This window comes from Pelodiscus sinensis, chromosome 2 (assembly GCF_049634645.1).
Source record: "Pelodiscus sinensis isolate JC-2024 chromosome 2, ASM4963464v1, whole genome shotgun sequence".
In the NCBI taxonomy this organism is placed as follows: Eukaryota; Metazoa; Chordata; order Testudines; family Trionychidae; genus Pelodiscus; species Pelodiscus sinensis.
The window spans coordinates 22,232,751-22,376,929 of NC_134712.1; the positions used below are offsets into that span (position 1 = coordinate 22,232,751).

At 42.4% G+C, this 144,179-nt stretch overlaps 1 protein-coding gene and 1 long non-coding RNA gene across 4 annotated transcripts; one reads left to right on the forward strand and one right to left on the reverse strand.

Moving 5' to 3' along the window:
- The first annotated feature begins 21,277 nt into the window (after positions 1-21,277).
- Positions 21,278-117,949, forward strand: ENPP2 (ectonucleotide pyrophosphatase/phosphodiesterase 2). Of its 3 annotated transcripts, none has more exons than XM_006130772.4 (26): positions 21,278-21,459; positions 46,608-46,710; positions 57,245-57,400; positions 60,294-60,419; positions 62,724-62,784; positions 66,657-66,754; positions 67,646-67,725; positions 68,719-68,838; positions 75,896-75,951; positions 78,708-78,773; positions 79,701-79,773; positions 84,082-84,234; positions 88,774-88,882; positions 91,930-92,055; positions 94,069-94,100; positions 94,844-94,971; positions 98,912-98,999; positions 99,157-99,244; positions 100,940-101,112; positions 101,410-101,458; positions 103,330-103,466; positions 103,959-104,094; positions 105,785-105,862; positions 108,092-108,224; positions 110,222-110,378; positions 117,348-117,949. In XM_006130772.4, exons 1-26 carry the CDS (start codon positions 21,439-21,441, stop codon positions 117,516-117,518), a joined length of 2,718 nt encoding a protein of 905 aa, XP_006130834.1. In that variant the 5' UTR covers positions 21,278-21,438; the 3' UTR covers positions 117,519-117,949. The 3 variants fall into 3 exon arrangements, with proteins under 3 accessions (XP_006130834.1, XP_006130832.1, XP_006130835.1); XM_006130770.4 differs by lacking the exon at positions 21,278-21,459 and adding an exon at positions 46,174-46,311; XM_006130773.4 differs by lacking the exons at positions 21,278-21,459; positions 84,082-84,234 and adding an exon at positions 46,174-46,311.
- Positions 50,499-82,830, reverse strand: LOC142826954 (uncharacterized). Its single transcript, XR_012901245.1, has 3 exons — positions 82,318-82,830; positions 81,952-82,022; positions 50,499-51,204 (listed from the first exon to the last, which is right to left on the reverse strand). It is a non-coding gene; the product is annotated as an uncharacterized LOC142826954 (long non-coding RNA).
- Positions 117,950-144,179: the final 26,230 nt, after the last annotated feature.

Genomic DNA, 144,179 nt, shown 5'->3' on the forward strand with positions numbered 1-144,179 from the left:
TCCGTGTCAGGTGCAGGTTCTGCTGGCTGGGTGCTGGCAGGCTTGCACCTGGCACGGGCACCGTAGCCAGCCCGTGCCCCTTTAAGGGGTCCGGGGCCAGGAGGGGGGATGATGAGTTTCCCTGGTGTTGGCCAGAGTGTCCACCAGGGAAACCTGGGGAGGGCTAGCCTCCCACTAGTTCGAATTAAGGGGCTACACACCCCTTAATTCGAACTAGCTAGTTCGAACTAGGCTTAATCCTCGTAAAATGAGGTTTACCTATTTCGAACTAAGCGCTCCGCTAGTTCGAATTAAATTCGAACTAGCGGAGTGCTAGTGTAGCGCCTATGAAAGTTAGTTCGAACTAACGGACGTTAGTTCGAACTAACTTTGTAGTGTAGACATACCCTACGGGAGTTACGTGGAGCACCATCCATGCCTTTACAAAGCATTACTCCCTACAACAGGCCTCTTCATCACAGGCAGCCATAGGGGCATCCGTATTTTAGACACCCATATCAACTACATCCTCACATTTTCCTCCTGTTTGAATACAGTTTACCAGTCACTTGTGTCTGAAATATACAGAACTCAATGAAGAAATTAAGGTGACTTACCTGTAACCAGAGGGTTTTTGAGATGTGTATGGTACCTATCCGTATTCCACTACCTGCCCTCCTCCTCCTCTGCTTTAGACATTGTCTGATTCATAGTAAGAGAAGTACCTGGAGAGACATCACGTGTGTTGTCATTTATTCTTCGGCTCAGACCAATGGATGCTACTTGCTCTAGATCTTTCAGGCCCATGACATGCCTGCATACCCATGTATGGAGTAAAGATGGGGCCAAACGTCTTTGTAACCCCTATTGTTGCCTATGTCAAAAAATCTTGGGTGACTTTTCTTTTTTTAAATGGTCTAGTGCTCTCCCCATCTCTGCCCGCTCTCCCCCATCTCCCACCCACACTTTGGAACAGGGCCTAGAATTTTGCGGTTCCTGTGAAAAATCTGCCCAAATTCAGCCAGGTTATAAGCCTTTAAAAATGGCAGTTTGCACATGCTCAGTAGAGGCTTGCTAGAGTTTAGCACTAAAATTTTCAAGTTGAAAAGTCAACTTTCAAAAATACACGCCTGTCAGCTAGAGACTCCCCTTACCCTTTCCTTACCCCGGAGGTCGGGAACTGCCATCCATTTCCTATCAATGTCTTCTCTGCGCCTCTGGCCCTGGCAGCACCACCTTTCTGACTCCCCACCCTCTGGTTTGCTGCCTCCTGCGGCATCGCCTTTACCAAGATCTCAAGTAGGGCATAGTTCCAGGCAGCTAGTTCCAGGCAGCTGGGTCCAGGGCCACAGGTCCAATGGAAACGTTTCCTCAACTGCTTTCACTGCCAGGCCCCTTTCATTGATTAGGGCAAGGGAAGGCTGTGCCTCCCCAAACAGCCTGGCATTTGCACACCCATGCTCCTCCCTGAGTCCCCTTCTGCTTACCCTTCCCTCTTGGCTCCAGCCCAGATGGGACCTGAGATATCTTGTGGCTGCCTTGTGCTGGGAAACCCCTGGGGCTATGGCACCTGGCACTTGGGGTGGGAGGGGTCACTTGGGGCTGGGAGAGTCATATGCCACCTGTCTGTTCTGTACTCAGAGGCTGGGTGTTGGAGGCCTGGGCTGCCTGGTGCTCCAGACTTAGGGGGCCAGCATCTGTGGGGAGGGAGGCTCCAGGCTCTTGCAGGGGAATAGGGTGGGTTCTTGGGTGAGACCGGGTCTGGCATGAGGCTAGCCCTCTGCCTATGTCTAGGGCCATACACTAAAGGCAGGCTTCAGTGACAGCGCTGATACAATTCCTTAGTTCCAGGAGATTTGTACACAGCTCTGAAAATATTGTGGGATCAGAGGAGCTTCCCATTATTGCGACAGCTCCTCCTGCAGATGCCAAAATCCTGTGATTTGTGACTAGTTTATGACAGTGTGCCACACTGCCTTTTCCTGGCTGCTAGGAAGCACTCTCCTTCCCACCACTGCTGAGGGAGATTCCATTCTATTGTCTCCATCTCCCACCCCCACGACTATTCTCTTCTGCATCCTTCAGTATCCCCTTCCTGCCCCCACAACAGCTGCAGCCCCTAAACCTGCCTGTTGTTCAGCCTCTGCCCCACTGACCTACTACCCCTCTATCCACCTTTCACAGTGTCTCTGCTTCTCCTCATAGTGTCTCTCCTACCTCCCCCCCGAATGCTAATGTGGCAACCATTTTGCCTGTAACATGGCTTCTATTCATGAGTGTGATTTGAGCAGGAAAAGCATGTTGGCATTGCCTCCTCCCCCAAACTGCAAGTCTTGGTTACACTACACCTATGCTTCAATTTCAAGAGGAAGATGGTGGCTACCTTTACTAAAGGCAGATTTAATTCCATGTACAGACAGTCTAGATCTGTACAGGGGCGCGTACGGGGGTGGGGCCGCTCACAGGCGACGTGACTGGGGGCGGGGCCAAGCATGCGCCGCACACCCGAGGTCAGCACCGGCATGTGCCGCAATCTCGGGCAGGGGCTGCCCATGTTCCGCGCGGCGCCTCCGGGGCCAGGGCCAGGGCCGGCAAGGGCATGCGTGGCACCCCCGGGGGCGGGGCCAAGGCCAGCGCCAGGGCTGGCAAGGGCGCGAGTGGCGCCCCCAGGGGCGGGGCCAAGGCCAGGGCCAGCAAGGGCACGTGCGGCGCACCCAGGGGCGGGGGTCAGTGTCGACAACGGCACGCGCGGCGCACCCGGGGCCGGGGTCGGCCATGCGCCCGGGGCTGGCACCTGCCACATGCCCGGGGGCGGGGCCAGCCCAGATTGCTCCGCGGGCGCACATAAAGGGCCCGCGGGCACCGGGTTGGGGACCACGGGTCTAGATTGTGGCAAAATGGTGGTCATCTTGCTGGCTTCCATCCCATTGACAGTAGTGCCCATTTTGATCAAGGGAAAATTCAGGCCCTGAAATGTGAAAAATGTCCCAAAGTGGCTCGCATTATAATACAATTGTGTGAGTTGGTAGTATGGGGGCCAATCACTGGAGCTGCAAGTCTGGTCTGAGCAATTAATGCTTCCCCAGCTTCAATGATACCCATGTAGGATGGAGGAGGAAGCTGCTGGACTTGGATGGAGAGGTGGGAAGGTAGGGTATAGATACTACAGCCATCATGGTACCATGGAAAAGCCCATGGGGTAACTCATAGTTCTTTAGGACACAGGATTTGATGTTTGAACAGAGTGCAGTAACTAAAACTTGGACTCACTCCCTGAACAATGAGGATGAAATAAAATATTGACTCTTTGCTCATTCAGTGAGCACTGCCCATCTTGCGCATGGAATGAGGCAGTTGCTTATGCAAAGACCACAATGTGATCATGTAATCAGACTGCAGTACTGCCATCTTCAATAGAAGAAAAATCATGCGATGGATCCCCCCACACGTCATGAGATTGGCCCAAAAATCACAAGGTGTTTTTTTTTAATTATACTGTATCTTTAAGGCCAGAGTCTTGATTGCTGAACTCCCCCTGACCATCCCAGGGTGTGTGCATGTGAAATTAGAATTGCCCACTCTCCACCATGTGCTGGATAAGATGATTTTGGTTCTTGCTGCAAGAGCTCTCACCTCCACATCTGCCCATCTCCTGCCCAGCAATTAATCCTGGTCCCGCTGTCAGTGCTGTCTCCACCCACCCCTCTCGGTTCAGCCCCTGCTCAGTCCACTCTCCCAGCACTCACCTCCGTCAGTACAGCCCTTCCGCCTCACCTGCCCCCACACTCCTCATTTCAGCCTCTCTGCAGGCCCCAGGCCATACTTCAGCCCTCCCAAGCTCCCCTCTGCTCCTCTGAGGGTTCTTCGCCCTGCCCAAGCTGGGAGAGGGGAGGAAGCAGTGTGGGGGTCTCCTCTCCCACTTCCCAGTCTGGCAGGGGAGCAGCCATCTAGGGCTGGCCATGGGAGCGCTGACCTGCCTGAGGACGACAGCATTTTCAAAGTAAAATTAAGCCTCCCTCGTGATCCTGACATTTGAGAAAACCACGAGTGAGGCTTAGCAATCACGTCTCTTTCAATAGACTCACAAGAGCTGGTGTCTTTGTTGCACCAGAATGCATATGTACAAAGAAGGGGCCCAATTAAAGTTGCACAGGCAACTTCCCTTCTGATATTTCTTAATTTTGGGGGGTGTGACTTTGCACCCTTAATTATGTCCTTTGGATGCTGTCTTTTTCTGTGCGTCATTATTTATTTCTATTATGGCAGCTCCAAGTTTGGGGCCCCACTGGGCTACACACAAACAGAATTGTCTCTGCTGGAAAAGCACAGTCTACATAGCCAGAAGAGAAAAAGGGGGTGGGAAAGGGAACAAAATAGAGGCACAGAGGCTTGCCTGAAGTCAATGTCAGAGCCTGGAGGAAAACCTGCCTTTCCTGGGTGCCTACAATATTCAAGTCTTGGCACATGTCCAGGTATATTCAGCCTTTAGGCCTCACATGGCCATGCTGGGATTTTATTAGGAACACGAGGCCTAAAACTAGATAGTGTAAACATTTACATACATATAATTAAAAGTGCAGAATTACATTTGCTTGAATTTTGTGTCTTCTGTGATAGATTAATAGCACTTGCTTCATATTTGAGTTTACCTGAGGTAGCAAACATGCAATTGATCACTGACCTTCTCCTCACCCTTCAGAGGGCAGCTGCGTGACTCTTTTTATGACTCTGTGAGTTGCATTTGACCCTTGTGCCGCATATTGTGCACCATGCGTCTTCTAAGTATTTGATCACCATTGACAAGCAGCTTTAGAGCTGAACTAAAATGTAATTCACAGCAGTGGCTATTTGCCATCCTTTGTTGCGCCCTGCTGCTTTAAAAATCATTGCAAAATGTTAGAGGGACTTCTCATGAAAACAACTGGTTTTCTCTTTGGACCTTATAGCAAATTTAGCACAACCTCTGAGATTCAGCAGAGAGTTTTACTGGCATCACATCAGACACCAATGTTTAATTTAAAAAGTCTTTTGTGTGAATGCGTATTGGAGATGCTGATGTAACATAGCACCCTGTGTCATTTTGAGTGATGGTCTTGTTTTCTGGAAACTTCTGAACAAGTTGGAGATGTCAGACTTGGAACGGAACATTCATTTTTCATGCTGCAAGCTCCCTCATGGGTCATGCTGGTTTATTGGAACAAAATCCCCAAACCCAAACCTTAGCTATACAGCTGCTGTTGATTGTTAGCTACATCATTCTAAGCTAGTGCTGCTCAGCCTCGCCCCCATGTCACAGGAAAAAAAGGGGTTCTCTGCCTGCATTGCTACAGAAAAAAAGGGAGGGTGGTCTTGAGACCCCATGTTGAGGCCATGATCTAAGATACAGGATGAACCCCATTTAGCCAACTCTGGACAAATGGCTTGGTAACATTTTATCATCACTTAGGGGGACAAGGTCCTGTTATAGATGCTGTATTGTTATATTCACTGTGGACAACAGAGAAAGCTGATTTGTCTACATGGAATATATGAGTGAAAGAAAAAAATATCCTGTAACATTAGTAATATATTTAGTATTTACACAATGTTTTGTATTTTCAAAGCGCTGTACACACATATGTATCCTTATATGTCTGTTTCACAGGAGAGAAAAGTTAAACAAACAGATTGATTTGTTCAAGCCCATGCAATGACTCATAGAGCACAAGAGTATCTGTGTTCAGTGGACAGAGCACAATACTGGGAGCCAGGAATTCCTAGATTTCTGATTTTTGGCTCCAGCATTCACTGTGGTTAAGGATTAGAGATCATGCTCTATATTATTCTTTTACTGCAAGGCCAGCAGGGATCACTGTGATCATCTAGTCCAGTGGTCTCCAATCTTTTTAAGCATGAGATCACTTTTTGAATTTAAGTGCAATCCAAGATCTACCTCAAACCCAAATACTCTTTCCTTGTCTCCTTCCCGCCCCTGCTCACTCCATCCTCCCTCTCCAGGCTTTCACCAGGCTGGGGCTGAGGGTTGTGGTGCAGGTTCTGGTCTTGGATTAAGGGATTTAGAGTGCTAGAGGGGCTCTGAGCTGAGCTTGGGGGATGCAGTTGAGGTGCCAGAGGAGGTTCTACGTGCAGGGGGGCTCTGGGAGGGTGTTTGGGTGCAGGGCTGCTTGGGGCTAGAGCAGGGGCATGAGGTGCAGGAGGGGGGTTCATGACTGAGGCAAGGTTTCAGGATGTGGGCTCTGACTGGGCACTGCTGACCTCAGGCTGCTGCTGGGTGGTGGTGCAGTGGGGCTAAGGCAGGCTCACCCCTGCCCTGGCCCTGCACCACTCCCCAAAGCAGCCAGCAAACACCATCCCAAGTCCTGTTGTGCCCCCTACTCTGCTCTGTGGAGATAGGATACAGGATGGGAGAGGGGGCACCTTGACATCTGCCCCGCACAGCAAGCAGGAGGCTCCGGGGGGGGAGGCAGCTCCAAGCAAAGGGCAGGAGGTGCACTGCAATAGGGGGAGGGGCAGCTAAAGTTCAGGCACTTGATAGTCGCTTGTCAGAGGCTCCAAGACCTACCAGGAGATCCCGATTTACTGGTTGGTGACCACTGATCGAGTCTAATCTCTTATGCAAAATAATTACTAGAGCAGATCTTTTAGAAAAACATCCAATCTTGATTTTAGAATTGTCAGCAATGAAATATCCATCCCTGGCCCCTGGTAAATGATTCCAATAGTTAATTTACCCTCTCTGTAAAAAATGCACACTTTATTTCCTATCTAAATGTGTCTAGCTTCACCTTCCCAGGCATTAGATCATGCAATTCCTTTCTCTGCTAGATTGAGTAGCTCATTATTAAATATTTGTTAGCCATGTAGACTGTAATCAAGTCATCCCTTAACCTTCTCTTTGTGAAGCTAAATAGCTTGAACAATTTGAATCTATCACTTATAAGGCATGGTCTTGTCAAGCCATATGCTTATTATTATCACGTATGAACTCAGCTGTTAAGTTAAATTGCTACATCTGCAGTTTGAAACATGACTTGCTAATAGGGAGGCAAATCTTGCATACATTCACAGTGCAGTAAGTACAGTGAGGCTTATTGTCAGGTACATGAAAGAATCCATTTTCTGAATGAATGGCACAGCTGGATCACTGATGCGTCTGTTGTGAACCTTGTTTCTAATGAGGCATGTTTCTTTGCTTTCACCATGACTCTCCTGGAAAGCCCATGGTAAGGAGTGTCAGAACTTCTGCCAAATCTCTGCTTTGCCCATCTTTCTTCTTGTTTTATACTGTTCAATCTGGTTCCTATTAAAAACTTGATCAGTTGCTGCCTTTACTCTTTTTTAGCATCTTGATTACTTATAGTATCTGGTGGGAGGGACAATTTGGAATTTGGTTGATGAGAGACAAGACTCAAAAGACTGACTAAGGTTTTATGTCTGCAGTCCCATAAAATGCTTTAATGGTTTGAAGGGCCTTTCATAAAACAGCTTTAGAAGTCTGGCTTCCTTCCGAGTTCTGATTTAGTTCTTTGGGTTCTCTCTTCCAACCCTAGATGAACAGGGAAAACAGTAGTGAGAGCCACAGAGGCAAGATACTGACACTTTGTTATAGGAAACCAGTATCTCCCTAAGAGCTCTTTTCAAGTGTAACTGTTTTATTTATATGGCTCCAGGACACTCTGTTTATTTAGTTTTCTCACTAGTGAAGAGTGGGGTGAATTATTGTAACAGAACATCAAATGATTAGCTGTGCAGGTGAACATGTTTCAGTTTTTAAGTTTAAAAATAAAGTCAGGATTACTTAGACAAATGCTTTATGTCAGTGGTCTCCAACCTTTTAAAGTATGTGATCACTTTTTGAATTTAAGTGCAATCCAAGGTCTTCCTCAAACCCTCACTCCATCTTTCCTCCCTCCCCCGTCCTTCCTCCCTTTCATCAGACAGGGGCAGAGTGTTGGGGAGCAGGCTTTGGTCTTGGGCTAAGGGATTTAGAGAGTGAGAAGGGCTCTGAGCTGAGATAGGGGTTGGGGTGCAGAAGTGGGTTCAGGCTCTGTAAGGGAGTTTGCGGTCTAGGGGGCTCAGAGCTAGGGTAGCGGTTTGGGGTGCAAGAAGGGATACATGATTGGGACAGGGATTCAGGATGCAGGCTCCAGCTGGACACTGCTTACCACAGGTGGCTCCTATATGGTGGTGCAGTGGTGCTAAGGCAGGTTCATCCCTGCCTTGGCCCTGCACCACTCTCAAAAGCAGCCAGCAAACTCCATCTCAAACCCTGTTGTGGCCCCCACCCCCAGTCTGTGGAGATAGAATACAGGGTGGAAGAGGGGAACAGCTCCAAGGCAAAGGGCAGGAGTTGCGCAGCAGTGTGGAGATGGCTGCACTTGATACCTTCTTGGCCAAACCGGTCAAGATCACCTGTCAGAAGCTTCAAGATCTAACAGTACCAAGCACTGCCTCTGAAAGGAGTTCAAAAAATTGAACCGGTTACTAGTCAGCTCTTTTGCTTCAAGAGCTGGGAGTGCCTTATGGATAACTTTAAAAGGAGAAAAAAAGGAATTGTGCCTTATTTTACTTCTTTCCGATGTATGAAGCAAGACTGAAAAATTGTTCTCAAAAGATTTTTCCTGCTTGTTTTATATTACAAATTTCAATTCTTTGCTCCCCTGGGAATATTTGTGGACCTCTGGAGAATTGGGAGCAAGGAAATGAAACCTGATTAACTGGTGGGGGAAATTATTTTTAATTCAGATTATTTCTTTTTTCAATACCTATTTATCTTGCACAATTGAGGAATCTTTGGGAGAAAAGACATCTTTAAGGCTTTAGCCACACTTAAAAGTTTAAAGTGCAGCTGCAGGGTGTGTGTATGTTTTTTCATACCTCTGAGCCAGAAAGCTACAGTGCTATATAGTGCCAGTGTAGACTAAGGGTGTGGCTACACTGTAGAGTTATTTCGACATAAGCTGTTCCGGAATAGCTTATTTTGAAATAGCATATCTACACTACGGGTAAGCCTCAGAATTGATTTAGAACCCCAGGAAGCACTGGAGAGGAGTAACTTAGAATGGCCATGGTGAGGGGCTATTTTGAAATAGCAGCAGTGAAGCGTCTACACACGTCTTATTTAGAAACAGCTATTTTGGAATAGGTGTTATTCCTCATGAAATGAGGTTTACAGAAGTCAGAATAAGCCATCCATTATTTCATATTTATTTCAAAATAACGGAATGGCTGCGTAGACACTTGTATTATTATTTCAAAATAATGCGAGTTATCTCGAAGTAACAGTGCAGCGTGGACGCACCCTTAGTCTTAAACACCCCCGGCATTTCACTTAGTGCCTGAGAGTTCACAATCCGCAAGGGTTATCTCATAATGCCAGCAAGTGTGGGGCTGGCTCAGGAGATGAAAAGGAGGCCAGAACATTCACTGGGGAGGCAGCAGGGAAAATGAAGGATGGGATTAGAGATTTGAAAGTGTGTAAGGAAAGGGATGGGACTGGAGAAACATTTATGTGGGGAGCAGGGGAAGGTGGAGAAGAAGATGGATAAGGGGTGCTTCTGTGCTGTTGATGGACAGATGACGGTATCGATGGGCTGAAGTGGGAGCAGTGCACACTGGGGAAGAGGGTTGATTGACTTGTCTGAAGAGATGGATAATTTATATGGAGGCTAAGTAAGGGGAAGTAAATCGAAACTTGTGGGTAGTGGGGGGGCAGCTGATGGATGGGGAATAAGAAACTGATGGGGGCATGTGACGGGGCAGATAGACCCCGCGCTGAAGGGCAGAGAGTAGCCCGGGCTCAGCTGGCTGAGAAAGCCCCGCTCATCCAGCCCTGCTGGGGATGCTGCCAATGGAGCCACAGCATAAGGGCTCCAGGAGCCCTGCAGTGGGGGAGGCAGTGGGGGAAGGAGGAGGTCAGGCCGCACCCCCTGGTGTTACTGCAGCAGCCGGAGCCGCAGCCGCCACAGGGCCAGCAGCCAGAGCTGGAGCCGCAGCCGCCACAGGGCCAGCAGCCAGAGCCAGAGCCGCAGCCATCTCAGGAGCAATGCCAGCAGCCACTGCCACTTGGGGAGCAGCGCCCGCTACCCCCGCGTCAGCCTCAGCCAAGGACCGGACCCGGAGGGAGGCAGACTACAGGGGCGCCGCAGAGTGGCAGGAAGCAGCCCAGGGCAGGGGACCACCCCAGAAGGGCCGGCAGGAATCCCCGCTGAGAAGGCAGGAGCCATGGTCTCTGCCTATAGGGCCCTGGGCTGGGACCCCCTACCTCCCTTTTCCCTACCCTGGACAAATCACTCCCTTGCCAGAAGAGGCTTGCCTGCAACTATGCCCGAAGGGCCATATATACCTGAATAGAAGGATGTGTACTTTGGGATTAGGTAGATACCTGATAGGGGGGTATGTGCTCCTCAACAGGGCAATGAAGAATTTGTACAGAACAGTGGTAAGCAAGGCTAGATTGAGTCAGAGGCTAAACAGAGGGGGAAAAGACCTAGATAAGTCCTGCTAGTTGACACTCATTACTTTTGAGAGACAGCTCACTTATTTAGCTGCCTAACTATGGATTTAGGAGCCTAACAGTGGACACCTGTTTTTTAAAATCTTGATGAAGTGAATAAGAGTAGCCATAACTTTGACAGCACAAAGGGTTTGCCAGACTGTGGCTGAGCGCTGTGACTGCAGCATGTGTAGGCAAACCCAAGCTAACTTTAGCTAGGACAAGTACTGATAACAGTGAAGCCACAGCTGCTGCATGGACAGAAAAAGTCTGCTTGCTGGGACCTGGGGTGCTTACTTGGGGGGGCTGGTACATGCTGCTGGTGTTGCACTGCTCTTGGTACCTGAGTTAGCTAGATTAAAGCTCAGATATGTGCCATATTACACCACTCACTGCACAGACATACCCTAAGAGTAGGTGGCTTTGGCAGCTGGGCAATTGTTCCCAGACTCGTTTGCCTCTGGTGCAAAACTTAAGCAAGCACAAGTGCACTCCCATTTCTCTGCATTCTTATATGTGTCCATTCTGCTCTCTGCTAGCAGCATAGTATGGCGAATGGATGTTGAGCTCCAAATGTGCTTGATTTTTCCATCTGTTGCTTGTCCACCATAATGCTTTGCTCTCATCAGTCACACCAGGAGCAGCCTTTAGTGCCTTCGGGGATCCAACAGCGGCATTGTAAGTGGGCAAGGCAACTGTGGGAAAAGACCCAGGTTGACACTGACTTGCTTCTCCCATTAAGGCTGCCACTCATGTGATATCACCAGAGGAGCCAACAACTTCCACAGGCCGCTGGGCAAGGTGTGTATGTGTGTGTCGGGGGGTGGGTCTGCACTTCTAGAAGGGATGGGGCCTTGGGCAGCCTGCCCCCTCAGTGCTGCCCAGACCATGGCACACTCTTCTCTGCCAACAGAGCTGCCTGGAGTGTGCTGGTGGCACTCTGGCAGTGATTCAAATAGGCCCAGGGCTTCTGGCTGTGGCCATAGTAGTAGCAGCTGCAGCCAGAAGCCTCTCCTCCCCCAGCATCACATTTCTTATCTCATTCCATAACACTCATCCCCCAACACAAAGCTTCACAGTTGTTGCCATGAATTTTGAATTGCACACTGACGTGATTTAAAAAACAAGAACAAAACCCAAATCCAGCAGTAAATCTAACTGTCTGCTCATAAGACACATGTACAAAGAGGAAGGAAACACACAAGGTTTTGTGTGACATTATTTACAAGGAAAAGACTTGAAACTCTTCATGTTGGCAGTCTGACCCCTTAGGTGTCTGGAGTAATTAACTGATTCCTGTTTTTGTATCACAGTGGAAAGGTGATAAGAAGACAAACAAGTCACTTTTACCTTGACTCCTGTCATTTGGAAGTGCAAACATCAATAAAAGCCCTCGTGTTTTCACTGAGTGCAAATAAAACTTTGTAAAGTTTGCTATCTCCCCTCCATTTTCCATCTTGAATGTTATGTAACCAAAATGTGTTAGTCTTTACTGTAATTTGAGCTAACTTCATAGAACACCTAAAAATATAATCAATATAAATTTTCATAGTACTGGGTTGCTTATTAATATACAAACACTGAGCTATAGCTCTAGAGAATTTATACGTAGCATCTTTTCCCCTGTATTTTTATTCACAGAATAATTATAAAAGTACTTCATGGCTCATAGGACTGGTAATGGAAATATACTGTAGAAATTAAAATGGGGGAGCTCTACTGCCTGGAGGGGAATGGAGCTGCACATATACACTGGCTGAGGATCTGGGCTTCTACCTCAATGTCATCAGCCAGAATCCAGACTATATTATAATGGTAGTTTGATGGTTTGTAGGGGGAAATAATTATATATGTGCTGCTGCAATCAATGTACATTGTGCTTTACAAAACATAAACAATAGTTCTCCAAAGAGCATTGACTTTAATATGTACAAGTGGCATCCTGGAAAAAGGGGCAACAGTTCAAGTAAAGGAAGGTGTGAGTGTCAGTAGGATGGCTGGAAGAAGTTGGTTTTAAGACAGGATTTGAAGAAGAGAGGGTGCTTGGTAGAAAGGAAACGTGTAGAGAGTTGCATGAAAGTAGGCATTAATGTGGAAATGTGCCTAAGTCATCAATTCAACAAAGCATTAAAGTACATGCCTATGTATATCCCAGTTCATCCAAGCACTTGATGCTTTGCTGAACTGGGGATTAAGCAGGGTGAAGTCAAGGTGGCAAAAGCGTTTAAGGTGACATGACTTATGGGAAAAAGTTACAATCAAAAGTGGTTTGTTGGTTTCAGTGGCCTTGTAAATCTAGGCCTAATTCTGACAAATTTTTATGTAGAACTCAGTGGAACTACAATTATTCATGTTTGTAGGATCAGAACAATGAAAAGGAAGACTTTCCAAGGAGGACTGAATACATTTTGTAGCTTGAGATTTAATTTCTTTAATGATCTGACTCTCTTGGGAATGCAGCTAATCAATTTGAAATAATCAGCACATTCGTTTAAATGTGTTTATAGAGAGGAAGAACTTGTTTACTTCATATAACTAGTTCTCTTCCAGAAACTGTTATATAGAAAAGAAATAACTATTTCTTTCCCAGAAAAAAACCCAAAATGATGTGACTGAAAATGTAAAAGAAGTGATATCAATAAAGTAAATTTCACATGTATCAAGTGCTTTATGATGTCCTGAGAAACAACAGCAAAGCAAGTCAGCAAACATGACTATAGAGGGAACAAATAAAAAATAGAAAAAACGATAATAAAGCACCGCTTTATGGGACCTTAATAACAGAAAAAAGAAAATCCTCAGAGTGATTCTCCTTTGGAAGAGAATCCCTTCAAGTTGAAACCAAATGTTCAAAAGCCCTATTCCTCATTACTGCACATAATAATTTATACTTATTAAAGCACCTCTCCCCCCCTCCCCCTTCCCCCATGGACTGCCAAAGCACTTGGGGTGATGTACATCACAATAAAAAACAATTTAAAATATAATAAAAACAGTAAAATGAAAACCACCCTATAAAGGCTTCAGGGAGGAAAACCAGGCAAGGGGGTCTGATAAAAGGGCACAGATGTTATAGTTAATCAGAAGCAGACCATAAATTGTGAGCAGGAACATAAACCAAATTTTGCAAATCAAACGGAGTCAGATTATGAAAGCCTCAAATAATTACAGATGAAATTCAAGTTGGTGATCTCAGTCCATGTGTGTGGAACTCAAGTGCCCCGTCTCTGTAACTGCTGCTCTCAACAATAGGCAAGGACTGAGGTGCATAGAGTCTCCTTTTCTTCCTTGCCCCTGGACCTCTTCCTTGAGGCACATTGACTGGGCAGTGCTCTTATTTGTTCTGTAGAGGATGCTGGTCTTCACAGTCATCACGTCAATTCTCAGCAGCAACAGTTCTCCATTCTTCACTTTAGGCTTTGAAGTCCAAGGTGAACCTTTTGTTGATTTCAATGAGTTTTGGATCAGGCCCTATTTTTTAAAAATGGTATACATTTATAGATTTGAAAGCGGTCTCCAAAGTATGTCTTTCTGTTGAGGAGATCCAGAGCACTGTGATAGCCAGGGGTCTCCCCACCCCCCAATATTAAGGTACTTTGTGCATTCTTGGGTAGGATGGTTCCCTGTAATACATTCTCAATCTCTTTCCCCGGCCTGTTATTAAATGATTTACAATCCGAGGCTGCCATTTCCTTTGGAAGACTGTTGCACAGGCCCTTGGTCAGTTTCCTGCCTTGTGCCACCAAAAATGATTTCTAGATTTTTACATCCCGCAGATAGTTGTCAGTGGTTCATTACCATTCCCCTTCACTGTCAATTAAGATATGAGATACACACATGTATGTTCTTCCCATGTCTGATCTAACTTACATCTCCCTTCCTATAGAAATCCCTCTGCCCTTTAATTATCATGGTTGTTCTCTGAATTACCTTTCATTTGTTGTCATTTTGCAGGGACTGAGATGCCCAGTCGAGCAGGGCTGACAGCTACTGCAGGGTAAGGTAGTGGTGGGGCTGGCTCTGCACCCCAAGAAGGGGCAGGGCCAGGCGTGGAAGGGGCGGGGCTGAGAGCTGCCAGCCCTCAGTGCTGCCTGGACCATGGTGCCTCCTCCTCTGTGGCAGAGGCTGGGAGCACCCGACTCCTTTGAATCTCTGGACCACAGGGCAACTGCCCCCTTTGCCCCTCCCCCCATCCGTGGGCCTGGCTCAGTCCATAGTATTGAAAGTAGCTCACCAGTGCATTTAGAAAGAAACTGCTCTCTGATGTGAACTTTCTGAAAAGTAATCCCAATTGCTCTGGCTGTCACAATAGAAACCCCTAGTAATAGAACACTGTAGAAATCTACATAGAAATCTTCATAGAAATCTATGAAGGGCTATTGGGTCCAGAAGATTAGATTACAAAGAAGATGATGACTGTGGAGACCAGTGGTCTGCTAGGACAACTGGGAAGAGTTGCTTGTTGAGGATTAAAAGCTAAGGCTCTTATTTCTCGTGTTGTAGAAAAAGGAGAGAGGCCAGGGAGACAGAAAGGCTCTATAACCAAATTTATTCAACCCTGTACAGAAGGGTCATGTTTGACTTGGTGACAAATTTACAGTTCAGGGTGGGTTTTATACTCCCCAGACTGGTTCACCAATGCCTTAAGTTACATATGCAGATTCCTATTTACACAAACATTTTGATGGAAAACTGTTAAACTTTTGTTTAACGGTTTAAACTTAAATTTTGTAACTTTCCCTTTTTGGCACAGTATAACAACCTTCTTGAATATTTTGTTTACTAGGTCCCCTGGTTACAATCCTGAGTTTATGTAGGATACTATCTCATTTAAGAAACTTGTACATATTGCACAAGATCTGGAATTTTAAAGCTAAGTGGGATGTTGATTGATTCATGTGGGCATGTGCTAAATTATAGAAGGATTGTTTGGGGGTAGGACTACTGGGATAGGGGTGAAGGGAGTGTAGGATAAGCAGTGCTGAAATATTTGCCTTCGAAAGAAAAATAACCAACAACTAAAGGAGGCAACATTTTGCCTGTGAGACCACCTCCCGGAGAATAACAAGATTAGCTGAAAGAAGCAGGGATTAGATAAAAGAGGTAACAATATTGCTATAGAACCAATAGGAGCCTGGGATTCTATTAGAAGCCCATACAATTCCACTCTCCAATGCTGCCCTTGGCTCCCTTTCTAACGTTATCCCTGACATGGAACATCCAGTATAATATTTAGAGTGATAAGAGTTAAACCAGTCTTCAAGCTATCCTCAGCAAATGAATAGACTTTGCAAATGACAAGAGACTTAAATCAGCCACTCCCAGCCCCCATCCCACCATTGCAGAACTGTTCAGCTACAAACCTGTAAGGGCCTTAGATAACTCCCCTCCCCAGCTCTCATCACTTAGACCCTGTTTCCACTGTGTTAGCTGTAGGGTTACCAGATGGTTTCAAAAAAATACCGGACACACTTGATCTCAGATCACGGGGGAGGACTGGCCGGGAGGGGAGTGAGGCTGGCTGGGGGAGACTGGCGGTGGGGGGAGAGGGAGGAACCAGCCAGCAGGGAGCAGGGCTGGCCGGGAGGAGGTCGGGGGGAGTGGGACTGGCCAGAGGAGATCGGGTGGGGGAACTGGACAGCAGGAAGCAGGGCTGGCCAGGAAGGGGTTGGAGGGAGCGGGGCTGGCCAGGAGGAGGTCAGGGGAAGTGGTGGGGGGGGGGGAAAATGGACAGTGGGGAGCGGGGCTGGCCCAGGTGCACGCAGATCCTGGGGTGCTGCCTGTCCCACGGATGGGTGAGTCCAGTCCGGCCTTGCCCCCACCCTGTCCTCTCTACTGTGTAGTACCGTATTGCCTGATTAGTAGACATGCTCACGCAGTGTGAGCATGTCTATCAGCCAGGCAGTACGCAACTACATACTGATACTCAGGATAATAATAAAACTTACTTTGTTAGAAAATACCAGACATTTATATGTCTGGTATTTTCTCAATTTGTTTCCCGGACAGAAAGCTCAAATACCGGACTGTTCAGTTCAAAACCGGACACCTGGCAACCCTAAAGTTAGCTGCACCCAATTGGCCAAACCCTAAATTTGTCTAGCTCACTGGAACTGCACCACTTTACCCCAATTGAAAATTTGGCTCTTTGAGGACTTTGTGACAGAGTGGGGCACACACAGCTCAGGGTGGTGAAATTTCAGGAGTTGGGAGCAGTGAGTTTTTGGTAGAGATTTTTATAAACCGTTTCTTAACGGGATGAATACTTCACTATCACTTCTTCTGGAAAGAATAAATTAAAAAAAGTTTCAGACCAAAGAAAATATTTATGGCTAACTGGTAGCTGTTGAAAATTAAGGAACTAAAACACTTGGGGAAAACATGCCCAAGCAAATACATACTGTATATCATAATCCATTCAGATTACTATAGGGATTGACTCAAACCATGCCTATAAAGGCACCAGATCAGAATATTTTTTCTATTAGCACAGACCTTTGAACTGTGCTTGTCTACTATTCTATTACCTTTTGCTGTACAGTTCTGGACACAAAAATCTAAGTTGTTTTCCTCGTGCATAAGCCTGTTCACAGTAGGTGAAACTAAGCCCAGGCATAGAAGCCATGAAAGGCTCCTAATGAAGCAAAACCACGTCATGTTCTTCTGCTCAGGGGGTCAGTGAGGTTGGATTAAGCAATACATTAAATAAATCTTAAGGATATTTTAAAACCATAATTCACTTCCAAAAGGGAAATATGGAACAGATTAATATTAAGGAGGGATTATGAGTTTGCTTTATAAGTCACAATCTTTTATTCATAATTCATTAATATTTGCAGTGCAGATTCTGCAAAGTACTATTTTTTTCTATTTCTTTCCATGACACGCTTGAGAGCTGGAATGGTGTTTTTGATGTGTTTTTTTTAACTATAATACAGATTTAATACAAACACAGAAATAAAAGGATTAAAAAGTGCCAGATAAGCACTGAATTTCTAGCATATCGGGACATATGTAAACAAGATTTCAAAACTAGGAGCTTCATGTTACCTGAAATCCATATTTTGGCATCTAACAAATGGCTTGATTTAAGTACTCAGAACCTCCCTCGAACTGTGCAAGACCAAGAAATGAAGGGCCTGATTTTCAGATGCTTTGGGGTCCCACAGCTGTCATTGACTTCAATTGAAATGTTAGCACTTTGCTCAGCATCACTGAAAATTAAGTCCTCAGGTCCAACTCCTCCAAGTATGTAGGTACCTAATACCCACTGATTTCAAGACTTACTTTTGAGGATCTGGCAAGGAGGCCATTTTGAGAAGGTTGGAGAGGGGAGGGTGCAGTTGTGCATACAGGGACTTTGCTTGCTCTTTTTCCCCTTTTGCTCACTACAGGGCATGAGGGAAAAGTATACAGCTCTGCTCACCGCTGCATACTTTCCCTTCATGCTCTGATAGTGAGGGGAATGGGAAAAAGAGCAAGCAGTGTCCCAGTATGCCTGGCTGCAGCCCTTTCTGGCCTTCCAAAAAGACGCCCTTGCCTGCTAGGTGCCCTCATCATTCAGTACCTCACAGGATCATACCCTTTAGGCACTGAATCTTGCAATGGGATTGTGTTGTTATTATTTGTGATTAGGATTCCAATAATATTCATGCAGTGCTCATATGATGTCTGAAGGGTCCCAAGTCTACTTCAATGGGACTCAGCAGAGATGGATCCTTTTGCAGGATAAAGACCATAATTTATAATCTTTAGCTCTATCATTGTTTTCTGGGATCTGTACTTGGGTTTTCATTGCCTCTGTTTCATAAATCACCTGCCTAATACTGTTTAATACACATATAAAATAATTTCAGTAATCTGTTACAAGACTTTTCTCCCAACACCCCAAAAAACTAGCTGTGCAACCAACTGGAAAAAAGAAAACATCCTTTATAGCCAGAGAATAAACAAATGACTAAACCCCTGCTTATGTTCTAAGCTACCTTAATGAAAACAATTATTTTTTCCATTTCAAATATTAAAAATAAGTAATTTGATGGGGTCACATTCATTTTAAACCACAAATTGTACAATTCAAAAACGTCTCAGGAAGTTATAACATTCTCATGACATCTTTCAACTGTGTTTACTGCAAGCCTATTTAATAACATGGGATGTAGTAGCCCTGTTCCCATTGATACACTTTGAAATTACCTCAATCAGAGCAGAATTAGGTTTTTTTACTTTATAAAATATTTTGCATTAGCGTATATAAAATAAGAATAGGTTGAAACTACTAGGTTGAATTTATATTAATTGAATATTGCTCAAAGGAGCAGAAGTAAATAATTATGAGATCAAGGTGCTATGTCATTAAAATATGTACAAAAATCCACCGAACTATTTACATGTCAGTCTAGCACAAATATGACACAAGGAATCATTAAAAAGTTAATTATCTCTAGTGTGAAAGGTAACTAAGTAGAGGAGGGATATGACAACTGTCTACAAGTGCAACACCCAGGATATGGAAAAATTTAGGTAGATACATGGGGCTGTAATTCTGGATTTAGCAAAGCATTTGAGCATAGCTAATTTAAATTCCATTAGCATGCCATTAAATTCTGTATTATCAGGGCCATCGTTATGAGGCTTATGATGAAATTTTAAGAGATTGCAAATATAGGCTAACTAAAAGGACCAAGCGAAAAAGCACTGACAGCGAGCTATTTTACACAGTGCCATATTTGCCAAGAGAAGTAGCAGGGCAGAGGCTTACTGTCCAGGACTTTTATAATTAAGGGAGCCTCCACACAGCACCCTAAACCCACAATAAGATACACAATTTGTGTTAAAAAAATTGCATATTTTATTTAAAATCTATTTCAAAATAGGCTATTTTAAAATTTGGCGCATCAACACAGAACTAAATGTTGATATAACACGCTATTTCGAGCCAACCCATATCCCTTGTGCAATTAGGTTAATGGCGAAACAGCACGTCCATTATTTCGAAATAATGGGCGGCCTGTGTAGACGCAGGGTATTTATTTCGGGATGTATAATCAGGTTTTCCATTGATTTCACTAGGGCAGTGTTTCCCAACCAGGGTTCCATGGAACCCTGGGGTTCCACAGACTGTCGTCAGGGGTTCCACGAGAAATCATGGAATAAATAAATAAATAAAAAATTTCTTACAATGTAAGCTGACATATAGATAGATAGATAGATAGATTAGATAGCTATAACAGCTCTTTACAAATAAATTTTCTTGATAATAATTTAGCAGTAATTGAATTGCGCTCCCCGCTGTCAACTTTTTCTGGCCAAGCGAACATTTTCATACGTAGGGGTTCCTTGGGATATGAACAATTATTTTAGGGGTTCCTCCATGGGAAAAAGGTTGGGAATCATTGCACTAGGGTTTGGCTCAAGCTTATTGAGGACACTGCCACACAGTAAGTGTACTTTATAATACCACAAAGTTCTTGGTTAATAAGAATGATATTATTAAAGCAAATATTTAAAAGTCTAATTTACTTTTCAGGCCTGTCTTGATTGTTTATTTTTTGCATTTCTTTCAATTTGAAAAAGGGAATAATTTCAGATAGCACACATTTTCTGAGTTTAAACTCCTGAGTTATGTTCCTGGCTCTGAAATTGACTTGCTGGCTGGCTTCTGTGTACCTCATTTTCCTCCATCTTTAAAACAGGTTTATTTTGTCCACCTTTGTAAAGCACTTTGACTTGTGTGGCCGAAAAGCACTTATGTACTGTGATTGGGAAGTGTTCTAATTTTATTTCTCCTCTGCTTCATTTGCTGGTTCTCATTAATTATTGTCATGCTGAAATATTTAGGTTGTAGATACTGCAGAACAATTTTCAAATACAAAAACATTTTTTTGGTTTTATATGTATATTAAAAGAACATTATTATTAAATATATAAAACTAATTAAATAGTAATAATAGTTCTTTTAACGCATATAGATATTAAAAGAACATTAGTAAGATTGCAAAGTCAATCCTTCAGAAGTTTAGAAATGCCAGAATTAAGATTGCCTGTGCATCTTTTATTTATCCCCTCTTTGTTCATATGCATTATAACACAGTCTTTAATAATATGCTCACAAACTATTTACCCACTGATCTTCCATAAACAGGAAAAATGTGGATTTGTCCAATTCCTGATTAATCTTAATATTATGAAATCTAGTTAAAAGAATAGCTGCATAAAATGAATGTTTAAAAATGCATTTGCAGAACAGGAATTAGTATAAATATTGTACAATAAAGCCTCCCCTCCCCACCAAAGAACATAATTTTGAAATCTAGATGCATACAATTGGGCACCTAAAACTATATTTTTTGCACCTTAGCAAAGTGCTGTTCCCAATGATGTGAGTGGGAGCTGAAAATGTTCAGAGTTTCTGAAAATCAGAGCCCCTTAGTTAAGTACCTAAATATGAATTTAAGTGCCAGACTTTAAGCACCCAAGTTTGAAGAATATGCCCAAGGCTCCTCAAAAGGACCAGAAACTATTAGATCCATTACTTAATTCTGTGAAATGATTAGAAAAAACTTTGCATCACATTGCTATCTCTACACAGAGTGACCTCTCTTGAATGTGTATGTGGTCAAAGGACTTACTCATGCACATCCCAGTGATTCATTTAAAAGCTGATCTGTAGTGGGTTGACACTTTCCATAGAGTCATTTGAGGCAAAGGTCACATGTGTGCATGTAAAATCAATCCTGGAAGCAGCTCCTTTGTTCTAAAGGGCTCTTCCAATTGAGCCATTGTCCTCCAAGGACAGCTGGCACCCTGACTTCATCTGCATTGGATCAATCTCAAAGCAAGGATACAGTGGACAAACAAAACAAGCCAGGGTCACTGCATCTCTTCCAATTCACTCTCACTGTGAGGAAAAGAGAAGAGCTCTTACAGTGACTAAGAAAAGTGATCCAGGCTCCTGATAACTCATGGATAAGAAATACAAATTGGTACGGTAGGAATAGTTTTTCTTTCTTTCCAAGTATTATAACAGTATCTTAAATATAGGATTGTATTAATACATTTACAAGTAAAGTGAGGCTAGATAGAAGCACTACACAATTTATTGTTAACTTAAGAAAGCAGAGACTTTGCTCTGACAAGTGTAAAGTGTTTTAGATATTACACTTTGATATTGTGATAAAATGCCTTAGATTGAAACATAATAGAAAGTATAATTTAATGCAGAAAAAGTAATTAGCTTATACGAATCCTATCATGTAGCAGAAGTAGTCCTATCCTGACTAGTATAATTTCCCTTTCCTATATTTGTAGTTTGTATCATTATTAAACATGGCATGGAGTCCAAGCACTATTAAAGTGGCTTGTGTTTTAAATGCACTTTCCCTTAAAATGTCAATATCATGGGAATAAAGCAATTATGAGTTAAACAGAAATTTTTTTGCTTTTGATTAGATAGCTGTTAAGTTTTGAATTTGTATAAATAATGGTGTTAGAAATGTAGCTGTGTTAGTCTGGCATAGCTGAAACAAAATACAGGACTATGTAGCTCTTTAAAGACTAACAAGATGGTTTATTAGGCGATGAGCTTTCGTGGGCCAGACCCACTTCCTCAGATCAAATAGTGGAAGAAAATTGTCACAATAATGAATCTCTCTAAACCAAACTGTCTAAATGATGTTTCCATGAAAGATTCATTTACCTAAGCTTTTCCTGGGGAAATGTGTGAATTTCCTACCCCAGAGTGATAAAACCTTAAGTAGTTGTTAAATTTCTTTGTGCACCACTTGTTCTACAAATGGGATGATAAGATAAGATCAAAACAGCCCCTCCTTTGTATTATCCATAGTCCTGGTTTGAATGTGGCATTTTTGGTTGAGGTAATTTTGCAAAATAAAACACTGGCTTGCAAAATAATGCTATTCTTTCTGATAGCTGATTGCTAATCATCTACACAAACACCTTTTCATTTAGCAATCAGCGAGTAATTAAACTGGGTGGTGGCACTGGCCTTTGCCATTAACTCACTGATAGACAAACTGAGCTGAGTTTTCTGGGGTGGAGCATTTCAAGAAATATCTCTGCTTAAAAAAAACTAGGGAAAGTTAAATACAGCTATATCTTTCTGTTGCAAAGAAAGAGCTTGCTGTCTTTATTCAAATGACTGTTAGCAGAATGCTGCCAAGGTTATTTTCTAACTTTCACAAATGTTTCCCTTCCCTCACTGTTTATGGTATAAGAACTTTGTGGTAAAGTAAAGACTGCAATGTTTTCCTCACCCAATTGCCTGGATTGTGTGTGTGAGGGGAAGTGAGGAGGTACAGAGCTTGGGATGGCGGACTGGGTGTATGGAAGAGAAGAGCCACAGATAGTAGATGAAGGTCAGAAATAGCATGACTGAGCTCACAGTCTGTGGCACTGAACTGTATCTAGAAAGCCATAGGAGTTTCTGTATTGAGAGTAGAAGTGCCTTATATCAGAGAACAATTTCATCCAAATGAGGGTGGCCAACATTGTATTGGATGCTAAGAAACATATTGACAAATATGCCACTGATGTACTAATATTTAGACTAGTAAAACTTGCTCCATATCAGAGGATGCGGCTTTTGTAACTCAAAGCTGACAATGTGAGAGTTTAAAAGTCAGTGCAATGACCAGGTTTCCAAAGGGTCTTCCTAGATGCCAGCTAAATTCGAATGACTATAATATATATATAGCTATTGTAGCGTCGTTCTTGAACGCTGTGGCTCTTAATAAGAGCAACAGGTTTGGCTGCCTATTCAAACACATACTAACCTGGTCTCCTAGCATCACATTCAGATCACTCCTTTTCATAGCAGGACTAATATTCCAAAAGGCAGACTATGTGCCTGTGCTTATCTGAACATAGGCCCATGTTCTCAGTATTCTTTCAAGGTGAATTTATTTTTGTGTCCATGCAACCTAAAAATAAATAAATTAAATAAAATAAAGTAGGGCCTGAATTTGGCTCCAAACTAATGGAGAGGATACTACACAGCGTGCCACTTTCAGCCTGTTTGTTATGTCTAGATAATGTTCTCGTCAATGCTAAAACCTTTGAACAGGAATTGTCATATTTACAACTGATCTATGATAAGTTTAATGCTGCTAACTTGGAACTGACTCTAGAGAAATAGGAGTTGTTTCTAAAAGAGATAATCTACTGCGGAGACACAATAAATGAGGGGGATTTTCCCCTGGCAAACAGAAAATTGAGGCTGTGAAGAACTAGCCAATGCCCCAGACACTCAACAGATGTGCAGAACTGTTATATAAAGTTTATTTGTGGATTTGCGATATTTCAAGACCACTGGATAGGTTGGGTGAAAGAGGGAAACCATTTCAGAGGACAGCAGAGCATGATTTAGCATTTTCACAGTTGAAGAAGACTCTTGTGACTGTCCTGTCTCAGTCTACACACATTTAAAAACCTTTTTTGATATTGGATGTAGATAGTTGTATTAATAGTTTTGGGGCAGTGTTGACACAAGGGACTTAAGCTGAAGGTGGCTTCTTATATGTAGAAAATGCTTTCTGGAGAGGAATCAACTGAGAGAAACTTCAGAAATCTCATCACCTGAAAGAAACTTTTTCAGTGATTAAATCTGGGGGACATTTTCATAACTATTTGCATGGAATATAGCTTGCAGTAAGGATAGACCATGCATCACTGCTATGGCTTTTTAGATTCATAACTCCTCAGAAGAGCAAATTAACAGATGTTTAGAAAAATTGCAGTTTGTGATTTCAGTCACAGAAGAGGCCCTATGGACAAGCAGAGGAGGTCTATGGACAAGACCTAGTCCAGATGGCCTTGGTGACAGCTTAAAAGGAACTATCATCCTAAGAAGGCTAAAGGAAGAGATTATGCTTTCTGGAGAAACTTCAGAATTACCTGAGAGAAACTTGGCCCAGGAAGAGATTACTATCCCATGCTTTCTATACTTTGCAGAAGTTCAAGTGTTTCTGGTTCATCCCCTGGAACTCTGGATATGGAGCTGCAGACCAGCTAAAGGTTTCCCAAAGGCTATGTCTAGACTGCAAGCCTCTTTCGAAAGAGGCTCTTTCGAAAGAGAACGTCTAGACTGCACGCGGAATTTCGAAAAAGCAAGCCGCTTTTTCGAAAGAAAGCACCCAGTGAGTCTGGATGCTCTCTTTCTAAAAAGCCTGTTTGCTTTCAAGAACACCTTCTTTCGAAAGAGCACTTTCGAAAGAAGGCGTTCTTCCTTGTGGAATTAGGTTTACCACCGTCGAAAGAAAAGCCGCATTCTTTCGATTTAATTTCGAAAGAACGCGGCTGCGGTCTAGACGCAGGTGAAGTTTTTTCGGAAAAAGGCTATTTTTCCCGAAAAAACTCCTGAGTCTGGACACAGCCAAAGAGAGGAACTCCCATGAGAGTAGTGTGTGATTGGTAAATCATGTGACAAATGCAGCCACCTTGGAACGTAGCATCCTTATAGAAACATCAGCTTTCTGGTTGCAGAAGGAAAGCTTGAAATTTAAAGATGAGATATGGAGAAAATAAACCAGTGAGGGGGTGTGCATAGGTATCATCTGGGTTTTGTCCTGAGAGAAAAACATGATATAAATGGTTAGGCTTGTATCATTTGTCATTTGAAAATTATATTTTTCTTTTTGTTTGGGATGGGTCATATTAGCCATAGTATGAAATGAAAGTTCAATCCTGCCCCTTGGGACTAACAGTAAGTATTTTTGCTATAAAATGGAGCCCATCATGTTTGAAATGATAAAAGAGGAGAAAAGGCCTGAGTGAATTAGTTGATCACAGGAAGTGGCTGTAAAGACAAATGTGAACCTAGAATTTATCAAGTGAGGTATTTCCAGTAATATTTCCAGACAGTGAAATAATAATGCCATTGCACAAGGCCTTAGTAAAAACCCATCTAGAAGTCTGTGTCCAGTTCCGGTCACCCAGGTCTCAGAAAGGTGTATATAAATTGGAACAAAGGTAGAGAAGGCCATCTAAGATGATCTGGAGAATGGAGTTATCTTACTAAACAGACTAAATGGCTTGTTTAGTCTAGCAAAATGAAGGTTCAGAGGGGACATGACTAGTCTCTATGAACACACGTGGCAGGTAAGCATGAGGGAGGTAGAAGAACTACAGTAAAACTCCAATAGTCCGGCATCCAATAGTCCAGCATCAAAATGGCAAGAGCCTAGTGAGTGAGCTTCAGCAAAAAATGAGCCACAAAGTAACAGCAGCCGCAGCTGAACTGAGCAAAAAGGGTAAAAAAGGCTTAAAAAAACTAAAACATTACAGTATACTGTATACACTATGTACAATAAAAAGGGTTAAGAACACTTTGGCTACGTCTACACTGGCCCCTTCTTCGGAAGGGGCATGCTAATTTTGAACTTGGGAATAGGAAAATCCGCGGGGGATTTAACTATCCCCCGCGGGATTTAAATAAACATTGCCGCTGCTTTTTTTCTGGCTTGGGGAAAAGCTGGAAAAAAGCGTCTAGACTGGCGCTACTTCAAAGTAGGAATAAGAGATCCTCCGGAAAAGGGCTTTATTCCAGAGGATCGCGCCAGTCTAGACGCTTTTTTCCGGCTTTTCCCCAAGCCGGAAAAAAAGTGGCGGCCATGTTTATTTAAATCACGCGGGGGATATTTAAATCCCCCACGGATTTCCCTATTCCCAAGTTCAAAATTAGCATGCCCCTTCCGAAGAAGGGGCCAGTGTAGATGTAGCCTTTATATATAGCATATAATGTATACAGTATATATATAATCAGTTTATGTACCTCCTGATAGTCTGGCATATCTGATAATCCGGCACCACCTAGGTCCCATAGGTTCCGGATTATCGGAAGTCTACTGTATTTACTTGGTCCTGCCATGAGGGCAGGGGACTGGACTCGATGACCTCTCGAGGTCCCTTCCAATCCTAGTATTCTATGATTCTACTGTAAAGGACAATGCTAGAATCAGAACAAATGTGTATAAACTGGCCATGAATAAATTTAGGCTAGAAATTAGGAGATTTCCAATGATCAGAGGAGTGGGGATGTAGAACAACCTTCCAAGAGGTGCAATGGGGGCAAACAACTGAACTGGTGTTAATATAGTGCTTGATGGGGTTATGAATGGGCTGAGTGATCCAGGTTGCCTGTGACTAGATTTGATGATGTAGGTCAGGAAGGGTCCTCTTATCTGCCAACAGCATCACCCATTTTTTATTCCATTAAGACAATGGGCAGAGTGGAAGTGTGGGTTATATCCAATGCTTTTTTTGTTAAAAAAAAATGTCTGTACTCCAGGGGAAAAGTTGTGGAGCTCTGGACAGTACCATCACAAAAAAAGGACTGGTTATACCTATGGTGAGATAAAACCTCAATGAAGCAGTGAGCATGCTAATTGTCCATTCAGAATATATGTAAGAAGCAGCTAAGTGCCTTTTAGAGGGAAAAAATAACTGAAGCAATCAGAACCATTACCTAAAACACAGGCCACATATAAGGCTGTTCAGGAGCTGAGTTCTGTGTGAGGCAGGGGTTTCATTGAGGCTGAATACAAATGCCAGAGGCTGACTACTGTTTTAATCGAGTTGTGAGTGTGTGTGAAGGAGAATCCGACAAAACACCAGGGTTGGAGGAGAAAGCCACAGATAGCCATAAAAGAGAGAGAGCTCTTGGGACAGTGTGCTGGTTGGAAAGAGATGTGAAGATGACTGAGCATGGAGTGGCAAAGCAAATGTATCATTTTAACTAAGAAAGAGCTTGCTGTTGTCTGTTTCAAAGGGGTTTCTTGGGAAACAATTGAATAATTGTTCTCTGCAAAGTCTGAATGATATAAGAATGTTTTCTTTGCATCGCAGCTAGCAATAATGAAAATTAAAGAGCAGTTTGTTTCTGAAAATCTTATATGGTTGAAAACCAAAAAGGAACTTGGAGAAACAAACTGCCACTAAAATCAATATATTTATTATCTTTAAACAGTAAACAGATCTGAGAATTTAGAAGTGATCAGAGTTCCTTAACATACATTTAAATCCTGGAAATACTAGAATCTTCATTCCACCCACCATTTTGCAATGCCAGGCAAAGATTAATTTAAAACAGGCATACTAGTGTTTTTTACTTGTAAATGAAGTCCAGAGCCTCACCAACATAAAACACATGTATTTTTGCTCTCTAGTGTTTCTTTTTCTAGTTTTTATTATTTCCTGTTGCACTTCTTCACAACTTGAAATATAGTTCAGTTGTACACTGTGATACAGGATTTAAAAAACAAACAAGCAACAGAGCACATTTTGTTGTCCAAACATTGTGTGAACTTGTTTTTCTATGAGAAAACAGTGAGTACTGTTTCAAGAGGATGTTATGGGTTTTTTCTCCCCCTTTTGTTCTTTCATTTCCCTTCTCTGAGCTTTGGTGCAATCAGAAAAAAACCTGGCATTGGACTGAATTAGTGCTGACACAGTTCAACATACAACAATCCACACTGCTTGGTGAATGGCTAATCTCTTTAAAATGACTGAAAAATGACTTGGAATTGTGCTTAGATTTTGTGGTTCATTAATCAAGAATGCTGAAACAGATTCACATTTGGAAATATTGACCGCTGAGTGTGTGCTGCGTTAACATTTTATGTTTCATAGAACATAGATTTTTCTCTTGCTTTCTCCTCTAGCTTGTCTCCCTCCCTCCCCCCCTCTGTTCATAGCAATGAATCATTGGGATATTACTTTTCTATCTAGGTATTTATAGTGTGGTACTGAAAAATTCTAAGAACTATTGAATGATGAAATGTTGGCAGGATGGTACAGGCTCACCAAGGGTACCAAAAATAAATAAATAAAATTAGTATCGCTTGTACAGGTTGAAACTCTTTAACTCTTTAGTCCGGCACTCTCTGGACCTGACAGCTTCTGAACCAGAGAATTTTCCAGACTATGGGAGGTTAATATTGTCTAGCACTTCCATCACTTCCATTGCTTACTGGGCTGTTAGAGGACATTTAGGGATAAATTAGAGCTAAATAACAGCACAAACACTGAAAGCTAGGACTGGTGACTGTAAACAAACTTTATGGGACCATGGGAAACTTGGCCACATCCATGAAAAGTGTACTAAAATCATTCTGGACAATGGAGGTTTCCAGACCAGAGAGTTCTGGACAATGGAGGTTTCCAGACCAGAGAGTTCTGGACAATGGAGGTTTCCAGACTAGAGAGTTCTGGAATAGAGAGGTTCAATCTATTATCAAGTGAAGTCTTCTATTTAGAGATGGGCCTGTTATTTAATGCCTGAATCACAATTTGAAGCAATCATTGCAACTTATTTTTGCTATGCTTAACTTTGTAGTCATACGTGGTATTACTGGATATTTGCTTAATATGCAAACATTATTAATTTAAGGATCAAAGCGTGGCCACTTTTAAATAGGATACAGAGCTTTTTCACCCCCAGGACATTGGTCTGCCTCCAGCTCTGGTGGGTGATGGTTGTTTGCTCTTTAGTGACATTTGAGTATGTAGCTCATGTCACAGCATCAACTGGGGGCAGCCTAAGCAGGGAGGCCAAGAACCACATGCAAGGACATAGAATGGATGTCATGTTCAGCAAGACGACTGCCAAGAGTTGTACATGCAGAAATACTGTTGCAGTTAAACTATTTCCTAACTTAATTTCACAGCATTATTTTATTTGACTTTTCTTACCTACTTCATTTGCAGGTTGCTGACTGCACTGAATGATTTGTTTCTTTTTAAAAGGCATTTGCAATAGGAAATTGGTTAAGATTAAAATGTCCACTAAAGGTGAAATTCAGCCTAATATAGAAGGTCAGAACAAATCCTGTGGAGTTCAGCACTTAAGTCTCATTCAGCTCTATTTTGAGAACGTATGTGCTGTGTAAATCTTGCACTGGCTCTCTGCACAGGAGTGCATATGACCCGTAATGTGTTGCCCTAAAAGTATTAGTTAAATAATGATTCTTTTGCCGTTCCCCAAGTCCTGTGGCAGTTTAATAAAGCACCTATAGGAAGGAAATGATATACAAAATTCTATATGCAAAGGAATAGCTAACTTCAGAAGCAGTATGGAAATGCCACGTGTAACTGCAAATATATTTTTCTCCAGTGCACCTTTATAACATGCTCCTCACTGTAATATCAGCAAGTCCAAGAAATAACCACAATAAAGGAGTTCTGGCTTCCTCTCCATTCCCCGGTAGTCCTAGTCAGGCTGGGTTTTGTTCATTTTCATGACGCATTGAGGTTTGGTTTGCTTCTGTGGGCAAAAGAAACTGGTTTTAAGTTTCAACCAGGCCATGGTGAGATTTGCAGTGATTCTAGTCATTTGGAAGTGGATTCCACAGTATCAGCCAGCTGCTGAAATAGCTCTGCCTCCCCCCAAGACAGTAATCTTCCCAGCTGTATTTTAAAAGCCTATATTATCAGATTTTCCAGGGAGAAGGAAATTATTGTGTATTCACAGTTATACAGTGGTTTCTTCTCCTCCCATTCCTGTGTTTATTACCCAGTTGTCCCCTCCCATTTGTGCTGTCACTAAGAATGCGTTAACACCTTCTGACAGATTATTTTCCTCCAAACCAATAGTAAGAATTTGTAGCTGAGGCTCAGGCAGCTACAGGTTCAGCTACTGCCTCTCTGGTTTGAAATTTGGACAGGAATGCGATTAAATCAAACCTTTCTTATGCTATTTCCCTTTTATAAACCTTCCCAGTCTTTGGTTAACCCAAACACCTAGCAAACCGAAGGCCAATTCCGCCTCTAGGTTTACATTGTAGAACCTGCCAGCACTAGAGTAGAGTTTCTGACTTGCAAAGTGTAGGAGATTTCTCCAGGGATGTAGCTGCAGAGAAAAGGATAAAGCCAGCTACCTAAACATGAGTTAATTCAGTGGCTGACAAATATCTGAGTTACATTTCAGGAACATTTGAGTTATCAGAGCAGTGATCCGGTAACCAGTCATGGACAGTTGCTGGTATCTCATGCTTCAACGCAAAGTCAAAAAAATCCTACATTAGGCAATTATCGAGAAGATCTGCCTCAAAAGAAAATTTCTTCTCTATCAACAACAGTTACATGTTGGTTTAGCAGTCCTGGGGGAATTCAGCAATTTTACTGTGGCTTCAAATGCAACAATTGCAGAATTCCCCAAGGGCCTGAAGCATAAGGGTTTATATATCCTTTGGAAAATCCTTGTTTATATTTAAAAGCTTGTTGTTCCAACTAGGTATTCTTATCCATATAAATGTCTAATCTTTTTTGAATCCTTGTCAACTGTTGGTATCTGAGAGCCTGTGGAACTCACTGCCACAAACTCAGTTATGTTTTGTGGAAAAGTATGTCTTTTTTTCATGTTTGAATTTCACACTAAACAATTACATTTCACTGCTTCTTGCTTACATACTGAGGGGGCGTGTAGAGGAATTTCTGATGGGCCTTACCTATGCCATTCATTTTTTTTTTTTTTTTACAAACCATCATATCCCTTCTTATTTGTTGTCTTTATGAGATAAATAATCCCAGTTTCTCTTTATATGATAGTTTTCCTATATTTACTCATTGTCAGTGACCGTCTCTGTACTCCCTCTCAACATGGATTGGGGCAGTCCTGCTTGCACCTATCTTGAGTGAATTTGCCTGCTATGTTTTATTGCTGGCAGCTACTTCAAAATGAAATTGAATATAAAAAATCAGAAAAGATATTAGGTTACATTCAAGTCCTGATCCTGCACCTTAAAATGAATTGGAATCTTGTCATTTACTTCAGTGGGTACCTAAGAAAAGAAAGCAAGATATAACAAAGAATTAAATACTTTAAATACCATTGTACTAGCTTTTGGTAAATCTTCACTGTTTATGATCATTTCATATTCGATTACTTCACATTAAGTCTTTTGCTCTCTGGCAGTGACTAGCTAAGTTCATAAAAAATTGGTAAAGTTCTGCCCTTCCCACTTTTACATCTTGGTATTGCCCTCTCCCAGTGAAAAGATACTGGGAAATGGATGGATAATTGAACAATTCTGGTACTGTGTTATGGACATCTTAAAGTCATAGAGCTGCATAAGAGATTTAAGAAATATCTATTGTGTTCCAGTTGGAAGTGAAAGGAGTAATTTGCATAAAGCACTTGGTTTCTGACAACATAAACACCAAAAAATTTAACCCAATGATTCAAAAAATAAAAAATCTATAAGAAAATCAAGGCCAGTAAGTTTCTAGTGTATGTAATATCAATTCACCAGTAAGATATAGTAAAATGGTAACCCATTAAAGATAAAAGCACAATATAAGAAAAATTACTGATTAGGGAAACTAAAAAACTTTTGCCTAATATTGAAAGCTATAATACAGGGTTGGGGAAATTCAGGAATGACTGACCCACAGAAAAATCTGTTGGGGGTGGCACACAAGTGAGAACAAAAAAAAACCCCAAAACCCAACAGGCCCCTCAAAAAACAAACTCACCTCCCCCCAAAACACTCACTGATGTGGCCCCTGAGGGTATGTCTACACTACAGAGAAGATCAAAGCTGCTGCTGTTGATCTTCCAGGATTTGAATGAGCAGGTCTAGCGAAGACACACTAATTAAACTGAGAGGGGCACTTGGGTCAATGCCGGTAGTCCTGTTTCCACGAGGAGTAAGGAAAGTCAAAGGAAATACATGCTACCTTTGACTTCTTGCATTGTGGATAGCGCCAAAACTTTGACTTCAGCTATGCAATTAACGTAGCTGAAGTTGCGTATCTCAAGAGTCACGTGGAGCAGCTTGCGACTGCAGCATTCAGGTTCTTGCAGGATTACTTACTAGGAGCCACTTAGTTAAGTGCCTCTCAGCCAGACCCTGCCGCTGGTACCCTCACCCTCTCTCCCCCCGCAACTACCTGCCCCAGGCCACCACCCAAACCTTCTGTAGACCTTTCCCCCAGGTCACAACTCCCTCCTAGACCCTGAACCCCCTCTTAGAGCCCCTCCCTCAGGCCAGAATTCTCTCTGGCACCCATACATCCCCTCTGACCCTGCACTCCATTCCCCTACCCCAGATCACAACCTCCTCCTTCACCCAAACTCCCTCTCAGACTGCAAACCCCCTCCAGCAACCCAGTCGCCTTTCCCAAGTTCCCTTCTGCACCCAACCTCTGTCCCAGACCCCAAGCTCCCTCGGTAGAAATGATGCCCTTGATCATTTGCCAAAATCTTGGTGTGGCCCCCCATTAAAAATTATTGCCAACCCTAGTTGCATTTACACCACACCCTGTCTTTCTCCCCATACACTCCTAAAGCCAAGGGGTTAGGAGCAGGTGGTTTAGCTCTTGCTATGCCTCCTTCATGAAAGTTGCTATAAAAAAAGGGAAACCCTAGTTTTCCCACTTGAACAGCTTAATGGCTGCTTTGTGTTGCCTAATCTATGCAAAACAGCAGGACCTGTGTGTGAGGATTTGACACAGTGTATTCAAGAATGAGATATGGGAAGCATAGCAAGCAAAGAATAAACACAAGAAATCTGAGCAGCAACTGCAAATATAAAGGAGGTGGGTGGGCGGAGGAATGGAGGAGAGAGAGGTTAAAGACAAAGCTTCAGAGCTTGATGGATATCTGGCTGAGACTTTCTGATATTTTAACAAATATGTGGCTATCTGGCTTCTCCTCCAGTCTTGAATGCTGTCCTGAGGGGAAGGGGAAGGCCTACGTTTTCTGCTAGAGGGCAGGGACCTATCTCAGCCCCATCAAAACAAAGGAGAGAGCTCAAACTTTTCTGTATCGTACAGATACATCTCTTGATTCAACCCTAATGTAAACATGGTGGGTTAAAAAAATCAGATGGCAACCTATGCTTTTCTTCATCCAGGACCAAACTGGTTTCATTGCTGGTTAACAACTTCGATGATAACAGATATGTACTAAATGAGATTTGTATGGTTGGGTTAAGTATCACTTCAGTTCCTTTTGATGTCACTTGCTCTTACAGGTCATTGAGTGCAAATCACAGCTTTCCTTCTGTGCACTAGGGGCTTGCATTTACACTGGTGGCTGAAATTGGGACTACTACCCAATGCAGAGAAGATTTTGTATTTGTCACCAGTCCTGTATTCTTCAGGATCGTGACCATCTCATAGGAGAGTTCCTTCTCTTTCAGGCTATATTTACAAGACATTAATGACGTGAGTCTGCAGTCTCCATGCAAGCAAAATTCCCAGGGTCCTGATTCAGAGTTTTGCCCCATCCTACCCCCAAGCTTCCTCCCAAAGCCTGCACCCACATTACCCCCCAGAGCCTGCACTCCAGACCCCCACCTGCACCAAACCTCCCGAGTCAAAAGTGACAACCACCATCAGAACAAGTCACAGACACAAAAAGAAACCATCCAACCCTTCCCAACACAGACTTAGTCCTGAAAACTAGCAGATGGATCTGTACCCTGGTAGCGGTGGTGGCTGGAGCCCTGTGTCCTTTAAATCATTGCTAGAGCCCGGAGCCCTTTTGCCTGAGGCCAAATTCCCCCCTCCCTCATCACCCAGGGTCTGGTGTTCCCATATTGTGTCCACAATGAAGGGTCCGAAGAAAAACACCATAGCATTGGAATCAAGGGACAGGCTTGTCTTAACCCAGACTGTATCTATATAGCCTCTCCCCCATTTACTAAAGGGATGCCTCATGGATGAACATAGAAGAGCTGCAGCCAGGTAACAAACTGTGGAGGAACATTGCACTGAGATAGAATGAATCTGCCTTAATAATGGTGAGTCCTATCAAAAACTTTGGCCTGAGCCAAGGGTAAAACATAACCCAGCCAGTCTCCCCAAGTCCAAATACTTCCCGCAAAGGACACACGGTGTTTGGCACTCTGCGACTTTCAACTGTGTTAGGGGACTGGAGTGCAATAATTTCCCTACTAGTTTCCCCAATCTCTTGGCTAGAATGGAAGCCAAAATGTTGTGATCTGTGTTCAAAAGGCAATCGCCTGCTAATTCCTACTCTCTTCCTCATCCCCCTTTTTATATAAAGAACTAGAATTTTAAAATAAAACCCGACCACAACAAAAGGCCTGTCTAAAAGGAAGCTCTCACTGTGCCCCACAGAAAGGGGATCCATCATCCTTTGATACAATTCAGCTGTCCGGTTCCTCATCTGCCAGTGTTGGATAACCCGATACTATCCAAAAACGGCTGCTGCCGGCTTTGTCCCCAGGAGCACTCTCTGTAACATTCTTGAGCTAGCCTCACCATTCCAGCAGGGATCCTGTGAGCCTGCCCATTGCTAGGATTCCATCACCCCAGCAGGGCTGACAGCCTGGCTAGGCCCTGGGGAGAGGAAGCCTTGCTCCACGCCCCCCCAGAAGGGATAGGGCCTTGGGCAGAAGGGGTGAGCTGAAGCTAAGCCGTCCTCAGCACTGCCCAGAGAGCGCTGTGTCTCCCCCCTCCCCCCATCCCACCTGAAGGACTCAGTGCTGCATGGAGTGCGCCACACCTTGCCCCATCCAGCCCTCAGAGCTACCTGGAGCACATAAAGGCCCTAGGGCTCCAGGCCCTTTTGTATTGCTGAGCCCTGGAACAACAGCCCCCTTTGCCACTCTCCCACACCCCATCAATGGGCCTGACTAGCCCCTCTATGTCCAGCTGCAGTCTCTTTTCCTTACATCCTGCAAATATACCAGAAGAGGGGTCCCCACCTTTTGTCCTAAAGTCTTTGTGAGTTTGATAGATTCTAGGTTTCTTCTTAAGTGCAGAACCATTTCCTTCCATACCTCCTCTGAGACCCTTATTTCTTTGCATTCCCCCAGTTTGCAGTCAACTATGGAGATCTCTTAAATGAATATGCAATGCTTAGCAATCTCTTAAATGGTTATGCAATGCTTGTAATCAGATGCATACAGATGCCTTGAAAAGGAATGCGGAGAGATCACTGGGCTCTCCTTTATCAGTTCCCATCTATCTGGGATGTACAAAGCTCCTGAACTCTTTCTAACTCCATGAAGATGCCTTTAAACTTTCTTACTGCCACTGCATTATTAAATAAGTATTTTGTTTCCAGTACACATAGCAAAAGGTCACTGTTCTGTACTCCCTAATTTCAGCTTGGACCAAGCAGTGGTTGGAAAGCTCTACAGCTTGCAATTGTTGAGACATCAATGAAAAAGGTGCGACCTCTATAATAAGAGCTTTCCTTAGCTTCTGACCTTGTGAGCCATTGATGATGAAACAATACCACCTCACATCCAAACAACAGCAGCTGACTCATAAACCCATTCATGGCTGCAGTTCTAGCATACTCTGTACTGATTCCATATTAGTATAAACAATTATCCCTCGTACACCATAAGGATCAGACCCGGAGGACCAAAAAGACAGTTTCTCCTTCAATCCATCTGAATGTCACTCCTAAAACAGCCTTTGTTTCCTGGAGCACCCTAGATCCAAATTCTGCCCCTCCAAAAATGGAAATATCGCCCGCCACCAGCACACACTCAGGATTAAGAGCACATTCCAAGCTCCAATTTTTAATGCCATCATGTTTCTGAAGGAATCTACCAGGTGCCCTTTAAACATGTCCTACGCTTATACTGGCTATTTTACACCCAGCACCAATATAAAATGCACTACATTCAATTGGATGGTCTCTCACATGGGTTGGGGGAAGTTAGGAAAAACAGAAAAGCTCATCAACAGCTTCGTTTGCTGAGGCAGTAGACTACTCTGTGAGCTTGGGGACTCAGTTTGTTAGATTCCCCATGGCAAGAAGAGCTGAACAGGCTTTTGAAAACCGGAATGGTGCTGTTGGCCTTGCTGTGTCTTACTTTTTATCTGCTCTGTTTTTGTCTTGATAGAGCTAAGATACATCTACAAGCTTTATCATTCATAAAGTTCAGATCAGTTAAATGATGGTGCATTAGAGCTATTGCTAATTTTAAGGCATTTCATACATGCTTTTGTAATAATGAGGATCCAAGATTTTCACTCTGAAATACAGAAAGTCTGTTCAAATCAGTGTAGCCATACCTTGAGAGAACCAAATGGAATGTTGGAATTGTGGCCAGAGGGTGGGGAAAACAATTACTTGGGGGTAACCAAAGTTGTGCCGCCAATGAGGAGACAGCTCTGTGTGAAAACCATAAAGAACGTGTACAACCAGCAACATTGTTCCTTACCACAGGGTGCATGAAAACAAGAGGCCCCATTTTTGGCTTTTTCTACACACATGACTGTCTGACAAGGAGTCCTGTGGTACCTTATAGACTAACAGATGTATTAAGTCATAAGCTTTCATGGGCAAAGACCCACTTTGTCAGATGCATCTGACGAAGTGGGTCTTTGCCCACGAAAGCTTATGCTCCAATACATTTGTTAGTCTGTAAGGTGCCACAGGACTCCTTGTCACTTTTGCAGATCCAGACTAACACGGCTACCCCCAGGGGTGACCCGTCCATATAGATGAACTAGGTGGTTGCCTAAGGCGCCAAGTTAAATGGGGCGTCAAATGGTGGTGCAATATCATTGAGGGGTTTGGAGGTGGGGACACCAATTGCATGGTTCACCTAGGGTGCCAGTAGCTGGCAGCTAGTCTAGAGCCACCCCTGGCTACCCCTCTGATACATGACTTTCTGAGTTACACCTATGTGACAGCTACTAATACTATGTATAATGGCATTTATGTCATCAAGAGTGTATGCTCAAGCAGTTAATTCCTTTGGCAATTTTTAAAAAGCAAACAATCATTAAGGTTGCTAAGTGGCAAGCAAGATGCTTATCTATGGTATGCATAACCCCAAACAGTTAAAAGCAAGGAAATATTATACAGGCAGTCCCCGAGTTACGCGGATCCGACTTATGTCGGATCCGCAGTTACGAACGGGGCAGTCCGCTGCCCACGCGCTCCGAGGCTTGGCTCTGCTTTGCCCCCCCCCCGCCCCTGGTCTGCAGACCAGGGGGATGGGGGAGGCGGGGCAAAGCAGAGCCAAGCCGCGGAGCGCCCGGCCAACTGACAGCCCAGACGCGTCTGGGCTGTCAGCTGATCGCGCGCTCCGCGGCTTGGCTCTGCTTGGCTCTGCTTTGCCCCCCCCCATCCCCCTGGTCTGCAGACCAGGGGGATGGGGGGGAGGCAAAGCAGAGCCAAGCCGCGGAGCACGCTGCCAGCTGACAGCCCAGACGCGTCTGGGCTGTCCGCTGCCCGCGTGTTCCGCCGCTTTGCTCCCCGTCCCCCTGGTCTGCAGACCAGGGGGACGGGGAGCAAAGCAGAGCAAAGCCACGGAGCCCGAGGGCAGCAGGACAGCCACGGCGCGTCTGGGCTGTCCCGCTGCCCACGTGCTCCGTGGCTTTGCTCCGGACACCTGTGGTACAGCAGCTGGGGTGCTGCCAGTTGGTCCCGTAGCGCCGCTCTGGGCGCTATTGGACCAACCGGGCAGCACCCCAGCTGTTCTGCCCCAGGCGTCCCCAAGTCAGCCGCTGCTGAAACTGACCAGTGGCTGACTACAGGAAGCCCCTGCCCCGGGCTTCCTGGAATCAGCCACTGATCAGTTTCAGCAGCAGCTGACTTGGGGATGCCTGGGGTTCTTAAGTTGAATCTGTATGTAAGTCAGAACTGGCGTCCAGATTCAGCCGCTGTTGAAACTGATCAGTTTCAGCAGCGGCTGAATCTGGACGCCAGTTCCGACTTACATACAGTTTCAACTTAAGAACAAACCTACAGTCCCTATCTTGTACGAGTAGTAACCCGGGGACTGCCTGTAGTCCTTTTTACTGGCTACATAAGAAACATGTTGGATCAAATCTATGATGATTTTGCCATTGACTTTGGTGGAGCCTGGATATCATTCATTATTCATATCAAGTATAAAGAAAGGGACATTTAATCACTGCACAACTTTCATTTAGATGCATAGCTTGTTGAGGATTTTATTTATTATTATTATTTATTATTATTATTTTTATTATTATTTTATTTATTGTCTCAATTGTTTAGGAAGGGGGGTGTATAATACATACGTATTTCTGGCTGATAAATGTTTGCCATTAGTTGAACTGAAATGCCTTCCTGGCATAGTGCTATGACCCTTGTCCAGGCTAGCAAAGGAACAGAGCTCAACTCTTACCTCCCCAATATGTGGGATGGAAGGGAGAACAAACTTCCTGATAGATGTTAGTCATGTTGCTTAACACATTACTGAAGTGTAGATGCTCTGGTGATGAGTCCAGTACAGGCAGTCCCTGAGTTACAAACATCCACACATACAAAAAAACCCTCATCTTCAGCCTCAGGGGATCTGGCAAGTGGCTGAGTGCTGGCTGGAGGAGCAGAGGGCAGCTGGAGAGAAGTGGCACTTCAAAGGGTTTTTTCAGTTTCCTTTTCTCTTCAGCTTCTGGCTGTATGGACGACCCCTGTTCCTCTGGAGTCCTCCAGCCCACATTTGTGCTGCTTGCCACTTCCTGGTGAACTGGGACTGGATGCAGCCGGTGGGGGTTCAGGGCTGGGGGCTGATGGAGCTATCACTGAGCCTGAGGGTGGGAGGGACAAGACAGCTGGGGGATGGGGCTGGCTATAGGGGCTGATGCAGAGCTTGCAGGGACAGGGTGTCCGGAGGATGCCCAGGGATCTCCTTCAGAATCTCCACCTACTTCCTCATCCTCCTCTAAGGATGCCTTTCCTCAAGCACCAGCATTCACTGTTAAATAAAAAGCAATTTCTACTATTTGTCATTGCAAATACAAAGTATTCAGCTACATTATGGAATAAATGGGCTTTTGTGGGCTAGCCTGGGAACCTAATCACCATTTATAGCACTGTTTCTATGGGAAAACGTGTTCTGAGTTTCAAACTGACTTACAAAAGAAGTTTTGGAACACAACGTGTTCATAAGTCGCATAGTTCCTGTGTATTGGAATGCATGTAGCATGAAATGCATGTAATTTTTACAAGAAGTTATATGTAAGAGAAAAAGATAACCACAGAGATATCTAATTTGTCATATCATTTCCAAACCCTGGGATTTGACATTACATTCCTAATGTTCACTAATGTCTTCCCTTTGTCTCGGCCCAGCCCATATTATTAACATATCAATAAAAACTTTAGTGTCTTGAATTGCTTTTGTTCTTATAAGGATTAGTTAGTATTTTTTTCAAATGTATTCATAGTTTTGCTTACTAGCTGAAGTTGTTGGCATTCTGTAACATTTTACACTGGTCTATCAAGTGCATAGGTCATACTGATTATACAGTTAGTTGTATTTATATTTTACAGTATTATCCTTATGAGCTGAAAAGGTGTAAACTCCCTATTCACAACCTGAAACTGCTCTTATATGCTATTCCTGTGCTACTTGTTAGGTCAGAACATAGCTTCCCTTTGTAAATTCCTTGAACCGTATGCAGGTATGAAAACAAGCTGCACCACGGATCCTGGTGTATTACCTACTGTTCTCTGCAGACTAAAGCCAAAATCCCTCATGAATCCTGTACTCTGACCTCAGTTTTTATCTCTCTTTTATACTCTTTGGGTGCATCTACACTGCACCGTAACTTGACATAAGGTACTAAATTTGAGCTACACAATTTGCGTATCTTTCTTCAACGTTATTTTGAAATAGCTTATTTTGTCATTTTAGTTTAGAAATAAAGTGCTATTCCGAAAAACATCCTTATTCCCTTATTCCACATAGAATGAGGTTTACAAGGACATTGGAATAATGAGCCCAAAATAAAGGGCTTACTGTGAAGACACTGGATAGCTATTTCAGGATACTCCAATATCCCGAAATAGCATTGCAATGTAGACGTACTCTTTCTCTCCTAGCTATCTAGTACTTGATACTTCCACACCATTCACTACTTTGCCTTGTCACATCCACCTTCTGCCTTTGCTTTTTCTCATACCAGCCAATTTCTGCCAATCTGTTGGCTTGCTTACAGGAAGAGTAACGTGACTGTATGTTAAACCTAAGGGCCCAATCCTGAAAATACTTAAGCATATGAGTAACTTTACTCATATGAGTAGAATTCAATGAGACTAGAGTATAATAAATAAAGTTACCTGTGTGCTTAAAGATCCTAAATTCTTGAAATTTCTCTTTTTGCTTATTCATCTACATCTCACCTTATATTTCAGCTTCAAATACACAATAAAAGTAGCTTATGGATGCAATATTAATTCCTGTGGATTCTTATGCAAGTCATTTAAAGTGTATTTCATTTTATTTGTGGGACTTGCATTGGACCTCTGCACTGTATTTTTCTTTCCATTACATAATGTTGGTCACACACACTAACTTACTCATACATTACTTATGTTTTTTTATTTCTTTAAATAATAAAATATGCAGTTTTGGATTGGTGGAGCCATTCTGCTGTTCTCAGTAAAATGACAGTTAATTGCTGAAAACCCCTGCAGTGAGGTTCTGCTTAAGTAAGGATTAGTAGTTTTGTTCATGTTAATGAATTCCTCCTGTGTTAACTTAGGATGCTTTCAGGCAGAATCTTCCTTACAGAATAAGTGATTGTCAGTATGAACTTGTGATCAGACCAGCGGTACTAGAAAACATATAGCAAATATCAGACAAGAAATATAATAAATGATAAAATTAGCACTTGTAGAGCACTCATCACCAATGTTCCCTCTAATCTTTTTCATCTGTGTGTGGATTTTTTTTCATCCATACGTGGAATAAATTTTATGTGCACTAAGGCATGTGTGAACATGCACCACCAGTAGAAAAAATAAAACTGGCTTTGGGGAGCTCTGCTAATCAGCAGCGTGGCATTTGAATCTCTCCTGAGCAGTCACACAAGTGCACTGCTTACAGGAAACACAGTTCATCACCTCTAGATCTTGAAGGACACAAGGAGAGGTGGTAAATATCATTATACTCACACTATTAACTAGAAAATTTAAATTCAGATCCTCATCTAGGTAAATCTCTGCAGCATCACTGAATTCAATGGAGCTATGCCCATTCAGGCTTTGCCCATTAGACACAAAGTTTTAAACTTGACCAAAAAAATTTAATATTTAAAAATATGGTCACTGATGTTTGATACTTCTGTTTTCTGGGCTTCCAGTGTTCATACACATTGGAGCTGATTTTCAGAAGAATTGAGCATTTACAACTTCAGCAGAAGTTAATGGGAGTTGAAAATGCTCAGCACCTTTGAAAATCAGGCCAAAGGTGTCTTTAACTTGGTTACCCACAGTTAAAAACCAGTTCTGAAAAACTGAATGTGACTCATCCAGTGAGTCAGTGGAAGAGATTGTAATAGAATTCAGGAATCCTCAGTCTTATTCCCATCTCCTGGCCACTGCACCAAGGACTTTCTTCACTTTGACTTGCAGCATCTGTTACAAAGTTGCTCTGTGATGACGACGTTGTCTTTCTCTTCTAATTCTGATGAGGCATTGCCATTATTACCCTGCAAGATATGTTCATAGATGATGAACTTACAGGGCTTAAAAAATGCCAAGTGTTTTTGTATGGTTCACTTTGACAAATCTGTGTCAAGGTCACACTGAAAAAAGGCACTAAAGATGGTAAATTCTATAGCAGGGGTACGGAACGTCAGGCCCAGTGGCCTAATGCAGCCCTCTGTCTGGTTCTGGCTCCTGAGGCTCATGGCCCCTCCAGCATTGGGGAGCTCATTTTGGTGCTTCAGCCCTCTGGCTGCTCCCCTGGGGGATGTAGCACACAAAATCTACTAGGCTGGGGCCCCCAGACCCTGGTGTGAGAGGTGAATATGGGGAGTGTCTTTCTCCTCAGTTGGGAGCCACAGTGTTCCCCCCCCCCCCGCTTCTCACTTTGCGTGCACCCCTCCACAGATTTTTCTGTGAATCAGTGGCCCCTGACCCAGAAAAGGGTCCCCACTCCTGTTCTATAGGTTTACAAGGGTAGCACCTCTGAAAAGGTATGCTCTGTGGTAAATAATGGGAGAGTGGCTGTTTTTCTTCCTTTAATCATGGACACAGACTCTGAAATTAAGTGCAGCAGGTTAGGAAGATACTGTAAAGTTAGAATCTGTAAATACACATACATGAGTACTGGCTTCAGCTATTGTATTTTATGTAGCTATGCCAGGAACTATGTTTTGCCATCAACAAAGAAAATGAATGAATGCAACAGATACCTAAACCTATTAGTGTTCATATGCTCTTAGGAGCTGCCTGTTAAAATAGGGCTACTAACTGGAGGGCTACGTCTACACTGGCCCCTTTTTCGAAAGGGGCATGCTAATTTTAAACTTCGGAATAGGGAAATCCGCGGGGGATTTAAATATCCCCCGTGGGATTTAAATAAAGATGTCCGCCGCTTTTTTCCGGCTTGGGGAAAAGCCGGAAAATAGCGTCTAGACTGGCCCGATCCTCTGGAATAAAGCCCTATTCCGGAGGAACTCTTATTCCTACTTTGAAAAAAAGCGGCGGACATCTTTATTTAAATCCCGTGGGGGATATTTAAATCTCCCGCGGATTTCCCTATTCCAAAGTTTAAAATTAGCATGCCCCTTTCGAAAAAGGGGCCAGTGTAGACGTAGCCGAGGTGATTTCTAGTGGCCCAATTTAGTTGCTTAATCAGACCAGTCAGAGATGCCTTTTAATATCCGTGGTGCTCAGAAAATATCTCCAAAGAGCTTGCATAGAGTGGTAGAGCATTGTTGTATTTTTTAAAGAGACCTTAATACGTTTTTAAGACATCACCCTCATTCATTCTCATTTCCAATTACTCATCAGGAACACCTAGCCTTGTTATCTCCATCACTTAGGCTACCTCCACACTGAAGGCTTCTTGCGCAAGAACTGTTTTGTGCAAAAGTTCTTGGGCAAAAAGTCTTACACAAGAGTGCGTCCACATTGCCATGTGCTTTTGCACAAGAGCATCCATGGCAGTGTGGACACTCTCTTGAGCAAGAAAGCTCTGATTGCCATTTTAGCCATAGGGGTTTCTTGTGCAAGAAACCCCTGTTGCCCATCCACACTGCCTTCTGGAGCAAGAGCTCTTGCACAAGAGGGCTTATTCCTGGTGGGGAGAGGAATAACTCTTGTGCAAGAAGCCATCTTATCTGATGCTTTACTATAAATTTACTTGTGCAAGAACACGCATGCAGTGTAGCCACTCTACAAGTTTTTGCACAAGAACAGTTGTTCTTGCGCAAAAAACCTGCAGTGTAGATGTAGCCAGTCTGGCTATGTCTACACTGGCGAGTTGTTGCGCCAGAAGTATGAAAATGAGGCTAAGTGTGGAATATCGCCGAGCCTCATTTGCATACCTAATGAGCCACCATTTTTGCAGAAGAGGCTCTTGAGCTAGAAGGAGCTGTCTACACTGCTCCTTCTTCTGCAAGAAAAACCCTCTTGAGCAATGCCGTTATTCCTGAAAATAATCAGCGTCGCAGCATTGCGCAAGAATGTTTTTCTTGCTCAAGAAGGGGCGGTGTAGACAGCTCCTTCTAGCGCAAGAGGGTCTTCCGCAAAATGGCGGCTCATTAGGTATGCAAATGAGGCTCAGCGATATTCCACGCTTAGCCTCATTTGCATACTTCTGGCGCAACAACCCGCCAGTGGACGTAGCCTCTGGCTACGTCTAGACTGGCATGATTTTCCGCAAATGCTTTTAATGGAAAAGTTTTTCTGTTAAAAGCATTTGTGGAAAAGAGCGTCTAGATTGGCACGTACGCTTTTCCACAAAAGCACTTTTTGCGGAAAAGCGTCCGTGCCAATCTAGACGTGGTTTTGCGCAAGAAAACCATGATCGCCATTGGGGCTTTTTTGCACAAAACAGTTTTCAGCTGTCTACACTGGCCCTTTTGCACAAAAGCATTTCTGAAAAAGGGCTTTTGCCCAAACAGGAATATCAAAGCATTTGTGCAAGAAGCACTGATTTCGGACAGTAGAACATCAGTGCTTTTGCACAAAATCAAGCGGCCAGTGTAGACAGCTGGCAAGTTTTTCCGCAAAAGCAGCTGCTTTTGCAGAAAAACTTGCCTGTCTAGACACCGCCTCTGTGTATATTTTCAGGAACAAAAGAGAAACATCTCTACCCAAGTGCAGATTCATACCAGTTTCTTTGCCAAGAGATGATGCCTCCCTGCCTGGTGATGAGAAAGCCTTTTTGTCTCAAGGGGGGGAAAACGTGTTCTGAGTTTCCCCTGAGCGCCTATGATCCAACTTTCCCTCACAGGGGGTTATTGGCAGGTTACCGGCACATTTTTTTTTTGTGGGAGCCCCTTGTGGAAACGTTGGCAAGCAGTTGTGCAAGGCTGGGTGGAGAAGGGGCCTTCAGCTGCAGCGCGGTCTGTAACCCAACCCGCCACTGCCATTTCCACACCAACCAAACTGGAGCAGAGCAAAACACGGGATCAACTCTTCACCTGTATAGACCCTCTTGTAAGCATGTGGCGGGCATGCTCCGGCTGGTAGAGCGCAGCCTGCGGAGTAAAGGGGGCGTGTCCCTCCCTCCCAATCGCCTGCATAATCCCATTGAGAAGCCGCGGGGGCGACTCCACGTGATTACACCCGTGGGGCTGGCGCGGTGCAGACATAGCTGTGCCGGGAGACCGCTCTCTGTCTGCTGGAGGGCGGCTGGTGTGGAAGAGCGGTTAGGAAGCCAGGGTGGGAGATAGTCCTGCCTAGGAAGGTGAGGCTACCAAGGGAGAGCGGCTTCTAATGGAAGCAGGCTGTGTATAAACGGGCTTTTATGTATAGAAAAAGGGGTTTTTTTTTTCTCGACTCCTTCGGGCAAGCCCTGCCCAGGAGCTGAGTCTCCTGGAAGCTCGGGAAGTCCGTGCTTAGATTGACATACCTTTACCCTGGCCCTCTCAGTGTCGTTGTTGGTAAACAGTTCAGTGAAAGACGCTTTCAGCAAATTTAAAAAAGCGGTGAGGTAACTAGGTAAATAATGTGCCTTTGCAAACACTATTTAATCACCAGCGTGAACCCGAATTCTAGCCAGCGCGATAGTCTGCTTTGCAGCGAGCTGCTGAAGTCTGAGTCTTGTGGCTTTTTTTTTAAGGGAATAAGGAAGGGGAGGCGGGAACGTCACGTTGTTTCAGTTCTGTTGGGTTATCGGCATGCTCGGATGGAGTTGCGAGCCGTTACACACATGAATAGTTACCCTGCGTTGGGTAAGGTTGGAAAAGGAGCCCTATCAGATTTCGTTACAAGTGCGGCGGATTCTACCACGGGAATCGCTGGGAAACTTTAGGCGCAGTTCCCAAGTGTGAGACTAGCGCCCGAGTGTATCAAAGCAGTAAAAAAAAAAAAAACCGCAAGGCTCCTTCACAAAATCAGCGGCGCTATTGTGTGCGAATTTTTTTATTAACTAAAAAGTTAACTGCGCTGAAATTCTCTTGCAAGTTTTTTTTTCATGTTTGAAGATGGCAACAAACATTTTCATCCTCTCGCCTAAGAGGTTCCCCCCCCCCCCCAGTTCTAGCAAGATGAAAACCCATTTCCTTTCTCTTTTACCCCTGTTGCATTTGTGAGTTGAATAAAATGACCATGAATTGGTATTGGCCACAGCAACATGAGAAAACCCTGCCTGGGCAGAGGAAGAAACCACATAAAAGCGCGTGTGTGCATTTTGTGGGGGAGGGGACGAGAGAAGGATGATGCCTGAAGCTTCTTGGAGTCAGAGCTGCGATTTGTGAGTGAACCATGATGAAATCACCCCTGGACAAATCAAATGAGCCTGTCAACTTCACCAGGTGGGATTAGTTGTAGCTAGTAGACTGAACTCACGGAGCAAGCAGAGCGCTGCAGTCAATATAAAGAGAGCCACACTGTGAAGGCTTTTCAAGAATTCTCTAGTATGGCTAAGAAAAGCTGTTTCCAGTTACCCCAGGTAGGAAAGGAAAGGGAAAAGAACTTGCTGGTTTTGAAAGGAGTAACCAGTGTCTCCGGGGGAGAGTTATTACAAAAAGAAACATTTCAGCTTTTCAATCAGATGTTTTATTCACAAGCCCCTTTCTGGTTTTGATTACTCTAAAATTGTGACTCTCGTTTACTGCCTCAGAAATAGGAGCTGTAGTGACTGGGAACTCAAATAATATAGCCAGTCCTTCTTTTTCTTTTTAATCAGAGTACTCTTAAATTGGGATTCTTGTTTTACTTTGTTCATTTTGTTTTCTTACATTTCAGGTAATATCCTTATTTGCTTTTGCCTTTGGAGTTAACGTCTGTGTCGGATTTACAGCAAATCGATTTAGAAGATCTGAAGACTGGGATGAGGTTCCCATCTCAGGTACTGTAAATGACAAACTGTACATCTCACTAACTCGATGTTATATATCATAGTTAGAAAACACCCCCACTCTGAAATACTAGTTTACTGTTCCTTTCAGTTGTGGGATATAGTGAAGAATATGTTGACCCTGAATCTACTGACCTTTGGGACTCACCTATAGGTTACCTGTTTACTTAAACTTTTGTTCTGTGTGCATGTGACTATGGAGAATTAGGCTTATTTTAGAGCTGACTTAGTCTGATATTACAGTTGATTGTTGTACATGGTGCCTGACTTTTTGTTCATTGAGCCTATGAATAGATTCACTTACTTTTATTTTATTTCCTAACTCCATCAGGTAATTTTCAAGTGCAGTTTTCATTCAACTAGGCAGAGAAGCAGTTTGTGCAGTACTTGTTTGGTCAGGGTCATTTCAAATCTAGAGTCACTGAGAACAGCTTCTTAGATTTCTGTATCTACTAATGCTGATTTCTGAACAGCAAACTGCTAAATGGAAAAGGGAAGGGTATGATCAGCAGGTGTTAATGTCGAAAACTTCATGATGAAGATGTGCTGTCAGTCATGTATTTTTACTTCAGCTTCAGATCTTTCTCTTCTGAGTGGAGAAGAGAAAGGACATGCCACAACAGAGATGCTTGTTTATATTTTGTTGGTAAACATAGGATTTTGTCTCCTTGGGCATGTACCAAGTGGAAAAACATGTAAAATGGAAAGGGAGTCTTTTTGGAAAAAAGTAGTCTTGACTTATGTCTCTGTTCCCTCCTTTGGCATGAAAAAGGAAGCTTGTGGTAATTGACTTTGACTTGGTTAATATAACTGAAATGAAAGGGTTTCATTTACAATACCCAACTGTAATGATAGTGTGAGAACTTTCATAAAGAGATTGCTTGTTTACAGGGACTTGAGTAAGTTGTGTTCCCAGTAATACGTTTGTTCGTTTCCCCCTCACCTTTCCCGGAACTGGTGTCTGCTCAACACATTGATCCATGTGGCTGACTAAGGACATTTAGGTAACCAAAAAGGAAATCAGTTCTGGATTTTTTTTCTGGTTTTAAAAAAAACACCTACTTGCTACTAAGGCATAAGTTGCTCCTATTAGTTTCCTCTTAGCATGTCTCTTCACAGATGTTAAGGAAGGTAGTATGCCTGATATACAGTATTTGGCAGTAATAGTAAGACCTCTGTTTCATGGTTTCCACATGCAGACTGTCATTTGATTTTGTTTGAGCAACACAAGGACAGCCAATTGTCTGTAATACAGCAATAAGAGGCAGCAAGTGAAGTTTTCTTCTCTTTTTTTAGTGCCAGACAAGTTACTTCCAATATATCAAAATTAATTTATAATAGAACCAGGATGTAAAATCTTAGATAATAGAACAAATGTAATAAATGGAAGAACTCAGTTGCCCTCTGTGAGGGGGAACTACTCTGCACAAAAGTAATCTTTTTTTAACTGGTAACACATACTCTGATCAAAGGAGGCTGTCTGGGTCTTGAAATTACCAATCACATACGACTCCCATTAATACTAATGGAAACTGCATATGGAAACAGCCTTCTTAGAAACCCAACACAGTGAAATGCCAAGGTAAAAGATGACTGCAGGTTCTCTTTCAACTCCACTGAGTTTAGGCTTGCATAGTGACATGAACCTTGATGTCTGCACTTGATAGTTTAAAGCGCAGCTGCGGCAGCGCTGTAAATGGAATGTGTGGCCGCTGCACTACTACTGGGCGAGAGCTCTGCAAGGGATTAGCCTGGTTCCCACTGGTGCTTTACAGCACTGACTTGCTGCTCTGGTGGGAGGAAGAAGAGGGTGCTTTTTCATACTCTTGATCCAAAAAGTTACAGTGCTATAAAGTGCCAGTGTAGATGCTAATCTTCCAAGACTGGCAGTGCTTTTGGAAAAACTAAGATGATAAAACGCTGTCACCGTTCATTGCTATACAGGAATGGTATCTTGTCTGAACAGGTGTGTTTTATAGCACTTCGGCATTCCGTCATTCTAGTACTTCATAATGATTCCGAATTATCCTAACTTTAATTCTGATACTACTTTGTCATTACTATGTAAGTGCTGAATAATTCATCTAAATGATTTTAAACTGAACTTTTTAATATCTAATAAGCTATCGGTATTTGTACACAACAGCTAGCTGCATTAAAATAACATCTAAGGACCTAAGTCTCCCAAAGCAAGGGATATCAATAACTGAGGCTGCCACTTCTTAACTTGATCTATTAAGTTTGGATAGAGTACCTGTTGATAAGTAGCTTTAGAATGTATAGTCTTAGTATAATATCCTCTTGGGCCACATGAAGTTAGCTCCCATCCTGATAATATTACTAACCCGTTGTGCTTAAGTCTGTTTCCTAGATCTGTGAATGTGGGAGCCTGGATTCTAATCACATCTGTATTTTTAAGCATACGACATGTGCTAGACTTGAGTCAGAAAAATTACAATTTGTTTTAAATGGTCTCTTGCTGAAATCTTTCAATTTCAATGACACGTTGCAAAATATAGTATATGCAGTGACACTGTTGCTCCAAACAACTTTTTTTATTTTTAATATACTAACTAGCCATTGCTTAATTCTTGCCATGCAGTGTCTCTTCTAAGTGCGATGCAAATACGCCTAAGTAGTTGTCACAGATGGAAGGATGGATTGGCTTACATGGTCAAAATGCAGTCTATACACAGTATTGCAAATAGACTGCATTTTGACCATGTAAGTCAATCCATGTAATCAAACAGACTGATCTGATATAGCACCTTTGTAGGTGGATATAACATACTGCTTGGTAATGCTTGCATAATTCTTTATCTCTCTCTATATACATTAAAAAGACATTTCCTGTGGAACGATGGAATGATGTCATCTGCATCCACGTGCTGCCGCCCGCCTCCATCTCAGTCCTCAGCCATTTGCTGTGGCCATCTTGGGTGTAGTCCCCTCCAGATATGGGCTGCTCTGGCTCCTGCTTCATGCCCGGGGGGCTGTACCACTGGGGAGGAGATGCTGGTGCCGGGTCCCCTCTGCCAGCTGAACCCGCTCCTGCACACCCCTGGGCTCCACCAGGTGGTCTCTGCTATCTGAGCCTGACAACCCCCCCATTCTCCGGCTGCACCGGGTCCCCTCCACTGCCCCCAATGTGTGCCTGCTAATTCATTGGTACATGTAGCGTTGGCATACCCCAGGGGGCTGTCTGCTGGCAACACGATGCTGTCCCAGTCTGTTCAGTCTCTTCTTGCACACAACCTAACTGGGTCTCTAATCATTTTCACTGCCTGAATTGCAAATCTGTCCATATCTGCTACATCTTTTTGGAGATAGGGTGACCAAAAGTGAACATAGCCAGCATTGCAAGCGAGGGCAAACTCTTAACTTATAGAATGGCATAAAATTAAGTGTCTCATTTAATCGTAATTAATACAAGTAATTAATGCAAAACAAATTAGATTTTAAAAAGAAGCAGTAGGTAGTGCCTGAGATACGGTGCTGAGAGCCATGCAAATGTAAGTAAGTGGCCCCCACACACCAAGCTGAGACCCTGCACCAGTAGCCCCCTTATTCATTGCCCTGCTGAGACCCTGCACCCCCACCCGATCACTCACCCCCTCCGCTGAGATCCCAGCACCTCCAGCCCCCTTTCACACCACCCTACCGAGACCCTGCACGCCACCCTGCTCACTCAACCCTTCTGCCGAGACCTTGCACCTCCACTCTGCTCACTCATACCCCCCCCCCCCAAGCTGACACCCTGCACCTCTAGCTCCCTTCCCCTGGCCAGACACCTACCCCCAGAGAGAGGGGGGTTGGACAGCATAGCGAGCAGGGCGTGCAGCCCCCTACTAAAGAATAAAAGGCAATATGCCTCAAATAGGATTTCTTTCTTAGTCTGTGGTATACCACTTCACCAAAGTGTTCCTTAAACAACAACAGTAGTTTGAGTGTAAATGGCAAAGACTGAAGTTAAAAAAAATAATAATTAAGCAACTCTGGTACTAAAAGGGGAAAACCTGAAGTTCAAAGACTGCCACAATCCTCTATCTCAAGCAGGATCCAGATTTGATGGTTTGGAAGCTCCTGCCAACCTAGGAATTTTCAACAGAATTTCCTACCTTCATGGTCCGTGCAGGCACATTTGACAACTCAAACCTGCTACTTAGCTGTTTGCAATTTCTTTAAAGCTGACAGTGTGTATTCAAACAATTTTGCACACACCAGTATTCTGACCACAGCTGGATGCGTGACCTGCAAGTTGTGGCTCAGCCTCCAAGGCGAGGTCATCTGAAGCAAAGAACTGAACAGTCTTGATATCCAGTGGCTACAGGAGTTAAAAATGAATCCTCTTGGTGATGTGATGTGTCTTACGGTACCTCAGCCACGGGTATAACCAGTATGTTTAGTCAGATGTTATATCAAGCTATGGTACATTATGTTCTACAGTTTGTCACGTGCATCGTTGAGGCATATGCGATAGTTGTCCTGAAAAATAAGAAAAGATAGATAGCTCAGTGATCTATTTAGAAGATAACACAAAGCTAACGTTAAGCCATTGAGAGACTACTTTAAACACTGCTGAGACAGTTGCTTAGAGAATCATAGAAAATGTTTTATTGAAGTTAATGTTTCAAATAAAGTTTACAAGGTAAAAAGAAAGGCACTTTTGTACATCTGGGGTCAAGCTTGGGCTATGAGGAAATAAAAATAGTAGTTTATACAGTTAATGAGACACATAGTAGATGTAACTAGCATTGTCCCAGATCAAGGTGGTTGAGTTTTTCAAGTGTCCATGTTCTTGGGGATGCCACTCATGAAGGGGACAGAGTGCCAATATGTGGCGATAAAGTGCATAGGCGCATGGGTGGAGTGAGTCCCTTGGTCTGTGGGTGGCTTGTGGGTCTTCTCCGGAAAGATAAACTTTCAGGGAAGGAAGCAGGCGATTTCTCTGTCTCTCATCCGCCATCTGTCACTCATCCTGGTAGTGCCAGTAGCCTGTGACTTGCTACTTGTAAATGTTTCTGGGACCACTGGATAGCATTGGACAGTATCAGCTGCCTTATAAGCCAGGCAAAGTGCTGACCAACGCTGGATGCTCTCAGTACTGGCTTGTTGTAGGGATCCCAAGTGCCCAGGACTCCCCCAAGCATGGTGTGGATCTGAACTTCATAGCACCAAGGAAGCAGGGTGCCTGCCAGGAGGGTATATTTTTTCAGTCATCCAAATTTGGGCCTCATGGAAGACAGAGGTCCGATTCTCAAAGGGCACAGTGACGTCCACCATGATGACCACCTTCTGCTCCTTATTGGTCATGATGATGTCAGGTTGTCCATTCTGGGGATGACGGCAATGCTCCCAAGGGTCAGCAGGATGGCTTTGATCAACCAGTCCTGGGTGGCATTGTGGCATCTCTGCCAGGTGGGTCTGACAGCCACACAGAGTGTGGGACAGCGTTTTGTTGGTGAAGCTGCAATTCCTGCGCTGCTTGTCTTGATCCCCGTGGCTTTGTTGAGGGGCATGCAGTTGACCTGGCCTGGCGGGCGAACTGCCAGTTGGTGAAATGGGTGAAGTTGCTCAGCATTGTACTTGCTGGTCATCTCAAACACCTTGCCTTGGCCCATCCAAAGTACGTTTGGTGCGGCACTGTCTGTGGGGAAATACAGATAATGTCTGTGCTGGCTCTTTGAGGTAAGTAGAGCTATTTCATCGCTTGCTGCCAAATGGCACCATCTGCCTTCTTCAGGAGAACCTTGGGCCACGGCCAAGCCCCTGAGGATGAAGGAGACGCGGGGGATCAGGAATGTGTTCAGCACTTTGATCTTTTGCCAGAGAGTGGGAAGGGAGTCTTCAGCGCAGGTTCTGTCGCACAGGATTTCCATGATAATGTTCTCAGGAGTCTGTCAGATGTGAACTAGCATGAGCTTGCCCAAGTACTAGTAAAATTGACCATACTCAAGAGAGACCAGAGGCTCTTGATGGATCTGGAACCAGGTGGCCCAGACCAGGTCCCTGATATTGAAGTGGTGGGAGGCATACTTCCTTGTATTATAGTGGAGGCCCAATTGCTCACTGGCTCAGCTGGTGATGTGCATCTGCCGGAGGCTCTCCAAGTTGTTGGAGATCAGGACCAGTTCATCCATGTAGGCCGGGATGTTGATTCTCTCACCATGCAGCACAAAAGTGGCTGGGCCATGGGAGATGGAGGGAGCGGTTCCATGGTCAGGTTGAATGTGATGGAGCAGAGAGAGCAGCCCTGCTTCATGCCACAGCGGATGGGGATGGCATCTGTCTCTCCGTTTATGGAGTGGATGGTGGTGGTAGTTGTTCCAGAGCATCTGGAGGAAAGTTTCTGGAATCCAAAACTCTCCAAGGTTGTCAAAGATGTGATGGTGGGGAATGGACCTGAAGACATTGACCAGGTGGAGCCAGGCCACAGCTCACTGCCTCTGGAACTTCCAGCCCGCCTGGACGGCCATATGGAGGATGAAGTTGTGCTTATAGCACAAAAAGCGTACTCTCTATGCCACTATATCATTGATGGAAGACATTGAACAGAACTATCCCAAAATTGATCTCCATAGAACTCCACCGAACAGTCTGTACTACTATGCACACTCAAACTAAGTCCTGCAACTTCAGCTATGTGAATAACATAGCTGAAGTTGATGCACTTAGGTCTGCTTACTGTAGTGTCTTTGCAGCAGTAAGTTGACACTTGATGCTCTCCCATTGACTCTGCTTATATAACGCTGACAGGTGGAACCAAACCTAGGAGTTCTGGAGCTGCGTGCAGGAGTATCTACTGCTTGAGCTAAAAGCCAGATGGCTCTTCGCTAAAGGAAACTCATTCTTTCTTGCTTAAAGTGGTCTAAATGCCACTACATGGAACAATGAACCACACCCAGTAGGTATGGCGATTACACTTACTCTTCTTGTCTTGGTGCAATACCAGAGTTGATGGGAGAGTGTTAGGCAGTCGGTTATTGCATCTATACTAGACACTATAAAATGACCCCTGATGGATCAATCACTGCCTGTCACAACACTGATCCAGTGGGTAGTGAAGATAAGCCTTTCTATAGCATGTAGTAAGAGTCACCACATTTTCCTTTGTAAATACATAGCGGTGTGTGGTTTTCAACAGCATCATGGAGTACTCTTCCCACTATGCAAAGATCCCATTGAAAGTAAATTAGTTCCACTAGAATGAATAGGAAAATGGTAATATTATAAAACATTCTGAAATAACATCCTTGATTTTCATACTAGAAACTTTCCCTATCGGGGGCTCGGTCTTAAACATACAGCATGTAAGAGAACAAATCGAGAGGTTGAGTCCATCAGTTTCCATTAAGAATAATCAGACTGTTAGCAGTAGACCATTTCTGAAAATCTGTCACTGTGTCAAAGTTGCTCAAGTACCTAAATGAGTGTTGGTCTTTTCAGAAAATCAGGCCGTTAATATTCATCGAAATGAGTCTGTGTGTGTGAAATTTTACAGCAGCCCTCCCATAAAGTTGGAGTGTTTTCAGTAAGAGAGAGAGAGAGGCAATTCTGTGCAAAGTGGATATAAATTTGAATTTGGAAGTTGGTTCCCTTCTGAAGTGTAGCTGTCATGCTGGAATAAAGGATTAGTGCAGTTATGACACTTTTTAAATGGCCTTGCAACTTCAAAAGGTTTCAGAGTCCAGTCAGTATAGGAAACTTGGGCTGACATACACAATCTGCTTTACAACAGATGGATCTGATTGTTTTTCTTAAGCCCAGGGCAGCCACCACAACCCTTGTTGACGTCAGTGAGAGAAGTTGGTGCTTGGCACTTCTGCAGATTGGGCACACATGATGAAAATAGGATACCATGATTAACTGGGATTCACTTATTTTCTGCATATCAGTGCCTTCTGTGAAATTATAAGGCTTTAAGATATCGTTTGTGGCTTTGATTGGAACAATTCAGAAGCTCCCATGTTGTTTAAAACTGAAAAAATAGGGACTAATTCAAAATTTTCATTTTTTTCAGGACACCAGAAGTAATTAGTCACACTCCGTAAACTCTTGGTAAAACTACAGCTTTAAAAATTCATCTGGTTTTGTGCTAGGGATTATGGGAAGAAGAGAAAAATGTAAAACAGAATTTTATTTGGTTCTGGCCACTGCTGAGGAGTAACTGAAGGAAGAACTCATATATCTGTGCTGGCAACATGTGTACAAAGTTTTATCCCTATGGTATTTTAAATGACCAAGATACTGATTTAATGGGTTCATCAAAGGAATTCGAAGGGAGTTCCTACCTCAAGGGACCAACTGGATGCTTTTACTTAGAGTATTAAACATGTGTGCACATGTAACTGCTAGTGGGTGGATTTGAACCTGGGACCTTCATGTAGGAGCCTCTACAGCTTGTGCTATAAAGCCAGCTGGTTCCCAGCTTAGGTTGTAGAGTTCTGTTGTTCTTATCTCTCACTATAATTGGTCCAAGTGCCATTACATGGGACAGTGAACCACATTAGGTGTATGTGGTTACACACACACACACACACACACACACACACACACACGTTACTACACACACTTGACAATAGCAAGGAAAGTATATTAAGACATCTAATGTTACTTTTTGCTCCAGCTATGTGTGCATACTTTAAACTGCTATATCCCATGATCTTTCACTCTCTGCATTGTATTTACCAAGAAACTCATTTGAAACCTAATAATTTACCTTCCATCCTCCCTATAATATGCTCCCATAACTAAGTGTTGGGAATGATGAGTTCTTTGTGTTTGTAGGAAGATGAGTCTCCCCATCCCCCATCTGCCAAGGCATAAACTTTCAGCATAGATCGGCAGCAGAAAATGGCTCATATTCCAAAATATTTTCCAAAAGTACCTGTTAAATTAGATCTATGTAAGATTTATTTCCCTACTCATTTTATGTAACTATTTCAACAAGAAATAGTTTGTCTGCTGCTGAGAACTTCAGCCCCAAACCTGTTTCAAAACATTTCCAATTTATAAAATTCAACAAAAGATTCAAAAGGTACTGTGACATTTCATGCTGAAAAGACCTACTTAGGAAGAAAAACTTGAATATATGCCCCAGTTTTAGCAAATTTCATAAAACAGCCTTAACTACGGAGTCCCAAACAAACTCTCCATAATATGTTTTGGTGTGAGACGGGAGATGCTCTTAATGGGCTCAGGATGAATGGTTTACAGTTTCTGAATCAGTGATATGTTGATTAGGTCATTAAGACAGTGTCCTTTCTGGTTGAAATGGCAAGAAACTGTTTTTTCTTTGTGATCCTGTCTAATGTCTGTTTTGTGGGCATTGATTGCCCACAAAACAGACAATGCCCACAAAACAGACATTAGACAGGATCACAAAGAAAAAACAGTTTCTTGCCATTTCAACCAGAAAGGACACTGTCTCAATGACCTAATCACATGCATCCTACTTCAGAAGACATTCAAATCTGCACTTGAAAGGGAATCCTCTGAACTGGCATTCATGCTAAAATTTGACACTCTCTGCAGGGGGCTGAACAAAGACCCCAACTACCTTACCCATTACAAAGATAGCTTCCCCAATTATCACCTCTAATACCATTAACTCACAGACATCTCCCCTTCCCCACCTCTAATATCATTAACTCACAGGCATTTACCTTCCTTTCCCCCTCCCCCCGCATCCCTCCTCTGTTCTGAAATGTGATTTGTCCTTTTCATATGTGTTCATTTTTTTTAATTGTATCCTTTGGTATATATGGTTGTGACTATTTTCTTCCACTATTTGATCTGAGGAAGTGGGTCGGGCCCACGAAAGCTCATCATCTAATAAACCATCTTGTTAGTCTTTAAAGTGCTACATAGTCCTGTATTTTGTTTCAGCTACACCAGACTAACACGGCTACATTTCTATCACTATTGATATTGTTGACAGGTTTTTGATTCTATAGATTAGTGCTCTACAGAAGTTCACCAAAAAAGGATTTCCACACTTTATTGGGCACTAACAGAATTTGTTGAATTTCATATAGTTTCTTTTCTCTGCAGTGTTGATTTGGCACCTTATAGTACAGTAAACACAATCCTGCTGACTGTCAGGTAGACTAATTGCAGTTCCTTTCCATGCTAACTGCCCAGTTGAGCATGAAAATGTCATGCAGTTTCTAGCTGCAATGGTCTGCTTTTGGGAAATATTTGAAGTTCCCATAACTGGGCCTCTGAGACGTCAATGTATTTCTGCTAATGATTGCTTGATATGGACTCAAAGCCAGATGCAGTTCTTTGACAGGACATTAACACAGCGTGCTGCTTACTCCTCAGCCCCCAAAAGGAACCTTTTAAATTTGAGTTAATTAGGATTTTGCTTCTGCCAACACTCAGGGTGCTTCTTTTCTTTTCCCTTCATCCCCTGTAAATAAGGCAGCTGAAGTTTCATTAATCAGAGTAGCAGTAGTTTGAGCAATCACTCGCCAACCATTGATGGCCTGACGGATATTTCCCTGTTTCTTATTCCATGCAGTCCTGTCAGATTCCCCCTGGGTCAGTACTTCTGGGTCCTGCAAAAGCAGATGCTTTGAACTTCAAGAGGCTGAGCCCCCGGGCTGCCGTTGTGACAACTTGTGCAAGAGCTACAACAGTTGCTGTTTCGACTTTGATGAACTATGTTTAAAAACAGGTAAGATAACAACTGTACTCTCCCTGAATGTGTTCACCGTGTTTGTCTGGCTGTGGTGTAATGACAACTGTACTTGTCCCATCCACCAAAACGTTCCGCCTGTCTCATGCAAGATACTTGCAATTGCTTCCTCACAAGGACTGGTAAACAAATTAACGCGTCTTCCCCAATTACTAGCTTTCCTTTGCCTCTGCCTTGGTTTCAGTGAAGCATCCTGAACCTCTATTTACACTAGATTCCACCTAAAAAGTAGATTATTACTGCAGTGCCCCACTTAAAAACATGAACAGTCCCATGCACTGAGATACTAAAGTTTTCTCGTCTAATTAGAACAGGAAATAACTGGTAACGAGATGTTTCCTTGCTCCCAAATAATGGTGAATACTTATGGAATTAATGTTCATTCTCGTACATTTCATGCCTGTCCACCCAGGCTAATGCGGTGGTTAAATCCCGCTGAAGGCGCAAGGGCTTAACTGATGCACAAATGTTGTTCAGATCCTCTCAAAGGAGAGAATTGCAAGGGAAGGAGTGAACTGGTTGCTCTTAATTCAGATACCAATTTCCAGAAGTCATGGGGCACACAATCCATTGGTGGACCCATTGAAGTTCATTTAATTGGACACTAGGAGGTGGAAAACACAGCACTTTTTCTTTTTAAACTTATTACACAGGTGTGGAAATTTTTACAGAGGCTGGCTCTCTATTAACGCCTTTCTGGAATTACCCTTCCTCAAGGCAGAGCAGAAAGCTAGAGTTGTGTTTACCAGAATGCTGTGTATATATTTTAATTATTCATTGCACCAAAAAACAAGTAGCTGGACTGGCACAGTGGTTAGGTTGACATAGGTACCTTGTCTTTCTGCCTTTGAAATCCTTTTTGCTACTTTAGACTTTGGTGAAGAATCAAAGCCTCCAAAGAGAAGAGTAGTGGGCCAAATGGAATAAGGAATATCCCAAATTTTCAGCACACATTATTTCTAATCCTCCTCTCCAGTTTGTCATTTATATGAAAATGACATGTCCATACAGCTCTGAGCCAAGTCTGAACATTCCAACCTACCTAGATTTCAGTAAGTAACCATATAATTTCACCTGCGTGGTATCCAGGAAAGCGTGAGTTGGTGTGCTCTAGAAAAGTGAGCATAGTTCTGAGAGACAGAAAGTAGATGTAGACCTTGGACAAATCCTAGAGCTGCAAGTTGCTGAATGCTTTCAGCAGATTGAAATTTGCAAGATTTCTCAATGACATGGAGGATCAGGCACATCTCAGTCATTAAATATATCTATAGATAGCTACTTAACACCCTCTCTCTCAGAACTATTCTTTGGAGGCCTGTATATAAACATACTTCCCACCCAAAACCACTAGAATAACGAGAAGGAATGGAGAGAGATCTTCAGCTAGGGTTGCCAACTCTCCACGTTTGGCCTGGTATCTTCAGGAATTAAAGATTAACATTTATATGATATGCTATCTCCAGGAATACATCCAAACAAAATAGTGTTGCCAAAATAGTGTTGCCAGTCTTGAGCCTTGCTTTGGCCCCTTCATGCTGTGTAAAATGGCTGGTTTCTCCTACAGCACAGGCAATGTACGGACAGTCATAAACTTGCCTCCTGAGGACCTATTTGCAGGCCCTAGTACAGAAATCTGTTCAGCCCTAGGAAGGCCTTCACTACTATCAATTGTGTGAATGGCCTCTTCAGGATTGGAATGTGCAAAGCTCACTTAATTTGCAGGGTTCTAGATATAAAATTGGCATCCACATCTAGGGTTGCCAGGTGTCCGGTGTTGACCCGGACAGTCTGCTATTTTCGCCTCCTGTCCGGTAAAATTCAGAGAATACCGGACACCTGAGAAGTCTGGCATTTTCTGAGGTTTTCCCTGGCCAGGAGGTGAAAATGCTAGGCACCTGGCAACCCTACAAATACTCAGAGCTCAGCCTCTCCCCATTCCCCCAGGCCTCCCCCAGCTCCCAGCCCCCCGACCCTAGCCCCCATGCTTACCTGGTTCCCCAAGGCTGCTGGCACAAAATGGCTGCCGGCCAAAAGACCTAGGGGAAGCAATGCTCCGCCCCCCCCCCCCAAACAGAATTTTTTCCTGGTGTTTTTTTGGGGGTGTGTGTGGAGGTTTTCGGTATTTTTATTTCAACCATCTGGCAACCCTATCCACATCCCCCAAAATAAGCAGATGATATGCAGCTGCCAGCTTCCGGGCGGGGGAGCACTCACTCCCTGGTTCCTGGGCAGCTGCAGGAAGGGGCAGAGGAGCGCTCATCCCCCTGCCCCTTCCTGCAGCTGCACAGGAACCGGGCTGTGACCACTCCCCTGTCTGGAGGCTGGTGGGTCCTGCTCCCCCTGCCCCTTCCTGCTCCTGTAGAGGAACCTGTGCGATGAGCACTCCCCCGCCCAGAAGCTGGTGGCTGCACTGGAACCTGGGGCAGTGAGTGGCTAATCCCCCCCGCACCGTAAATAAACCCCCAGCAAATATACCCCCAGCACAGAAAAGTCTTGTATATCCCATGGGTTATATTCATATGCGGGGTATACAAGATTTTTTTTTTTTTTTTACTCCAATAGAAAAAAACGCGGGGTATATTTGGGTGCGGGGTATATTCACTAAATTACGGTATGTGCATACGCATCCCTGGATGCAGATACCCATGGATATAAAGTGGACATGCATGGATTTGTAGGGCTCTCTATACCCTCTTTTGTTAATCAACCTATCAATTTCAAAGCTCTTAAAAACACTGTGCAGATAACAGACTTCCAAAGCTGATTATAATGGTTGGGCTAACTCTACTGGGATGTCCATCTGTGGACCATTTTTTTAAAAGATCCTATTTTCCCATCTTTAATGTTTTCACTTACTGTGTGAAAATTGTAGCTCGAGGCTGGGAATGTACCAAAGATCGCTGTGGAGAGGCAAGGAATGAAGAGAATGCCTGTCATTGTTCTGAAGACTGCTTGACCAAAGGAGACTGTTGTACTAATTATCAAGTTGTATGCAAAGGTACACATTTCTGTCACTTTTTATCTATCCTGAAAGGATAGAGGTCAGCCCTGTAGGTAACATTAAGTATGTTTTATGAACAAGCTTCCATCCTGCTCCTCCTCCATACTATATACATTTCATTTACTGTTCTTTGGTTTGGGGGTGGGGCAGGCCTACTTTTTTGTTACCCAGGCTCAGAGGTGCTGTCAGCTCTGTGGAAGCAATGCATTTTGGATGTGGTGATGGTGGGAACACTTTGTGTCAGTTGGAAGTGATACTGACAGGCCAAGTAAAGAAGGAAAGTATTCTGCTTACTGAGATGGACTCTAAAACACCTTTGCAGTGTGTTGTAAAACAAAAATAGTTTAGATGCGCTCAATCATATTGCAGCGAATACACCAGTGACTACTGGTCTCAGTAAGGACCAACGTTTAGCTCTGCTGGGTTTTCCGTTTAAAACCAAACCCAAACCATCAGAGTCTCTATCCTGAAGAACTTACATTTTTGATATATGACAAGATAAAACAAGTAATGTAACTGGTTGAGATGCAGGAGGGCATCAATACAGGACTGTCCCTTTAAAAATGGGCATCTGGTCACCCTAAGTGATGCAACACATAAATGGTGGGAGGACAAGGGAAGGGTGATAGGAACATATAGTTACATTGAGTGGGTACGGGTCTAATTAAATGGTCTTTTTGTGTTCTCTTTACTTACAGCAAACAGATTTATCTTCAGTAATCATTATGGCAGTGGGTTATGAGCAATGTTCCTTCTAACTTTTTCCATCCACATGCAGTATAAATTTTACTATGTGCACTGAGCCATGTGCAGATGGGCATCACTAATAGAAACCCATGCTGTCTACTGTGGGCAGCTGTGGGCTCGCTGCAACCAGCTGGGTTGCACCTGGATCATTCCTGGGCGGCTGCCCAAGCACTCAGCGTACAGAGAATGCTGGCAGTGAGTGCATCAAAAAGGCTTCATGTCCCTAGTAATCTTGATCCTTTTGGAACAGGTCCTGCCTTGTATAGGTGCACCTCCTTTTTCTGAGCGGATCTTCTGCCCATCTGGCTTTGCTTCTATATGCGTCTGCATGGTTGAATAAGGCTTACCCAGAGAGCAGTCTCAGTGGATGGTGATCCTGCCCAACTACTCACTTTCAATTTTACTTTGGAATCTTCATTTTCTTTCCCACTTTCTTTCTGCTAAGCAGTTGCTTAAGTGTAGAAGGTGAGGAGAACCGGATACTCACTAGTGTAATCAAGTACAGGCTCTGCTTCCTCATATCCAGTTATGCAGTGGGGAAGGAAAATTAACTATGCATTCTTCTGCAAATTTTAGCAGATTGCATTTTTCCCAACTCTGAAGAAACCCTGGCAAATTAATTGTGGTTCGGTGCTAGATTAGTTCCCAGTTCCTGCCTTTTGAGGTTCCTTTCTTTAGAAATATAAGACAGAAGAAGTAGTTCCTTGTTTTAATGTACATAGTCCTCATTTAACCAATCAATAACAAAAGATCTCTGTGACCCTGGCATCATTGTGACATTTGCATAAGAACAGCATCTCCATATTATTGGTTACAAACTTACTTTTAATATTAAATGTGACACTAATTCTTCCTCTCAAACACTTCTCTTGCCTATGTCAAGATCTCATTCTTTTTGAGTTCCTCTGTCTCTCTTGCTCTTCCTTATCACAGCCAATTGGGATGGCTGCTAGTCAAAAGTATATTCTACTCATCTGTTTATTTTAATTGAGACGTACACTTCCTTTTAATATCACAATGTCGTAAAGCAAGCAACAGTGTCTAATCTGACTTTCTTTTGTCCTGTGAAAGTACAAAGGGTATCCTAGCTCTCTGAGCATGCAGTGGAAACAATAGCAAAAAAAGTAGAAATAATTGACTACCCTATTTAATACTATGTTCATACAGTGTCTAAAAGATGGTTAGTTCCATCTAGGCTATGGAACCAACTATTTGTTGTTATGCTTTCATACTAGCTGCTGCTTTTGTGCTCTATACTTTCAAAAGTTCAAACCATATGAAACCTGGCACATGGGATCAAGGGGAGATCCTTTTACTCATATTTTAAGTCCTGCTTTAAATGGGGCTAATTTGTACTACTAGATGTTCTAGTTGAATGTTGGCATGTAATCCACACATTGCCTAGGAGACCAATGGCAAGAAAAACATGTTGCTCACGAAGTATGACAGTGTGATCTGCTGTGTGTTGTGTGAGCGGGTTTTTTGGCAGTCTGGTACAATTTGTAGCTGTAATGACAGTTGTCCTAGAAAATGATGATGTTCCTTTGCATGTAGGAGAGACTCACTGGGCGGATGATGACTGTGAAGAGATAAAATCTCCTGAATGCCCAGCTGGGTAAGTACATTTTATTTTGAAGTTGTGCAGAAGACCTTTGTTAGAAGAGCTGACTAAATCATAGCCATTGGCCACAGACTGATAAACTTGCCCACTTCACTTAACCTGTGCATGCACCTGAACCAATGCCCAGGTAATTTAGTGGAAGTCTTTCCTTTGACTTGAATAAGCATTGGATCAGACCTGATGTGAGCAGCCTTCAGGCCACTTTCACATTGCATCCAAAGGTCCCTGTCTTCTACAGTATTTAAAAGCAAATTAGATTCAGAGGCACTGGAATGCTTTTTGTAGTGGCTGTGCTGAAAGCAGTGCTGGATTTATGCATAAGCTAAGCAAGCTACAGTTTAGGGCAGGGGTTGACAACCTTTTCAAACCAAAGAGTCAAACTATATCAAAATTCAGGACAAGTGGTCACCAAAGAGCCATATAAGAATGCCCATTTGCATGACTGAAAATATACAACTTAGTATTATTGATAATTGACATTACAAGGTTTCATTTATGCTATTATTAGTTCTCTCAGACTTTATTTAGTGGTACTTCTGCTGCTGCATCTTTTCAAAGTTTATATTATAACTGGTCAAATTGAGCTTCCTGTACGCATTTAGGTTGTCTTCTGTCAATCTTATGGCAAGGGTTGGGGATGTGGGGGCATGAGGGGCTCAGGACAGGAGGTTCAGATCAATGTTGGGCTCAGGCTTGGTGTGCGGGGGTGTGTGTGTGTGTGTGAAAGAGTGTTATGACGCTGTGGCCAGATGGCCACATTTTTAAATAAAAGCTTCATTTTATTATGTCCAATACAAAAGGTTTCAAAATTCTTTATTTATGGTAGGAGTGGGGAACCTTTTTGAGTTGAGGGCCACTGATCTTCAGAATAATCAATTGGGGACCACTCAAGTAAGAAGCAAACCCTCCACAAACTCCCCAAATTAAACATCTCTCTCCCCTGGTACTCCAGTCCTAGAGTGGGGGAGGGGGGGAGAGGGGCAGGAAGGACTGAGGTTCAAGGCCTCAGGTCAGATATACTCTTCTGAGATTCCAGCGTTAGGATCTGGGATGGGGCCAAAAATAAGGGGTTAAGTGTGCAGGACAGGGCTGCCAATGAGTGGGATAGGCATAGGGATGGGGTGCAGGATCTGGGTGGAAGCTGTGGTGCAGGAGGGGGTGAGGATGCGAGGTTTGGATGGGAGGTAAGAGTGCAGGAGCACTCTTGGGGGGGGGGGGAGTAGGGTGTCTGGCTGGGGGAAGTGGGCAGGAGGGGGCTGAGGGTGCTGGGTCTTGGTGGAGGAGTGGGGGTGCTCAGTCTCTGCGGGGGTGAGGGAGAGGTATGGGGGTGCTGGATCTGGCCATGGAGAAGTAGGGGGTCACTTACTTGCTTTCGCGCCATGTGGCAGCACCATGTAACACAGCCTTCCACTGCTCCCAATCCAGTGAATAGGGAGCAGAGGGGGAGGCCTGCAGGAAGTGTGTCCTGTGAGGCCGGTCCCCAGTTGAGGGAAGGAAAACACCAGCACGCAGAGCCATGTTTGGCTTCACTTGTTCCCTGGCTTCACTTGTTCCCTGCACTCCAGGTCTGGTGGGGAGGCTCTGGGCTTTCTCCCCCCTCCCCACAGGAAGCTGCTGCTGGCATTCCAATCTTGTTGGGGGCCGCGAGACTGTAGTACTAGCGCTGGCTCCCTGCTGTGGGGGGAACAAATAGGGGGGTGGGGTGGAGCTGGGGCTCCAAAAGAGCCATATCTGGCTCCCTAGTGAGCCAGAGGTTGCGGACCCCTGGTGTAGGGTCTCAGAGTAGGAGGGGCCTCTAAATTCTAAATAATTACTTGTTTTTAGTGACATCCTTGCCTATGTACTGGTATACGTGCAAATATAAAACGTTATTTCTATTTTCATTGAAAGGGATGAGGAAGCCGAGACTGGGGCTGGCAGGTGTGACCCAGGGCACCGGGCCCTGTGTTAAACCAGCAGCACTGCTCTAGTTCCCACGTCTATGGTTAGATTCTGAAACTTAACTGATTTAGGCCATGATACAGCAAGATTTTTAAGCATGTGAATAAAGTTAAGCAGTTGTGTAATTTCACTGTACTCAAATGGGACTTTCTTTTTAAGGAGTGGTGGAAGGTACTTAAAAACGGGTGACGAGTGCACTTGTGGTCCCCTGCCTCATTGTTCTTTCACCCCTGGATTTTTCATATGTTGAAAATTAAGCATGTGCTTACATAATTTGAAGCAAAATGCAGGACAATGTTGCACTTTAAAGACTAACAAGATGGTTTATTAGATGATGAGCTTTCGTGGGCTGAGGAAGTGGGTCTGGCCCACGAAAGCTCATCATCTAATAAACCATCTTGTTAGTCTTTAAAGTGCTACATTGTCCTGCATTTTGCTTCAGCTACCCCAGACTAACACGGCTACATTTCTATCACTTACATAATTTGATGACTCGAGGCTTAAATCTAAGGCTATATCTACATTGGGAGGGTCTGGTGACAAAAGTGCTGTTGATACGTAAAAGTGAAAACTGGTCAAATTGATTTTGTTGCCTTTCGTTGGTGGATAGAGCAAAGCAAGGTAGGTAAGCATCCCGCAGTGTAGTGTTGTGGGAAAGTAGAGATGATCCCTATGCTTCTTGGGATTTTCTCAGAGTTTTCCTACAGAATTCTCAGCTGCTGGAAGTGGCATCATGAGTAGCTCTGTGAGCTCTCCTGTGCTGAGGAATGGCAAAGCAGCATAGCAGTCTTTCCAGCCTTCCCCTGCAGCATGAGTCTGCTTGCAGCTGTGTTTCTAGCAGGACAGAATGGTAGCATTCCAATTATTTGCTCTTTTTTGTTTGTTCCCCTAACAGAGCAGCTCTCTCAGCTGTCAGATGCTTCTAGGACCTTTGAAAGGGGAGGGGTGCATGCCTGCAGGGCAGCAAAGATCACAAAACACTGCACACAGCCATCTGGGCAGGCATTGTGGGATACTGGCGGAAGCCACGCTAGTTCTTTGTTGACAATAAAGGGAGTGGAAAAGGCAAAAGCCTCTTACAGGACTGGAAGTTTTTTTTTTAAATCAAAACTGGGTGTTTTTCCCGACAAAAGTCCCATTGTAGTACAAATGCTCTCATTGTTGCCAAAAAGCAGTTTTTGGTGACAAAACGAACGTGCCAATGTAGAGAAGGCCTAATTTAAATATTTAAATAAGGGTATTTTTTCATAGAAATACTGAGCATCCACAGCTCCTATTGACTTAAGTGGAAGCGGTGGGTGCTTAAGACTTTATATACCTAGGAATGAGTTGGTTTACTATGGATACCTAATACTGAGCTCCCACCTTTGAAGAAATTGCTTTTCTTGCCTCTGCATGTGGGTTGGGATACAAACCCAATCAGGATGAAGAAGTAACTCGAGTAGCTATTTGGTTCTTTGTTCTGTGAAAGAATAACAAAATGAGTACTCTTCTTCATTGTGTTAAAGGAGATATATCTCACATAGTTTGTGGACATTAAATGTCTTGTGCCTTGCTCTTTACAAAAACAGCATATTTGAGCTAGTGGTATGTGTTTTTTTATTATGATTTGTAATTGTGTGTATAAAAATGTATGTTTTTGATTGTATTCTTCTTAACCAACCTTTTGTGTGTCACTTACTTTCTTAGATTGTAAGCTCTTCTGGACAGGGACTCTGTCTTTGTATGGTCCAGCACAATAGGCCTATGATCCTGATTTGGGTTTCTGGGCATTACTGAAATATAAATATTACCTAAGTATATTGATCAACTAACACTCTAAAATTTAGGGGCTTTTGTTTGTAGTTTTAAACTCTCATTAGTCTAACTACAAGAACATATGAAACTCATAAACTTTTGATGTGTTAACATTGCCTTTGTTTCAGTTTTGTTCACCCTCCTTTGATCATCTTCTCTGTGGACGGTTTCCGTGCATCGTACATGAAGAAAGGGAGTAAGGTCATGCCCAACATTGAAAAACTAAGTAAGTAAATCTGTTTTATTAGAACGGGGCAATCTCTTGCTCTCATATTGTTTTCATTGTTTGTATAGCGCCATAAACCAACAAGGTGCTGTGCAGTAGAATTGCTGCCTCAAACACAGCTGGCTTTCTGGCCCCAAAGTCTAACAATCTATGGTCCTATTTTTATTCCTAATGAAGTCCAAATGGCAAAAGTCCCATCACTGTGCAGATATTAGGCCTAAAAGACACAGGCTGGAGCAGTGCAGAACAATAATGTAAGCATGGCAGGAGTCCATTGTTTTTGGGAAAGCCTCCCAGAACTGTGTAGTTTTCTGTTGTGTGTTCTTTTTTGTTTGTGTTTTTGTTGGGGGGGGCGGCTGTCTGTTTTTTTTTCCCCCCCCTAAACAATCCCAACTAGAATTTCAACATTTGTAGCAGCAACTGCATGTAAGCTAATGGGAATTCCTGTGAAAAATATGCCTGTGACTCTGGAATTATAGTAATAATAATATTCAGAAAGTGTGTCTTGTCACCTGAAATGAGCATGGATTTTTCTGGAGTTACTTTATTGCTAACAAACAAACTTGCAGTGAAAATTATCTGAAGGATTAATTAAAAGGGAAGCACTTTTTTTCTTTTAAATATACCTAGTTTTATATCTCTATATCCAAATGATTTCTCCATCTTTTTGTACTAGGGATAGTATTCTCTTATTTTAGGCCCTGTGTGTCTATTAATACATGTGCTTTAGCATTGTTGACCTCTGTGCTTAAGCAGTAGAGTTGTGTTTGTTTAAATCGGTTCAGAAACGTTTCTTGGTATTTGTTAATTCAGCAAAAGTTTTCCTATCTTTCTGCATTCAGTGTATGATGGTCCCACTTTTAACACTTGTATTTCTTATTGTATTTTCAGGGTCTTGTGGAACACATTCTCCTTATATGAGACCTGTATACCCTACAAAAACATTTCCTAACTTGTACACCTTGGCTACAGTAAGTCTTTGAAGGAGATTTCTTGAATATAATTAAAGGGACTTGTACATCACTGCAAACTTGGAAATTGTGAGGGAAGAAGTTTTTAGTAAAAAACTAGTTAAAGCTCTCAATTACTTTTTGTATTAGTTTTTTTTTCAAATGGAGGGTAGAAAGCATCAAAGTCCTTTGAGACTTGTTGATAAAGTAGGCATCATAAATGCAAAGCATTATTACAGCCTGCTGCTTTTTTCTTCTTGCCTGCTCCTGTAATGAAGTGATTCATACTCTTGTTTTGTCACTACAAGCACAAAAACAGACCCTCAGTTGATATATATAAAAAAATGTTTTTCTCCCCCTTTTCCCCCCATCCCAATTGAAATGAAGTCTGTGGAACCATGCAGTTTTATACCCGTTTATTATCTGGCCCACGTATTAACCCTTGACATGAGTGCATGGGTCATGAACCAGGAACTCATGTTTGCTAACAACAATTTTGGCATGAATTCCCACCGTGGCTTTGGATGCAAGTCAGTTAGCTGACCTACCTCAGTTCCTTCTTTTTTATGCTAGGAATAATACTTGCTCATCTCTCAGATAAAACAAGGTATAATTATATTATTATTGCCACCAAAGGCTTGCTTGTTGTCATCAGAATATTTTATGAAGATGAACTGAAAGTACTACGTTAAAATAATTTTATATTGCTTATTTTGATACTTAAATGGCAAAAATGCATTTTATCTAGTGTGAAGAAACTTTGAAGTAGCTAAATGCTAAATTATTTATGCTTTAGGCAAGATCTAGATGTGTAACTTACTTCATGCTGCTTTAACAAATATCAAGTACTAAATATTATGTTTTATCTTAAAACTGACATCTTGAGTTTGGGTGCAGTTATAGGCATACCCTGTTTAAGAATGGAAAAGACATTAGTGGTATTTGTGGATAACTGTGCTGAACTGCTTTTTATGTACACCAAAGGTTCACTAATTAATCTACTTCTGCACAAAGGGACTCTATCCTGAATCACATGGAATTGTTGGCAACTCCATGTATGACCCTGTGTTTGATGCCAGCTTCAGCCTTCGAGGGCGAGAGAAATTCAATCACAGATGGTGGGGAGGTCAACCAGTAAGTTTCAGACTTTCTTTTCTCCTGTGCTTTGAAATACAGCCAATAATAGTAGCAAAAAAAATACATCTGTGAACAATTTAAACCTAATCTCCTGACATCTGGCTCAGCTTCTGTCACTTGAATGTAACATTTGAGTTGGCTTTTCAGAATAGTAAAATAATCGATAATGCAACATAGTTCTTTGTGATAAGTATGGACTAGATATAAGTAGAAATCTTGTTTTTAGGCAGCAGTTAAACTCAATTCAATATACTTTCAGTGTGTGCCATGTGTCTCGGTATGGGTAATCCTGCCTCAGTGGAAGGGAGTAGAATAGGAGAACAGTGATACTCCGGTTGAGATTTATCAGCCACAAGTGTTTCTTAATGTTTCCCTTGTGGCTCTTTGCAGCATATGATATTAAAACACTGTGATTTAATTATTAACCAATCAGGGTACTATGTTAACCAATTTTAGTTGATAAAATAATACTTGGCCAGTCCTTTCTCTGTGAGAATATTTGTGTCTTTGTCTGTCTCTCATATATATAAAAATGAGTGAGGACTCATATATATGATGCATTTATTTATTTATTTATTTATTTATAAATTAGTGAAATTAGTGAAATTATATATATATAGTCCTCACTACTATGGTTCCCTTGGATAATGCTGATCACTAATTTCACTTCCTGAACCACTGATGTCTGAGTATCACTGGACTAGAAGATCTCTTGATGTCCTTTCTTGTCATATAGTTCTATGATTCTATAGTGTTTCCCTTTAATTTGTACATTATGAGTTTGTCAAGTTTCAGTTCTGTTATAAACCTTCCCACACAGAATTAGATAGAACATAAATACTCTTGCTGGAAAGTTGCAACAGGGTGCTACTTTTATTTGTTAGCATTCAGAATGATGATACACAAAACCCCAGAGTGTGTGCGTGTGTGAGAGAGAGAGAGAAAAAATAGGCTGCTTCTTAAGGCAGAGATACAAATTATTCTTGCTTTGCTTTAAATTGACTTTTTTGTTCAGATTGGCTCTGCTCTCACACTTTTCTACAGAGGTCTCTTGCCCAGGGAGAACAAGATAGCCAGCCCACCAAGCCGTTTGATCCAGCCTGCGGCCCACCATGCTGCATCTCCAGGCCAATCGGGGCTTGTGAGTGGGAAGCGCACAAAGTCTTCTCCCCTTGCCATGAGCTTGCGGCACTTAGAGGGAACCACAGGCTGTTCAGAACAGCTGGTGGTTCCCTCTAGGCACCACATCCCTGGCAGGCAGGAGTGGGGGAGAGATTTTGCACACTCCCCTGCCCGTAGGTCAATTGGGGGCAAGAGTGCGCACGAAGTCTCTTGGGTCCACCAGGGGTGCGCAGCACCAGAGGGAACCACCAGCTGTTTGAAATGGCTGGTGGTTCCCACTGGGCTCTGTGTGCCTCTGGCATGGAGGTGAGGGGTGGGGGGTGGGGGAGGGGGGTCTGAGAGAGATGTGCATGCTTCCCCATCCCGTGGGAGTGTGCATGACATTTCCACTCCCCCCTCCCCCCAACCTGCAGTGCCTAGAGGTAACTGCCTCTTCTGCCTATGCCTTACCCCTTTCACCTGATGCCCCATCCCTTCTGGGGGCAGAGCCAGCCCAAGAACCACTACCAAAATTGGTGAAGTGGCCCTCTCTACAAAAATGATTGCCCACCTTTCCTCTAGCCTGTGAGCATGACCGGGAACCTGCCACCCCCACCTTTTAAAAGTAATAACAAAAGAACAAAGTAACACTGAAGATTTGTAACATGAGACAGCTTTCAGAGGCTTTTTTTTTTTTTTAAAGACCAGAGAGACTATTATGGTTATCTACCTTCTCTGACTGTCTATATAACACTAGTTATAAAACTTCCCTGAATTCATGCTCCAATTGAACAAGATACTCTCACTCATTTAAAAAAAAAATCTGATCTTGAATTTTAAACTAGCTATGGACATTCATCTTGGTCAGTAGGCAATGTTCCTCAGCTATAAGGCTGTAGTTTTCAAAGGGATCTCAAATCAATTATTAAATTCTTACTGAATTTAATCTAAATATTTGCCACCACTTTTTTTATTCCAAAATGGATGTAGAAGACTGGCTTCATACAGTGTTTGAATGTGAAAATCACTTAAGTGCTGTAGATTGGGTTAGCACTGTAAATGTGTGTTAAGAGGGATAGACCAGTGAGTTACACACCTGTGTTCCTGAATACAGTCCCTGGCAATAAAAAGTGGCTGAAAATTCTAGAGAAAGGGCAATGAGTATTGATAGTGAGAGCTATTGGCAAATACAAGTGATGAAAGGTGTTATGGAGAAAGATAATATACAAACTCTACACAAGTAAAAAGTATTCTGTAGCTTAATCCTGCTCTGACCCAGATACAGCCTGTTGCTTCCTCCTAAATATCAAGTGGATGTAAAACTCAAGGAGAAAGCTGAATTGTTCTATGTGATGGAATGAAATTAGGAATAAGATAAAGGAAAGAAAAGCTAGGTGTATATATTAGTGCTAACTTCATGGGGGTTTTCAAGTATAGCAATATGGGGCAGGGTGACTTGAATTGTGTGTTTTTAAAAAAAAATGTTTTTTTTTTCAAAAATACCCTATTGTCTACCATAGCCTATCCTGAGGGAAGGGTAGGGTAAAGAATTGATTCAATGCAGCCTTTGGATAATTATGTAATAATTAAAAAGTTCATTTCAGTGATCAGCATCTTATGGGAATATACCCAGATCACTCTGTGAAATCATTGGCATTTGACTGGTAACTTGTATTTTATTTCCAAGTGAGTCTTTATCAGAAAAAAACTTCAGGGCATGTGGGGAAAAAATTGCTAGTTTTTGTAAAGACTTCAGGGCTCAGTTAGTAGCATTTAACTCCTGATCATGTGAATTCAGCAACCTAGTTCTCAAGAGTACCAAAAACAAGAATATATTATTATTTATTAAAAAGGTGACCCACGGTACCATTAGTGTGCAAATAAAATCTGTCTTACTGCTGACTGATACCCACAGAGGCATAATGAGTATCTGGCCAGTGTCCTCAAAAGAGGAACTTAAACTGTTTTGTGATGCTTGCCCTTCTCTGTTTTAACATCTCATGTCATCTAGTATAACGAGCAAATGAGTGTCCCACAGAAATTTGCCATTGTTTTGGAGCCTCTCTTGGGAGAGGATAGTCTTCTGGATGATTTAAAAACTTAAAAGCTTTATTTTCAGTGTAAAGCACTAATCTTCTTTATGAAGTTGAAAATACTCAATTTAGTGCCAAATCTGATTTGTAGAAAATTTTACTTCCTGTTTTTCAGGAGTAAATTCAAATGGGAAAATGCCACTTGCCCTGCAATGAATCAGTTGGCCCTGCTTTCTTCCAGGAAAAGGCATTGCACTTTTCCAGCTTTGTGTCCACTAATTTTTAAATCATGACTATATAAAAACTTCAGTATTCTTCATAGTCTCTTCTGTAGCATTTCTGGTCATTAGCCTGGATTTGTCCCCTATCTTGTCTCTGGCTGTTTTTTTCTGAAATTTTATTTTTACTCTTAAATTAAAGGATCAAGCTGAGACTAACAGGGACAGAGAGCATGGTGGCAGCAGGAATATTCCCTGAGGGAATAAGGTGCTTCATAGTTTACTCAAGTAGTCTCTGACAACCAACCTATGAACAATATTGATCAGATAGTGAGATAAATGGAGAAGAGATGGATTTCTGCAGAAAGAAAGGCTGGATGCATCTGTTGTAGAAGGATTGTCAATTGCTTTTGCCAATGGGGGGAAAATGGATATCCATCAGCAACTCTTTTTTTGGCTTTGAATCTGTGACTCCACCCTGTTTGTCTGAGCTGTCTCAGTCAATTAGGAATTAATAGCTTTCTGACACCAAAAAGTCTGAGGATACTGGAGGGCAATTGTGCTAAACTACTCTGTCACATAATTATCTCAGTCAGATTAACAGGTGCCTGGTAGGGAAGAGATAACTATATGCTATACCTTTTTTAAGAACTATTACTTCTGAATCCACTCTGGTTTTAATTTTTCTGTACTTGTACCAAATTTGAACATATTTATTTACCTCAGAAACCCTGGAAGTTACTGCAATCTCCTCCACACCCATCAATTTCTTAACAAGAAAGGGATTTTCTATCCGCACATTACCTCTCTTCAACCACAGATGGTATATACAGTACCTCTGCTTTGACCAGAATTTCCCTCCTTGGCCAGCTTGCAGAAGAAATGTTTGTACAGTGCTCCCACAAGAGCCAGAATGCAGTGCATTTACTCTGTGTTGGCCTTGGCCTAGGATGTGCGTTTGCTCATTCTTTGATAATGTAACAAATACTGGGCAAGCTTTATGAAGGGATTTGGAACTTACTTTTCCACAAAAGATTAAAGGTAGAAAGAAGTTGCATTTTGTTGGCTTTCACAATCTAATCCAGCAACGTTGCCAACTGATTCTCCTTATAGTAATGTACATACACACAGGCCAGTCTTGTCTAGTGGTTAAACCAGGAGACAGGGAGATCTGAGAACTCGATGTTCTGTTTCTGTGCACTGCCTTTGCTATACTGTGTAATGTTGAACAAGTCTCTTAGCCTCTTTGTGAGTCTATCTACTAATAAAAAGAATAGAGTAATACTATAATTCATGGGTGTTTAAAGCCATTAATATATAAGCCATTGTAAACATGCAAAATAGTGCAGGTTGAACCTCCCTGCTCTGGCACCCTTGGGATCAGCGTGGTACTGAACAAGGGAATTTGCTGGACCAGGGGAGGTCAAGTGTCCAGGATGTCCCAGGGCTCCTCTCCTGGCTTCTGCCCCAGGAGAACCCAGATGCCTGATCTTCTCTGGCTCACCTGCCCAGCTCTGCTGCCCTTTGGGGCTCTACTCCCTGCCCCCAGCCCTTAGTGGTGGCAGGTGCTCCCGGGGTTTCTCTGGCCCAGTGTGTGTGGTGGTGGCTGCTGCTCCTGGGGGTTCCCCACCCTGGCCCTGTGCACACTGCAGCAGTTGCTCCTGGGGGTTCCCTGCCCCTCCATGCCTGGCAGCAGCTGCTCCCAGGTTCCCTGCACTTTCCCACATGTGCACAGCAGCTGCTCCTAGGGCTATCTACCCCAGGTCAGTGGCCTTGCAGGCTGCCATGGACCAGACTAGCTCCACTCCCAGTCACAACTCCTGGGGCCAGGGCTCTCTGGTCTAGCAAAATCTGTGATCCAGAGAGTCCCAGATGGGAGAGTTTCAACTTACATCTGTCTTCTCAGCTGCATGGCTTTTGCACTAGAGCTGAAACTTTGGATGCTTAATTCAACAGACTTTTCTGCACTGGAGAAATGAAACATACTCTAATTCTTGTGACATACTGTTAGGAGACACGAGTTAATGTTTGAAATGTTTCTCTCCCCTTTGATAATGTACAGTACTTTGATAACGTAGACCTATTCTAGCTTGTAAAATAGGATTGGTGTGGTGTGGTGTGATGTGATATTATATTATGTAACATGCATGTACCTTGTAGAGCTTCCACTAGAAGTTGTAGCTGATGCATTTACGTATAGTAAATAAATGACTTAAACTCACAAATGGTGCTGACCCTGCAAAACCAAATACAGCAAACTTTGGGATAACTGACCTGAACAAACATGCTAGCCAGAGAGGATAGTGTAACATATTACAGTTTAGGTACAGTACAGAAACTTTGAGGTCTATATAACTTTAAGGTTATGACATGAACCCAGTCAGAGAGCATGTTCAAATATAAACTTTATGCTTTGTTGTCATCTCTGACTATTATGGAGTGAGGGATAGGATGTCAGCCTTGTTTTTGTTGTCTGCTTTAATTTAGCCTAAAAGCCAATTGTAGATAGATTAAATGATTAATTGTAGCCTCGTATATAAAATCTTAATTAAATTACGTGCTATTAACATGAAGAAGAATAATGTACGAGGTATGCAGAAAATTCAGGATATGGCTGTGGAATAATTCATACTGAGGCAACCACCTGTAAGTGTCTGCTTGGGTAATGTATGATGAACATATACTAACACAGTAGGTTTGGCGTTAAGGAAGTTGTTTTCTAGAATGTAGCCATAGGAAATTACTTCTTGTTCAGCCAAAATATGTATTTTTTCTTTTCTTTTTTTTGATGAGGATCTTCTAAGCTTTTCTTCTAATTTTAGCAACACATTTTTGACAGTTGTTTGCTAAATTGGTATTCCCAGTTTTGATCAGAAAGAGGCCAAGATGGTTAGAAATGCCTCCTGTAGGCCTCACAGCTACATTATTTCCTACTAAAGGGTAATAGTGCTGATGTAAGGCAAAATGGAAGGAAAACATAGTGGCCCTCCATGTGGCTTCACAAGTTGAGTGAGGTAGTATCAATTATTGGATCAACTTCTGTTGGTGAGAAAAGCTTTTGAGTTTAAGCAGAGCTCTTCATAATTCCCAGAGCTGAAGAAGAGATCTATAACCTAAAAAGCTTTTTTTCTCACCAACAGAAATTGCTCCAATAAAATGTTACTTATACCCTCTCTCTCATATCTTGGGACCATTCATTGCATATCTCCGCATGGCTGACTAAACAATAATTCACTTCCCCAAATCTGTACAGAACGGCATGTCTTACAAAGTAGGGATGTTAAATGGTGTTTAATCAGCTAATCGACTAGTCAATGGAATTTCCATTGACTAGTCGATTAGTTGATAAGGTAGGGAAACTGCAGAGCTACAGCAGGGTTAGCTCCCAGAACCGGGACCTAACCCCACTGCAGGTCTGCCTTTTAAATGTATTAAGAGCCGCAGGCTGAGAGGGGCAGCAATTTGGGAGGAAGCAACTAGTTGAGTCAGTAGTCGACTATCCAATAAGCATATGCTTATTGGATAGTCAATTAGTTGCTTATATCCCTATTATAAAGCCTCAAATTAGAGAAGGAATTCTAAAGGCTATGCTGTACTTTCATGTTTGACAGAAAAACATGTTTTGAAAAAGTTTGCTTTGATTTTCCTTTCTAAAAGCAGGACTTGAGCACTATGATAATCCTTTTATATTTTCCTCATTAGATATGGATTACTGCTACCAAGCAAGGGGTGAAAGCTGGGACATTCTTCTGGTCTGTGTAAGTGACCTTTACTTCTGGAGACCTGTAGCAAATAATTCAGACTTAATTTGGTGTAAGTAAATGTTCATTAGTTTTCCTGGCTCTAAGCATTCAATAGCTTTCCAGTCAGAGAGCTTTTTATTTTTACCCCCTTCCACCCTCCCCTGCTTCCCCACTGAGGTTTCTTTGTAACTTGGTTAAATTTATTACAGTGTGACATTTGCCTTGGTCTATAGTTTGAAGACCTCTTTGTGGAGGGCTCCTGGGTTGAAAATAAGTGTGATTATGTTGTAAATCCATTTAGCTGAATGTTGACCTGGCAGCTTAGTCTCAGGCCATGTCTAGACCACAGGAGCTCCAGTGGCCCAGCCAAGAGTCTATAGTTATGTATGCCACACCTATTGTGTGGTTTTTTTCCATTGCTTCAGGGACTCCACTTTCCCATAGCTAGATCAAGGGGGAAAGTCTGAGGGGTAGCCATGTTAATATGTATCTATGAAACCAATGAGGAGTCCTCTGGCACCTAGGAGACAAATAGATTTATTAGGGCATAAGCTTTTGTGGGTTAAACCAACATTATCAGATGCATTAGAGTGGAAATTACAGAGGCAGGTTTGTGTGTGTATCAATATCGAACACAGAAGAAGGTGACTTATCAAGTGTGGGACATTAACACTAGTCCTACTATACTTTGCACAGTTACTCACTGTGGGCTAATAGGTTAAATCTTCTCTTGGGGCTATGTGTGTGATGCTTAGCAGTCTGGGGTGGACTTAAGGGTTCATTGAAGGATTGGCAGAGGCCAACTGATGTTAATGGAAAAATCTGGGAAGACCATGGAAACCCCTGTGGATAGCACATTGACACCTAGTAATCAACAATCAAGAAGCAGCAGGAGCAGGTTTTTCCCGTCAGAGAAGCTGAGCAGAGGCCAGAGGTCTGAGAGCAATAGGCAGCAGATAGAGTTGACATTTGGGGAAGGATGGACAGCTGTCACCTTGGACTGACAGACACAAGAGGGATTGAAATGAGCTCAAGAGTGTTGCCGGCAAGCCCATTGATGAGGGAGGGGCAGGAGAAGAGGACCCAGCAATTTAAAGGGGCCTGTGGCTATCAGCTGCCTCTGCTGCTTCTGAGGCTGTGGCCAGAGCCTTGGGCCTGTTAAATTGTTGTCAGGGCACCCTGTGGTTCTGAGGACTTGGGGGAGAAATGGGGGGAGTGCTGCTGAGGGCTGGCTGCCCTGAGCCCCTCCCCTTCTGGGGGCACAGGGCTGCCCTCCATGCCTAGCACAGGCACCTGTGGAAGCTGTTGGCCCCCCTGGTGGTAGGGACCGAAGAAGAGCCAAGCAGTGAGAATGAGGGTATGTCTACACTACCCCGCTAGTGCGAACTAGCGGGGTAATGTATGCATACCGAATGTGCAAATGAAGCCCGGGATTTGAATTTCCCGGGCTTTATTTGCTTAAGCCGGCCGGCGCCATTTTTAAATGCCGGCTTGTTCGAACCCCGTGCCGCGCGGCTACACGCGGCACGGGCTAGATAGTTCGGACTAGCAAGCCATTCGGACTAGCAACTATCTGGAACGAGGTGTACAGATAGTTCAGAATGGCTTGCTAGTCCGAACTATCTAGCCCGTGCCGCATGTAGCCGCGCGGCACGGGGTTCAACAAGCCGGCATTTAAAAATGGCGCCGGCCGGCTTATGCAAATAAAGCCCAGGAAATTCAAATCCCGGGCTTCATTTGCACGTTCGGTATGCATACATTACCCCGCTAGTTCGCACTAGCGGGGTAGTGTAGACATACCCTCAGAGCCCTGACACCTTGGGGACAGCAGTAGAGCCCTGGGTGACTGGCGGAGGAGAAGCCCTGGTATCACTGGGGAGCAGAGCCTGGTGCCCCTAGGAAGGGGAGGGGCCTAGTGCACCCTGGGGTCCAGTGATTAGGAGTGGAGGGGCAGGCATTGACCTCCTGTGTTCTGGCAAATTCCTTGGTTCTGGAACAGTCAGGCCCTGAAGGTGCCAGACTAGGGAGGTTCAAGCTGTAGTGCATTTTCCTAGCAGATAAGGAATATAAGTGAAGTCCTGTTGCTCTTAAGCCAGCAAGTTAGAACTCATGCTGATTAGGAAAGGTGCACGGTGGGGGTAACGTCTATCGGAGACTTTTCCATAGCTGTCACAGATCCACAGACGCAGATGTTTACTGGGTAACCAGTTGTTGAGGGGAGTGGTAAGGAGGGGGCTGCCTTATCCCGGGCTACCCCTTGAGTTTAGATCAGTTAAGGGCATGGCTTGGCCTTCTCCCAAGGCCGTACCCATTCCCCACACTCGGTGCTAACCCAGCGGGGCGGTCTGCATCCATATGCGAGTTTAACGACTATGCAACTCCATGGCCTCGTACCCAAGGGTGGGGGGGGAGAAAGCTCCCCTCGGTTAGAGGCAATACGGCCCTGAGGCCTAGTCCAGAGAGAAGTCCTCTCTACTAGAGACAGTACGACTTAGTCTTTATCCCGAGGTATTTCCCTTCTAATAGACAGTACCGTCCCTCGGCCTAGTCCCGAGATAAGTCCCCTCTATCAGGAACAATACGGCCCAGAGGCTTAGTCCAGAGATAAGCCTTCAAACTTCTAGGGCACTGCCTTGCTGTGGGGCAGGGAGGTAGGGGGACTTTTCCCTGATAGGTCCTGATCATAGTATTGGATGGAGCTTATGGTACGCCTAATAAGTATCTTTTCTGGACACACCAATAACTGAACCAATTTCTCTTTTGTGATCTAGCGTCATTCCCCATGAACGCAGAATATTAACAATACTGCAGTGGCTAACTCTACCAGATGAAGAAAGGTAATTAACGTGGCATTAATTAATGTTGTAAACTTCCAACTTACCTTCTCTTTAAAAGTAGCTGGCGCTGTAGAAATAGATTAAAATATTTATTCTTGTTAAAAATTATTCTTGCCAGCATTCAGTATTACTATGCTTTGTAGCTCTTAGCTTTTAACCAGCAATGTTTCAATCCTCTTCACCGAATCTCTGATGTGAATGTCCTTTGATTATTAGGGAACATTTAATTCCATGGATTAATGTTGGCTGGCTTATGCTACTTAGTCTAATGTGACTTAATAAACTTCTAGGCAGTGGTAAATGCAGAAGCTGCACCCTGAGGCTTGGGAAAATGTCAAACATCTTAATTGTGTTCTTTTATTACACAAGTTCTCACATGCTGAAGGCTTCATAGCCCATGTGAATCAGTATTGTGATCTCTCTTTCTTACTGAACTAAAGCTACATCTATACTGGCAACTGAAGGACAAAACTGAAAGGCAAAAGTTTTGCAAGTGACAAATGTGGATGTGAACAGAGCTTTGTCAGTAAGATCATTCTTCTGCTGACAAAGCTAATGCTGCTTGTTGGGGTGGAAGTCTTTTGTCAGCGGGAGAGCTGACAAATAGGGACTACACTGCACACCTTTTAGCAGCATGGCTGTAACAAAACAGCAGCATTACTAAAAGCTGCATAAGTAGACAGGCTCAGGGAGAGAGAGCTTTCTTAAATTGTGCCCTGTTTCTCACCTGCATGCGTTCTGATATCTAGATTCAAAGTGACTAGTTGCTCCAGAACTTCATTCATCTTACTTTGGGAAACCTCTAATTGAGCCATTTTTTCCCTATAAAGCAAACAATACTTGAAAGGCTGACATTAACATGACCTTGCAATTTCTTCTTCTGTTGTGACTGAAAGCAGACTATTCTGAACAAAATCTTTCTTTCAGGCCTTATGTTTATGCTTTCTACTCTGAACAACCAGATGCTGCTGGTCACAGATATGGCCCTTTCGGCTCCGAGGTTAGTATATTTTTTCCTGTATAAAATTTTTGTACATCTCAAGGATCAGCCATGCCATCTATGGAATATTTGCTTATGTGCAGAAATGGCTTTCTTATCTCTTAGTGTTCGTTCTGTCTGTCAGAAAGGGAAGGCAATTGGTTAAAACAAACAAGAACTTGTGACCAAGGCTCATTGAACTTCTAAGAACTGGCCATCTGTTTTAGAAGCAAATACCTGTGTAGTATGAATAGTGAAAAGTATTAAGTTCACATTATGGATATAGGTATTTGTCTGGCAAAGGTTTCAGATGTGAAAATAGCTGATATAACAGCACAACTTAACGCTCCTTAATCCATTTACCTTTCTTTAAAAATACCATGTTTGAGAGAGGCAGAAAAGGATCTTTGTTTCTCTGGTATGTTTTCTTACAGGACAGGGAAGGAGGATATTTTTTTTCCAAAGTTGACAATCTGAAGAAGACTGGATAATACTCTATTCTAAAGTTTGGAAAACTATACATCTTGATATTTGGTCTATGAACAAGCAGTTTGGTTAGCCCTGCTAGTGCTGTTCCCTGAGGAAGGGACACAGAAGTCTTAATGGCATGAGTAAAGGAGCTTTAAAACTCATCGCTCAGCTTTAAAACTCATTGTTCCCCAGAAATACTTAAAGTACCCCTAGATTTTGTCCACTGGTGTGGGCTCAGGAGTATGACAGGTGTTCAGTCTCATATAACTTGCACCGGTTAAATACCAAATTACTGCATTTCTCAAGAATATCCATAATCCTGTATTCTTTAGAAAACTTTTGAATGTCCAGGGTTCCATTTCAACATGTCAACCTTTTCTTCTTTATTCATTAAGTAATTTTCCATAAACATGTCTTAATTCCAGAAAAAAGTTTTCTTGGTGTTCCCTTCACTAATTTCAAACATGCCTTTAGAGGAAGGCAATATCTCTGTTGCAATAGTTTGGATACAAACTCATAAGCAAAATATATGCAACTAACTATGAGACACTATTAATAAATTACTCTGCATCAGCAATGTAATCAGTGATGTGCCAAGCAGAATAAAAACTCTCTGGTCCAAATAACTTGCTGTCTAAAATCTATAAGCCAAAATATTTGCTAAAAGGGAAGAATTCTGTTTGACTGTCTACTGGTGTCTTCTCATTGTTGGCATTAATGGCAATAGAAGAAGCTGTTCTACTTGAAATATTAGGATGAAGTCTTAGTTTCTGAAATAATTCAAGCTTGGTTCTTATACCTGTGACCTGCTATTGATACTTTATAGCACCTCTAACTATAGCAAATGATGTAATTACATTCAATTCTAGGACTGACAAATCTTGTGTGTAAATCTAAAAGAAAACAGTACATTTATCTTTAGAGTGTAGAACATACATGTTCCTGTAGAACATACATTTTCTCATTGTGTTTTTTTTTCAGTAAGGTAAAGTGAAATTTAAAGATGAAACTGAATATGTTCTTTTAATAGTTTATAACTTTTTAAAGTTAAATAGCTTCACACCATTTGTTTTGAACACAAGAGTAGGGAAACTGACTTTCACTGAATTGAGAGCAGGCTGTTTAATAAATGAATGTATTACAGTCCCCAGATTTACATTTATAAGACATGATTTTGTAAATGTGGATTTAAAAACACACAGCTGTTTAAAATTTGTGAGGGGAATGATTTCAGGAGAGAGGAGCTAGGAAGTATTGTGTTTATCTTGATGGGTTTTTTTTAAAAAGCAAGTTCTGAGAGCTATGAACTTCTTGTAAATCAGCTGAGAAGGAAGCCCTTAGTGGGACCCCTCTAAGCTGCTTCCTTAGTAATGGGATCTTGACCTCTGCATGAAATCGTTCTTCTTTGTACAGAACTGGCAGCACTTAGATACTTGGAATGGTTCTGGCCAGTTTTTCCTTTGCAGCAATTCAGCAACACACCAGATCTTGGAAACAAGCTCTTGAAAATTGTGTATTTAAGATGTGTGGGTTTTAAGTTTAAAATCTCCTTATTGAACTCTTCTTGCCCCATACTAAGTTGAGGAGCAGCTGTTCAGCTGACTTCTCTGGAAGGGGAGAGGGGGGGAAAATATAGTGTACATTTTGCAATGCAGAGTGGATGTTTACTGTAACTTACTAACAAAATAGCTATGAAATAATGGAGTTTTTTTTAAGGCTTGATCCTACCTGGTGCTGATCATTTTCAACTTCCAGTGACTTCATTTGACACTTAAACCTTTCAGGAAGTGCTCGACAGCCTATAAATTGAATTCACAGTACGTTAAAGTTTAGGAGTAAAAAGAAGTAGAAGAGCTCAAAATTTATGGGTGAAATTATGGTTCTGGTGAAGCCAGTGGAATCAGGATTTTTTCCCAATATGTTGACTATAATATCGTGCAGCATGCTTTAGTAGGTGTTTCAGTGAAAGTGAAGTTCATTACTCTAGAAATATAATTTTTTTTAATGACATCTTCAGAAACTGATCCTTTGAATTAGGAAATAAAGCTTCACTTTATTTTCAGAGTGTATTGATGAGAAATTTAAAATTTGTACCTGCCCTTGATTATTTCTGCAATTCTGTTCTTCCTTCTCTCTTCTGTGCTTTTGCAGTGACATTGATAGGTTGTCCTTCTGGCTCGAGAGGCAGAGCTTTGGCTGGCTAGTTCTCACCCTTTGTTAGGCCTAGAAAGGGGGGATTGATTTGATCATCCCCTTCCCCAAGGGCTCCTTACCCCCAAAAAAGAAATAATCCTATTCTGATTCTTTTCAATGAGGCTAAGGTTTGGCTGGTTAACAAGAACGTAGCTTTTCTTCCTACTTAACTTTGAAAGAAAAAAAAAATCTATATTTTATATACTTTTGAAATACATACTACTGTAAGTGCTCTAAATAAATCAATCTGTCATGCCTAAACTCTGTTCCTGCTGCTCCTCTAACATGCTGTCTTGAGACGGCTCTTCTAAGTGTTCAAAATACCTAGGTTCCTTGCACTGACCAGTGTCTTTCTGGCACTGTCAAGCTCTGGCTGAGTTTATTCAGGGACAGTGTAAAATGAGAATCCTTCCTTTCCCTGCTGCTCCTCTCATCAGGACTGCACAAAGCTTGAAACATTTTAAAAAGAAAACTCTGGTGCTGCTTTATTAAAATGCCTTTCTGGAGAGAGACGAATGAGAGTGGACTAGAATCTCCTTTCCAGCTGCTTGCCTTGGAAGCAATGAAACAGCATGGCAGATGGTAACACTTTTTTGTTTTTTTTCTTTCCCCTCCATTCATATAGCTCTCTGACTGAACAACAGAGAAACTGGATAAGTAGATAGAAGCAAAATATCATAAATCACTGACTTTCCTCAAGCCCATTTAGCACGTTCCATTTCCCCTTACCTGATAACTTAGCTGTATTATTTCCCTGTAGGTGTTCACACATGGTCCTAAGTGGTGCTGAGAACCCACAACTCCCATGAAAATTGATGGAAGGTGTTAGTGCTTAGCTTCTCGCAAGTGTAGAACATGCCAAAACTGAGAGCTATGCTCTGCATCCCTGTGTATCTTTAAAGTGTGGGGCTTGTTGGAAAAAGGAACAATCGGTTATTCCAGTCTCTTCTTTTGTAGCATACACACACAAAGAATAAACCACTTAGAATGATTTATTATAATAGATAATGTTTTGCTCACAAAAGGCATGACAGCCATGAAGACCAATGTCTTCAATTGATCTAAACAACTAGAACAGGACTGTCAACAGCAATGCAATTTTCTCTTACTCCCCTTGACAAATTATTTAAAAAGTGCAGTCTCCATATTGGTTCAACCCTGCAATCTTCTCCAAGATTGTCACTGTGCGCTGGCTGGCAGCTACCCCGTTGATTCCAGCTGAACTGGTAACGAGCAAGTCAAATATTCCATGTTTCATTAAGACCCCTCCCCCCCCCAAGAATTTGAAAAAAAAATCAGAAATGTGAATCTAATACTTGTACATGTTTTGTGCATTTATCTGTATGTTTGGTGAATGGAATGACACTTGAAGAAAAATACAACGCTATGTACCTATTCATAAAAATTGGCCCGATCCACCTTCTGAAATACCAATTTCATTTGCTCTCCTGTTAGTTGCTTGAGTAACTGCTCTCCCACTTTCAAGTACAATTTAGTAAGTTCCTCTGTAGAGAGAGACCTCTAAATTGTCCCTTTACCAACTTCAATATTATTGAAGAAGTGCTGATCTTCATGCTCCTCAATGCGATCACAGGTCACTGTAGTATCTGATGCTAGCTGAGTCAGGATTTCTCTGAGTCCAGACATCTCTCTCCGTCAGTACAGGAGAGTAGTTATGGCTCACCTCTTACTCCGCCTAAGAGACCTAAGAGAAAGCTTACTCCTAAGAGGAGACAGAAAAGACGAGTTGCACCTTCAAAGAAAAGAAGAAAAGTTCATAGAGTGGATCAGTATTCTACGGAATCCCGTCGGAACAAAGTAAGTTTTGTCTATGTGTTCCAAAACTTTGCAACAGAAGTGTCAATTTGAGGCTCTTATGTAGCTTAATTTTTGCAACTTGGACTCCCTTCCATACTTCAGTTTGGGAATTCTGAAACAGAATTCCTGTAACTGTACTGAAAGGTCTTGGCTGGCAAAGGAGCCAGGGTATATTGAGTCTTTTGGGAAATGTGGTGGTCTTATTTCAGACTCTGTTCACCCTAGGGGAGAAAAAAATCTCTTTAGGACTTTTTAAAAATCCATCAAACAAAGGGAGCATGAAACAAATCTCTGGGAAGATTTTATTAGCATCACCAACCCTTAAGATTTTATCATGTGTCTCACGATATTGGGTGTCCTTTCTTTAAGCCCCATTTACTAGTATTAAGTGATTATGTGGAGGGAGGGGGGAAGCAAAAGAGCTGAGTTTAAAAAAACAAAAAAAACTTCATGGCTCTGGAGAAAACTTGAAAATGTGACCCGAGTGTCCTGAGTGTAACCCGAAGGCTCAAAAATCACATGGCACAGAGAAAAATATCTCATTGGCTGAAAATCTTGAGACTTTTTTGAGGGGAGTGGGAGGAAAAGGGCATGCAAACCATGAATTTTGAATCCATGATTCAGTGTCATCCACTAGTGCTTTATGATGGTACAGGTTGAACCTCTGTGGTCTGGGACTCCCTGGTCTGGCAACATTTGTGGTCTGGAAGGACCAAAGAGCCCCATCCACAGAGGGCTGGGAGATCAGCTGGCAAGCACCGTGGAGAGACAGTGGCCTGGGGGCAGGAAACCCAGCCAGCAGCCAGAACATGCCTGGGTGGGAAGCCCTGCCAACTGAAAGTGGAGCTCTGCTGGAAGGGGTGCAGAGCCCCTGCTGGTGAGAGGCATGAGTCTGTTGCCGGCCTGGGGCAGAGAAGTCCCTCTAGCTGGGGACTTGGAGCCACCACCGGCTGGGGAGAGGGAAGCCTCTGCTGGCTGGGAGCACAGAGCTGTCGCTGGCCAGGGGCAGGAAGACGCTGTGGCCGGAGGAGCAAAGCTGCTGCTGGCGGAAGGCAAGGAGCCCCACAGGCTGGAGTGGGGCAACAGCTGGGAGTGATGCCCCGACAGTGGCTGAGGGCAGCACACTTACTGGGCTGGTGGCCAGGAGGGGAGCCTCGAAAGAGCCCAAGGCCTGACCTCCCCATGTCCAGCAAACTCCCTCCTTTGGGACCACTCAGGCCCTGAGGATGCCAGATCAAAGAGATTCAATCTGTACTTAAGTTGCTGTCTTTAAAAAGGTCAAAGTTACTGCTTACACAGTCTTACCACCAGCTGCTAATTGACCACTTGGGAGGAACTGTGGCTCACTTCAGCATCCCTTCCATTCAGGGATGTTAAACTAATGGTAACTCAGTTCATGGGGCCTAAAAATAAGTGTCCTAAAAATATCTCCTGTAGGATTCAAGCAGAAATCTTGACACTTGCTGTGTTTTCAGGAAGGAGCAATAGGAATTCTTCACAGTCGCTTTCAATTCCTGACTTTAAAACAAACATATTTTTGAAAATAATCAGGCATTCTGAACTTCATCCTAGAATTGAGAGGGGAATAGTTCACCAAGTGTAAGAAACTGCAATTTCACTTTATCTTGAGTGTTGATAGTCTGCACAAAAGGAAGGCTGATTATCTGCTTATGTGACTGATGTCCCCTTGAACAGACTGCACAGGAGTTCCCCTTTCAGAATAGTATGCCAATTCAAGGTCCTACTCTTTTTGACATAAAATATGTTCTAGCTGGCCTAATAGTGGGAGCACTTGTACTTTCCCCCCTCCCCTCTCCTTTTCTTCTTTGAATGAACCTTTCATCCAAAAGCTTTTTTTATTCTTATAAATCTCCATACAAAACCAGTTGTGGATTTCTCACAAAACCTTCAAAATCTGTGCTAGAAGAAGCTGAAGTTCGTTAACCATATCCAGTGAAAATTAACTCGTTAGAGCCAGAAGTGGTTTAAGCTCATTGGGAACAGTGTGACAGGGTGCGAACATAGAAGACCACGTGGGACTGTCCCCTGGTGTGCTGATTATGCCACAGGGGTCTTCTGTGACCATTCCCCATCATAGGATGCATCATAAGACTAATGCCTAGGGGAATTAAAGAAAAATGCCATATAGCATCAGGCTACAATAGTTCTTCATGGAACTCTTGCTAAACCTACTTAGCAACATGAGTCTGCACTTCTCAGTTTCATATCTGATCCTCTTACAATAATTTCAACTGTTCTGGGGTGGTTATTTGGTGGCATCTCAGATATGCACATTGCTCTTGGAAAATATAACCTTCCACATAGCTTTACAAAGATTTGAGGTATTGGAGCTCAGCATATGATATGAGCAAACCGGACACATAAGACTCCTATTCTTTCACTGATAACTCCTTGAAGGTTACATCTGGGCAAGAATATGTTCTCAGGGCAGCCCCATATCCATACAGAATATTGTCAAATAAATGTATTCATGGCATTCAGAACAGACCTTAGTCAGAGTTTCAGAAATGAATAAAGGACTTTTAAATGAGAACCTGGTGAGAACGCAGGTGAAGGAATTAAATTGAGGTTTCCTGAGGTTGTCTGAAATGGTGTGGGATGTTTTGTGGTGTGGTGTTGTGAGGTTTTTTTGTTTTGTTTTTCAATAACAGAATTTCCCCTACTGGTTTTCATGGTATCAAACACATCTTTGCAAGTCTCCTGCTACAATTTGGTGAATATACGATCTTAGAAAAGTACTGGGATTTGTGGTTTCTTATCACATATGGAAATACTATTGCTCCATAACAGGAGAAACCTCTTCCAGAAGAAAACATTAATGTGGAATCCTGGATGATTTGCTGTTCCCAGCTTTCCTAACTGTAGTTACAATTTAGTGGCTGAATGAAAAGAATTACATTTCCTTCTGTGGTTCATGAGGTACAATTATAGCTGACTGAAAAATGGGTTTTCATTCCTTGGAGAAAACCTGATACTTTAACCATTGGCTTTTGTCCAAATTTGGGACAAAAAGTCAAAATAGTGAATGTTGGTTTAGAATGTTTCATCATTTTTGACTGAAATATTTTTCTGAATACAAACACTGAATTTCAGAAGCTTTTCCCTCTGCCTGAGTTACTGCAGTGTCTCATGGGAATCGTAGTTCTGTGTTCTTTCTGCTCCCTCCCCACTCCTTCCCAAGTGAGATTCTATCTCAGGTGATGCACAGGATTTCTCCTTGGGGGCAGAGTCCCCACAGTGCCTCAGATGCATTGTAATTTTCTGTCTTGCATCTTGATTATTTTTAGCATCTACAACTCTACAAAGTGGGTGGCAGTTGAGGCAGAAGAAGAGCTCGCAAAAGGTTCAGATTTGGGTCAGGTTGACATTTGTAAGGTGGAAGCATTGCTTAGACTTTTTCCAGTGGCAAATTTGTTGAAATCTTCCTTTCTTACTCGAGTTTGACACAATACTATTTTCCAACAGGAAAATTGAGTTTTTCACTATTTTTTAACCGATCCATTTAAATATGCAGATAAGAGAAATTCAGTATAGTGTGATAAATACAAATGTTGGTCTAGCTATCTCTCCCTTTCTCCCTTTTTAAATTGTCCTTTATCTAAAATGTACAGAAATTTAAAGTGTTTATTGTCTAATAAAAGGTGCTTTTGCTTCTGTTCCTGCTCAAAATTGTAACTTGCAGACATGCTGTCATCATTTTGCCTTTTTATAAAATAAAATAAAAATGTGTATTTTTCGGTCTGGGCATTCTTTTTCAAAAGCTTGCCGAACTGTCACTAGAAACCTTCAGAGGAGTAGCTGAATTAGTGTATAACAGGAAAAACTAAAAAAAACAAAAACAAAAAAACACCACCACACCAATCTGGTAGCACTTTTAAAGACTAACAAGACATGTAGATGGTATCATGAGCTTTCATGGGCACAACCCACTTCTTCAGTGGCAACCTTGGCAACAGAGCTGCCTTTTTTTCTTCCTACTGCTTATAACAGAAGACTGAGGGGAAGCTATTCTCATACCATATACCTCTTGGAACACTTTTCAGAGTGGCTTGGGATTTTCATATGAACACTGAGATTGAAGCTATGTTTCTTTGACTTATGTTGTTGTTGTTTGGAAAAACTGAGAAGCCATGTGAAGATCAGCATTTAAATCTGTTCTCCCTTCTCCCCATTTTTCCTTACCCCCAAATCATATGCATTTTTCTAATATGGTAGCTTTGACTTTGTGCTTACCATGTATTTAAGGGGGTCTGTGGGAGGGGTAGAAGTAAGATCACTTGCAGTCATCCAACAATATTGCCAATAGAAGACCTTTTGTATCTTTCCCTCAAGAAAATCAAACCAAGCTCCTAGAAGAGATTACCTTTAGCTCAGGGTAATAACTACTCAGCCAAGGATCTGCCTTTTGATCTGGAATGTTAACCTACTGGAATTTTGCAGCAGAAGCTCCAATAGTAGTACATTGAGAGAGCATTACAATGGTGATTAATTTCCTTTCTTTTTGCAAACTTTGTATAGATGATAAATCCCCTAAGAGAGATTGACAAGATTGTAGGACAATTAATGGATGGACTGAAGCAACTGAAACTCCATCGATGTGTCAATGTTATCTTTGTTGGAGACCATGGTAAAAACTCTTACTTTGTCCTCTATTAGTATGTAAATATGGAGAGAAACCGATGCTTGAACAATATCTAAAGCATCACTTTGTTTAAAGTTATACACCTAATAAGCGTTTTACTGGATCAGAGCCTAAAAGAATGTTCTATTTTAACTTTTTTGTAAAAGTGCAAATGCTGATTCACAGGACAATGACAATGCAAGCCCAACATTTAATTTGCCTGCTAATTACCTTGTGAAGGAACTCCTTATTTTAACTACTTAGGTTTAAATATTTGTAGCTTCATTTAGAATTCAGTCTGTTGATTTTTTGAGGGTAATATACATACAAACCCACATGTTGCCTAGCAAGTGTAAAAGGCTACAGATAGGGTTACCAATTGTCTAATCACAGAAACCCAAACACCCTTGCCACACCCTTTCCCCCAAAGCCCCACCCTGCTCCCTCACTTTCACTGGGCCTGGACAGGGTACTGGGTTGCAGGATGGGGTGTGGGCTCTGGGCTGGTGTTGATGGTTTTGGAGTGTAGGAAGGGACTCTGGGCTGAGATTGGTGAAGGAAGGGGGTGCAGGCTCTAGGAGGGAGTTTGGATGTGGAAGGAGGCTGGGGCAGAAGGTTGAGGTGTACTCCATTTGCCTGCCCTACACCCCACTGCTCCCAGAAGTGACTAGCATATCCCTGCAGCACTTGGGGGAGGTGCACTGCCTCTCCCTGCAGACACTGCCCCCTCAGCTTCCATTGGCCATAGTTCCCCATTCCCAGCCAATGGAAGCTGCAGTTGATGCGTGGGGTAGGGGCAGCATGCAGTGATCTCCTCCCGAGGAGTAGCAGGAATGTGCTGGCCTCTTCCTGGAGCAGTGTGGGACTAGAACAGCAAGGAGCCTGCCTTAATCCCACTGCATCACTGGACTTTTAGCAGTTGCAAATCTCCCAAATTAGTTGTTGTAACCTCTGGGAGACCAAGCCTGATTCCAGGAGATTCCTGGTGAAAACAGGAGGTTGGTAATCCTAGCTACAGTATGTACTCATTCCCCTTCTCCCTTTTTTAAAAGTAGGTTAACTAGGAGAAAAATGGTGTAAAACTTCATCACATTTTTAATGAAAGTAGGAATAGAATTATCATAGAATCATAGAATACTAGGACTGGAAGGGACCGTGAGAGGTCGAGTCCAGTCCCCTGCTCTCATGGCAGGACCAAGTACTGTCTAGACCATCCCTGATAGACATTTATCTAACCTACTCTTAAATATCTCCAGAGATGGAGATTCCACAACCTCCCTGGGCAATTTATTCCAGTGTTTGACCACCCTGACAGTTAGGAACTTTTTCCTAATGTCCAACCTAAACCTCCCTTGCTGCAGTATGGGACAGTAAGTTTCCATGGCGATTAGGACAGCTGGTCAGATATAGAGGAACAAAGTTGGATTAGTTATGAGGGACTGGGCCTCGTTTTGAAGGGTTCTGAAGGAAGGAGAAATGACCCCAAGAGATATTAGGATGGAAATAAGTGACAAAAATGAGCAGAATAACCAGAAAAGGAAATCTGTTACTTGCAAGGTCTCTGTCATTTGTAACTGGGGGGGAAAACTTCACAATAAGAATTCACAGTAAAGTAAAGAAAAGACCGAAACACTCAAGTGAAAAAAGCATGAGAGAGAAGGAAAACAGAGATCAAGTTTGGGTGTGTTTTTAAGCAGAACTGTCCTCAGCATAGCATTTCAGTGGGGTTACTAAAGGTCTCTAATTACAGTAACAGTATGCTAAATGAGTCAATATTTGCTATGGGATACTATGCTATTCAGAAGGGGTGTGTGTGTGTGTGTGTGAATGAAATGCTAGTTTAACTGGCCTGGGCAGTAAAGTTCACTTTCTGTCCACCTAACAGATAGAGCACAGTCCTATTGGTTTCTCTACCAGTTGTGTCCTCCCAGATGTTGAAGAAATGGCTGCTGGGGTTGTAGAGAGAGTTTTCCAAATGTACTCGCTCTGTCTCTACTGGCTTTTGTGCTCTACTCACTAATAATTAGATTGAGACCACCAATACATTTTTCATAGGCCAAAAAACAACACTCAGATGGTAACTCTTTGTTTAGCATGTCTAAAGTTGGTTTAGAATAGACCACCAAACTGTCTTCTGTTTAAATTATATTTTTAAAATAACTCTGAAACTAGGGGTTGATCTTCATTAAGAACATAATGGCTATTCTGGGCCATACCAAAGTCCATCTAGTCCAATGTCCTGTCTTCTGACAATGGCTAATGCCAGGTGCCCCAGAGAGAATAAACAGAATGGGTAATCCTCAGCTGATCCATTGCTGTTGCCAGCTTCTGGCAAAAAGGCTAGGGACATCATCCCTTCCTATCCTGGCTCATAGCCATTGATGGACCTATGATCCATTAACTTAGCTAGTTCTCTTTTGAATCCTGTTATAGTCTTGGCCTTCACAACATCCTGTGGCAATGAGTTCCACAGGTTGACTGTGAATTGTGTGAAGAAATACCTTTTTTTCTGGTTTGTTTTAAATTGGCTGCCTGTTCTTTTCATTTGGTGACTCCTAGTTCTTGTGTCAGTTAAAGCTTGATGTATAACTAGTGTACGCTCCCTGGAGATAGAGACTGGGATTGCTGCTCTGATGCCGGCATTTCTTTGGTCACAATGGTGTAAGCACCAGCCATAATTTGGTCCGTAAGCAATATCTGATGTTGGTGATTATCAGTAGTGACATTAAGAAAACATTATAAGAACTTAATGTTAGTGAAAGCTGCAAACAAAGGTGTCTGTGTGTCTGATGGTTCCTTGGCTAGTGGAATAATTCCAGTGGCTGCTCTTGATGACTAATTCATAACAGTGTTGTCTTTAAGCTTGAGGATAGCTTACCTGCTAGGAAGAGAGGAATAGGATGAGTATAGCAAGAAGAAAAATTTGTTTTTGAATGGTTGCTCTGAAGATAGTGATTGATGCCAGTATCTTAGGAAAATAAGCTTGTTTCAAGATATTATTGTTTCAATATGTAATTCTCTATTAAAGGGGTCTTTTTATTTCCCATGTACAGGAATGGAAGATACCACTTGTGAAAGAACTGAATTTTTGAGTAACTATCTGACTAATGTAGAAGATATCGTATTGGTGCCTGGATCTTTAGGACGCATTCGCCCCCGATCTAATAATAATCTGAAATGTAAGTTGATTAAACAAGCACCATACTCTAGCGAGGCCAAGATTCTGCAACTCAAACCCTGGTAAAGTAGAGCATATCCAGACAACTTGTGCCATTATCAATGACTGAGAGACGAGAAGGAGTTCTTCACCTTGCAGAATTGAGAATGGTTTTTAATTAAATATTGTCTATTGATTAGGGACTGTTGAATGGTAATATTAATTATGAATCCACTACTTTCCCCATTCTTGTAGCCAAAAAGTGTTAGGTATTTGGCAGTCATGCACAGTTAAAGCAAGAGTAAACTGTTAAGTGTGAATTTGAGCAAATAGGGTTCAATGATAGATTTTTTTTTAACATACCAGATTTCTTTGCAACATGCCTTTGAGAAGTTCCTTAGCATTCAAGGTTAGCCCTACATGACACCACTTTTATAACATTCTGAGTACAATTTGCTTGACGATGTATCTGGCTGTACAAAGACCAGATTAAAGGTTCAACTATGAACAAATGTATTCTGATGTTAGCCTTAGGGACATGGGTAGAGATCTGTTTTCAAATTCCACTGTTTCACCAATGTGTATCTTTAGTTTTTTAGAGCATAAAAATGAATTTGTTCATTCATAGGCTGAAAGTATTTCAAAGTACACTCAAATATGAACAATATTTTGATTTTGCTGATCTACTATAAAGTCTAAATTCTTTGTTTGTAGATTCTATCAAAACTACTGGCAAGATTCCAGTTATCTTTTTTAAAGATATTCTCAAACCTATTATCTGCTACATGAGGGAATATTTCTGCAACACTTCTGCTGAGAGGTTTTTTTTCCCCTTAAAAGCATCCATTGTCCTTTCATTAACGCCAGTGAATTTTGCTGCAGTTTTCAGTAGGAGCAGGATCAGAATTAGACACTAGCATATTAAAGATCTACAGATAATTAGATGAACCGTATTTTAATTTGATATGCAAAGAGGAGTCAAATAGCAGGGGAAAAATCATTCTTTCAATTCCCCTGATGTTGAACAAGTTATTTTCTTCTGAATGGGGCATGTTGAGAATATCCAAAGACATGATCAGTCCCCTCATTGCTAGTTCCTGGCATAATGCCTCTGGGTTTTTTTTGAGGGGGAGGAGGGGGTTCACCCACTTCTAAGCCATTCATCTTTTCTATGGGTCTCTTTCTCCCTTCTCCCTGAATGTTTGTAATTGGTTATAAATGAGCAAGTCAAACACAAAACAAATAGGCACATTCCCTGGACTTAGAACAGAGATTTTGCACTTTAAATGGCAAATTATTTAACTACTTTCTCCATACTCTATTTCATGCCTTGCCACTACTTTCATTCTTGCCTTTTTGAAATAAATAGATGTACCTATGGATTATATCTGAGCTTGAATAAGACTCATTTCAAAGCCAATCAATACCCTGCCTCTAGTAGCCAAAATAATATGGGTGGGAGACAAGGTAATTCATTTACTTCCAACACAGGTCCTGAGAAATACTTTTTGCTGGCCCTGGAGGAAATGAGACTGAGAGTTTAATGTGGGTTGTCCAAGTGATAGTACAACTTGCCTGAAGTAAAGTCCCAAAGCTTTCCTAGTGTGGTTTTTAAGTTAATTTTGTTTTGTCACTTATTTAGTTGTGTGTGATGCTAACTATGCCAAAAGAATCAGTTTTCTTATTAATTATTGCTTGTAAATAAGGTTGCTTATTCTTGTACTTTAACATCTTTATAGAAAACTTTTTGCAAATTCTCAGGTGACTTATTGTCAGCTTATATATATGATTGTCAAAACACTTGTTTAAAATTTTTATTGTAAGGTCCAAAGTGTAAAACACTGCTCAATGCTACTACCAAAAAATTGGGTAATTAAGGAAAAACACATTAAAGGAGCATTGTATTTGCAAAATATGTTGCACATCATCTAAGATAGGATAGCTTTCAGAAGTCCAGGCTCCTTTTAAAAAGAGTGCTTACCTTTACGACTCCAATAAACAGATGACTGTTTTGTCTTCATGTCTCTTTTAACAGATGATCCTAAAGTAATTGTTGCCAACCTCACAGTAAGTATTCAGCACTGTCACATATAATATATTGGTCATTTACATGTTAATTTGGGGCTTTATTCAGTAATCTGTACTTGTGTTCAGTCAAGCAAAACCACCATTAAGCTGATGATAGTGGTAAATAGGGCCCTTCATGAGTAGGGACTAATGTTTGTCATGAGTTCCGCTGTTTGCTGCTTTAGTAGCTTTTACAACCCTTTAGGGTAGTACACAGCCAGAATCTCCCTGATGGTCTTGAGTCCCTCAATTGAGCCGATTTATTCCTTCCTTCAGAAATGGAAAGTAACCTTTTTATGAGTAAACATTTTCGTAGAACTTGGAAGATGCAGAAAAAATCCATTCGATATCCCTCAGTCAAAACCTTGTTTTATCAAGTGTAGAAGCCAAACAGCTTGAAATATATTTTTGGAAAGGCTATCTATTTAGTATTCAGAAATCTTATGAAATTCAGCTTTATTCAGGTATGAACCCACTTGTGTATCACTGTGGAAAATGTGGTGGCATGAGAGAACATTATAGTGAGAACAAAGATGCTTATAGAACATAATTCAAAAGCCACTAGTCCTTAGGGAATTCTTGTATAAATGGTGCACAGATACAAATATTCTAAAGGTCTTGTAGATTTTGGTGTAAGGTGTGGGAACTAGATCTGCTTTAAGTAACCTTGAACTGCTGAAATCAAGGAGATCTTGTGTTGATGATGCCTTCAAATAATATAGCTTTTTACAATTGTGTTTCAGTGTAAAAAGCCAGACCAGCACTTTAAACCTTATTTGAAACAGCACCTTCCCAAGCGCTTGCACTATGCTTACAACAGAAGAATTGAGGATATTCACTTATTGGTGGACAGAAGATGGCATGTGGCAAGGTAAACTGTGAGGAATGTTTTTGTTTGGTCTCTTCTTGACTTCTCTAGCTTAGTTATAGGCAGTGTTGAAAATTCGTTAGCAATTAGCCAGGGGAAAAAATTAATCCTGTTTAGAGAGGCAGGCAATTTTATACCATTACTTTGCACTTTAGAAAAGAAGGAATCTTTTCTTATTGTCAACATCCTTTTGTGTTTAAAATGTCAATTTGTTCCTTTGATCTGTTGATAAAATGTATTAAATCGGGTATAGTTAGTTCTTTTCTCATCAAACTGAATCAGTGTATTTTTTGGTAGAGAACAAGACAGATTTATATTCTTTGCACCTCTTGGAATGGCCTTTTAGAAATGATAGTTCTCTTTTGAGTGTGTTACTGCCGGTCAAACACAATGTATCACAAGTGTCTTTACTTTGCAGTATAATTGTAGCTATGTCATCCCAGGATACCACCTTGTCTAGTAAATGTCTTGGATACTTATGCTTAGTTTCCTGTATGTATGCAATGATCTCTGCTAAAAGCAGTGAATGGGAAATCCCAATTCCCAGACTGAACGCAACTTCAGTAGGCATGGTAACTAGTCTGCTACAGTTTCTGGTGATGGTTCTCAGATTTCAAAGTATGACTTTCTAGTTTCAGGACTGCCATTTTAATACTTTCTGTTGATGGAGAGCTAGACAGGAAGCAGTTTTCTAGTTCTGCAAAACTTTGACTTCAGAAATTTTCCTATTTCACATCAGGATGAACCAATGATCTCTCTTCCAGATTTTCCATGATTCAGACTAAGGGTTTGAACCTGGATCTCCTATATATCAGTTGCTTTTGGCTATTCTGGGTCAATATGTCTCTCTGGTTTTGACCTCTGAAATGTTATCTGTCAAAACTAGTGTGTTCCTACAAACAGTTTAGACAAATCATCATTTACTGATGACTCTTCTCCCCCCTGCCCCACAATAGTTGGAAGAATCCCAAGCAGCTCTAAGTACAAGAATGGGGAAGAGAGGTAATAGGAATATTTTACTCAAGTTTTTTCCCCCATCCATCTCCGATCAAACTTCCTTTTTTCCTCATCAGTTGCTGCTCTGCCTTTCAATGAGTGCATCCACCTCCACTATTAATGTAGCTGAGGGTATGTCTACACTTGCCCCTTACTTTGAAGTAGGGAGGCAAATGAAACCTACCGAAGTTGCAAATCAAGCCCGGGATTTAAATATCCCATGCTTGATTTGCATGTTCCTAGCTGGTCGCCATTTTAGAAATTCACTAGCCCAGAGTAACTGCCCACGTCTACACGCGACAGTGAAATGGTAGTCTGATTTAAAACCCCTAATTCGAATTAGCTGGTAAACCTCAGTACAGGAGGAATACCAGTTAATTTGAGTTAGGGCTTTAAATCGGACTCCCGTTTCACTGCCGCGTGTAGACGCGAGCAGTTATTCCGGGCTAGTGAATTTCTAAAATGGCGACCAACCGGGAACATGCAAATCAAGCATGGGATATTTAAATCCCGGGCTTGATTGGCAACTTCGGTATGCTTCGAAGTAGGGGGCAAATGTAGACATACCCTAAGTCTCAGAGGGGTAGCCGTGTTAGTCTATAAGGACCATTCATTAATGTAACTAACTCAAGTTACAAGATTCAACACTATTTCGGTTCTAGTTATAGGTCTGATTACTTTGCACTTTCAGTTTTAAGGACAAAAGCCAAATCTCTAAGGGTGTGTCTAGACTACATGGCTCCGTTGACGGAGCCATGTAGATGAGCTTACTTGGCAAAGGGAAATGAAGTGGCGATTTAAATAATCGCCGCTTCATTTACATCAAAATGGCCACTGCGCTGTGCTGATCAGCTGTTTGTGGGCACAGTGCGTCAGTCTAGATGGGGATCTGCCGACCCCAGAACCCTTCGTTGGCAGATCCTTTATGCCTCGTGAAAGGGCTCTTACCTGGTGTGTCAGACTCCTAGGCCACTCTTGGCCCGGTATAGTCCCTTGGAGGAATCCTCTTCACTGTGACAATCCTTCTTGGAGGTTCACTCTCTCCTGCGGGTTAAGTCCCCTCCACATCCTAAAACTGCACCTCCTCTGAGCCTGTGTGCATGTATGTGTGTTTGTCTCTTGACATGGGGCTCCCCAGGGCCTGCACTTCCAGAGGAAATAATGGGAAACCCTATTGTCTAAGTTGAGTGACTCACCACCAACGTAAAACAGAATGGTTGATTGAGGATCTGAACCCAGCATGGGAACTCTCAGGCTTTGTCTACACTGCAGAGTTTTTGAGCAAGAAGCCTTTTGTGCAAGAGTTCTTGCGCAAAAGCGCATTCAGACCTCAAAGTGCATCGCAAAAGCAATGTGCTTTTGTGCAAGAGAGCATCCACACTGCATGGACACTCTTGTGCAAGAAAGCTCTGATGGCCATCAGAGCACCTATGCTTTTTCCAATAGGGGTTTCTTGCGCAAAACCCCCTCCGGAGCTTCCACACCTGCCTTTTTGCGCAAGAGCTGTAGTACAAAATGGAGTTATTCCTCATGGGGAGAGGAATAACTCTATTGGCAAAAGCCCTTTGTTCTGTTGATTTTTTTTTTCTTGTGCAAAAACGTACTTGAGGTATGGACGCTCCACCGGTTTTTGTGCAGAAACCCTGTAGTGTAGACATAGCCTCGGCCCTCAGAACAGTCCTCCCTCAATAAAGTCTCAACTGTGTCTAAGCAAGCCTTGGCTGTTCTCCCTCCCTGGTCCAGAAGCCCTCTCCTTCCAGCTCAGCATCCAGTATCATCAGCCCGAACATCTCCTCCCCTATTCTCTCTACCATCCTGGGTAAATAGGTCACTGGGGCCCTCTTTCCTCTGTCCTTTGTTTCCCTTTGGCTGGAACTGGTTGGTCAGGTCAGCAGGGTCCTCTCAGGCCATTCTCTTCCTACTGGCCAGAACCAGCTGGCAGCCAAACTGGGGTTGGCCTCTTGGTCACCAGGTTGTGGGTCAAAGGGTCCCCCGTCTCCATGCAGTTGTCCTGGTGGTGGCTGCAAGGAGAGTCACACTTGGTTGTCTTCAACAACAAACCCTCTTTCATCACCTTTTTAAACATGCAGCACCCAGGAAAGCAGAGGCATACACAAACAATTCATGTAAAACACTACAAAAGTTCCCACTTCGTCACACCTGGCAATGGCAAGTTATCCAAAGCTAGTAATAGATGTTGCTGGTTATCCCATATGCATTGATTTCTTTTCAAGTACCTCTCAAAGAGAGGATGTTGCAAATTTAAATAGTGGCACAGTATTAAGTTTTATTATACCATCCATTGAAGCAAAGATCCTGTGTCTAAATAACACAGGAGGTGTTGGCAGGAGGTAATTCTGTTAAGAACTGATGGCACAATACAGCCTATTACTAATACTGAGCAAAATTCACCGTTAAGTCTTTGGGAGCAGTGGGAAGGCCCAATGGCTGTCAGTCAAAAAAAAAAAAAGTCACTTCCTTGGTCGAATATATTCAGTGCTGAGTGAGCATCATTGGGAAGGAGACATGAACGCCCATTTAACATTTTAATACATTTCAAAATTAAAACATTTTATGTTGACAGTTTTCCAAAGAGGACCAAACATCCCCCTAGATTTTCATTTGGGTACTGTACTTATTTCTTGTTCAAACTGTTAATGCATTAATAGAACTGTCTGGTTCCACTCGGCTGGTGATAGTAGTTAGTGAACTGCTCTGGGATTGTTTTGGACAAAGCTGCTGTGTCAGCGTGAGATTACTTGATTCTTTTTGTGAATGAAGGCTGGGATTTTCAAACCCTGTAGAATTTAGGTGCCCAAATCCAGTCAGAGGCAGTTAGGCCCTAATTTTCTGAAACTCCTTTTGAAAATGGCAGCCTGAATTTTAATCTTCTGAAACTGCATTATCAGTTCAGCAGTACTACTTATGCTTTTACATTTCAATGTAGGAAATCCATGGATGTTTATAAGAAACTATCAGGAAAATGCTTCTTCCATGGAGATCACGGATATGACAACAAGATCAATAGTATGCAGGTATATGCAGCAAACTAACCTTTTTGGGAGGGTAACGTAAGGAGGAGCGGGGGGGGGGGGGGAGGAGGAGGTGTATAAGGGGAGAAATTTTTAGTCTTGGACCCTTTTTTAAGAGTTAAAACAAACCTCTCTTCCCATGTGTGTCTCTTCTTTGAAGACTGTCTTTATAGGCTATGGGCCCACATTTAAGCACAAGACCAAAGTACCTCCATTTGAAAATATTGAACTTTACAACATTATGTGTGGTAAGCTACTCTGTTTCTAAAAATATATTCCTTTTACCAACAAAGCTTTCAGAGGTTGTTGTAGGCTTATGCTCAGGGTCACCACCTTCTCCCCCAGTACTGCACTACAGTATTGCTTGCTCTTTGGCTGGAAGGACAGAATGCTCAGAGGCCTGTGTTTGTTTTACTCCAACAATTGGCCAGTAAAGTACATTCACATTATGTTGCTGCTGGCAGCTCCTCAGATATCAAATACGGAGTCTAGTATGTCTGTTTTCCATGGGAGCAAGACTTGTCTCCAGAGAGAGCTTCTGCCCTGCATCCCACACATGGCAGCTAGGCCATTATTTTACCACTGTTGCGCTTCCTGTTGGTGGTATTTTATTTTCAGACCTCTTGCTGCAGCAATGAAGTAGAGAAGCTAAATATGCAATGCGTGATATCATTTTTATGATCTTGTTTTTAATTTTACAATACATCTTTCCATCTGAGGATTTCCAGAGAAGCTGCTGATATTAATTCATAACTGTGTGGTTAGTATTTGATCATTCCCATTTATAGCTGGGGAGGCTAATGCATCTCCCTTAAGTAACTGGTCTTGAGGTCTCTGAAGTCCATAGCTGAGTTGGAAATAGAACTAAGATGATTTTTTTAAAAATTTTGTGTCTAGTTTTAGCTAGACTGAGCTTTCTTTCAGATATGAAGCCTTCTAGAGATCACACTGGAACAGAACTGCCATTAGCACAGGTGCCTTTGTGCAAATAATTTAACAGCTCCTTATCTCTGTTCCCTCTTCTTCAAATGTGTGACACCATTTTCCTCTGTGCCAATGGTGTGACTTACTTAATGTTTGTACAGTCCCAGGAATTCCTGGATAAAAGATGCCAACAAAGTTTATGGGGATGTTGAAAGTTGTGTATCAGTTTGACTTTTAGTATTTTCAGGTTGATCGCACCATCAGGTTTTAACTAAGCATGCTGCAGGTTTGCCCTTTAAGCCGTTGTATCCCTAGTGGTTCCAATAAGAATCATCTGCTCTGCAAATCTCTTCCATCCCAACCACTGGCAGCAAGTGTTAAGAGTTCAGGTCAATTGACTTGGTTTCCAAGGCTTCATGATGGGGCTAAATATCGCAATGTAGATTTTTCCCACTTGGGTTCTGACTTTCCCCTCCTCCCCAGGTCTCAGTGTCTGAGTGTCCCAAGCCCTTTAGCGTGGACCCTGTGAGCCTGAGTCAGTTTCCTTGAATTCTGAGATTCACAGCTGCAGGTGTCATATTTCCCCTCCCCCTCACCACCATGTAAATGTGTCCATGGGGTTACTGTAACAAAAATGAGGAGTCCTCTGGCACCTTAGAAAGTAATAGATTGCCAAAGGACTCCTCATTGTTTTTGCAGAAAACACAGCAACCCCTCTGAGACTGTAATAGAAGCATTGAATATTATGAGCAGTTTCTCCATCAAGCTATAGTAATAAACCTTACTGTTCCTATTATGAAAAATACCAACCCTGCCTATTTACCCAGCAGGCTTCCATGTTGTGGATAAAGGCTTCGCATTATTCTTTGGTTACATTAAAAATCTCTCTACTTTATGAGGTGCAAAGTAGTTGATGTCTTGTTTCTAGCCATGTAGGAAATAGGGGCTGTCTATTGATGTATATAGTGCAGTACCTTTACAGTTTTAGAAGCCTACTTCTATGTCTGGTGTCTTGTCAGATCTGCTTGGATTAAAGCCCGCTCCTAATAACGGAACCCATGGAAGTTTAAATCACTTGCTGAGGAACAGTGCATATAAACCAACCCTGCCTGATGAAATTGCACGGCCGCTCTATCCTGTAGCTGCATTTTCTGCCTCTGAATATGATTTGGGCTGTACCTGCGATGACAAGGTAGACCCAAGGATTTATTCATACTAATGTCAATACAGATAATTGTCTTCGACGTTGGGGATATATTGCATGCTCTCACTTTAAGAGAAGGATCTAGCATTTCAGTATTCTTTTGATCCTGGGTGCTGTGAAGGGCCTATCATATCTGGAATGTTTAGTGTAATGTGTCCTTCTCAATCAGGCTGTTAGGACCAGTATTACTTTGTTAAAGAAATAGTGAAAATGGGAAGTCAGAGAAGGCTCACTCCGATGGTTCAGCTGCTAATCTTTTTTCACTTTTTAAAATTTTTTATAAAGAACAAGTTGGATGAGCTCAATAAGCGCTTTCATATCAAAGGAACAGAAGGTAAGGAACATGGTGGTGAATAAAACATTTATTTTCTTAATTTTCAGTGATGGTTTACTAAATTTAAATCAGCATTCAAACTAAATAATATGAATGTTTTCTTTATATTGGTATTGTTATTTAATGACTATATTGGACAGCAAATCAACTTTTCTTACAACTCTACCAAATAGCACATGTAAGATATAAGTCTGTGGGCTAGACTCTCTAGGGTTGTGCAAATCACCTAGCCTGCTGCCCACTTTTGATTATTTTTCCTTACAATTTCCACCCTGACAAGGCAGCTTTAACTTCTGCTGACGGCTCTGTATGAACCATTCAATAGAAGCTGCCACTGGGATGTACTAAACCAATGTACCCTTGGTCACACCCAACCTTTGGACTGTTCTAGTCCTTTGGGAAGGAGGCTGTAGCTATTCTTTGCCATTGCAACCCCACTCTATACCAAGTTTGCTAACACAAACCCTGACTTTATTTAATATTTACCTATATAAGGATCCCATGGGACTATTCACACATTTAAATGTTTAACACAGGGATATTCTTACCAATATAAATGTGCAAGTTCCTTCTAGTATCTTGCTAAATTCCATTAGCCGTGTGTGTTAGCTTGAGATGGACCAACCTTCATAAACTTCTAGTCTATCAAATTTTGTAGGTTTTTTGGAATGGATCCTGAGTTATCTCCAGTCAGGCATTTATGGTGACTTTATTTACACTTTTGATAAATCTTTTCCTTTCCCTAATTCTAATAATACAGACAATTGGTGCAGGTCATTCTTAATAGATAAAAATTGTTCCTTGCCTTTTGCAAGTTTAATTGCTTTTCTATGGGTGATTATAAAACATAAGGCACTAAATAAAATTTAAGCCTGGCATTTTAAACTATCTTCAGTTCCGCTGCTATGCCTGTCACTAAACCAATGTCCACATGAAAAAATTTAACTATGTTCTCCTCTCTCCCCCACAGTGGAGTCTATCAGTAGTGCATGATAGGCATACTTCTACAGTTTTGGTTTAAACTAATTTGTGCTATTGGTTTGAAGGAATACTTCCTTCCGTACCCATTAAATAATGGGAACAATCTACAAGAGCCACAATACTAGTTGACCTCCTGAAACTGTGATCTTTCTTTTTTTGTAACTTCTCAACATTTTGTCAATTTTCATTAGCATACTATAAATAAATTTGTTCTTGTATAAGTCTTTAGAAATTGGCTACTGTAAATTGTCTATATTTGTTAACTCAACATGGAACATTTGAATCATACTTACTCTAAGAGAGCTGGCCAAAACTAAGGATTTCTGGATTGCAGGACATGTTGACATTTCATAATTTGGTTTCATTCTTAATCAGAACAAATTTTTTCTTATCTCACAAACTGGAAATCTGCCCCTCCTCGTCCCCAAAAATCACTTTTTCAAGAAACACTGACGCGTGTGTTTCCAAAAAAGAAATAGACTCCCTGGTCTCCTAGATGCTGATTTAAATGGACATTTTTGTCAAGTTTCACCAATGCTATCTTGAGGGGCATGGTTCTATATGCAGGAAGTCTAGCATCCAAACCAGGATAGAGCTGCAGATTGGTAGTTCCTCTGCTGACTCATGCCCCCTCCCCCCCCCCCCAAACCTCTCAAGGCTATTCTGAATCTGAGCAGTTCCACTGACACTTTGTGTCCGGGGGAAGGATGGGATGAGAAGAATTTCTCTTTTTCATCCTTTTAAGTCTAACCTGTTTCTATAGTAGTCAGCTCAGTTATTTAGGCTGGATGCAACACAGGGGATTTGCCTGTTAAAGGAACATGTTTTGGATAAATTGATTCTGGCAGTGTGTCTTCATATAAGTTAATGTAGCTTCCTCCAATTTCTAGAGAAACATCTTCTGTATGGACGTCCTGCAGTACTTTATCGTACAAAGTACAATATCTTACATCACCAAGACTTTGAAAGTGGCTACAGTGAAACTTTCCTGATGCCCCTCTGGACATCGTACACTATTTCAAAACAGGTCCATTTCAGCTTTGCTTTTGAAAAATGTCATATAATATCACTGGTAGCTGTATTCCAGGAGTCTTAAAATTCCCTTTCCTACAGGGATTTTCCTGCTTTGAATCACGTAGATTTCCATTATAGAGAGCACTCTGCATAAAAAAGTGGAATTTCGAGGCTCAAGGACTGTGTATGCGGCTTCACCCGGGATTTGTTCCTCTGCATTATAATCAGCTAGTTTTATCAAGTTGTTTCCAGTGGAAATTCCTGTCCCTAGATTGCTGAAGTAGACTATCTCCGTGTCATGGAACAGTTTTTTTTACTATAGTGGTTGATGGATATATTTTATAGTAAAGAGGATCTTCCATCTTACCTGATGGCTATTAGAAATGATTATGCTTCAAATAACATTCTTCACTAATGGTAGATCTAAACAAGTCTCATGCTCTTGTTATTGACTTTTGTTGGGAATGATATTGACAGCTGGTTCCATGTGTGCCTTTCAATGCAGGCAGAGGTAACTGGTGTCCCCGAGCATCTGTCTAACTGCGTGAGGCCAGATCTGCGTATTTCTCCAGGAAACAGTCAGAGCTGCTCAGCCTATAGAGCAGATAAACAAATGACTTATGGATTCCTTTTTCCACCTCGTAAGTTTAAATAGAACGTGTGTAGAATATAAAGGAGATACTCTGCATGCTGTTACTTTTTATTCCTAGAGATTTTTTTTATCTCCTCATTTGCTAGGAAATTTTTTTTTATGTGAAAAAGGCACCATATCTGGAGGAGTTGAGAGCTTTTCAGTGTCACTGAAGAGATATTTGATAGCCGTACCATTACTAGTTTTTTCTTCTGGAGAGACTGTAATAAGCCAATGAAACAGTTAAATGTAATTCAGTTTTAAGTGCACATGATTTTTGACCACTGTATAAATTTTAGTTGGGTCCCTGCTTTTGAAAAGTTCGGTAACTCAAATATCCATTCAGCTAGTTAAACAGATCTGTTTATTATTAAAAAGATGGTGATTTGATCAGTCCAGGGTACATATGAGGGAAGAAGATGTCTGAAAATAAAGGGCTCTTGTCTAACAAAGATGAGACAAGATCCTAGTAGTTAGAAGTTAAATTGGAAACTTGACAAAACTTGACTGGAATTAAGATACAATTAATTAATTTACTCTGATTGTTCTAAGAACACTTATAAGATAGTCTAAAATTCTATAAACTGACCTCATGCCAAACCAAGGCCAAAGATCAGTGTTCCTTTCTGGACTTAAAATCACTGGATATGAAATGAGATGATCAGATCAAATACTGTTCGACTCATTTGAAATCTGGCATGTATTGTGTATGCAGTAACGATGAAGGAGGGGGTTGAGCCTGAGCTGGAAAAATTTGATATTCTTCTTCTTGCATTCAATGCACCTACACCAATATACACCAGTTGAACATCTGGCCAAAAATCTTCAATTCAGAATGTTAGAGAAACACAGCTACTATCTGAATTTTTTTGTCACAGACAAAATTGTTTAGTCTGGAAACTTAACGAGACTATATTTCTGCCTGTCTGTAAAGAGAGATCAGGATTTTCTCACGCATGTTGACTTGCTTACCATTGCTTCAGTCTCTGCGAGGACAGGTGTATATGCTAGTCAGAATTAATGCCTGAGCAGACAGTTGCAGCCTGGTGGGATGACTTCTTCCTCTTTGATTTATTAAAGAAAGGGTTGAAATAGTCTAACCGAAAAAAAAAATTAAAAACAAATCAATCAATCAATCAATCAATGGTCCTGCAGCATCTTAGAGACTAACAAAAAATGTAGACAGTATCATGAGCTTTTGTGGACACAACCATCTAAAAAAATGGGTTGTGCCCACAAAAACTCTAAGATGCTACAGGACCATTCATTGTTTTTTAACTTCCAAGACAGAATAGAAACTGTTCAGAAAAAAAAAAAAAATCAAGAAATGATCTTCCCACTGCTGTTAATTGCATAAAGTACACATTGCTTTTTAAAACTAACACGGCTACTTCTCTGTCTTGGAAGCGTGAGCCCTCCCACCCCCCACACACACCACAGTGATCACACCTCCTGAGAATGAGAAAAATAGAAATAAATTTAGCTGGTGGAAGTTTGCAACTAGGACCTATGTCATGCAAAATACCAAAAAATTGTTTAACTTAATTCAGTCATCTCATTATAGAATTCAGAGTCTCATTTAGAAGGTCATCTTTCTTTTGATTACTACCTGCAGTTGTTTAGTTAATTTATTTTCCTTGAATCTCTGAAATTATCCCTAGGAACTGTCACATTAACACGTCTTATTCTATGACTTTCAGAATTAAGTTCCTCTGCGGAAGCTAAATATGACGCCTTTCTAATAACAAATATCATTCCTATGTATCCTGCCTTCAAAAGTAAGTATGCTTGTGCATTTACAGCTGATTCTGCGCACTGCTTAACGAACTGGTATGGATATCTTTCAAAAATTACGTTACTACTGAACTGTAGAATGAGCTGATATAGAGGTTTAGTGGGTAAATTTCAGCTGGCCTCTGTTAATACCTTGTACAGGAATATAGTTGTACCAAATTGATTCATCACAGATGGCACTAAATGCATCTAAACAAATACATCTTTGCTTTATTTTTTTTGCTTTCTAGTTTTGGTGGATTGTAGCAAACTTTTAGGCTCTTCTGGTGGCATTTCTGGCTTGGCTGACAGCAGAAAGTCTTGGAAGAGGCTCAGGAAACAACTCTTGTGAGATTTCCTACCCAAATTCTAGACCAAGGAGTTTGGCTAAACCTCAAAATTCTGAGATCCTTTTCAAACCGGAGGGGAGGGTATTAGCAAGTAGTGATATACTTAAGGCACTTTGACAAAGGTGACAGAATGACAGTTACCTGACCAAGCAGTGGACTGATTACCTACTCTGAAATCATGATTTCTTAAAATGCTGTTTCCAGGAATATAATCATAGGACCAAACAACCATAAATTGCTTGTATTGTGGTATAATTTTTTTAAATCGTAAGTTGATATTGACATCCCTAACAACTGACAGGTTTCTCCAATGGAAAAGTTGATACTGCAGAAATCATGATTACTATCTGAAGTATGCACGTTCTGTACAGAGGGAGAAGGTCCCTGTAAAGAGATTTAAAAATTAATAGTAAGGGAAAATAGAGGCCGTATGAGTGAACAGCTCATTAATTTAAAACATTACAATGGGCTTTGGTTAGGTACAATTCCTATTAGTTCCTTTCTTTTACCTTTTTAATATATTTAGATCTCTGTTCCATCTTTTATAAGTGAAGATACTTAGATTAAGGGAAGAAGAATGTTGATATCTTGTCTGGTATGACAATCTGTCTACATCCTTCAGAAGACACTGGTCTTCCGTAATAGGTCTCAGTATAACTAAGTCATTGCAGTTACAGAAATTAAAACAATTGATATATGAGGAAACTTACCTGAAAATAATGTGCCTTTCATGCTCTTTTAGATAGGACCTTCTTTAATTGCATAACAAAACTTATAATCTCTAATGACAGCATCACTGAAACGTTGTGCTGTTTGAGGGGGAGGGGAATAGCATTGATGCAAATAGATACTAAAAACACAACTGGAATGCTTGCAAATAGCCAACGACATTGAAAGCCTGTGTGTGAATACTCAGTTCTACTGCTAGGGAAGGAACAGCAAGCTGTCTGTATAAGGTCTATTACAATGCCAGCCTTAGAATGGCAATGTGCGTTTCATTTATCGCTCATCAGAAAAAAAATGAATACAGCACAAAGAAATCTAACAAACTTCCTCTAGAGCAATGGTTCAGGAGCTAAATTACTGATCAGCATTACCCAAAAGAACCATAGTAGCATGAATTCATTGTCTCTGTCTGTCACTCTCTCTCAGCAAAATGACTGACCGAATATTATTTTATCAGTTACAATTGGTTATTAATAACATAGTAAAAGTGACCATGCATTGGAAAATCATTACTGATTGCCTACTTTGAAGTCCAGAGAAGAAAGGCAAAAGTGATGAAAGGTCTCAAACATGATCTGTGAGGGCAGATTGAAAGGACTGGATTTGTGTATTCTGGGGGGGGGGGGGGGGGGAGAATGAGAGGGGACATAAAGTTTGAAGTACATAAAAAGTAGTTATAAGGAGGATGGGGGGAAATTATTCTCAGTCTTTGAGAACTGAGAGAAGCAGTGGGCTTAAATTGAAGCAAGGATGGTCAAAGTCTAAATTTCTTGGTCAAGGTATAGTCAAGATCCAGACTTCAGAGAAAATAATTAAAAACTCTAACAATAATTGATAAGTAAATAAAAAGATTTTGGGGTCCATTCAAAAGCATTTGATGGTTCAGATTTGGCTCACGGTTTATTTACTTAAAATAAATAAATGCTATACCTGGTCTAAATAATATTTAGTCCTGCATGAGTGCAGGGGACTTGACTATATGACCTCTCAAGGTCCCTTCCAGTCTTGCGATTCTGTGCTTCTACAATAATGCCTTTGATAGCTGCATGCATGATATGAATGACAACTATCTGGCTTTTTTATCCTTGCAAGAAAAGCGCATCTAGAAACTCGTAAGCATTGTTTGCTCACTGAAGTTAATCTTGTTTCTTTGCACAGAGGTATGGAATTATTTTCAAAGGGTTTTGGTGAAGAGGTATGCAACTGAACGGAATGGTGTAAATGTCATAAGTGGACCCATCTTTGATTATGACTACGATGGTTTACATGACACACCAGAAAAGATAAAACAGTAAGAGTTTATATTTAAATGCATCAACTGTTCTTACTGACTATCTAGCAAGACAGCATTTCCCAGTTGCTATTTGAGCTTAAGGTACAAAGTGCTAACTTGTTAAAACTAAGAATCGGGTTCCTTGAAGGCAATAAATTTGCTGGTTAGTGCGATCTGGTAAGGATACGTTTCTTGATTCTTGCATATCTTGCTAAAAGGAAGATTCTCAGGACTAAATACTTTTATGGGTGTGTATTAAAAAGTAATTCACTCTGTTCCAGATAACAGCAATGGAACTACCCATTATCAGAGAATTCCCTACCTTGTGGTGTGTTTATTCTGAGAGGGAGTGTTCATTCATCCTTCCTAAGATGGCAACTTTGATTTATGTTTCAGGGAACATCAGTAACTACTGTAATTTATTATACCTTTTACTTTGTAAGAGTGGAGCAAATTCTGCTTGCAATGCAATGCTAAGGACAATAGGGTTATTGAGTTAAATACATAAATCTTCCCCCCCCCCCCAAAAAAAAGAGAGGGGTGGGTTGTTTCTGTGGCTCCTTAGAAACAAATAGATTTATTAGGGCATAAGCTTTTGTAGGCAAAACCCTCTTCATCGGATGAACTGGAGTGGAAGTTACAGAAGCAGGAGTGTGTATGTATGTATGTATGTGTATATATATAAGGGAGAAGTTGCTTATGTTAATGAAGCTAATGAAGGCAGTGTGGAACTGGGTCATTCACAGCATTCGGTTTGGAGATCTGAATATCCAGAGAAGGGAAATGGTCTTTTCAGTGCAGATCTTTATCCAATCCTAAATGGATACTGTTTAATTCACAAATGAATTCCAGTTCAGTTGTCTCCCTTTGTAATCAGTTTTTTAAAGTCTTGTGTAGAAGGATGGCTGCTTCCATCTAGTTCAGTCAGATGCCACTGGAATTCATATGGGAATTGAGTGAAATTCTATGGACTGTTATGTAGGAGCAAAGAGAAAGTAAGGGACAGCCATGATAGGCCCTTGTTGAAGCCCCAGCTCCTGGAGTCATGTTATTACATTAGAATCCCAATAATTACATTAGAATCCCAATATTCATTTTTAAAAAGCATGTTTGTAGCTCTCATGGTTTCAAAGAAAATCTTGTGATGCTTGTGCAACTGCGGCAATATCTGCTTTCCTTAGTTAGCAGGTATCCAGAAATAATAGGTTTGAATGGCAGAGGTGAAACTTTTATCAGGCCCTGTCAATGCCACTGCAACAGAGAGGTCTATATGGACACCTTCTGACAATACAATCTATGAATAATATCAGTGACTGATTGGACAATTCTGGTGGGGTCCAGGAACAACCGGAGGGTGAAGGCATTCCAGCCTTATCCCTCATTGCAGAGCCTGACATTGAGGTAGAGCTGCTGTGCTCACTTGAAGATTTCTTAGGTATTAAAGTAATTCTCCTTCCTGAAGAGTCCAGAATCTGGACCCCAATATTGATTAATTGTGCTCTTTGCTTGGTTTCTGGTCTGTATTGAAGCCCTGTAAATAGGATCAGTGGGTAACAAGAATTAATTGTAGGATGTTTCAAATGTAATCAGACTATGCAGAAATTGGAGCCTCTTAGCCCTGGTCTATACTAGGGAATTATTTTGAAATAGTCCCCTTTATTTTGAAATAATAAGCAGAGTGTCCACACTACCAAGCCTGTTATTTTGAAATAATGGGCTGGTTATTTTGAAATCTGTACTCCTGCTTTCCTCAAGGAATAAGTTTATTTCAAAACAGTTATTTCGGGAGTTATTTTGAATTTAGCTATTTTGAAATAATTTCCTAGCGTAGACGTGCCGTTTGTGACTTCTGTACCTTCATTTACTCACATTCTAACCTAAGAGGACACCTGTCTGTGAAGATGGAAATGAGTACTTTGACAACACTCCGTACAAATAGCATTTCACAGGAATGTCTTATCTAGGAGTACACTTATCAGTTTTTGCTAAATGTTTGTGTTGCATTTTCTACCTAGGTACGTGGAAGGCAGTTCAGTTCCAGTTCCAACTCATTACTACAGTATCATAACTAGCTGTTTAGATTTCACTCAGCCTGCTGATAAATGTGATGGACCACTCTCTGTTCTTTCATACATATTTCCCCACCGTCCTGACAATGAAGAGAGCTGCAATGTAAGTTCAAATAGGCCCTGCTATATTAGTTTCCATAACTAGTTTGTCTGGCCATGGCTATGAGTAAAATTAGTGATTCACTCTAGCTTTTAAACAAATATTATTGAACACTTACAAAAATTTAAACCAAAATGTCTTGCTTGTAATGAATTGATGGCAAAACTGGAAAAGAACTTGGGACTGCTATCTTTAAAAATATATTTTGTGTTACACATGTGAAAATGGCTAGATGTGATATGTAGATGCAATGATTTGGCAGCACAGTAAATAACTTATAGGGTCATAACATATGGCAGAACTTTTAATGAAGTCATCTTGGAGCTGCACAGCTAGACAAGTTCAATATAAAGGCTGACAATCAGATGTTTTTGTGAAGGGGCTGTTGTGAGATTCAGCTTTGCATCCTTATAGTGTCTGCCTGCCATGGTGTTCCAGGTGACTCCTCATACAACATAGTTATTACTTAAACACAACAGCAGCAAAGAGATGCTCTACCTGTTCCTGAGTTTTCCTGGGGCCAAAAGACTTTTTCTCTCTTAGATCAGAGGTACAACTGTTTATAGTTGCAGTAACCTGGAAAATACAGTGGACCCAGTCTGTATAAGGCTTTTAGATGTTAACATCTGAATGTTTAAACATGGTCCAAACACCAGGAGAGCCAGTGCACAGAACAAAGCAGTGGAATACTACATTCTGTGTTAGAAATTTTTCCACGTGGGTTCTTCTCTATAGGCTGCTTTGTTTCCCAAGTCAAAATATTTATGGTGCATTTAGTATTGATACACAAAGCCAGAGCTCCTGTTCCAGGTACCAAGTAGGAGTAATTTTTCCAACTCCACCCACAATATGCTTAGAACACTGTCCTCCTTATCTATCAAGCACCTTTACCGTGAGTCAAGCTCCAGCTTCTACGCTCTTCTAGTTTCACTGCTTCCTACACCTCTGCTCTGATTTATTCCTGTACCCACTCCTTCTTTGGCACACACATCTTGTTTCATGTGTACTGTAGGCCTTAGCCTTTCTGCTAATATTCACTGCTTTGTCAAGGAAGTTAATAAAGAACCATTCTACTTTTTTTTAACTGAATTATTTAGAGAAAATGTAATTCGGCAAAAGGGTGTTCATCCTGATCACTGTATCAGATGTGTCCTTGAACCATGGTATTCCATCTGATTCAAATGACAGTTGGCCGTGTCCAACTTCCCATTCTATAGGTATGGGTGAATAGTGTAGGGTAAAAGAAGTAATATCCTTAACCTCTCCAAAAAAAATTTCTGAGATTTTAAAAAAATGGTCTCTTTTCCCAGCTTACTTCCTCCCCGGCCTTTATCTCTCTGTGTTCTTGTGTTCTAGTCGGAACTGAAAGATGACCTACACAAATTTTATGAATTAAACCTCACAGCAGCCATGTGCAATACAGTTGTTGTATCCCCATTTTGTCAATGCAGAAACTGAGGTGCAGAGCAGTTAATTGACTTTTTCAGGTTCACACAGATGGTCTATAAAAGAACTTAGAATAGATCCTAACGCAGTCCTGTGATATGCTACGTCACTATCCTTTTCTAGAATTACTAGCATATTTTAGGTCTTCTCAATGGTCTAAAAATTGAGCTTCATAATCTAACAATGTTTCTGTTTGAGCTTTGTCCCTTTAATTTAGAATACAGAGTATGACTTCCAGTTTAGAAGACTGAACATTTAAAAACTAAGAAGGCAGATTAACTTTTCACGAGTAAATTTGTTACACATTTGCATAGTAGAGAGATTTCAGAAGACTGGAAAGGGTCACACACAGTGCCCATCTATAAAAAGGGAAATGAGAACAACTCAGGAAACTACAGACCAGTCAGTTTAACTTCTGTGTCAGGAAAGATAATGGAGTAGGTAATTAAGGAATTCATTTGCAAACATCTTGAAGAAAATAAGGTGATAGGGAACAGCCAGCATGGATTTGTAAAGAACAAATCCTATCAAACCAATCTGATAGCTTTGTTTAATAGGATAACAAAACTTGTGGATAAAGGAGAAGTGGTGGACTGGTATACCTAGACTTTAGTAAGGCGTTTGATATGATCTCGCATGACCTTCTTATCAATAATCTAGGCAAATACAACCTAGATGGGACTACTATAAGGGGGTGCATAACTGGCTGGGTAACCTTTCTCAGAGAGTAGTTATTAACAGTTCAGTCATACTGGAGGGGCATAACAAGCGGGGTTCCACAGGGGTCTGTTTTGGGGCTGGCTCTGTTCAATATCTTCATCAACGATTTAGATGATGCAATAGAGAGTACACTTATTAAATTTGCAATTGATACCAAACTGGGAGGGGTTGCAAGTGCTTTGGAGGGTAAGGTCATAATTCAAAATGATCTGGACAAACTGGAGAAATGGTCTGAGGTAAATACTATGAAGTTTAATAGGACAAATGCAAAGTACTCCACTTAGGAAGGAACAGTCAGTTTCACACATACAGAATGGGGAAGTGACTGTCTAGGAAGGAGTACTGCAGAATGAGATCTCGGAGTCACAGTGGACCACAAGCTAAATATGAGTCAACAGTGTGACACGGTTGCAAAAAAAGCAAACTTGATTCTGGGATGCATTAATAGGAGTGTTGTGAGCAACTCATGAGAAGTCATTCTTCTGCTCTGCACTGATTAGGCCTCAGTTGGAGTATTGTGTCCAGTTCTGGGCACCATGTTTCAAGAAAGATGTGGAGAAATTGAAGAAAGTCCAGAGAAGAGCAACAAAAATGATTAAAGGTCTAGGGAACATAAGCTATGAGGGAAGGCTGAAGGAATTGGGCTTGTTTAGTTGGGGAAGGAGAAGATGAGAGGGGACACAATAGCAGTTTTCTGGTATTTAAAAGGGTGTCAGAGGGAGGAGGGGAGAAAATTGTTCTTGGCCTCTGATAGGACAAGAAGCAATGGGGTTTAAATTGCAGTAAGGGAGTTTAGGTTGGACATTAGGAAAAACTTTGTCAGGGTGGTTAATTACTGGAATTAATTGCCTAAGGAGGTTGTGGAATCTTCATCACTGGAGATATTTAAGAGCAGGTTCGACAGACCTCTATCAAGGATGATGTAGATTGTTCTTGGTCCTGCCATGAGAGCATGCAACTGGACTTGATGATCTCTTGAGGTGCCTTCCAGTTATAGTATTCTATAGCATCAAAGTTGATACTGTAGAATTCTATAGTTGATCTCCAGACTTGAGCAAACTGCCAAGCAGGGAATTTCCTGTTTTTGTGTATTGCCATGCTGGATTCACTGAGTTCTTGTAAAATAAGTAGGGCGTTTTTTTCTTTTTGTTTTGTACTTTATCTAGATTTGTCTTACAGACAAATTTATCTAGATTTTAGTCTAGTTTTCTATGGGCGCACAGAGCTAAAAGTGAAATAGTTTTGTCTTTGAAAAAAATAGCAAATCAAAACAGACTGGCATGGAGTCCTAGAGATGTACTTTAGAACCCTGCTTTGTAACTTATTCATTGCTTCACCCCTCTCACTTACTGGCTGTCATGACCCACCCACAAACCTGGCCTCTTGTGTATCTGATATTTTTTGGTCATACAATCATAGAAGATTGATTTTGCTCAAAGCAGGACCAACCCCAACTAAATTGTCCCAGCCAGGGCTTTGTCAAACTGGGACTTTAAAAACCTCTAAGGATGGAGATTCCAGCACCTCCCTAGGCAGTGCTTTTTTGTGATGGTACACCCTGGGACAGTGTACCGGCACCTGTTTTCTCTGCATAATTTAAAGGGGCGGAAGCTGGGCAGCTCTTAAAGGGGCCGCAAATCCCCCCCCCCCCCCCCCCAGAGTACCAGCACCATTTTTTCTTACAAAAAAAACACTGTCCCTAGATAACCCATTCTAGTGCTTCACGCCCCCCCCCCAGTGAAATAGTATTTCCTAATATCCAACCTAGACCTCCCATGCTGCAACATGAAACCATTTCTCCTTGTTCTGTCATTTGCCACCACTGAAAACTGCTTTGCTTATGGCCACCCTCAGCTCTGCCCTGCCAAGTGCTCCCCCCACTGTAGGTCAAAGTCACTCCTCCCCAGCAGGTGACTGCCCCCAACCTTCCACACCTCAGCATGGGGGAGAGGGTGGATGGGCAGCATGCAGCCCTGGCTTTGGCAGGGCTGAATCCCAGGCAGCCCTGGGGGAGATGCAGGGGGTGGAGGCTGAGGATGCAATGTGGGCAGAGCAGGGCTGGCAGTTTGGGACGTCACTGCCTTCCTCTGCCTCTCATGGCCTAGCTCCATCTTCTTTGGGGACCCTCTCCCTCTTTTCAGGTAATTGACGGCTTCTCACTCGATCCTCTCACTTTTCTCTTCTGTTGACTAAATAAGCCCAGTTCCCACCATCTCTCTTCATAAGTCACGTGTCCCAACCCCCTGATCGTTTTTCTTGCCCTCCACTGGACTCTCTCTAATTTGCCCACATCTTTTCTGGGGCGGAGCGGGGAGAAACTGGGCACAATCCTCCAGATGTGGCCTTACCAGTGCTGGGAGGAATAATTGCTTCCTTGGATCTGCTGGCTATGCTCCTACTAATGCAGCCCAATATGCCGTTAGCCTTTTTGACAACAAGGGCGCACATTGTTAACTCATATCCAGCTTCTCATCTATGTAATCCCCAGATCCTTTTCTGCACAATTGCTGCCTAGCAAGTCGGTCCCCAGCCTGTAGCAGCACATGAGTCTTCCATCCACAGTGCAGGACTCTGTTCTTGTGCTTGCTGAACATCATCCGATTTCTTTGGCCCAATCCTCAGATTTATCTAGGTCACTTTGGACCCTATCCCTACCCTCCATGTCTAGCTCTTTTTCCCCCCGGGGAGATTATATAAGGTCCCTCTTCAAAGGTTCTTAAACAGTTAAGTTTCTTACAGGTACTGTTGCATGGAACCCCCCCGGGGGGGGGGGGGAGTCCTTGGAGCAGGGGGAGGGCGGGTGCTCAGGGCAGAGGTATGTATGTGGCAGGGGGTAGCAGGAGTCATGGCAGGAGCTTGGGTGAGGAGGAGCTCTGGTCAGGAGGCTGGGAGTGTTCAGTAGTCAGGATTGGGGGTGAGGAGAGGCTCGCGGGGGGTGCAGGAGTCAGGGCAGCGAGCTGAGGGCATGGGGGGCTCAGGGCAGAGGGCTGGGTGTATATGGGTGAGTGTAGGGGAGCAAGGGCACCATGGGGAGGGGTGTCACTGCAGCTGCACATACTAGCTTGCTGCTGCTCTGTGTCCCTTGACTGTCAGGGAATGAGGGGAAATTGCTCAGCGTGCTGCATACTTCTCACTCCTAGCTGCCCAGGAGAGGGGTAGAGGAGAAATCAATGCAGGTGGTGCGTGTGTCGGCCCTCGCTTCCTGACAGGGGAAGCAGAGCAGCAGCAACCAAGTGCATAGGGGGAGGCAGGGGTTCCCAACTTGTGGTCCACGGACCCCTGGTGGTCTGTGATGGTACTGTAGGGGGTCTGCAGAAAGTTTAGGAAAGGAAAAGAAAAGTAAGAATCAGGCCCACCGCAGAACTAGGACCTTCCACCAGGCAATTCTCGCCCAGGGCTTGCCATTCATGCCTGACTACATGCACACTGCCTCCCACTCTCGGGATGCAATCTTGATACCCCAGGGGGCACCATCCATCCATCCTCCCACTGCCAGCTGCACTGCCATTTACGCTCCAGTCTTCCCTCCTCCCAGTCCCGTGGTGGGCTCAATCCTTACTCCCCTCCCCCCTTCCTCCAGGGCTCCGTGCCCAGCAAAGGGTGGAGTGCCAGGGGCAGGAGCTGCCTTTGTCCACAAGAGCCCTCTTGCCGTATCCTCTGTGGATGGGCAGGGGAAGGATGGGGTGGGAGCTCGGGACATGCTGGCTGCTGCTTCCCACCACTCCCCTTGGAGAGTCTGTAAAATTTTAACAGATTGAAAAGGAATTCAGATGCTCGAAAAGTTTGGAAACCACTGGCCTAAGGGAATGCATAATAGATATCTATAAAATCATGACCGGAGAAAGTAAATAAGTATTATGTATCACTTCCCATAAAGAAGTAGGATCACCACATGAAATTAATAGGTAGCGGGTTTCAGACAAACAAAAGTGACACAGTACACAGTCAACCTTTGGCACTCCTTGCCAGAGGATACTGTGAAGTCCATGATTATAACAGGATTCAAACAAGAATTAGATTAGTTCATGGAGAATAGGTCCATCAATGGCTATTAACCAGGAAGAACGGGGATGGTGTCCCTAACCTTAATTTTGACAGAAGCTGAGAATGGGCAACTAGCAGTGATTATCTTTTGTGTATGTTCCCTCTGAAGCATCTGGTATTGACCACCTTTGGAAGATAGTATACTGAGTTAGATGCACCATTGGTCTTGACCCAGTATGACCATTCTTGGACAAGTTGGGCTAGTTACATGGAAGGGTGGCATATGATGCTGGATGTCACTATTTTTCTTAGTGAGGATTTGTGGAAGATTAAAAGAGTACAGTGGCATTTTTAACTAGATGAGGCAAGGATGTGCTGGTCATGTCAGAATGACGCTGGGGCTTAAGTTTGTGATAAAGGTTCAAAGCCTAACTAGGGCTAGAACTTAGTTAGACAATATAATGCCAAAACTGCAAGCTGCTTTCATGCAATTGTTACAAAATGACAAATATTGAGTGAACAACAGATTTCCTAGTAGTGCCCCTGTCTTTTCTCACCAAGAGATCTACAACTATTCATTCTCAGGTAACTTCAATTCTTATACAAAATATTTTGGCCATGTTTGAATCAAAATCCTAAAATTAAGATCTGACCCAAAACTATACCTCCCCCCATCTTTCATTTACCAGTAATTGACTTTGAATAGAAGAGCATGTGAATATGTTGTGTGTGATGGAGCTAGCTAATTAGGAAAGGTGGAACACACTTTCAAAAAGAGGTCAGATTCTGCATGAAAATTAAATCCAGTTGTATTCATTTCAGAGTGCAGAGGAAGAATCCAGATGGGTTGAAGATCTCCTGAAGATGCACACTGCCCGAGTGCGTGACATTGAACAGCTTACGAGCTTGGACTTCTTCCGAAAGACCAGCCGAAGTTACACAGAAATTCTCTCCCTAAAGACATATCTGCATACATTTGAAAGTGAAATTTAACTTTCTAATTTTACTCAGCGCATCCTTTTATCAACTGGTGTATATTTTTATATTGTTTTTATATTTATTAATTTGAAACCAGGATATTAAAAATGTTAGTATTTTAATCCTGTATCAAATCTTAAATATTAAGCCTTTATGACAGTTGTTTTGTTTCTCTAATGTTTAATATAAGTTTGGGGTTTTAGTGTGCTTACAATACTGCAGCTTGCATCCTTAGTCAGTTTTAAGTGGTGCTGCAGAATCGATACTTGCATTGAGGAAATATTAATTTTTCCAGTGCTCCTTTGCCATGTTTGTAGTCCTGTACTGTGTATCAAAATACTGAACATGTAAAATTACATTAATTTACTGTTAACTATGTGACAGACATATTTAAACCCTATAGACAAAAAAGAATCTTAAATATAATAAACCACACATTCAGTTTTTTAATGTCTTACTTTGCTTTCCTTTCAGAGGATAGTTGAGTCACCTGGAAGCTGAGTGCTTCAGGCTTAATGCTGGCGCCAATTTGTCAGGCTTGCAAGTGTGGTTCTGATGTCTGAAGTTACTCTGAATCCAGGGCAGAAGTGGGCAAAATACAGCCTGTGGGGCCGGATCTAGCTGTCAAACTATCACATATGGCCTACCACTGTCCTGTGGCCCAGCGGATGCTTCAGGCAGCTGCCACACCCCGGGGGTCATGTGCTCACAGTCTGCTGCTCGCCCCGGTGGATGGAGGAGCTGTACATGGTGCCATTGCCCCCGGTACAATATCACAGCTCTCATTAGCCATTTTCTAGCCAATGGGAGTTGTCTGAGCTGTGCTTGCAATGCAGGCAGTGAATGGAGGGCCACCTCCCCTAGGCATGTAGCATGCAGAAAACACGTGGTCCTTGCAGGCGGCCGCTTTGAGTGACATGCAGGGTGCGGCAGGCAGGGTACCTGCCTGAAGGTCCTGCTCGGTGGCTGGCCAGGAGCTGCCTAAGGTAAGTGCCTCCCAGCCAAAGCCTGAACCTGGCACGCCACCTGTGCCTTTCCCCAATCCTCTGCCCTTCCTCCTGTTCCTGCCCCACCCCAGGTCACAACCCAAACTCTGCACTCCAAGCCCTGCCCCCATACCCTTCACAGATCCTGAGCCCCAAGCCCTGCCTTGGGTCTCAGCCCTCTCCTACTCTAGGTCACAACCCAAACTCCTACCCACTTCCTGCAACCCCACCCTATGTCTCGGCCCCCTCCCAGACCGTACACCCGCTTCCTGACTCTGCACCCCCTCCTGCACTCCAATCCCTTGTGCAGGTAACAAATCCTTCCTTCACCCAAACTCCCTTCCTGACTCCACACCACACCACCTCCTTCACTCCAGTCCCCTACTCCAAGCTCCCTTCTTCACCCAGCCTCCATCCCAGACCCTGCACCTGCTCCATGGATATCCTGGAAGAGTGCAGCCCTTAACCCCTTACCAAATTCTTAAAGTGGTCTCCCATCAAAAATTATAGCCCACCCCTATCTAGGGCCCCCTTCTGATTTTAAGTGAGCAGGACATAATATGCAGTAAGTCAGCCAGCCATTATTGGCCAGTTAGGCTCCTCTCCTGACCCAACACTGAAATGCTAAGTGGTATCCTCAATCTCTTTCCCCCAACAGACAAGATCACCATATACATGCTGCATTTTGGTGCTCTCTGGCCATGCCCTTTCAATACAGAGAGAGGGAGGATGAGAAAAGGAGCCACTCTGGGTGATGATAGCCAACACATTATCATGGAGGGCAGATGACCCAGAATTTTTCCATATATTTTTTGGGGGGAAGGGTGTTTGGGAGTCATTTTACTTTTGCTATACAAGGAATGTAACCATTCCAACTTTGTGTGCATGCAACGGCATGGTGCCTCAAACTGTGTGTGTTTATAATGTGGCTCTGGTTTGAACAATGGGCTCTGAAAATGGCTGCTTGGGGGTCCTTAGTGGTGATGTGCCTCTGACTGCCAGAGCTAATTTGTTTAGTTTGCAAGTAGATTTGTTCTAATTGACCAGTGCCCCCAAACTCTCTTAGGGCTTGGACAAGCTGGATACTTCCCCTCTCCTAATTAATCCCAAGTGACTGCCTAATTTAATCCTTAAAATCTCTTTTGGCATTACCAGTGCAACTGCATAGTCTGCAGATTGTGCGTTCATAATGCCTGTGTAAACCCCTGGAGTTATGGAATTTGCCCAGGTGTCATTGGGGGTGCAATACTAAAACAATTAAAGTTGTGTAATTTGATTTGCACAGCTTCTGCTATGGGTCTGGAACATGAGGCAACGAATCCCATTAGAACTGCAAACCTGGGCTTAACTGGTGTGGGTAGTGGTTGGTGTTCAACTCAAATACAAGGGAGTAGATTGAATAAAATTGCTCTGGAGATTAGTAGTAAACAATGCAAACTGAAACCCATATTGCCATTCTTAGACCACTGATCTTCAGGATAGTGTGGCCCTTCAGGCTCTGTGGAGGTTTTCCATATTTTGCGTGCTCATCCATAAATATGTGTGTGTGTATATTGGGGTAAGGCAGGAGCATGTTTTAGAACAAGGGGTGGGCAAGAGAGTCTCTGCAGGCCAGACCTGGCCCACCAGGTGGGTTGATCCAACCTTCAGACACCCTGCTGCTCCCCCCGCCCCCAGCTGGCAGTTCTCTAGGCACTAGGGAGGATGGGGCGGGGGAGTGTGTGTGGGGCAAACACTTCATATGCTCCCCATGCCCCCAAGCCAATCAGGGTCTGTGGGCAGGGGAGCATGGGAAGTGTCCTGGCCCCCCTTACTCTCGAGGCCCCACCCCTTCTGGGGTGGCTCGGGGCCACTTCAATAATTTTTGAAGTGGCCCCTCTTCTAAAATTGCCCACCCGTTTTAGAATGAAGGTGGACGAATGGTTTTGGGTGAGGGAATAAGTCTTCTGACTGGAGCCAGTTTTGAGAGAGTTGGAGTGTCAGGTTTTTATGACCTCATTGTAGCAATCGGCACCTTTACATGCAAGAGTGGAGTTAAACCGAAACCAAACAACCCGCGGTTACTATCGCCATTGATTTTCTGAAGAGAATACTTTCAGTACTTTTGAGTAATCCAGCTACCAGGTCTTGGTATTCTATACATTACAGATGCTAAAGTCAGCTTAATTTTATCAATTAACACAATATTCACATTTAATAGGAAGGACTTTCAGATGATAAACTACAGGTCAGACCTTCCTTGTCAGGAAATCCTAGTCCTGAACAATGGAGTTTGCTAGACAAGGGGAGGTCAAGGCTCCCTATCCAGCTGTAGCCTCTGCTTCTGGGTGGGGCTGCACTCCTTGCGACTGCCTTCTGTCCCACACCATGCTGGGTCTACCCAGGGCTGCATTCCTCACGCACCAGCTCCTAGTCAGGGTTATGCCCCCCTGCCACAGCACCGGTCCAGGCTGCATGCCCAGCTAACTCCAGCCCCAGCCAAGGCTGAACTCCCCACCACCAGCCACATCCCCGACTGCGTTCCTGCACTGTGCCAGCCCTGACTGATGCTGTGTTTCCTACAGAGCCAGCTCCAGTTGGGGCGGCACTCCTTGCTGCTAGCCCAGCTATGTTTCTAAATCTGGCCAGCCCAGGCTTTATGGTCCAGCAACATTTGTGGTCCTGCTGGACCATGGATGTTGCCGGACCAGAGAGTCCCGAATTTGAGAGGTTCAACCTGTATCATTGTAACAAAATAATGGCACGTCGCTTTGTTTGCAACATAAAAGTTGTCTCGTGGTTTTCTGGAACACTGAAAGTATTTTATTTTTCTGTAGATTCCAAGCAGGGCTTTCTGCCACCACAAACTTAAATTTCTTACATATCCTACAAATCCTTTAGAATGAAAACAGTTTCCAGTTAAGATTTCCTTAAAATTGATCATAACTCTTATCTAATGTGAACTCATACAAACTTAATCTAAGACCACCAATACTGTGCACATATTCAGGCCAATTTTTAATGATGTAATCCAGGAGTGGGAAACCTTTTTTGGGTTGGTCACTAAACCACAGAAAAATCAGTAGGCTAGATATTGTGTACTCCAGCACTAGTGTGGGATCCCCAAACCTTGGGGACCGGATCCAGGCAAACCGGGGGGTGGCAGGTTGCCAGCCCCTGATGTAATCTCTTTACATTTCCTTCAAATGAAAAACTAATTGCAATGTAACCCTGGAGTATTAGATCTCTAAAAAAATTATTTTGGGGGCACTAGTTACAGAAATGATTGTCTGGATCCCTGCTCTTGTGTTTTAATTTCTTTGAACAATGGTGGCTTAAAGATCAGTGTGTAGAGAAATGTGAAATTTAATTCATAATATCATATTATCAGAGTATACAATGCTTTAGCTTCCATTGTGTCAACAGCCGGGAAGGATACTTACACCTCCTACATTTCACTCTCTTTAGGCCATTTTGAAAACATACATAAAATACCTTAAAAACAATAAGTGACCCCTTAAAGTCTAACAGATGTATTCGGGCATAAGCTGTCATGGGCAAAGACCCACTTTGTTAGATGCAAGACATAGTGGGTCTTTGCCTATCAAAGCTTATGTTCAAATAAATCTGTTAGTCTTTCAGGTGTGACAGCACTCCATTGGTTTTGCAGATACAGACTTACACCGTTACCCCTCTGTGATGTCATAAAATGCCATGTGTTTCTTACTCTGCACTTTCCACCACATATGTGAAGGTGTTACTTTCCAAGTTCTGAGAATACAGAATGGTCACTATCAGGGGAATGAATACTGAATTTGCCTTAGAGGGGCAGGAAATGTCCTGTGTGGTGGTACTTAGTGTTAGAATTCATTATGCTATGCAGAACATTGTGTTATCACAAGTAGCATTACTGGATATTCCTGTGAATGCAGTTGGAGGCCATCCAGACCTTGAGGAATTGTAAGGTGGTGAAAACTGTAGCTATCTTGCATATTACATTGTTTTTCAGCTATCAGGAAAAACCCTCCTTAGATGGCAGAGCTGGTCAGGAATAGGAATTTTAGTTCTACAGAAAATTCTCTTATCTTTTTCCATGCCAGAGGCAAAAATTCCTGCAAAATGAAAATCCTGAGCTTTCACTTTGGGGTGATCAAAACCTGTTGCTTTGACTAATGTTTTGCTTTGATTAATATTTTGACTCATTTCAGTTGGACTCATTGTACACATCAAAATGATAGTTAGTGCAAAATATTTTACCTTGTTTAAATGACATATGCTGATTTCACCCTCCACCTGTGAAATTTTCAGTCAGCATGTTTTGGGAGACTGCTAAACAGGTCCTGGACTTAACCTCAGTGCTGGCTATAGTTCAGTAATGGGACAGTTTTAGTGCTCCTAAAGTGCTCCCCTGTGAGACGAAGGGCTTACTGAAATGTTGGCATTAGCCCTCATGCCATAGAATGCAGTGGTTTTCAAACTTCTAGTCTCATGTCCCTGTAGAAGAAAATTGTTGATGCTGTGGCCAACATAATTTGACTGGAGCACGGGCTCTATGATGGGATGTAGGAGAGGGCTCCAGCTTTGGGGGTGTTCGGGCTAGGGCAGGAAGGGCTTACCTTGAGTGACTCCAGACAGCAGTGCAGCAGGATTTCTGCCTCTTCTGGCACCACAGACCATGCTGTGTTCCAGAAGCAGCCAGCTGCAGACTCCCAGCCAGTGGGAGTGTAGGGCAGAAGCAGTGCATGGAGCCCTGTGTGCACTCTCCCCTCTGCCTCTATCTAGGAGCCAGGACAGCTGCTGGCAGCTTCTGGGGTGCAGAGCTGTTTGCAGTGCCAGGACAGGCAGGTAGCCTGCCTTAGCATCCCCGCTGGTCACCTGATCCACTGCAGCAACAAGATCCAGTGCCTGACATTCCATGACCCAGTACTGGGTTGTGACCCATAGTTTGAAAACCACTGATGTAATGGGTGCATGCCCATGAACGTGTTGGCAAGATCAACCTTGTTGTATGGTTTACAACAAGGTTACAGAACAAACCCCTAAGGGGTCAGCACATCTTTAGATGGAATGTAGCTCCTGACATGTAAAAATCCTTCAAAAAGCACAACTCCATATCTTGCAGTCATCAGCTATTTCAGGATAAGCACAGAATCTTGAACTCAGGAGTTGGCAGGATGCATAATGTAAGGAAGGGGAGAGAGGCTTGACCCATGAGTGATCTTGTAGAACAGCTGGATTTGATATGTTCCTGTGCACCTGTACTACAACACTTTAAACAGTAAAATTTTAAATTTGCTTTGTATTCACCATCTTAAACTACTCAGATGAACCGTTCTTTTTGGAGGATGCTTTCTTGGACCTGAATATATTACTCACAACTCCAATACTGAATAGGAAAAAATCCTTTAAGAACTGTGCATAGGCTCTATCTATATACCCTTCCCTAGATAACTGAGCCGCTGTACATTCTTCTAAATGTTGGGCTGACTAGAGAATCAAAATGCTCCTGATAGAAGTAATCTGTGGCAGGTATTGCAGATCTGCTGAAGTACCTCTGATCTACAAGAGGCTAGTAACTTTTTTCTCTTACAGCAGCATATTTCATCTAGAGATCTTGTGCTGCTGTTACAGTCACAAACTAATGTTCACACCATTCCTGCATTCCTATTGTCTGTGTTGTGGATGTGGAAATGGAGACGCAAAGAGGTGGTCATTTATTCAAGGCTATGTAGTCACCACATCAGCAGTGGGCAGGGAATAGTTCTATATGGGAGGCTAAAGCAGTGTTTCTCAACCAGTGGTTTGAGTACCCTTAGGGCTACTTGAGAGGAGTCTGGGAGGGGGGTAGGGGGTACATCAACACAACTGAAATTTGAAGAAAACTGAATTTTTGTTTTGTTTTATAATGCTTTTTTATTTTTGTACTTTTTACACCCAAAAATTACATCACCCGCCCAGCTATGATTAAGTTGTTTAAACAAATGTGTTGCAATGGTAGAACAATGTTTTGTGTCTGAAAGGTACTGGGGGTACTTATAATTTTTAAAGGGGTACTTTATATATATATAAAAAAAAGGTTGAGAAACACTGGGCTAGAATACCACTCTCTTGTTCTCATGTGCAGATCATCACAATCCTAAATCTCTGCAAGACAGAGTTGCCCAGGGTGAAACATGTATGCATTCTACTATATATTTGAGAGTGTGTGTGTGTCTGTCCCATCTGTCTGAGTCTGTCTGTTCAAGAACTCCTTCTAAATGATAAGAGGTAGGGCCACCAAATGTTGGTATGCAGCTTCCTCTGCTCATAACTTAAAGCAAGGTCAGGGTTTGGTTGTGCCAGGACAGTGGAATGTGTCTGAAATGGGATTGTTGCTTATAAAATGGTAAGAAAGGCGTCTGCTAGCAGGCACACTTACACTGTATAATGACCCTGGGGGAACAGCAAGAGACCAGAGATGGGGATTGGGACAACTATATTCTCATTGGCGTGGCAGGGCTGGAGAAAGGAACAATTGTCTACTATATATTTTAGGGAGTTTGTCTCTGTGTGTTCCTGTGTGTCCCCCAGCAAGGGGGACATGCACTGCTCCCCTTGCCGTGCCTGTTGGAGCTGCAGCAGCCATGGGCAGGCACTTCTTACCTGGCCTAATTGCTGCTGCAGTGAGAAAGGGCTGTGGTTGTCCTCTCTCCCCAGGGCAGCCTGCATGCTGAACCCCTCATCCCAAGCCCCACCCTAAAGAAAAACAAATTATTTCAGCTAAGGAGCAGAGCAATGCTGGGTAAATGCTCTAGTAATTCAATAAAGTGGAAAGTTGATAGTGGAAAGTATATTCCTCATGTGACTTAAATCAAATTTAAAACCAAAATTCCAGAGGCAAAAGCCTAGTACATTGGGTACAGCAAATTAGTGCTGGATTGCACCTCAGTGGGGCTTGTATCCAATCCAACCAAACAACAAATCAAAGTGTTACTGGCAATCCTGGCTCCCTGCCAATGCTCTCTCCAGACTGCAATCTGGGTGCCAAGATTTTCTGGTGGGTTGGGCGGGGGGGGGGGGGGGGGGTCGTCTGGGTATCTTCAGATGCAAACTTTGTCCATGTATAGCCTCCAGCCCCAGTCAATGGATTTTATGTTGGTCTGGCCCTAGGTGGAATGCCATGCAGCTAATGGACCCATTCTGATATAGGGAATATGTGCTGATAAGAAAAGTATATATTGTGAGAGTGAAGCTTCCAGCAAATGGATGATGATCTATTAACTGGGCAGCTTCAAAGTGGATCATATGTGTCTGGTGTGTTTAAAGTTCATCTCCTATTCAAGACAGGAGAAAAGGTATTTTAAACACTGGAAAAAACCTAATCTAGTTTCTTCTTTGCACTTGTTGTGTAAATACAAGATAAGAACAGTATTCCCAAGGTTACTGCAAACAGTCCATCACTACAGAGTGCAAGCTAACATTTACAGAAAATGTATGTTGACTTTCAGCATTGCTGCAGTAAACAAAATCACTTGTTTCCTTGCATTTATGCATTTACGAATCAGAAGTTTTAACCAGTGAGATGTAAACTATGTAAACATTTTACTGAATCTCAGGGCAAAAAGAACAGTCTCTTTAAAGTTTCCCTTTTGCATAATGTAGTGTTCACAATGTACATGCAGGCAGAGAGAATAGTTACTTTTAGGACATGTCAAGCAATTGGAAAAAAAAACATTAATGGTAAGATAACAGTTAATTACAGTTTTAATTGCACTAATAAATACCATTTATTTTAAAAATGTAGAAGTTTTCTGTATTTTCAAATAGACGCTTGGGACAGGTGGCTCCTGGTTGGGGCTGGAGTCTCTCTGGATACTGGGCTCAAAGTTCTAGGTGTCAGTCACTCTCCCTGCTCAAAGCTTCAGCTGGTTTCTCCCTCCCCACCCAGAGGCACACGATTAACACATTAAAATTACTGCATTAATTTTCCTTTCACTTAACCACAGGCATTAACTCTGATTGACAGCCGTGGTTATTTGGAAGCATATTATTAGTATTATTTTCTGAATCTGCTGGTCAAAAGCCAGAGGTAGGTCGCTGTGATTTGTCTTGCTTGTTTCCCCATAGGGAGCTTAGTAGGCAAAGAACTCAGATCAATATTAGTAGTAGAGTTGCTAGAGCTTCTCACTTTCAACAACCAGTGACCATGCAAAATACACCCCGTGTCTGTGTGGATGCCTGGCTCTTTCTCATGGTGTCAATGAGGTAAAGGGCAATCAAACCTGTTGTGAGGAGGAATAGAGCCATGTATACAGCACAGGGCTTTTAAATATCTCTATGCAGGGGGAGGAAGTAGACTGGACTTTAGCTCATTGTAAGATGTCAGGGAAAGATGGGGTTTGTGTCAGCAGCAGAAATATGAGCTGGGAGCTTGGGCAGCCAATGATTTATGTGAAAAGTCCATATCTTTTTAGATGACGAGTATTTTTGTACTCTAACTAGACATGATAGTAACCTATACTTCTCATTTTTAAAACCAACAGCTAAAGGGTTAACAGGCTTCACTGTTTAGGGGCTTGGTCCTACTACCCCTTGCTGTGATGTCAGGCATAACTCTAGTGAAGGCCATGGAGTTATTCCCATGTGATGCTGATGTGAGAGAGAGCAGAATTTGGCCCTGAGAATATAAGCTCTGATGGAGAAGTCAAGGATTCAGAGTCCTAGAATAAACACTTGTACAATTATCCTCTCTAAACCAGTACAATATAATAGATGTAACTGTGGCCAACTTAATAATATCATCCAAACCAAATTCTTGGCATAGACCTCTGTCTACTTTAAACCAAGTCCTCGCTGAGACACAATGGTACAGCGACAGAGATCTTCTTTGTCAAACCTTTGACATCTGATCTTGTTAACTTCAGACTTCCCACACCAAAAAAGCCCTCTCTTCTGGCTAGAGGACTACATATGAAATTTTGGAAGATGTTTCAACGTAAGAGGGCAGGGAGTCAGGAAATATAGAGTCAACGCTGGACATATTACAGCTAGTTATGGCTTTAACTGCAGTGTCTCAGTTGTATCTCAGTGGCTCAGTTATAATTAAACTTTACAATTTTAGTCTGGATGGTCTTTCACACCCTTGGCTTCCCCAAACACTTTGTAAAGTACATTAGCATTTACTCCGGGTAGCATAAAACTCCCAACAGTGAATAACTGCCTATATGATCCGTCTTAGATGGAATTCTCCATTTCCATTAAAAGTCATGCCCTGCAACCTCTCAGAACTATAGCCTTACAATTAAGATATTGATTCTTTTCTAACTCTGTCTTCCTAGGTGATCTTGCACTTGTCAAATAAACAGTTCTGTGCCTTTATTTCCCCATCTGTAGAAATGGGGAGGATAATACTAAACTAACTCTCAGGGATTTTTTTTTTGGGGGGGTGTGTGTTAATCACTGATAGATCAACATAGAAATAGCCACAAAGGAATAAGAAAGGAATATTACCAAAAATGAAGTTTCAGGGGTCCCCTATACCTTGTGGCTTTAAGACCTTCTTAAAATTTAGAAGTCATCTGTTTGGCTTGTTTTAGAATGATACTGTGCAATACTAAATCTGAAGCTAGAGTTTTACCCTTGGGGGAATTACTCATGAACTCTAATTTAGTTTTGGTGCTTCCAACAAATTACTTTTTGTAAATTAACATTTATTAAAAGACATTTTAAAAAAGATGCCAGTTTTGATTTCTGCCCCATAAGTACGGGACCAGTTTATGTAAATGAAAAATTTCATAAGAATGTGTAACATTTAAATCTACTCTGTGTTGGTGGCATCTGTGTGGAACCACTTAAAGTAATCAGGTCTATTAGGTCAATGATCTATAGTATGAACTGGAAATTCTCAGTGCCAGCTTTGACCTGTTAGTACATTAATACAAACTCTTGAGTAAATACAGATTTAACATAACTCCTCAATAGAATACATTGAGTCTCTGGTGACTTGAAGCCAAGTAAGAAAAAGAGCATGAGCATTTATGTCTATACAGGCATAGAACTGATAGGGGAAGCCAGCCTTCCACTAACTTCTGAAATTGGTGCACACTGCATCGTCTGTTGAGGCTGGGGGAAGACTTTCCATAGACTACAATGGGAGCACTGAGTTGGACCTCTAAAATTCACCCCGGTGAATGGGATAACAAAAGGCCTATACAACTCTGTGGAAGGCACTTGTCAAGAAGCTGTGGTGACCCCTCTGCAGAACGTATATTTCAGTAGGTGTTGTTTTTATGGAGACTTTATAAAAACAAAAGTTACAGGGAAACATTTATTCATTTCCTTCTCAGTGTTTTGCTGAAGAAGAAAAGCCGTGTATATATAACGTTTCCAAATTTATATAACTTCTTGGATGCATGAGATTTCAGCCTGAATAAGGCATGCACTTTGTTTCAACTCTATTGCCCTAGTCCTTCCTTTGCCATGAATTATTCTCCCTGTTTTCAGTGAGTTTACAGGTGCATTCTTGAAGCATGGGAGCCCTCCTGTGGCCAAAACAATTATTAAGCATTCCTATAGCTAACACATTTTGGCTACCCCTCTGATTCCTAAAGCTGTTATCCCTGGTTATGCATATAGCCTAATGCCTACAGAAAACCTAACCTGACTGAAGTTAGTGGGAGATTTATTTGAGTGCACAAGAACAGCAAAACTGGAGTTTTAATCTAGTTTTAAATCTACCATTATACTATTAATTAAGGAGAGGTCAGTCAGCCCAGAAAAAAAATCACCTCGTCTGATTTTCTCCTTTTTGTTTTCCCCCTTTTGATCTTGTGATCTGCGAATTCTCTAGCAATCATTCACCATATCTGCAACTTTCCCCCTCACTCAATGCGGTTTTCTTTTCATGGAGCTGGCTGGAGTTAAATTCCTGCCCATTTAACTTTTGACAGCACCCTTTGACTCCTTGATGATGTGTGATCCTGCTAAAATAGTATACAGTTATACAGCACTTAGCACAATGGGTTTGAACTTGGCAGTGATCTTGAGATGCTACCACAATATCAAAGTTTGCTATGCAGAGGGTGAGCACAAGTGCTAGGTACCACTTTGAAGTCTTGCAAAGAGCAGTGCAGGTTAAATAGGAGTGGCAGTGCCTTGTTTGTTCCTTAGGTGATGTTCAGGAAGGATTCAGATAGGTCTTGCACAGGCCCTGGGGTGAATTTCACCCTGAAAACAGTTGCAAATAGATTTAAATCACATAAAGAAAACTTTGCAAATTTATTCCTGGAAAAGAATAGGGGCTATTTATTCCTGTATTAATTTTATGCATTTGGATTTAGGAATAAGTCCCTGTTTTATGCTCAGCGCATGCTAGCCGTAATTCTAGGTGTAAAGAAAGGTATGTAGTAGCTGGTATTTCCCAGTCTATTAAAAACACACCTGCAAATAAAATGGGCACCAAAAAACAAAACAAAACCCACAGCAAAAAATGAAACGAATACAAAACCTCACATCCATCTAGCAGCCACTCCATCCCCAAATACTTCATGTAAATCCTTCCCTAAGGAACTTAAGGAACGTTCACACTGCAATTGCATTCTTTCACAAGTAAATCGAAAGAACAGAGGGGTTTTTGTGTTATTGGTAATCCTCATTCTACAATGAAGAATGCCTTTTTGTGAAAGAGCTATTTCACAAAAAGGCATGTGTGGATGAGGAAGAGAGAGTTTTTTTGAAAGAAGAGGGAAGAAGAAAAAGCACAGGTGCCCTAGTGGCCACTCCGTCCACAGTAATCACAGCTTACAAGTGAGAGAGCGTCCGGGCATGTTGGACGCTATCTTTTGAAAAAGTGCATTGCTTTTTCGACGTGCTTTTGCAATGCGGACGCGCTCTTTGGCAAGAAGTTTTTTCAGCTTCCTAAAAAATCTTCTTGCGCAAGAAGCCTGTAGTCTACATACAGCCTAACTATGCTCAGTGGAGGTCTAGACAACACAACAGTGGGGAAAAAACCCAACACCTTGTCAACACTAAAGTCATATCTTTAAAAGTTGGGTGCTTAAAGGTAGACATCTTGCCAGAGTTGCTGAACATCGGTAGCTCCCCCTGGCTTCAATGAACTTCAGTTTGTTTGTTACTTAGCAACTCTGAAAATCTGGCCACGTAGGCCCCAGTTCAACAGTCCTCTCCCTTGTCAACAAAGCTTTTAAACATATGCTTAACTTTACAGTGCTACTGATTTAGATGGGACATGAGCATGTATTTACACTTAAGCATGTATTTAAATACTTCTAAATATGGATTTAGGCACCTAACTTAATCTGTTCGAAAATTTGACCATCAAGATACCACTGCTGCTACCACCAGAAACAAGTGCACTGCCATTGCAATACACCTGTTCAATGAAAGGTAAAAGATACTTTTCTTCAAACAGATTCAGAGCATTTTGATGACTTAACAGTGGTCAAGAAAACAAATGATGCAAAATAAAAGATATGACCTGTTTCTTATTCATAACAGCTATAGACAAGGTATACCTAGACTTTAGTAAAGCATTTGATATGGTCTCACATGACCTTTCATCAATAAACTAGGCAAATACAACCTACTATAGATGTGGCTACTATAAGGTGCATAACTGACTGGATAATAGTTCTCAGAGAGTAGTTATTAATGGTTCACAATCATGGTGGACGGGAATAACAAGTGGGCTTCTGCAGGAATCTGTTTTGGGACTGGTTTTTCTCAATATCTTCATCAACGATTTAGATCATGCAGTGGAGAGTATGTTTATTAAGTTTGCAGATGATACCAAACTGGGAGGGGTTGCGAGTGCTTTGGAGGATAGGGTCATAATCAGGGGTCGACAAATTATGGAAAACCCTACTCTCCAGACAAAAAAGGGAAGAGGGAGAGAAGTAGGTCTGGGGTGCAGGGGAGGTGTGGGGAACGGGCAGCGCGAAGACAAAGGGGGGCTGGGGCTGTGGCAAAACTGGAGCCAGCGGGGCGGGCCCTGGCTGCGCCACACGCCACAGCCAGCTCCCAGGGACACGCGGCCAGAGCCAACCTGCTGCAGCCCTTTAAAATCAGCGGGGACAGCTCATGCCATAAGAACATAAGAACGGCCATACTGGGTCAGACCAAAGGTCCATCTAGCCCAGTATCCTGTCTACCGACAGTGGCCAACACCAGGTGCCCCAGAGAGGGTGGACCAAAGACAATGATCAAGCGATTTGTCTCCTGCCATCCCTCTCCATCCTCTGACAAACAGAGGCCAAGGACACCATTTTATCCCCTGGCTAATAGCCTTTTATGGACCTAACCTCCATGAAATTATCTAGTTTCTCTTTAAACTCTATTATAGTCCTAGCCTTCACAGCCTCCTCTGACAAGGAGTTCCACAGGTTGACTACACGCTGTGTGAAGAACTTTTATTAGTTTTAAACCTGCTACCCATTAATTTCATTTGGTGTCCGCTAGTTCTTCTATTTAGGGAACTAATAAATAACTTTTCTTTATCAGCCCTCTCCACACCACTCATGATTTTATAAACCTCAATCATATCCCCCCTCAGTCTCCTCTTTTCTAAACTGAAAAGTCCCAGTCGCTTTAACCTCTCCTCATATGGGACCCGTTCCAAACCCCTAATCATTTTAGTTGCCCTTTTCTGAACCCTTTCCAAGGCCAAAATATCTTTTTTGAGGTGAGGAAACCACATCTGTACACGGTATTCAAGATGTGGGCGTACCATAGTTTTATACAGGGCAGTAAGATATTCTGGGTCTTATTTTCTATCCCTTTCCTAATAATTCCTAGCATCCTGTTTGCCTTTTTGACCGACGCTGCACTCTGTGTGGAAGTTTTCAGAGAACTGTCCACGATAACTCCAAGATCTCTTTCCTGATTTGTCGTAGCCAAATTAGCCCCCATCATACTGTACGTATAGTTGGGGTTATTTTTCCCGATGTGCATTACTTTACACTTATCCACATTAAATTTCATTTGCCATTTTGTTGCCCAATCACTCAGTTTGGTGAGATCTTCTTGGAGTCCCTCACAGTCTGCTTCTGTCTTGACTATCCTAAACAGTTTGGTATCATCTGCAAACTTTACTACCTCACTGCTTACCCCTTTCTCCAGATCATTTATGAATAAGTTGAAAAGGATTGGTCCCAGGACTGACCCTTGGGGTACACCACTAGTTACCGTCTCCAATCTGAAAATTTACCATTTATTCCTACCCTTTGTTTCCTGTCTTTTAACCAGTTCTCAATCCAAGAAAGGACCTTCCCTCTTATCCCATGGCCATGTAATTTACACAAGAGCCTTTGGTGAGGGACCTTGTCAAAGGCTTTCTGAAAATCCAAGTATACTATATCTACTGGATCCCCCTTGTCCGCATATTTGTTAACCCCTTCAAAGAACTCGGAGGGTATGTCTACACTACCCCGCTAGTTCGAACTAGCGGGGTAATGTATGCATACCGCACTTGCTAATGAAGCCCGGGATTTGAATTTCCCGGGCTTCATTAGCATAAGCGGGGAGCCGCCATTTTTAAATCCCCGCTGCTTCGAACCCCGTGTAGCGCGGCTACACGGGGCTCGAACTAGGTAGTTCGGACTAGGGTCCTATTCCGAACTACCGTTACTCCTCATGAAACGAGGTGTACCGGTAGTTCGGAATAGGCACCCTAGTCCGAACTACCTAGTTCGAGCCCCGTGTAGCCGTGCTACATGGGGTTCGAAGCAGCGGGGATTTAAAAATGGCGGCTCCCCGCTTATGCTAATGAAGCCCGGGAAATTCAAATCCCGGGCTTCATTAGCAAGTGCGGTATGCATACATTACCCTCCTAGTTCAAACTAGGAGGGTAGTGTAGACATACCCTAACAGATTAGTAAGACAGGATTTCCCTTTACAGAAACCATGTTGACTTTTGTCCAACAAATTATGTTCTTCTACATGCTTCACAATTTTATTCTTTACTATTGTTTCAACTAATTTGTCCGGTACTGAAGTTAGACTTACCGGTCTGTAATTGCCAGGATCGCCTCTAGAGCCCTTTTTAAATATTGGTGTCACGTTGGCTACCTTCCAGTCATTAGGTACGGAAGCCGATTTAAAGGATAGGTTACAAACCACAGATAATAGCTCAGCAATTTCCCATTTGAGTTCTTTTAGAACCCTTGGATGAATGCCATCCAGTCCCGGAGATTGTTAACATTAAGTTTTTCTATTTGTTCCAAAACCTCCTCTAATGACACTTCAATCCGGACAGTTCCTCAGATTGATCACCCACAAAGGACGGTGCAGATTCAGGAATCTCCCCAACGTCCTCAGCCGTGAAGACTGAAGCAACGAAATCATTTAGTTTCTCCGCAATGGCTTTATTGTCCTTGATTGCTCCTTTTATAGCTCGATCATCTAGGGGACCCACAGGTTTTTTAGCAGGCTTCCTGCTTCTAATGTACTTAAAAAACATTTTGTTATTTCTTTTTGAGTTTTTGGCTAGCTGTTCCTCAAAATCTTTTTTTGCTTTTCTTATTACCTGTTTACACTTGATTTGACAGTGTTTATGTTCCTTTCTATTTATCTCACTAGGATTGGACTTCTACTTCTTAAAAGATACCTTTTTGTCCCTCACTGCTTCTTTTACATGGTGGTTAAGCCACGGTGATTCTTTTTTAGGTCTCTTGCTATGTTTTTTAATTTGGCGTCCTGGCATCCCGCCCTGCCCCTGCACTCGCCAGCTGGAAAAATCTACTTGCCACAGGCTAACGGGCGAGTGCATTTGTTGAGCCCTGCTCATAATTCAAAATGATCTGGAGAAACTGGAGAAATGGTCTGAGGTAAATAGTATGAAGTTTAATAAGGTCAAATGCAAAGTACTCCACAGGAAAAATCAGATTCACATGTACAGAATGGGAAACAGTTGTCTAGGAAGGAGTAGTGCAAAAAGAGATCTAGGGGTCATAGCGAACCATACGCTAAATATGAGTTAACAGTGAAACACTGTTGGAAAAAAAGCAAACATGATTCTGGGATGCTTTAACAGGATTGTTGTAAGCAAGACACTAGAAGTCATTCTTCCACTCTACTCTGCACTGATTAGACCTTAGTTGGAGTTCTGGACACCACATTTCAAGAAAGATGTGAAGAAATTGGAGTAGGTGCAAAGAAGAGCAACAAAATGACTAAAGGTCTAGAAAACATGACCTATGAGGGAAGATTGAAAGAATTGGGCTTGTTTAGTTTAGAAAAGAGAAGACTGAGAGGGGACATGATAGTGGTTCTCACGTATTTAAAAGGGTATTACAAGGGGAGGGAGAAAAATTATCCTTGGCTTCAGATGATAGGACAAGAAGCAATTGGCTTAAATTGCAGTAAGGCAAGTTTAGGTTGGACATTAGGAAAAACTTCCTAACTATCAGGGTGGTTAAACACTGGAATAAGTTGCCTAGAGAGGTTGTGGAATCTCCGTCACTGGAGATATTTAAAGCAGGTTTGATAGACATCTATCAGGGACGCTTTAGATGGTGCTTGGTCCTGCTGTGAGGGCAGGGGACTGGTCTTGATGATCTCTAGAGGTCCTTTCCATTTCTAGTATTCAATGATTTTATGATTCTATAAGGTTATATTTTTTGCATAAGCATGCTTATACATTTAGAATATAAGCTATTATTCTGGAAGACTCCAACAAAACACAGGAAAGAGAAGTGGGTTTGGCATCATACAGTTTCAGTCTATTTTATAGTCTGAAATTACTCAGAAATTGAGGGAAAATTACTAATTAGGTCATCTTGTCCCTTCCTTAGCTAACATTTGCTACAATATGTTCTTAGTTTTAAAGGAAACAAGTGATGGGCTTCTCACCACTTCCATTGGCAGTCTCATTCCATATGCTAAAAAATGTCATTGTCAGGATTTTTTTCCCGATGTGCACCCACATTTTTCCCTTGCTCATTTTCATCCAGTTGGTCCCAATTAAAATATCTGGCTCCAACCTAACCAACCCCTTTTCTACCAACATCTATTTTTCTGCTTGCTTTTCATCTTTTTAAAATATCAGTTCTTGTTTTCCTCAATTTTCCAAGAGGTGTTCTTGGAGAAGCAAAAGAACTTGAATAAGAGCCTGTACAGTACTTAGTAGAAGGAGTTAGAATAGGGGACCTTTAAAAGAAAAATCTTTTCTTCTGTGCATATCTAGGTAGGCACTAATGTGAACAGCAATATTTCTTTTCTGAAAGGACTATACTCTTGGCTTTCCTTCCACTCTTGTTTTACACTGTTCCTCAAACCCTGATCCTCTGCTAGGAATTGCTCTTGTCCTTTGCTCTGTAGAGAAGCATTGACAAGCAATTCAGAAACCATAGAATTGAGGGAACCAGAACGGTCCCATCCATAGGATGGTTCTGGGCAGCCACTCCAGGCCCTATGCTTTTGGGGGCCCCACCCAGGCTGCCCCAACTGATTACCTGGTGTTGTATATTGGGTTGTAGATATAGATCTTGTTGTTATGGTAACTGAGTAGGTCACTGGGGTCAGCCCAGCTAGTCTGGGCTGACCCCAGAGAGCTGGAGTAGGTGCAAGTGTCCATTTTATTGCATAGCACAGAACTCACTAGAACAAGCCCAGACTAGCTGGGCTGACCCCAGTGACCTACTCAGTTACCATAACAACAAGATCTATATCTACAACCCAATATACAACACCTGGGGCCAGGGGCTTGATGCGGGGCAGCAGTTGGGGAACCCCCCCCCCCCCCGCACTCATCACCCTACCACCCTCTCCCAGACCACAGCACTTGGCTTCTCAGCAGGAGTGGGAAACAAAGCACCCCAGCCCCAGCGTTCTTTGCTTCTCACCGCTGCAGAGAAGTGGGGTGCAGCGGTCAGGGAGAGTGGTGAGGCAGGGTGGAGTAGAACAGGCTTCCAGGCTGCTCTGGTTCCCATAGCCACGGTGAGTGCAGGGGGGGCCACCACTCCTGCCACCCTGTGCCAGGTCATCCATAATCCCTGAGCGGGGGGAGGGAGCAAGGGAGCGGGGTGAGGGCGGAGCAAGGTTGGGGCTTAGGGAAGAGATGGGGGAGGGGGGAGCCTGTGGTGGGCAGGGGTTGCCCTCAACCCTGTGCCCACCTTGGGATGGCCCTGGAAGGAACAACAGGATTGGTCCCCAAACTGGCAAGTCATGGATTCGTCCTGATTATCTAATCTGTCTATATCTAGTAAATCCATCAATGTAATTTCCAGGTTACACTGCAGATAAATAATTAAACAGACATTGGAGCACATGCATGGATGAGAATCACTTCTGTGCCAATGAAATGCATTAATCACCAGTGTTAGGGAGATTCCCAAACTTGAGCCGTTCATTTTATATGATGAATCTAAGGAACATCCCAGATTTTAGGTGGCAGAGTAAGTTCTGGGAAAAAATGATAAGCTAAATAGTAATGTGTCACCAGGGACAGATAATATGCACCCAAGATTTCTGAAGGAATTCAAATATGAAATTGCAGAATTACCAACTGTAGTTTGTAACCTGGATGATAGCTGATGTAACACCAATTTTTAAAGGGCTCTAAAGGTGATTCTAGCAATTACGTGCTGGTAAGCCTGACTTCAGTAGTGGGCAAACTAGCTGAAATTATTGTAAAGATCAGAATTATCAGATACCTAGATGCACACGATTTGGTGGGAAGAGTTTACATTGTTTCTCTAAAGGGAAATCATACAGCTATTGGCCAGGCTAGGTAGGGATGGTGTCCCTATTTTCTGTTTGCTAGCAGCTGGGAATGGGCAACAAGATACGGATCACTTGATGATTACCTGTTCTGATCATTCTCTCTGGGGCATCTGGCACCGGCCACTGTTGAAAGACTGGACACTGGCCTAGATGAATCGCTAGTATGACCAGATATGCCTCTCATGTTCTTTTTTGCTTTCTCTCTCAAGGCTTTGATATAAAAGTGGATGAGTTTCTACAGAAGAGATTGAGAAAATTCAGATAGAATGTCCCATAGTCCAGTGAGTAGGACACGCCGATTGATGCGAGACATCTGAGTTCAATTCCCCAGCCTCTTTCTCTACCTGATGTACAGCAGGTATTTGAAATACAGTGTGGGAAATTGAAGTTCAGCTCCTGTTGTGCATCAGGCAGGCGGGCAGTGGTGGCAACACCACTTCCTCTAGTGGGTGGTTTGTGAATGACACCTAATTTTGTCCCTTCCACTCCTTCGACCCCCTATCTGCCGCTCTCCTCCCGCCCAGAAAGGATTTTTTGGAAACTTTTCAGTAAGTTTGTGTCAAATCTGAGAATAAATTTGAGTTGACCAAAAATACATTATGATGGTGCTGTTCACCAAAAAGTTTCACCAGTTCAGAGATATTAATTGTTATTAGGCAGGTAGCCTTAAAATGTGTATGCACTGTGCTTTACCAGCTGTATATAAATATTTTCTCATTTATTTCAGGATTTCAGAGGCAGCTCAGTGTGTTGAAAACTCAGATAGACCTGGATAATCTCTGTTAAGGAATAATTCCTGTTAACCTGATAATAATAGGCTACTCTACATTAAAACATGTGCTGTTTCTCCAATGTATTAGAAGCCCAAGGCCCTCTATGTAGTAATGCCAGCTGTGGCTATGATATACTTTTCCTCTGGAAAGAAATCAGAGTTTCCAGTTTTCCAAGTCTCTCTGTCTAACCATGTTCTTGGCAAATAATTCAATCATTGCTCACAGTTGCTAACCTGTACTAAAAATAATGTGATTGATTTTCCAGAAATGGTGAGATACTGTTGAAAACAACCTTTGATCTTTATAAATAGGTTTTATTTCTGACAGCTACAAAATATACATATATTATTTGTCTTTTGCATTTCTATACCTATTTTCTGAATGTTGGAAAAGTAATTGCATTATTAGTTTGGGCTTTTAATATGCTCTGTGATTTGCTTTTGTTCTTTTCTAATTGTCAGGTGGTCTGGTGGTAAAACCTCATATTTACTGAAAGTAGAAAAGAAAAAGAAAAATGTACAGAAGGAAATGTAATAATAATTATGGAGTTGTGAGTGGATCTGAAAAATAGAGAATAAACATGGAATGATTAGTCCCCAATTGAACATCAGCATTTCTCAGTCTGTCAGCTACAGGGCTTTTCATAAATAGTATCTTCCCATTCTGATAAAATAGAGAATTTTAGTATTTGATAAGGGATGCTTGATATTGTGGAGCAGTGGTCAGAACAAGCCATGTATTTTCAGAATGGCTTGAAGTTTGCTTCATTTATTATGAAAGCCAAGAAACATGTTTCTGTGGAGTTTGAAGAAAATTAGTGAAACTACTTTTGTTACAGGTCATTTCAAATGTTACACTGATTTGAAATTTTGATTGTCGTCTGGTCCCCTCTAGGTAATAAACAAATTGCTACTGTGACTTCAAACTTAACTGTCCTTGAACATTTGTGTGCAGTCTATAGATCTAAGAATAGACCTACTTAAGCTAAAGATATTTATAATTTCTCACACACAACAATTATAGTTTGAAATACATCAATTATCAACCTCAAGGATTTTGTGAGATGTAGAGATACTTTGCTGAATCACCAAAGTAGTCAGATCAGGTAAGTCTCTTTACAACCAGCAAATGGATAAAAGAGCCTTTTAAAACATCATGAGGTTTTTGTTTGTTTGTTTGTTTTTCATAAGATTCTATTAATCTAAATTGAATGGTGTGTGTAATTTTGCACTGTCCTCCTCTAGGAAGTAATTGATCAATATCAGTTCTTGAGTTGACACAACAAATCTCAAGCATTGCTGTTTGTTCTTACAAAGAAATACTAGCTGTCCTTTGTTTACCAATCATTAGTAATCCCTGAGGTTTAGATTTTTTTTTCTATTGTATGGTGAAAGTTTGTCTGCTAGTGTAAAATGTCCACAGTGTCCACAGTAGCATTACTACTAAAGCCATTTGTCCTACATTGCAATGCTGAATTTGGATTTTATAAACATTATTGTATAGTAGAGTTTATTGTAGTAACAGTTGCCTGCTGGCCTTTTTTATCTCTTGTTTTGACTCACAACTTTGTGGGTAAATTCTGCTTTGGAGACGAAATTTTCTGTACTTGGTCTCAGCCTAAGATTCAGATGAGATTTAGAATGTTAGTGTAAAATTTTTGTAACTATTTGTATATTATCTCTGTATGGTAAAATACCCAAACAGTAAAGCATGAAATCTTCAACTTCATTTATGGCTGGACCATTCAGGTTTGGTGACTGAAACAAAATAACAAAACAAAAGCAAACAAACAAAACACAGCAAAAAAAGAAATCCTAGTTAGTCAAACAAAAAAGTTACACCCCAAAATTTTCATCCTGTGTGGCTAGCCCTAATCTATATTTATTAAAATAATTTATCCAAAACATATCGAAGCTGCTCTAATAAATAAAACTCTCTGAAATCACAGTTAGCAGAAGACTGGGAGCAGTGTGTGTGTGTGTGTGTGACACAGAGAGAGATTATAGATTAATATGTATGCAAGATAAATAAGGTAATAAAAATAAAAATTAGAGAACAGGCCCCCATAATCCTGTGTGCTCCCAAGGGAGGGAGTGGGATGGGGTGGGGCTTAGGAAGGAGTGGAGCAAGGGTGGGGTGGAGCCTTGTGCGTGGGGTGTTACCCTGGGCTTGGAGCACTGGGGAGAAGGGTTGCCTTAAACCTCTTGCCTCCCTTCGGGGCAGCCCTGAATATAATAAACATTTGCCCCAATGCTTTTGGCCAAAATGTTTCCCTATCGGTTTCCTATGCCATGTCTTACCTAGGTTTCCACCCTTATCTCTGAAGACCACTATTTCTGTTATGCTCAGTGTTCCCTCTAATATTTTTCCACCCCGCTCCACCCACATGCAGAATGAATGTTGTGCTACATCACTTCTATAATGATGAACACTGGGGGACTGAGGGATGATATGTGGGGAGACAGCTTTGAAGTGCGGCTGGGAATGATGTGTTTGGGATGCAGGCTGCCCTGTGGTTACTGCATGAAGAGATGACTCCCACCCCAGCTCTCCTGAGCTGCAGCAGCACCTGAGCTGAGGGAGCAGTAGTGCCTCTTCCCTCTTCCCCCACAGCAGGTCTGGTGCAGGCGGGGTGGGAGCCAGAGGAGGGATGCCTCTCCCACAGCCATGGCAGGTCCATGCTGGGGCTGGACTGGGGCTTCAGGAGAGGTCTCTCCTCCTGGGCCCCATGAGCTGTGAGTATACAATTTGGGAAGTTTTTGGTTGTCTTCAAATGCTGCTGTGTGTAATACAAAACATTGGAGCTGGTCTAAATTTTTCCAACAGAACAATATGTCCCTTAGAAAATACCATTTAATCAAAATAAAAACATTCCTTGGACATATGTTAACTCTTACAAAAATTGAAACAAACATTTTGACATGATCATGCATTCTGATTTGTATTTTATACTAGCACCATGCCAAATAAACCACCATCCGGGCAGTCTGCACGCAACAATTTCCTTGGTTGTATGAGGGAAATTAGTTGTAGAGGCATGATAGTCATTGTATGCATCACCTCTTATATCACAATGATCTAGAACATGGCATGGTATAAATCAGTGTTTCACATACTTACTTGATCACTCACATCTCTTGTATGTGTTGTAACACTTACAATCCCCTCCACTACCCCCACCAGCCACCCGGCCAGCAACCAACGCTGCCTTCAGCTCTGAAGGCAGCGTCACCAGCAGCAGCAGCAGCAGCAGCAGCAGCATGAAGTCAGCGTGTCAATACCATAACATGCAACCTTTACTTCTCCATTGCTGTTGACTCTGGTGCTGCTTTCAGAGCTGGGCACCTGGCCAGCAGCTGCCACTCTATAGCTACCCAGCTCTGAATGTGCACAGTAAAATTTTCCCTCTAAATCTTCTCAGGCCCCAGAACACATTCTCTGCTGCCCTAAGGGGGGTGTCCACCAGGCTGAGAACCTCTCATATAGATCAGGGAGTAGTCAAGAGGTTGATCACACATCAAATCTGGACTGCTAGATGCTTTTGAACAGACTCCAAAATCTTTTTATTTATCATTATTATTTTTTATTACAGGTTGGACCTCCCTGGTCCAGCATCCTTGGTACCTGACCGGTCCCAAATAAGGGGATTTGCCAGACCAGGGGAGGTCCTTGTCATTGTCTTCTCAGCTCCTCACTCCTCCCTACTTCCGACTGCTTCTGGCCTGTGCCTGACTTTGCTGCCCCCAGGCTCTGGTTCTGGCCCTGGCTGTACTGCTGCTGGGCTCTGGAACCAGCTTCTCCGCTTCCAGCCCAGATGGGGCTCCCCAGGGGCTGGAGCTCTCCGCTGTACCACCAAAGCTGGGGCCGGGGCTTCCTGCTGTGTGGCTGGGGCCAAAACTCCCCACTGCTGCTGGGGCCAGGCCCAAAGCTTCTCACTGCACTGCCAGACCTGCTGCCACTGGGGTCAGGGTTGGAGCTCCCCACTGCCCCATCAAACCCCTCCTACCATGGGCCCCCTTACTGCACTTCCAGACTTGCCACCAGACCTCTCTATCCCTGGGTTCTGTGGCCAAGCAACATTTGTGATCCTGCCAGACCACAGATGTTGCTGAACCAGAGAGTTGGTTTAGGGAGGTACAACTGGTATTTTCTCTGGAATCTGGACTTTGATTGAGTGACTTTGACCAAGAAATGTGGACCTTGACAAAAATTAAACTACCCTTGGTACACGTCTGACTGTAGCTGCATACCAGCCGAACATCATTCATAAAGTCAAAATGGCTGAACTTAAAAATTGGACAGTAATAGACCTTAAAACACAGTGGTGACTGAATCTGATGTTGTTCTAACCAAAAAGAACTCTCAAACATGCTTATAGATGTTTCCATTGCTTTATCCTGATTCAAGAGACTTTATAGGTTTCAGAGTGACAAGGAGACCATGACAATCTTGGAATCTTATATACAGATGATATTATAAATTATAAAATAAAAAAGGTGAAGTCCAAATTAAACATTTGAAATGTATTGAAAATAATTTTTTGATTGTCCCAAATTGATTTTTTCCTCAAAAATATATGGAGGGAAGCATGTGGGGTCCCATCCCTGGAAAGAGAGAGTGGAATTGAGGCACTTCTGAGGAGAGAGGATGAAAACATTTGAAATATCATGATAGGGAGGAAGGAATATTTATTTTTCACATAAATATTTTTTTTAAATGTTTGCGTATTCTGACCCCTTCTACTTCCTCTTCTCCAGAAGTTGCCAGTAGATGAGTTAAGAAAGATGCATTCGGGAACTATTGCTACTAGCAGTGAAAGCCCATTTTTTTAATCTCTTGTGGGCAATTAAATGCAGAAAATTGTGTAAGAATCAGTTCTCTGGTAAAATCAGTTTATATTCACATTTCAGTTATCCATATTTCAGCAGAAGAAACTCCAAGCATGATTAATTTTTAATTGCCTGACAGCTCCAAAAATATATACACAAATTCTAAAAGGATTTAATAATATGAATGCTAGGTTGAATGTGCTACTCTGTTGGGGAGAGAGAGGATGGCTACAGACTCTCTGCACTCTGCAAAGCCACAGTGAAAGACAAAAAAGTAAATTGCTATACCGAAGCACCCAAGTAAAAGAAGCCTAATTTTTTTCTGAGATGCTGAAGAGCCAAGGAACTCGTAGCTTCCACTGAATACTGGGCACTCAGTTCCTCCAACAATAAGGCCACACTTATCCTGAGACTGTGTGACCTAAGAACCTTTTAATGCTCACTGGCAACGGGGGTGCAGAAGGGTTCCAGAACTCTCTTGGCTTTAACATATACATTCTAGTTCACCACAGAATGCCATGTGAGGTCTCAAATGAAAGCCGATGTCATACCGGGCATCGGAATCAGTGTGAAACGTATTATGTACTTATACTGAAAACATGTTTAGAAGGTCAGTATCAAGGTCTGGTTACCAATGTGGGTGAAAGATGGAGGTTCTGTCAGATGGGGGATGTTTAGCCTTCTGTTTCTTTACATGTAAACTGAGCTTTGTCTCATTCCCAGTGGGCTTCCTAGCACCCGTCTGAGTTGAAAGCAAATGAAGGATTGTCAGAACTTCAGAAATAAATTAATGGGAAGCGAAAACCAGTGAGGGGGAGAGTTTTATGTTCAGATCTGTAAGCAGTTATATTAGTGCCTGGGGCAAGAGATGCATGGGGGAGCATGCGGGCGTCATATACCCCCCATACCTGCTTTCCAGTTAGCACAGAGGGGAAAATGCACCTCATTGTTTGAAAACCATCACCTCCTGCCAGCAGCTGGCGGGTAGGAAACTGGTGGCCACTGCTTGGGCCCCTGGCTCTCCATGCTGTGAGAGCCTGGGGCACTGTCTGGCTGCCTGGCAGCTCTCCCTCCCTAAGCTGGGCTGCCTCTGAATGACTGGGCAGTTGGCCAAGGTCCAAGTAGCACCCCATCTTTTCCCTCTCCGCTGAAGGAGCCAGCTGCTGGTTGGAACTCCTGCTTGGGTGCAGCACCTGGCTGCCACGAGAGGTTTGCTGGGCAAGCACACATTTATTTAATACAGACTTGTTTGCCAACTTCTGCTCAAGCCGGGCTTTTGGGTTTGAAACATATGTTAATAACACCATGTCAGGAAATCTTATAATGTCACATACAATGTTTCCATACATATTTTATCAGGACAATACTGACCAGCAAATTATGAATTTTCAA

Coding starts and splice junctions, on each gene's coding strand:
- ENPP2 (XM_006130770.4), top strand. CDS start 46,279: ATGGCTAAGAAAAGCTGTTTCCAGTTACCCCAG. Junction 78,774..79,700: donor ACTCTACCAGATGAAGAAAG/GTAATTAACGTG, acceptor TCTTTCTTTCAG/GCCTTATGTTTATGCTTTCT. Junction 79,774..84,081: donor ATGGCCCTTTCGGCTCCGAG/GTTAGTATATTT, acceptor CCGTCAGTACAG/GAGAGTAGTTATGGCTCACC.